We start from the raw sequence: 144,179 nt of genomic DNA on the forward strand, positions 1-144,179 counted from the left end.
GGAAACAGACGAAGGACAATGCGATAGTACTTCGCATGCCACTGAAGTTCGCATACTTTTCGCGAAGATCATTTCGACATATCAGCCTTTAAATTCGCGTTAATTATGGGATACGAAAAAATGACATTGCCGATGACATTTTACATTGTATTTGCTAAGAATTGGAAATGGGCAAATTTCGGTTGATACTTCCAGTGGTTTGATATCAATTTCACCTCCCTTTTGTCAATTCACTTCAACGGAAGATGAACTCATCACGAATGTTTATCCGAACATTGGCCAAATTATCGTAACTGCGATAGCTTGAGTGCACGAGCAATTTTAGCTGCCAAAATTACCGATGTTAGTGATTTAAACTGGAAGATTCAAAGTCAAGTTCCGGGAGGTTTGCGCTCATATAAATCGATCGATCGTCTTGACAAGGAAGACGAAACCGTAAATTATCCAGTGGAATTTCCAAACACCATACCAAGCCTGCCCCAGCATCATTTGCGTCTTAAAGTTGGATCTGTCATTATTATGTTTCACAATCTTCATGCGCCGAAACTGCGTAATGGAACCCGAATGATTATGACGTAGTTATCGAATACAAGGGACAGCCATTTCAGTTCAAAGGTATTCAATTTCCAGGGAAAATTGCCCATGCGTTGACAATCAACAGGACACAAGGAAATCGGGAAATGCTATGTTTTTCACACGGCCAGATATATGTGGTGTGTTGAAAACCCATCTTCTCTATATATTTACGCACCAGAACAGAAATCAAAAAAATGTGTTTATTAAGTTGCGCTACATAAAAAAAATGTAGAAAAATCGTAAATAAATCATTTTCGACAGAATATAATTTCAACTTTTTTTCATTTCAAAACACATTAGTTATAAATAAGAATAAACACTTTTTTGGTTTTAACACAAATGGTTTATTTCAAATGGAAATGGACTTGTTTCCATGAGTACCAGCTTAATACTAAATTATACATATTTTAGCCTTAAAATTCACCAAAATATACTCCCTGAAGCCAGCCGCTGCCAGCTGCACTGCAGTTTCCTGTTTTTACCGGCGTAAGAATGCTACTCAGGCCACGCGCAACTTTTGCCTTAACATTGATGAACATTCTTATAATAACTTCTACTGACTTATGCCACACGCAACCTTGCTGTAACATTAGACTGTTAAACAGTCTTATGATAACTCCTCTCCTAATAAGTGGGGTACGTCCGCGGACTCTCTTGTTGGCGGCTGCGTGACGTTTTGCACTACTCTTGCTATTGCTGCTAGCCTTCTTCGTTTTCTAGCGGAGGTCATTAGGATCAGAGACATAGTAGAGTACGGTGTCGTAAGTAAGGTAAACTCATTATATCGTCGTGCCCGGTTATATTTATTTGGGTGTAGATCGTTCCATTAACGTTAGCTTCACCCGAAAATGTTACTAGGTAAGTACTTCTTTTTAGTGAAACAGTAGCGTTCCTGCATAAATTTATAGTTGTCCCAGCACAATCATCCAGGGAGTAGATATCTTTGCCGCAGACCGCTACAGCGTTATTTCGAAGGGATAGCATTTTATAGTATAGTTTTCCTAATACAGATAAGCTTATGGCTAGGAAACTTAACTAGGAAATGGGAAAGGTTATTGTCATGAAATCCTTTAAACTTAGAAACTAATAACAAATCAGCTACGGTGACCTTGTTGAGGGATTCGATCTTCAAAATTTAATCTATTTCATCGTTATCAAAAATAATCGGGCTTAATAACCCTAGTTGTACCAGTGCGATTGATAAAATTATATTATCAAGATAATTGATAATGGAGCTATTTCTGGCCAAGGGAATGTCAAAAAGTGCACGGTATCTATTTCCTTTATTTTTGTTGTATTCAAAATTTTATTTACTGTATTAATTCACTCGTTAACTTGCTCTTTTAATTGGTAATTGATTGCTAATTGCCTATTGTTATTGTCCTTAAGCTTATCAAGTTCTATCGTTACCTTTTGAAAGTCGTTAAAATTATGCGTACCTGCTACTACCTTGAGAACAGTTCCTAAGATGTTCAAGCTTCGTTGATGTCTTGTTGGTCCAGTTGCTGTTCGGAGGAGCTTGTAAATTCGTTTGATGTCGGCCATCATCAATTTTGTCATGTGACTGTGTGGGTAAACTTGCAGGACAAAACGGGATCCACGCGTCAATTCGGCATAGGCCGTGAGATTTGTTGTGTGTCTGATGTAACCGTATGAATCCCATAGGACCATGTCACCATCCGCAATCGGTAAATAGTCCGAGTCAGAGTCCACAATTTTGTCGTTGCCAAAGAGAGCGCAAGGATTGGCAGTCTAGGTACAGAAAGGCGGGTGGTGATGAGGGGAGAACTTAATAGTTGTTAGCTTAAACTAACGCAGATTATCCTTATGAACTATCCTACCATTTACCCTAACCGTGGAGCTCAAATATTCTTGGACCACACCTTCGGTGTACAAGAAAATGAAGTTATTCCCTAGGCGTTTATTTGACTTGATGAGAACTGTTTCGCCCACACCGAATGTTCTTTCTGCCCGTTTCTTGTTATGAATTCTTGGTGTTGCCTTTTGTTGGTTTTGCCTACTCGGTTTTTTCTACCTGCGAATGGAAGACATTCACTGGTTTTTCGCCTGTAACTGAGTGAGTGCTCTTATTGCATTCGATTGTGGCGAGTAAAATGAGGTCCGTTGTGTCCTCAATCCCCTTTTCCAATTTCAGGCATCTAGCGATTTCTCCAATACTGTGAAATCTCTCCACCTGTTCATTAGAGGTACTGTGAAGAGGAGGTACATTTACAATATCAATGCTGAAGAAGTCTCTAAGACGAGCCCTTATCGTGTTTGAATTAAGCGATTTCTAATTATTGCAGTATATGTATATGTAGTTCCGGTTCCAGTGAGCAGGTTAACCGGATGCAAAATTCGTGGTTTAATGCCGATTATGGTACTGGAAGGGATTGGTTGCACAACAGGAAATATAGATAGTTTATCCACGCAGGTAAGATAGTATGTCGAATTTGTGGAGAAGATGTCTATGTGAAGAGTTTCCCCGGGAAAAGTTGGAATGAGGGTTTCCCCTATAGGATGCTTAACTGGGTGACTTGCGAATTTGGCTTTTGCGCAGATATGGCAATTTACTGCTACTTCCCTGACCTTCCTTTCCATTATAGGGAAAAAGTAATCTTGCAGTATTTGCTTAACTTCTCTCCGAATTTTAATACTAGGTCTGACGGATTTACTGATATGGTAAAATGTCGGCCAAAGTCACTGGGTCAAAACATTCGTCATCTGGGAGCTTGTGAAGTAATGATCCGATTCCGACAATTTTTCACACCATGAGAGCGTCAGGATAATATTATGTCAAGTAGTTGCTATGTTATAGGATTTCGCCTAAAGGTAGGCGGTACCATGCTCTTTGTTCAATTTTGTCACCAGCTTCTGTAAGATCCTTCTATATCATATATGATGAAAATTATATACGTGTGGCGCTTTAATTCAGTGAGTTATCAGACTTTTATTCTAGGTATTACAAACTTAGTTGCAAACTTAATAAATCCTGTTCAGGGTATAATATAGTTCTATATATTTGATCACATTTGTCCCTCTTTATTATCGCCTTCAAAATAGGGCCCTTCCTGAGAAGCACGGTGAGCTCTGTTATGCTCCTGTGCGATTATTTCCATATGATCAAACGTTAAAACTTAAATAAGATTCTTTAGATCCTTACCACCGGTGGGGGGAAAACAAAGACCTTATTCAAGTTAGAAATCTTTTATTCTAATTTTATTTTTAAATTTGTAAACCTCATATACTATTTTTGAGTTCTTAGTTATCTAATTATGGGGTTGTTTTCAACTATACAATGCAATACATGTGTGTGTGTTATCACATTCCCTGCCAACCACGGCTACCCTCTTGTGTCAAATATTTCAATCCAACTACACATTTTTTCCGTATGTGTTAGTGACACCAACGCACATTTTCGGGTTATTTTTTGTTTACCTAAATGCGATGTAAAAAAGTTTCTTTCATTTCTTGATTTATTCGAATGAGTGCGAAGGAGAAAACATATTCGTCAATAGTGCCAAAAGAAAATCCCAAAAAGGGTAATAAAATAAATATAGTTTAAAAAAACTAAAAAACACGCTTTTAAAGGATATCAAACTAAAAAGTAAAAAATAATTCTTTGTATAAACTAACAATAATAATGAAGGAAATATTCCTGCATTATTGTGAAAATAACGTGAAATTCTCGATATATGAAAAATATGTCACCAAGCATAAGATATCGTTTTGAAATTTTGCAAACGTCATTTTTCTTCAAGAAGCTGCTCATTTGTCGGAACGGCCGATATCGGCCCACCAACTTATAGCTGCCATACAAACTGAACGATCGGAATCAAATGCTTGTATGGAAAACTTTCACATTTGACAAGATATATTCACGAAATTTCGTATATATTATTTTCTAAGGCAACAATGTAATCTCCGAAGAAATTGTTCAGATCGGTTAACTATAGCATATAGCTGCCATACAAACTAAACGATCGGAATCAAGCTCTTGTATGGACAACCTTCACATTTGACAAGATATATTAATGAAATTTGGTATGTATTATTTTCTAAGGCTACAAAGTAATCTCCGAAGAAATTGTTCAGATCGGTTAACTATAGCATATAGCTGCCATACAAACTGAACGATGGGAATCAAGTTCTTGTATGGACAACTTTCACATTTGACAAGATATATTCACGAAATTTGGTATTTGTTATTTTCTAAGGCAACAATGTAATCTCCGATGAAATTGATCAGATCGGTTAACTATAGCATATATGTAGCTTCCATACAAACTGAACACATAGTTACTAACAGAAATGCACCTGTGAAGGGTATTTAGCTTCGGTGCAACCGAAGTTAACGTTTTTTCTTGTTTATTTTTAATTTTTTAATTTGATGTGAGAAACCCCAAATTTGTTAAAGTATGAACTATGACATGTAGTATTGGTTAAGTAAATCGATAATTAGGCAGCATATCTACTCGTAACCTTTCATTGACTTATTGTTATATTATTTGCGACCAAGTTCTATTCACGACTTTACGAATTATTACTTCTTAATCGAATCATTTCTTCTAAAGCTTCACTGTCACATGGGGTTTTACCTGTGAACTTTGAACAGTCCAAAGATCTACAACTACTAAGTGCTACATAAGCTTGTCCAGCAGCAAACAGTCGAGAGCATTGTATAAACCTACAAGTAACCAATCCTTCATTTTTCACTAACACATCTGCTACGAATTAGTCACTTGGTACGGGTTGCCCCCAAATATTCTACTACTAAAACGTTAAAATGCCTCAAATCTGCTATTGTGTGTTGCCGTGTTAGGTTTTAAAATTTATAACTTTAACAATATTTTTATAAAATATTCAAATATTTTTCGATTATTTAAATTCCTAAATATTAAATTTAATCAGTTTTGTCCAAAATATTAATTATTGTAATGTATAAAAAAATATTTATATAATATTTGTGTAAAAACTATGTACCCGATTTTTTTATATTTATTTTAGTTTTTGTTTAAATAATTACTAGTTGATTGTTTTGACTTGTATTGTTAATGTATACATACAATGGAATTATACCTGATTTTTTATATTTATTTTGGTTTTTTTTTAAATAGTTTCCAATTGATTGTTTTGACATATATTGTCAATGTTATATTTTTAATGTAATTAATATTCATGAATTGTACTTGACCTTATATATTTATTTTTGTCTAGTCATATTTTTTATAATAAGTAGATTGATTTAAAACTGTGTATATAAAAAGGGTGAAAATAGGCCTCCTGGTGAACCGAACACTCAAAAAAGATCGGTAGCGCGCCTACATTGCAACCTCAGAGGTGGTGAGGTATGATAAATATCCAATAAACTTTTGTTTCAAAAATATTCTTGAAAGTTTTCATTAATGTTTTCCGTTACAAATACTTTTTCACAAAAAAGTTGATCTACTACATTTCTTTTAATTACATCCCTGTGCCTAAAAAAGGCAGATTTCGATCAGGTGATCTCAGCTGTGAAAAATTCTTGGAAAACAGCTGATTCTTTTGTTACTTGTAGGTTTATACAATGGTCGAGAGCCCAGATAAATTACTGCATGATCTACTGTACAACCAGAGAACGTATATTTATAAAAATACATACCTTGAATCTTATGAGCGGTCGACGCCCAACTCATTTGCTATTCAAATGTCACCGAAACTCGTTTTATATAGATGTTGCATACTTTTAAGCGCATCTTTTTGGTGAGCTGCTTAAACTTAATATCGCCTTCCTACAGTGTCGCTCAAATATACTAGGTTTCAGTACCACTTAAAAAAGTTACAAACAAACATACATACATACATACATACATACAAGTGAAGCTAATAAAAGCGTATTAAAAACGATTGAAAGGCGCATGTCATTCGTGATCGTACCATCGTAAAGGAGGCTCGTACAACAAGAAGGTAAGTAAGTGAATTTTATTAAAGCATTAAGCACATCTATAAATGTCGTATCTTCTTGTTGACGCATGTTTTGTTGGAGTTCAACCAGGCGGAATTGTCGCCAGAAATGTGTAGCGGGTTTTATATGTTCTGGCTGTTGAAATACTTGATGTCCTCGGACAGGTGGTAACTGCATTAAATCACCAAAGAGTAAGACATTTATACCTCCAAAACAAGCGCCCTGTCTCTTTAGTTGGCGCAAACGAGAGTCGATAATGCAAAGCATTTCATAAGGCACCATTAAAATTTCGTCTATGAACAGAAACTCAACGTTTAGCCATAACTAGCACATCCCTCTTAAATAATTTCCTGTAAGAAGTGGCATGTTAATGATGACGCCATCTTTTTGTACTGGTAGTTTCAACAGGCTGTGTAGTGTAGAACCTCCGACCAACCGTGCTGCAACTCCAGTAAGAGCACCAACTTTCACGACCAATTTTCCATAACATCGGTTAACTGGGTTTTTCAATACATTAAAGAGAAAAGTTTTTCCGGTGCCTGCTCCACCTGTGACGAAAATTTTTCTCTCGTTTAATATCACCATTAAGTTGATTTTTAATACTCTCTGTAATGACAGTAAACAATTGTTTTTGATCAATATTCATAGCGTACTGTGCTCTTTGAAATTGATCGTTGCTCATTTCTGTGTCCGGTAATTCTTCTTCTATAACTTCAGGATTTATAATCTCTGGCTGTTCTAAAATTTCAAATGCATGTATCTGATTGAATGCATTTTCAAGCTGTTGGTCACGCTCTCGAAATTGGCGCATATACCTGCTCATTTCCTTCAAACGATTCTCTCGATGTAAAAACGCCTCTTTTGCATTATCGAAACCTTTAACTAATTCAGTTTCCAAATGATAAGGCATATATTGAAGAAGTAAGCTATAGAAAAAGTTGTCGGGATCTGATGTTGCTATAAAATATGGCACATGGATATGACAAAGTCTATATGCACATTTTGCAGCTGATACTGGTCGTTCATGAAGAATCTTCATACATATGCTGAACAGTTTTCGTCAAAGATCAGTTTCTTCGCGTTGAATTTGCTGTACTGCCTGCGTAATTCCAGAATCTATACCTGCAGGTTCTGCTTTCGATAGGTACTTTGCTATATAGTACGCTATCGCTTCGTTTGATCCGCATGGCTGAATATCCATGTTGCCTGCCCACAGTCTTATCAACTCTGGGTGGTAATTATTTACCCAAGCATCTTCCTTCCGACGCTTAAGTAAACAAATTCTACCTCCGTTACGAAGAAAATCATCTGAAGAATGTGACACAATTCGTGTCTCGTCACATTTTTGGCGTGGAAAGTTGAATCGGCATCTTATAGAAGTATTAGTTTTGAACAAGTTTGTGTATGCCGATGAATTTGACATTTTTTAACTAATTCATGAAGTTCTGGGTCTTCTTCTTCTGGAGGGATTCTACAGCAACAATTACGATCCAGAAGAAGTTTCCCTTCTTCTGAGTCAAACTCGGGATGATTTTCGATCCAAATCACCATATGAAGGTGAGAACTGCCCCGATTCTGGAATTCTATGCGCCACCAATGATGCTTCAGTTTTCCGCCAAACACATAATCATTATTTTTTTATAAATTTCATTAGAGCATTTACTCTTAACATGAAATGTCGACTCAAAATTATTGGATACTTCTCGATAAGTCTTTGGGTCTCATAAATATCGAGAGTACTGGGATCAACATCGGCCCTACCATCGGCTATTAACAAAGCCTTTCGTTGGTCTAGCCAGTTGAAATCATTTGAGCTAAATGTTACAAAGTATGTTGGAGGTCCTAAACATCTGATTTGAGTTAATAGTTCAATCAGAGCTGATCTCCAATAAGCTGCCGAACCTCTTAAATTTTTTACATAAATATGGACATTTTCTATTGCTCCTTCTTGATTAACAATTTTTTTGCCGCATGCAGATATAGTGCTTTTGATTCTATAATATTCAAAGAAGGATAAGGCATAAAATTGATAGTCGTTACGTTGAAATCTTGTGTCACTTCCCAAAGTTCTAAACTGAAAGTAGTCTAACGCTGTAATATTTACAGGCCTTTGTTCTTTGAATCCGTTTCTTCCGTAAGGAAACAAGAAGTACCAGGCAAATTCTTCTGTTTTCAGTTCATGTCCGATATTAACGATGTTGTCTTTCGTTTTGCGGTTAATTTCGTTAAGGTTCCGTGAAACCTGTAGTTCATCTTCCACATTGGGTTGATCGGTCAAAGATGTCTGCAGTGGAATTAAATGATTAGGTAGTTCATGCTGAGCAGTAATCATTTCAGACGCAGCCGTTACTATCTCAATACTCTGCTGTATTTCAATCTCATCAGGCTCATCTGTTTCATATACAACATCAACGTAATCAAGAGAATACTGCACATTTTTGCTGCCTGTTGTACGTTTACAAATCCTCACAAACTCGTCTAAATTGTCGCATTCGATAATGCAGGTTTTTCCATTGTTATCCTTTGCTCTAGATCCCTTTAGACCACAAGAATGTGAGTTAGTGAAGTAATATTTGTTATCATAGTACATCACTCTCAAGCTTCCATATATGCTTGGTTCATCGGCAAAAGTGATCTGAAACCGTTTGCCGAATGCGACTAAAACATCTTTTATTGCGTGGAAATTTCGCACCAGTAGGTATCCATCGTCTTCAATACGATAGGCCATTAAATTTCGCTCCGTTTGAAATCGTATATTGCTGTAGATTTGGTCACCCGTTATCATATTCAGGTTGAGGGTGTTTGTAAACCACTGTTGTGGTGCAAGAATACTGGCTCTTAGGATGTTAGACAATGCCATCGCACAGCATTGTACACCTGCAAATCCTGATGTGAATATGAGCTCGTTTCCTTGGTGCCGTGAAGCACGCACAATTCTCGAAAAATCAGATATTCTTGTGTAATCACTAGTGTTATTGTTAAGTTCATCATTGATTTCATTCATAACCTCTAGTGGAGCTTTTTATACTCTCGCAACAATGTTGCTAACGAGAGTATTATAGTTTTGTTCACATAACGGTTGTTTGTAAGTCCTAAAACTAAAAGAGTCAGATATAGGGTTATATATACCAAAGTGATCAGGGCGACGAGTAGAGTCGAAATCCGGATGTCTGTCTGTCCGTCCGTCCGTCCGTGCAAGCTGTAACTTGAGTAAAAATTGAGATATCATCATGAAACTTGGTACACGTATTCCTTGGCTTCATAAGAAGGTTAAGTTCGAAGATGGGCAAAATCGGCCCACTGCCACGCCCACAAAATGGCTGAAACCGAAAACCTATAAAGTGTCATAACTAAGCCATAAATAAAGATATTAAAGTGAAATTTGGCACAAAGGATCGCATTAGGAGGGGCATATTTGGACGCAATTGTTTTGGAAAAGTGGGCGTGGCCCCGCCCCCTACTAAGTTTTTTGTACATATCTCGGAAACTACTATAGCTATGTCAACCAAAGTCTACAGAGTCGTTTTCTTCAGGTATTTCCATATACAGTTCAAAAATGGAAGAAATCGGATAATAACCACGCCCACCTCCCATACAAAGGTTATGTTCAAAATCACTAAAAGTGCGTTAACCGACTAACAAAAAACGTCAGAAACACTAAATTTTACGGAAGAAGTGGCAGAAGGAAGCTGCTCCCAGGCTTTTTTTAAAAATTGAAAGTGGGCGTGGCGCCGCCCACTTATGGACCAAGAACCATATCTCAGGAGCTACTGGACCGATTTCAATGAAATTCGGTATATAATATTTTCTTAACACCCTGATGACATGTACGAAATATAGGTGAAATCGGTTCACAACCACGCCTTCTTCCAATATAAAGCTATTTTGAATTCCATCTGATGCCTTCTCTGTATAATACGAGTATAAACATTAGGAACCAATGATGATAGCGGAATAAAACTTTACAAAAATACGGTATTTGAAAAATATGTAAATGTCTATTATGAAATCTCGATTATCACTTTACCATGCGAGAGTATAAAATGTTCGGTGACACCCGAACTTAGCCCTTCCTTACTTGTTCTACTCTAATAATATCCTCCTCATTCATTATGACGTTTTGATCGATAGTGACGTCTTTATAAAGGGGATTGTTAGCGACCAACCAATGTAGTGCATCATATACCTTTTGCCTAGATACTGAAAACTGTCGCGTTACATTAATATTTTCCAAAAACTCAGTAATGACAACTATTCCAGCATTATTAGTGGTTCTTGGTAACATGTTCGGAAGTTTTTCAGTAACTTCGAAAACATCCTGAGCAAACAATACTGCTTGACCTCGAAAACTATATTGCCCAAATACACCGCTTAATTTTATAATTTTAACAAATGGAATAACACGTGAAATCAGCCTTTGCTCGGCTTGAGATAATTCCGAAATCACGTCTGGAATAAAGCCTGGATCTAGATTGTTCCAATAAGATTTCGATGGTGAAATATTTTTCACTGAATTCAAATGGCTTTTGCAACGATTTCAAACAACCAAACATTTTTTTTGCTTTAATTCATTAGGCAAATATGTGTTTGCTGTAGCATCTACTCGTACAATCCACTTAAAAATTTGATGTTTATAGCATCGTTTAGTACAAACTTCACATATCGCATCGCAAAACGAGTTAATTGCCTGCCTAAAGCTCGTTATACTGGCTTTACGTAACCTTCGGACCTCTTCATTTTGTTTCTGCATTTATATCAAACGAGCCTCTCTGGCTTGTTCTGATTCTGAGGCTCCGCTTTCCTCTGCATGCTGACGCATTTGCTGCAAACGAGCCTCTCTGCCTTGCTTTGGTTCTAAGGCTCGGGTCTCCGCTGCATGCTGACGCATTTGCTGCAAACGATCCTTTCTGACTTCCTCTGGTTCTGAGGCTCGGCTTTCTGTTGCATGCTGACGCAATCGCTTTAAGCGAGTCTCTCTGCCTTCCTTCGATTGCTTAGCTCTATAACTTCTCATATAGAGCCTTCTTTTCTCCTTTATTTTCTCTAATTCGCTTAAGTGTTCTGACGATCTTTCCATTCTTTCACTGAGACTTGTTGTTTTTTGTATAAACAATTCGTTAAATAAAATTAATTTATTGGTTTATAATGAAACGATTTTAATCAAATATACTATACGACGCACAGACTTTTTGAAAATCTATGTAAATATATTTCGCTTATAATTTTAAATTGTCACAACCGTACACTTCGACTGTTTTTTTCGTTTGATTGTATAGGTAGAATATTTCTTTGTGTATTTAAAATTTTTATGAATTCTTATTTTATATTGAAAGAATCTATTTTTTCTTCTATGAGATTTACCAATATTGTGAAATATGTATAAACGAATATAACTTAAATCGGTATCTCCGCCATTAGATTCGGGGACAATTTTTAAAAAGCTCACATCGACGTGACAGCCAAAGTTAAAAAAAGGAGTTTTCTACTGCAGCTGCTTCTCGGAGGCATTTTGAAAACTAGTATCTGAATTTTTTTTTTACTACAAAATTTTTATTATAAGTATTAATTTTTTTATTACCTAAAAGTCACATGTTTTGCATTATTTGATATTATTTCTTCTGGTGCGCGGTTATACTTACATATATACATACATAAGTATATCTATATAAAGTATACTTTCTTTAAGGATATACATATGTATATTTCAGTATGTACATATGCTACTCAAATGTCGCCAAAACTAGCTTTATATAGATGTTGCATATTTTTGGTGAGTTGCTTAAACTTCTACGTTTCAGTACCACTTAAAAAAGTTACATACACACATACATACATACATACGCCTTCCCACAGTGTCGCTCAAATATTCTACGTTTCAGTATCACTTAAAAAAGTTACATACATACATACATACATACAAGTGAAGCTAATAATATCGTATTAAAATGTGTGTACTTTGAAATTGGACTGCGCAGTCCAATATAATACGCAAAAATAAATACATACATATGTATGTACATATGTATTTTATGAGTTTAAGGCGGCCTGCACAATCCAATATAATATGTGAAAATAAATTTTTGTTTTATATTTTAAATGATCAAATAATATTTATCTTTTCTTCCAGAAGTTATTATTATTTTTATTTAATTAATCTTTGCTTTCAGAGTAAATTCTATTTGTATTTAATATATTTTATTTTTTCAGTTAATATTAATGCTTTCTTTCAGATATTATTATCATTTCATACAATTAATCGTTCTTTTTCTTTTAGATATTAAAAATTCAATGTAATTATTATTTATTTTCAGGTTTTAATAACCTTTATTTTATTTTCAGGTATTTGTCTTTTATAATCTTTTTTCGCTCTTTTATTTTCAGGTTTTAATAACTTGTATTTTATTTCAGGTATTTGTCTTTTATAATCTTTTTTCGGATGATTCGGATTTTTTTTAATTAAATATATTGTGTATTCTTTGTATTAAAAACAATAAAATTAATAATTTAAAAATTTAAAAATTTTGTTTGAAATTTTAGAAGTAGGCTTCAAAAATTTCAACCTTGCATCAGCTGTTTAAAATGCAACCCTGCATTAGCCGTCGATTGGGGATATTAGAGCAGGACAGATATACTTTTTTATATGACACTGCTGAATGAGCACAACAGAGATGTATGATCACATGTATACGTACGTGTGAGGGGAAAACCCACTTTTACCCACTTTACTACCTACTGACTCACTCGTTTTTTACCCGCTCATGGTTGGCAGGGTTGTTTATGCTGCATGGTTTGGGATTACTTTCAAGTGCACAAGTGCATTTGTAATCAATTGCCCAAACCTAAGTAAATATGTTTATATTATTTCTTGAGTGCAAGCGTATTACATATTAATGTATACGTGCCTCATATGTATATGTTCGTTAGGGTCAAAAATGTCTGTACAAATTTATTTGTGTGACGGAATTTGGTATTTAGGAATGTGGTTATTAGCCATTACTGCGCTAGCTGAGGTAGCTTGCAATGAATACCATTAATTACATCAGATTTCTGGCAGCATTTTGTACTAAGTCTCAGTCTCTTAGTAAACGTAAGGAAGTGACGTAATTTGTTTCCGAAAAGCACAAATGTTTTCTTCGACGGATTATTGCCTGATTCAAGAATTAATTGGTTTTGATAGACATTTTGCGGTTTAGAGACTGTTTCTATGGTGTAGGTAATTGATTGCTCTCTGTGAATAGTGGCGGCATCTATATGAGCCAACATTAAGTTTTGTTTTAAAATTGGTAAAACTTTGACCGAAACGTTCAATTGATGAAACAAGTTTATGGCGATGATTGCCTATCCCTATCATCGGCCTCAACAGCCGCGCCGCTATTTCTGCTTTCTCCAGACTGGACAAGGAAGCAAAGCAAATGGGTCTGGCAGTGAACGAGGGCAAAACGAAATATCTCCTGTCATCAATCAAACAATCATCGCACTCGCGACTTGGCTCTCACGTAATTGTGTACAGTCATAACTTTGAAGTCGTAGCTAATTTCGTCTATCTTGGAACCAGTGTAAATACTCCCAACAATGTAGCCTGGAAATCAAACGCAGGATAACTCTTGCCAACAGGTGCTACCTCGGATTGAGTATGCAATTGAGAAGTAAAGTCCTCTCTCGGCGAACAAAAACCAAACTCTATATGTCACTCAAAATTCCCGTCCTGTTATATGGTGCAGAGGCTTGGACAATGACAACAACTGATGAGTCGACTATGCGAGTTTTCGAGAAAAAAGTTCTGCGAAAGATTTATGGTCCTTCGCGCGTTGGCCACGGGAAATATCCCACTCACATATTGGCCGATATATGCGTCAATATAAAGTCACCTCGAAGTTCGAAAATCTTTATACATTATACTTTCAACTATCGGTACCGGGGTCTAAATATTCAGTGCGTTGGGGCTTAAACAGTTTTTTTATTAGATTTAGACAATTTTTGGTCATAAGGTGTGACATATTAAATACACTATTCGTGCAAAGCTTCTAGATTTGTCTACTAGAAACTGAACGAATCAAGTGGAATTTAAAATTGCGCTATATGGGAAGTAGGCTTGGTTGTTGTCCGATTTCGTCCATTGTGACATGAGAAAGTAAAAAAAAATGCCACGTACCAAATTTTGTGGAAATCGGTTGGTCGAGTCCAGAGATATCGGTTTTCACCAAAACGTGGACGGCGCCACGCCCATCGTCCAATTTTCACACCAACTCCCTCAACACTCTCTCATATCATCGCGGTGGTAAAATTTAATGTCTCTGACATATACTTTGATTTAGTATGGGGAGTAAGCGGGATTATCCTCCATTTTCATCCATTTTCACACTATCGGTGGAAATTGTTATAAGAGTTGGACTCAGCGAACTTGGTTGTTGTAGCTTAAGTGCAATCCTCTGTACAAAATTACAACTTATATCTTAATTTAGTGTTTAATTATGTCACTTTATATGTGGGCGTGGCAGTGGTCCGATTACGCCCATCTACGAACTCGACATTTTTTGGTACTAAGGATTCCAAATACCAAGTTTCCTCGACATATCTCAATTTTTACACTAGTTACAGCTTGCACGGACGGACGGACAGTCCGACTGTCAATCAGATCTCAACTTTTCTCGTCATTCTGATCACTTATATATATAAACCTATATCTATCTCGATTAGTTTTGGGTGATACGTACAACCGTTAGGGGAACAAAGCTATAATACTCTGTAACAACTGGTTGCAAGAGTATGAAAATCAAACAACCAATAACACAGTACAACAGCTAATCTGGGGGGTGAGAAATTCCAAGTCAGGGTGATGGTACTAGGTCAGTATAGTAAAACCCTCAAAGGGTTTGGCGTTCGTATGTGTCAGTTTTATGACCTTTTAAATTTTTCCTTATGTTGATGTTTTTTCGCTTAGGTGTAACATTTTGGCAAAAACGTAGTTTAACATAAAAAAAAAGAAAAGAAATAATCCTGATGATCCGAAATCCTGATGACGGTGGTTAATTGGGTGGGTTTTATTTCATGAGGCTCTCGATCCGGCTCGAAGGACCAAAATGTCGGGGTTGTCGCCGTTGTGTTTGCCGGTGTGCCAAATAAAATAAAATTATTAAATTTCGATGACAATTCAAATTTGTGTATTGGAGTAAATATAATATATGTATGTATGTATATGAGTTATTAGATACAATTAGATGATAATGTGTGTGAGTGTATAATTCTTTGTTGTTTTATAAATATAATTATAATTATAATAAATTTAATTATAAATTCAAATGTAACATGATGCGGTTAAATTTTCCCGCGTTGATATGCTGATGCTGTTGCTGCTGAATGTTCATGCGCTTGTATGTCCGTCCCCTCTAATATTTCGTTTTATTGCGTCTTTCTGTTCTTGGTTCTCCGTCGTCATGTCGGCGCACTTGAGAGTTTTTTTTCCATTGTCCTCTAGAAGAATGCAAGGATGTATTCATTTGGTATGAACAAAGTAAGTAGTAATTAAATAGAAATTAGTAAATTATGCGTATAAAAACCTTAATTAATCGTCTTCAAATAAATTTAAATTGTCTATAGCACTATTTCAGAAAATTGATCTGAGCCGAGCAAGAAGTATATTTTCCAATGTATTGTGACTTAATCGATTTCGGTTATCCGACAGCACCAGTTTTAAAGACGAAAACGCCCGCTCTATTACCTACAATTATTAAGAAATTTAAGCACTTGCTGTATATTTTGCTCTAGATTAAGTAAAAAAGCTTACTTGAGTTGGTAGTATGGCAAAACGTATTTTGCTTAGGGCATAAATCTCTGGATCGCTTGACTTACTCTCTTTCCCAAAATTTAGAACACTTTTGCTAGATTTCATATATGGCAGCTTCAACGCTTCAATCTTTCCACGGACATCTGTTGACTGATTTGGAACAACGCTAACACTCAAAAAGTCATCCAAAAGTGCGAAATTACTTTCTTTATGTTCAGCATTCAAAGCCATAGAATTTGTTGATTATAAATCTGGAATTGGTTTGGTGCCAACAACGTCTTTAAAAATGTATTGTTATATATTTTAAGTTGTGTGGGGAGGCTTATTTCACAGCAGACAGTCGATTTGGCATTGAAAAAGCCAATGTTTTAGTGGTTTCTTCCGGTATTTTACTCCATTCCTCAAGCAAAACAGTTTAAAGTGCGGATATTGAGGTAACGTTCCGAAGTTTTATCTTTTTTTAAGGTGATCCCTCAAATGCTCTATAACATTTAAATCTGGTGACTGCGAAGGACGTTTTGTTTCACATTATATAGTAACCATTCTCAATCCAGCATCCAAGAATGCTTAGGGTCATTATCCTGATAAATATGGATCTTCCCTCTAAATTTAGCTTTTGTACACTTGGAAGATAACTGTCCTTTAAAATCTGTATATACATGTGCATATCCATTATTCCTTCTATGAACCGTAATATGCCAATGCCATTTGCTGCCATGCAGCCCCATATCATCACTGATCCTTCACTGTTACTTACGGTTGAAACCACATTTTTGTGGTCAAGCGCTGTTTTCGTTTTACGACAAACTTTTGGGTGTCCATCGCCTCCAAAAATATTGAATTTAAATTCATTCGTTTGGTCCTGTTTACATATCCCTAAGTAATGGTTTTTTTCTAGCAACTCTGCAGAACAAGTCATTTTGTTACGAATCGTCTATCTTAAGTGGGCGTCCTGATCTTGTTGACATTGCTTGTGTAACAACCATTCTTTTTATAATTTTTAATTAATATCTGAACCGTAGGTTTCGATAAATTTACGGTTTCCGCAATTTTCCGAAGAGATTTTTCTTTTGATTTTAAATCAATCACGATTTTTCGCAAATTTAAAGAAATTTCGGAACTTTTCGGCATTTTGCACTGCAATTACAATTAATCACAAAAATGTAGTGCTCAATATAAATGTGAATCTATACTGAACTTGTAGCAAGAAAAAGCAAAAACTTTTCTTTAGAAATATAGTATAGCGGTAAATCATTGCCGGAATAATCGTATGCATACTTTTATGAGTGGCCATAGGGTGAAGAAATGAAAAACTTGTTAATTTTGAAAAGTTAAAAGGCTAAATATTAATATTTTCCTTTCACTGTTTCTTAAATTACTTTGAACAAATAGTAAAAGCAAAACTACGGCTTTATTACGGCTTTTAAAATATTAGGCTGTAAAATATCTCCCTTCCGCCGTTTTGTCTTTTGAATTTCGCGGCTATGTATAAAACGCTACAGAGCTCGTATCTGGCAATACTATACATCTTTTAAAGGTCTTGACATAACCTACAAAACGACGCTATGAGGGTTTAGTTTGGATATTGCGTTCAATAGTTATAGACGTGTAAACATGGAGTTCACTAACCGCAAAATTCGCGCTTTTTTTAAGTTTTCCTTTGTTAAAGGCAAATCCGCTGGAGGGGGTTATTATGAAGTTGCCGTCCAGACGGAAATGGATTATCAAACGAAACGGCGCATATTTTAACTAAATCCGATCACTGTAACACTATTTATAAAGCATTGAATAAAGAACAAAAAGGGAAGGAAGGTAGATATTTGACAACCTGGTGATGATACCTTCAGTTTCGCGTTTTCTCACAGGTTTGGAAGTGTTCTAACAGCTTCTGTAAGCAATCTCTAGTCACTATTTGAGACATTTTGTGGTAAAGTCTCAATTTGTGACTAGTTAATATTTACTAAACAATCTCTAGCGTAACTCTCAAAATATTGTCTCAAATTTGTCACCTGATAGTTAGCAGGTCACATAATTAAACCCTTGTTTGCCATTTTGAATATACTGAATAGAGATCATCTTAGATATTAATCGATTGTCGTTTTTTTATATTTTGTAAGCAACTCAAACACGAAAAGGTTAAAAATAAATCAATTTTACATAAATTTCGTAAATATTATGAAACAAAGTCAACATATATTTTTCATTTTATTGGTTATTATGTTTTTTGTCTTTGTTATAGAAAATTTACTTTTGTTATCGACATATTTATTTTCATTCAAGTGTAAAAACATCTCTGAATAATACAATGAAATGGATTTTGTGACTCTCACCTACAGAATAGCAAAATCGTCTTAAGTCACAAAAATTGTCTCTAACTTAAAACCTCAAATTTAGGGGCTTGTGATTATATCACAGTACATAATCGCACGGTAATTAAATCATGTAGACACCTAATAACTAATTTCTTTAAATTTTATTACAAGGCTTTTTAGGACTTTCAATTCTCGTACATGAGTGTAATTGAAATGTAAACTTGTTACACAGTTTAATACTTCTAAATCTAAAAACAATTCCCTAAGATTGTAATTAAACACATTCAGTTTTCCATATTGCTGCATGGCATACTTAATTTGTGCTTAATCTATAGGGGTACAGTAGACGCTCGGAAATTAGAACCACTTTGTTTTTGGGGTAGTTCTAATTTGCGAAATTTTCTAATTTCTGGACAGTTTTTTTAACGTAAATAGTAAAACTAAGAGTTAAGCCACTTCCAAAAACTATATAAAAAACATTTTTTTTTTCTTATTTTATTTAAAAACATAACAAGTCAGTCCATTACATAACAATTATTAAAAAAAAACAACTTAAAATTTCAGAAATTAATTACAAATTCAGAATAAGGGCTCAGTTCAAAATTAATTTTTGTTTGACATATAATCAGTAATATTTGTTTGTTTTTTTGGTTTCTTTAAATCCGATATAGCAATATCGTTACGGAGGGCCAAAAGATTGGCTATATGTTTACTGGAAGACAATTCACTCTTGTTGCACTAATTTATTAAATTGTTAACGCTTTCAATAGCTATAGTATTTGAAATAACTGGTATGTTCTCAACAACATCGTCTTCACTGCTATCAGAAAACTCATCATCGCTACTTAGGTCGTAACCAGTTCCATCTTCAAACTCATCTCCATTCTATTTCTCGATGCCAACAATACACATGGAATTGTTTGGATCAATTCCTGCTAAAAGAGTTTGATTTACTTGGAGAGCTTCATTGCAGTCCTCATTTTTGTTAAGTAACTGTGCTAGTGGCACATCATCATCGCTGTCGTATTGGTCAGAGTCCCAATTTAACAACTTTGTCCAAGAATTCCTCATCACCGTTTGCGTTATCTCATCCCAAGCTTGTTTCAGAAATATTATTGCCTTTCGGATGGAGTGGGATTTCAACAGACTATTCAGTGCACCACCTTCAGCTATTATTGCAGCAAGTAACTTACTTCTGTTAACAAGTTTAGTTAACTTTACGGGATTTTGATCAATTGGTTGCACAGCTGCTGTTACATTTGGCGGCAAGAAATATGCAACTATGTTGCCATCTTTGCTTTGAAGATGCTCAATTGGTGCATGCGCGGAGCAGTTATCAATAAGTAAAAGAGCCTTCGGAGGCAAGTTATTTTTTTGAGAAAACTGGATGACCTATAAACAAAAAAATATTTTAAAATTAAAGAAATTAAAAGCAAAATTATTTCCACTTACTTAATTAATAAATATCTTGTGAAACCAATCACGAAAGATCCGAGACGTCATCCAAGCATTTTTGGAAAAGTTGTAATGAAGTGGATTATTAAAACCTTTGAAGCTCCTGGGATTTTTGGCTTTTCCAATAACTAAGGGCACTAATTTGTGAGAGCCATCAGCATTTGAACCAAGTAAAATTGAAATTCGTTCTTTTTGACTTTTGTATCCAGGCGCACTTTTTTCACAAGCAGAGACATATGTTTTATCTGGTAGGCAACGATAAAATAATCCGGTTTCGTCCACATTATATAATTGAGACACTATTAATCCCATCTCAGTGACTTTTGCGCGGAATCTGTGAATAAATGGAGTGATCGAGGCAATATCACTAGAAAAGAATCTCGTCACCAATTTTAAAAACGAATGCCGTGTCGCTTTTTTAAATTTAATAAACCATCGCTTGCTCGGAATGCATTTTTATTTTTATCGGAGTATTCTTCACCAAACATTTGTTCAGCTTTTTCCTTTAATATTGTTGCTGTCAATGTACACTTCCTTTCCGTTGTTTTAAAACCACTCATAAAGACGACTTTCCATTTTCGGGAATTCGCACTATGCATAGTTTTATTTTTGCTTCCTGATAAGTGTTGGAAACAGCATTTAATATAGATGATCTATTTGACTTGATATAGCTGATGGCAGATTTGCTCACATTGAAATCTAGCGCTAGACGACTCCCCTTGAACTCCTTTGTTCAGCTTTTCCAATATCTTTACTATGGTTTCCAAAGATAAAGTGTTTTTTTACGTTTATTTAACATTTTTAGAAAGTTACTTTTAGTTTTCGGTAGAGTCTAGCAAAATATGTCCACGTGTATCAAATTTCACATAATGAATGACAAAAACACCAAAAATATGGCAAAACAAACACTAAAATATAACTTGGGGATTCCCCTTTCTATTTTACCATTGTTCAGTAAAATAAAACCCAAGAATGGGAATTCCCTTGTGTTAAAAATAAAAAAAAACTCTCAGAAATTAGAACCTCAAGATCTAATTTCAGAGCGTCCAATGCATTAAAAACTCTGGTTCTAATTTCTGGATGTTCTAATTTTTGAGAGTTCTAATTTGTGAGCGTCTACTGTACTCACAACGTGTCATAAAGCATCGTAAAATTATAAAATTTTATGCTAGTGTATTTGTAGTGTAAATTTGTTGTTGGATTGCTTACTAAAATAAGTTTACGCAACTCCTTTATAATTTTTATACTCTCGCAATGTGAAACGGTAACGGTTGTTTGTACTAATGAAACCTAAACGAGACAGACTTAGAACTATTATAAGCGATAAGAAAAAATTAATCTATGTAACTTGTACACATGTTCATTGGCACACAAAATGTCGTTATGCGAAGGCCTATAATATGCTACAACTAAGGGAAAAATGAAACTAAAATATACAAAATTTGGTACATAAGAATTTTTGTTGTTATAATGGGCTTTGTACTAAATACAGAAACATGTTTTCAAACATACAGTGCGTTCAAAAAAAACTTTTTCCTTTGTTAGGAAAAATGGAATTAGGAAATAATTATAAAAATTACATTGCACATCTCGTATTTAACTCGCACAACTCGTATTTAAAACTTTTCAGTTTTTTAATGGTTCATTTGGGATTTTTAGGATGCTTCGTTAAAAAGTTGTTTCGAAAAATTTTGTGTACTTAGCACTAATTTTTTAACACACTGTACTCCAGTTGAATGTCCAAAGTAAATGTAATCAATCCAGACTTTCCTGTGGCCTCAACATAATGCTTTTTGATTTTGCAGTTGACTTTATACAATTTATATTGATTTGTATGAGTGCTGAAAATATTTCCCGCGATAGTATAAAATGATCGCTTACACCCAAACTTAGCCATCCTTTATTTGTTTTTCAAACGTATTTATTTACAATTGATTTTATTACATTGTTATTACTGAGTTGTGAGTAAAAATTAAGATCTATACCGTATATATTTACAAACAAAATTATTAAACTAGTTTTATTTATTTCAAATTAAATAATTAAAGACAATAATTCCATGCGTTATCGTGTCCCGAATAATAAAACTCAGAATTTGTGTTGCTTTCATAAGTAGCGTGCTGGTACTGTGTTTGATGATTTTCGATATTTTTTTCATGGGAGTTCATGTTTTGATATTCTTCAATAAAGTCGAAATGAAAATCTTTAGAAACATTAGGTAGCTGAATCTGTTGCACCGAAACAGGTTCAAATACTGTATTATATATTTCAGTTGTTTGAGCTGCAAAGTAAGCAACTGACCTTGCTAATTCTTGGCATTGGTTACTGGCAAGAGTTAGAGAGGTCGAGGAGGCTGAACATGGCACAAAGCAGGGATAGTAATAATCATCTGAATTGTAGCCGGAACTAGAAGTTACACTGGATGTGTCGTCATAATTTTCATTGAATCGGCGCGGTTCATGATAAACTGGTGTAAAGAATTGTGTTTCGCTTGTAGAACTTAACTCCATTATCTTAGATTTCTTTGTCGTATTTTGTAATTGCTGATTCTGCATAGAAGGAGAGTAATAAAGTGAAACTGAAGACGTCATAGCAGATGACGGTTGACAATTTTCGAGCATTGTAAAATTATTTTCAAGTCTGTTAACATTGGAAGCCGCAGTCATGTGATTTAAATTCGAATTATCCGTTAATGTAGTTGTATTTAAACATAAAGTTGAGGACATGAAAGGAGTAATTTCTGAAGGTAAAAGTCTAGACTGTTCCAGATTTTCCTGCTCTTGAGCAAATGGAGCCACGTTGTGAGGACTTTCATAAATACTACAATAATTCGTTATGTTCCTTTGTTCTTCTAATTTATCTAACCGGTGCTGTGAGTTCATAAAGTGGTTATTAGTACTGCGGTATTTATTATTGCGAGAAGTTTTTCGTTGTGTAAGCGTAGTAGATGTATTGCGAATACGTCGGCTATTACCGAAAAGACGTCGTGCTTCAGTTGACCCCTTGGCTTCGGGCTTTGGATGGTCATGTGTCCCTTTTGCTTGAAAAAATATAACATTACTGGCTCGACGCCAAAAATGGGTTACCGGATATCCACAATGGCCTTTACAAGGTTGTATTTCCAAACGTCCTGAGCAATTTCTGAAAAAATAATGTTAAAACATTTTTATTAGTAAAAGCTTTAAGATAGTTATAATCAACTGTAACTTTTTAACTTTATGGACTACCTAAGAATATATAGTACATATATACATATGTATGTGATGCAGAGGCATCACTTACCAAAATCCCTCAATAATCTAACATATAGTCCGAAATCCCTCTACACATTAGTCAATCGCTGTAGTTGCTCTAACCTGCCAACCATTTTAACGAACGCTTAAGCTTGACTGACGCAACAGGGAGATACAACGCAACTAAAAGCCGATTGATCAAGGATTTCACCGATTCGGAAAATAAGAAGCTGAATGAAATGGCCAAAGAATGCGACTTTCGCCGCCTTGAAGAAGACGATTGACGCTCTCCGACGAGAAATCAATGAAATCAAATTAAATTCTTCCAGCAATCAACGTGGCCGCAGTCAAACACCAGCAACGGACAACAAACAACGTTCTCGTGGTCGTTCACAAAACTAGGTTAAAAAGTTCCCGAATTGTTTTTATCATCATCGATTCGGCGCTGATGCCAAGAAGTGTTCACAACCGAGGGCATTCAAGAAGGAGGGAAACTAAAGATCGCTTCGCCTCCGACGGTCAGCGAAGCGGGCAGTCAAAAATCACGCCGTCTCTTTATCACCGATCCTAAGACTCATCTTAATTTTTTAGTTCACAAAGGAGCAGATTTTTCAATTCTGCCTAAACCATCAATTAAAGAGAAACTCAAAACATCGAATTATTCGCTATTCGCCGCCAACGGATCAATCGTCAACACATACGGTAACAAACTAATTTCAATCGACTTAGGACTACGAAGAGAATTCACATTCAGATTCATAATCGCTGACGTCACAAAACCAATTTTGGGTGCAGATTTTCTCGACAAATTTGGTCTGGTTGATGTCAAAGGAAAGCAATTCATTGACAGAGAAACCAAACTCGAAGCAAAATGATTTTCTAACTTCGTCATTTATGAACCGGTATTTTCAATCAACAGCGACAATGTATGGAAACAGCCGCAAAATGAGTTTAAGAATCTCACGACAACGACTTGTTATGATAAGACAAAAGTAACGAAAACAGCTGTTCGTCATCAAATTTAAATTAAGAGAAACTCGTCAACGCTAAGGAAGAATTTGAGTACATGATCAACATGAGAATTTGTCAACCATCACAAAGTGAATGGGCCAGTCCATTAAACATGGTTCTAAAAAAGGATGGACTTTGGCGACCGTGTGGAGATTATCGCCGTTTGAACGCTCAAACAGTTCTTGATCGTTACCCAGTCAAAAACATTCACGATTTCACGCATAATCTAAACAGAAAGGCAATTTTTTCTTTTCTTGATTCGGAGAAAGCTTATTTCAACATTCCACTCGCCGACGAAGATCGAAAGAAGACAGCCATAATCCCATCGTTTGGGCTGTTTGAATTCAACGTTATGACATATTCGGTTTGAAGTTCGTATTCTGCTACATCGACGACATTTGCATTGCATCGAAGAATTTAATTTCAACATCTTCGCATAGTTTTGGAACGGTTACGCGAACACGGCTTGAAAATCAACGTCGCTAAATACGAATTCGAGCAGGAAGAGGTGTTATTTTTGGGTCATCGAGTCAGTAAATCCGGCATTCGACTATCAACCGACAAAAATAACACTATCGCAAATTATCCAAAGCCAGAAATAGCCAGAAACTTCGTAAATTTCTCGGAATGATTAACTTTTATCGCGATTTTATTCCAAATGCAGCTCAAACTTAAGGCCGACTACGCTTTCTAATCAAAAGTAACAAGAAAAATGACAAATCGTCAGTTATTTGGAAGACGCCGAAAGAGCTTTGATCGACGCAGTTACGTTAGCTTATCCATTGCCAAATGTTAAACTGGCACTTCACGTTGACGCTAGCAAGACAACATCGTCCGATTTTTTCTCCAGCATCGAGAGCGAATCAACCTGCGAAGCAATCAATTTTGAAGAAGAAATCAACCAAAACTTGAATGATTTTTTGAAGAGCAACACGTCAACATTACAACTAAAATTAGTTAATATCCCGAACGCAACCAAAACCATTGTTTGTGACGTTTCAACGAAGCACGTACGACCATTCATCACCAAGGATTTTCGTCAACAAGTATTGAACTCTGTTCACGACATGGCTCATCCAAGTAAAAAGTCAACAATCAAAATGATCAGCGAGCACTTTGTTTGGCCAAACATGAAAAAGGACATTGCCGAAATGGTACAAATTTGTATTTCATGCCAATAATCTAAAATTGCACAACACAACAAAGCAGCACTTCAAAGTTTTTCTACACCAAGGAGACGCATCGAATGGATTCACATCGATTTGGTCGGACTATTACCAGTTTCAAATGGTTATCGCTATTGTCTTACTTGCATCGATAGATACACTCGCTATTCCAATTGAAGACATTCACGCCGATACCGTCGCCAAGGCTTTAATCAACGATTGGATAACTTTCTACAATGTGCCAGCTAAAATCACCACAGATCAATGCAAGCAATTCGAAGCAAAACTATTCAACGAATTAGCGCGTATGATTGGAACAAAAAACCTTCGTTCAAGTCAACGGCATGATCGAACGTTTTCATCGAACCATGAAATCAGCTATGAAATGTTAAAACAACGAACGCTGGACCGAAACACTGCCAATGATCAAGCTTGCTCTTCGCTATGTGTTCAAAGAGGGCATCAAAACTGTGGAAATATCACATCATTAAAGGCAAAAACAGTATATATACATATATATCGAATATCGATATTTATTTGTCATTTCTGGATTATACGGCTTTACTCTTTCTTTTTCTACTTGGTTCCTTGAACAATAAACACGTGTGTCTGCTATAAATTAAAATATCTGCAACAAAGTGTTTTCTTTATTTTGTTCCTACTGGAAATATACAAAACGAGAAATCAAGAGAAACCAAGAAGATATTAAGGATTAATATCTGTATTCCACTACCTAAAGGCTCTGAAAGATCTGTCCTTAAGGATCTGTTTTCTACAGATTTTCTACAAAAACAACATCATCAGAGATGGTTTATGGCGATACACTCAAATTGCTATGCGATTTCTTCGAAAACATCGACGACGATAGATGCACCGAATTCGTTCAACAATGACGCGAATTGATGAGGAAAATTCAACCCGTTCCAGCGCCAAAATACGCTAACTACAATGTCTTCGTTCAGCAGAATTTGCAACTTGCACACATGTTTTCTCGAGAGATGATGCTGTTCGACTACCTCTTAAAACGCCATACGACGGTCCATACGAAGTATTGAGCCGAAACGACAAGACATTTGAAATTCTCGTTCAAGGTCGCAAAGTTCGCGTTAGCATAGATAGAGTCAAAGAAGTTGCAATTTTTATTTCATTCTGATTTCAATTTTAAAATTCGCACCAATACACTGTGGGCGGTTGGGCCTCGCTAGCGGCATTTAATTCAAATTTTCAAATTTGAAAAAGCGTTAATTTTTTTCTCAAAACGATATCAGATGCTTTGATTAGATTTTTGGCTGTTTTTTATAAGCTCTACGATCAGCTGATCATCAGCTGTGAGCTGTCAAACACAAAATATGTTTTAGCAAGTGCTTTACAATATTTTTTCTTTGTTGTGCGCATTGATTTCGAGCTCCTTGGAAATTTACAATTTTTACTTGTTTCATTAAAAGTGTGGCTTTTTATTAACTTCAAGGTTTGTATTACATAAAAAATCAGTGTTTGTGACCGGTCTGTAAATGTCTTGTTCATAAAACGTAGTGGTAATTAAGTGTATTAACAACTAGCCCGCACTAGCGTGCACCTGTCGTTCGTGGAGTAAAAGTTACAACATTCGCACGGATTAGGTCTAACTCTTTCTTTAGCTGGAAGTATGAGTCCTTGTGCGTCCAAAATGTGTAATATGAACTGCTATTACTTGCTACCTTTAAATCATGGCACTTTTTAGGAACAATGTCGGTAGCAAAACGGGTACTTTTTTTTAGTATGGCATGAAGAAGCGATCCCAACCAAGAAGTTTCTCACCATGGAAAACTTTGTATTTGGTACTGTTCTCAAAAACCTTAAATATACTCAGGAGGAGCAGTACGAGATTGGCAAAAAGCTGCGAAATTTTACTAGTTGTAGAAAAGTGGAAAAACTGTAGAAGAAATAAGTTTTTTTTTTAAACAAAAACCAGGAATGGCTAAATACGCCGTTAGTATTGATTGAAAGAACATCTTCCGAAATTATTGGACGTCCACAAAAAGATATGTCGAAGAGTTTAGCGGTAAGATTTTGAAAACTATGAGTACTCCTCAGCGTCTACCGACAAAACTTTCTGATGAAAAAGCACTGGCGCTATTTGTAGATGTTGGACATACCAAGTACACATGGAATTTGTCAAAGAGAGCCGCTAAAGGGCAAAACGGCGATATATATCCATGCTACGACAAACTGCGTTGTGCGAAAAAAATGCTATCCTAGTGTCATCACGGTCACTGATCATTTCGCTGAAGTACCATTACAAAGCTTAGTAGACCATACGATTGCTAGGATTATTGAAGCACACCCAGAAAGTTTTCAAAACCATATTGAAAATAACAATAACACCCAATTAACGGCTACCTACAAATGGGGTTGTGATGGCAGCAGCGGCCATTCTACTTACAGGCAAAAATTTAATGACTTCGATGGAGAGATGATAGATCAATATTTATTTTCAATTTGTATGGTACCATTGATAGTGCAGAAAGGATCGACAGTTTTATGGAAAAACAATCGGCCTTCTTCTACCCGATATTGTCGACCCATTAAATTACTTTGCAAGAAAGAATCGGCAGACTTGTCTCGCAGAGAAATTCAAAACATTAAGAGCCAAATATTAAATATTTTTCCAACATTTGTGAGTACCTTAAGAAATGATCACCAATTTCATATGACCATGCTTGATGGCAAAACGTTCAGTGTCATATCGGAATCGGCTTCGCAAACATGCGGAATCTGTAGCGCGACTCCCAATAATATGAACGATCTAAATTTGGTGAAAAGCTTTCCTATTAATGCAAACCTATTTGAATATGGCTTATCAAGTCTTCACGCATGGATTAGGGTTTTCGAGTGTGTTTTGCACATTGCATATAGAATACCAATACAAAAGTGGCAAGCTCATGGTGCTGACAAGGATGTCGTTGAACAAAATAAAAGAAGTATTCAGCAGAAGCTAAGGGAAGAAATGCATTTGTTGGTGGATATTCCAATAGCTGGTACTGGCAGCACGAGCAACGGAAACACTGCAAGGAGGTTTTTCCAACAACCAAATTTGGCTGCTCGTATAACAGGAGCAAGCTATGATTTAATATATCGATTTAGCGTAATCTTACGAGCATTGGTTTGTGGATATGACATAAATTCGGACGCATTCGGATCTTACGCATTGAAAACTGCCGAAATTTTTGTTAAAGCATACTCCTGGTTTTACATGCCATTGTCTGTTCACAGAATTTTAATTCATGGAGCAGATATAATAAACAATTTTTCTCTTCCGATTGGTATGATGTCCGAAGAAGCTCTTGAAGCCAGGAACAAGGACTATCGAAACATACGCGAGAGCAATACAAGAAAAAATTCCAGGAAAAATACAATGGAAGATATCATAAATGCTTTATTAGTTTCGTCTGACCCTTTGATATCTTCATTGTCAAATGGGTCTTCAATTTCGACTGCAAAAAATATTATTATGGACGATGATGTTAAGAGCTTGCTTTTAATGAAGCATCTAGATATGCCTGATTCTGATTCTGAAGATTCCGAAGATAATTATGATTTATAAAATTTGATTATTGAAGGCTAAGGTAATTAAAAAAAAATAAAACAAATTAAAAAAAAATTAAAAATTAAATTTAAACAAAATTTTTTTTCTTAAAAAATTCTATGACTTTTTTCTGAGCTGCGAAAAAAAACCGTCTGAAGATATCTTTTTTCGTTTAGAAGTTATTAATTAAATGCCGCTAACGAGGCTCAATCGCCCACTGTGCAATATCGATTTGACTTTTGATTTGATCGTTAAGGCGCTGACAGCTCTAGCGTTCCGTTAGATGACATCTCACTTTAGTTACGCATAACCGTACAGATAGCAAAGAGTTCAGTTAATCAGTCAAGTCGAGGATTCAGACAAAGCGACTTTCTATCTCTCATGTGCTGCTGGATAAAATCATTCGAGCTGCAGAACTCAATCAAGAAATCTTCTATAAGAGTGTACAGCTGCTGGCGTAAATTATTGGCCTCAACACTTGTGCCGTTAGTTCTGTTTTCTCCAGACTGGATAAGGAAGCAAAGCAAATGTGTCTGGCAGCGAACGAGGGCAAGACAAAATATCTCCTATCATCAAACAAACACTTATAGATAAATTCGTCTATCTTGGAACCAGAATTAGCACCAACAACAATGTCAGCCTCGAAATCCAACGCAGAATAACTCTTGCCAACAGGTGCTACTTTGAACGGAGTAGGCAATTGAGAGAGAGTAAAGTCCTCTCTCGACGAACAAATATCAACCCTATAAGTCACTCATGAGCAGATGTTACGAGTTTTCGAGAGAAAGGTTCTGCGAAAGATTTATGGTCCTTTGCGAGTTGGCCACGGCGAATATTGCATTCGACGGAACGATGAGCTGTATGAGATACACGACGACATTCACATAGTTCAGCGAATTGAAAGACAGCGGCTGCGCTGGATAGGTCATGTCGTACATAAGGACGAAAACACTCCAGCTCTGAAAGTATTCTTCGCAATACTCGCCGGGGGAAGTAGAGGAAGAGGAAGATCTCCACTCCGTTGAAAGGGCCAGATGGAGAAGGAACTGGCTTCGCTTGGAATGTCTAATTGGCGCCACGTAGCGAAAAGAAGAAACAACTGGCGCGCTGTTGTTCACTCGGCTATAATCGCGTAAGCGGTGTCTACGCCAATAAAGAAAAAGAAGCATAAGGTTTGTAAGTTATATATGGTCTAGGACAATTATTATGAAAGGTTTCTGTCGGAATGTGTATAAGACATATCACAGATTGACCGATATTTTCGATAAAAAGTTCATAATTGGAGCTTTGGTTCACATATTCGGTCTCTGGGACTTGAATAGTTTTGGACCGATTTGCATACTTTTCTGTCATAAAGTGGTCTACTTTAAGCGCACTATTCGGTAAAGTTTTATCCCAATAGATTCATTTGTCCTTGAACTTCATTCTGGAAAGTGAAATAATGAGTTTAATTTGAAATTGATTGGTATGAGAAGTATGTAGGCGTAGTTGCAGTTGGGTCGAAACTGTTATAAGGAGAGTGGGCGGAGATATCATCCGGTTTTATCAATTTTTATAATGTCCACTAGGGTGTTTAAGTGATATGTCCTGAGCGAATTTTGGTATTGTATCATATGTTGTCATTAAGGTCTTAAGAAGCGAGGTTCCGTCCTTTTTGCAATGTTCACAGGTACCCTTTGCTACTGCGATCATAATAATATATGTTAATTTAGAGTTTAGTTATGATATTTTATAGATTTTCGTTTAATGGCGTTTTGTTTGCGTGGTAGCTACCAACTACAAACTCGTTCTCAGTTTTTTTTACCAAAAACACGTTTACCAGGTTTCATTAAGAGAACTTATATTTTATTCAAGTTATCGCTCGCACAAAATGATATTATATATATGTATATAACCTTATATCTAAATCGATTATTTTTGAAAACAAACAACTGTTAAGTGAACAAAACTATTATAATACTATGTTCGGACCGACATTGAAAACATCTTGAAAACACATTTGTGGGTTGTGGAATTTAAGTCGTTCGGACCGACAATATGGGTTTTCGATGAGTTTTCACTGACAACTCAAACATTTATTTGTTTGTATTTTTGCTTTTCCATTTTTCATTATCAATAGGGGCATTCTCTTGCTCTTGCAATATTGCACGATGACACAAAATGCAAAAATCCGAAATATGCAAGGCAAAGTAAACACCCATTGCAGAATCTAGTGATATATGAACGGCTGATTTTGTCAATTTATTGAGAACGACTATTGTGCATTGAATTAGCGCACCTTCTGCACACATTCTTAACAAAAAACTGTAACAAATCCTTATAATTTAAGTAGAAATTATAAAATCTATTTAAAGCTTACCTTCCTCAACAATTTAACGACGAAATATGTATTTATGTAAAATGACAACTAAAACAGGGTTACAATTATATTTTTACGTGTCATTCCATGAAAATAAACATGGCTTTTGGTCTGACATATTTTACAGCCATTGCAAATAATTTTCTGCATGTGTTTCTTGTTGCGCCGTTGCACCAAGAGGAAAATTCTGCAATTCGTGCACCGTGCAAGGGTTTTGCAGGAGCAAGAGAATCCCTCTAATATGAAAATATCAAGTGACATCAGTATTTGTATATGGAATGTAAACAAATATCAAGTGACAATTTAGAGCTGGCAAAATATGTCTTCCAATAAAATCGAGTAAACTAGAGCAGGCACCGATTATAATGAGTGGAATGTAAGTTTTCAATTAGTTTTCAGCGAAAATTGGTTTTCAATGTGTTTTCGTTTGACAGATCTTACATTTATGAAAACACAATTTTTAGGCGAAAACCAGTTTTCCCCACGAAAAATGTATAAGCTGTATCAACATGTTGAAAGTGTATTAAAAAGAAAATATCTTTCAAAAGTAAAAAAAATGTTATGTTCGTGACAGTGGAACTATCAAACTACCATATACTGGAGATCAAATCCTTAGATTTTCTGGAAAACTGTTTGCATTTCAGAATTTAATTTGACTGGTATTAAGACCGTAGTTGGCGATTTAAATTTCGTTACCGTGATTTATTGAAAAAATTGACTTTAGAATTAATTTCATAAATGAAATGGAATGGCGCTAAAACTACTCTGAAAAGACAATCGCGCCTTAAAAAATCTCCTAATATAATCGTAGGCGTGTGGTATTTTTTTCTTCTTTATTAACTTATACTTACTTGTCCATTTCTTATACGAGGTACAAGTAACCCTTCTCGCGTTCAGCTGTGAAATTTCGTGCTCTTGAAAATTTTTTTAATATATCTTCAAATCTTTATTGTGAATTTATTAGGATTAAGTGATCTGTTGAGATAACTATCTCTGCTGTACTATTGAAGCAATTGAAATTTACTTTAATTGGGTGTTGGCAAATTTTAATTTACTTCACCGAGTCATTTCCAATTTTTTCGTTGCTACATTTTTAAACAGTGCAATTGTTAGTGCTAATCTATATTGCTTACTTAAATTTCTTTCTTGTTTTTATTCGTTTTCCATCTTTGTTCATAGCTGTTTGCGAGTTCTTATTTTTCGTGTGTCACAGTGCATCTCAAACTGCTGGCTACATTGGTTGTGACCTTTGATAACAAATTATTTTTATTGCATTTATTTCTTATAAATATTTTTGTCATTGCTCTTTAACCTTTATTTTTTAAGTTTTTCCTATTTTTATTTAAAATTGTTTTTGTCAAAATTACTTGCAATTTCCCGAATGGTGCTGTGAAATGTGAGTCGGAACGCTTTGTTTCTTGCTTTGTGTTAGGCTTGCCCATCTTAAATGTACCGGAGTGAAAACCAGCATCTTGGAGTCTATTCTTAACAGTAGGGATTTGCACTGGTCTTGCATAAAATGCGGACCGACAGAAATTGAATTATTCAAAGTCTTTAGGCAGTCGCGCAATCGGCCGTGAACTTGAAACGCTTACGGAGAAATCTTCAGTCTGTTAAGATCGACATATCCGCTGACAATTTTCCATTGGTTTTTGATAGCTCAATGTGGCCATCTAGTGTCTTTGTGCGTGAATTCGAGCATAAGCGTGGTAAAACCACTGTAGTTATTGCTAAAATACCAAGAAATTCTGAGTATTTATTATCAAATTCAAAATTTACTGATCTGTATTTAAATAGCATTAATTGTAACTTTAAAATCATTGCTTTCACAGAAATTAATGCCCCACATTTTTGCTAATGAGATATTTAATAGCGAATTTGAAACCTTTAGATTTGACCAGCTGAGCAGAATAGGAGGTGGTGTCCTGTTTGCTGTTCATTCTTCTGAAGAAGTCGATGTCCCTCAATTTGCGCTAATATTGGCCATATTTACTTTACTTTATCTTATACTTGTATACCGCCTCAATGGGACTTATGTATCTGTATATATGCAGCATGTTTCTTTAAAAAATAATGGTTTCTCTATGGCTAATAATACTGATTCCATGATTGTTTTGGGAGATTTCGTGTGGACAACAACATCTTGAGGAGTTTCTGCCGTAAGGTTGAATTTTTAATTTCTATCAAAACGTTTATCCATCCGGAAAGATTTTGATCACATGGCTTGGCGGCATCGATTCTGGCAGACCACCTTTTATGTTTTAGAAAGACAGTGAAGTAAATTGGATATTTTTGATTTCCCAACGTTGTCTGTTATGCTCGAGGCCAGCATTTAGCAGAGTTGACTACAGTCAAACTTAGCATGTGGACACTACATGACGAAAGAGCTGCGTACTTGTTTTTACTCCTCCACACGGCAATCTTCCAAAAGAATATTGTAATTTTCTAATATTTTCCAAACTAAAGCGGCAATAGCTTTGTCGGATTTTCGGGACAATCTACAAAAACGAGAAAACGTCCCTCTATATAGTATGTACATATACTCTTTTCTCAGCATCGGGACGGATATAACACACAATTAATGTAGTTGCTACGAAACCACCAACGACCCACACCACTTCCTTGATGTGCCTTGTTAACACAACTTAATTCTGAAAATGTGTGTGTGATTGTTATTGAAATTAAGTAGATTTTAAAATAATGTGATTAAGTGTTGAATATGATTCGAATTGGTCTTGACCTTGGTCAAAACCTCATATACCAAATGTATGTAATGATTTCGGATTATTTGGTTTACTTGTTACTCATATACCAGTGGCGGATCCAGGGGATTAAATTAGAGAAATTGCACCCCCCCCCCCCCTTGGGGGTACAACAGTGAGACTCTTCTCACTAAATACACTATGGAAATCACTACAAGATACTATCATAAATTGCATTATATGACCTGTCTAGACTTATTTAATCCTTTTCTGGGCGACTCACAGCGGAAGTACTAAATTCTGAATTGAGAAAGAGTCGAAGTCTTGAGTACAGTATGAGACATAAGTATATGCCCGCAGAGATATCGAATTAATGGGGCATTCGATAGTCGCAAGCGGCATCGTGTCTCTATGTTTTTCGTAGTTCGTGGTGTCACCTAGCGCCAGTTGACACCACGAACCACGAAAAACATATATACATGATACCACTTGCGACTATCGGATGCCCCATAGGTCCGATATCTTTGCGGCTATATATGTCTCATACTGTACAATTGGTACTATTGAGTATAAAAACACTCGACGCATGGTGACGTTTCATTTAAATCCGTTTATCTCGCCAAAAACGCCTCAACTTGACTGTCCAATAAAATCACGGTATGTCTAGCTGAGCGGAATCATCTATATAGTAACTATAAATTGCCCAAGTTACCCATTTCATTTTCGTCAATTTCTGTGAAGTTATACCTTATTCTGGAAAATAAAGTGCCCAATTTTGAATATCTAAAATGGTAAGTATCGATGTTGTTTCGATTTTACTGTTCATTTTCGTGCGTGGTGAAATTTCACTCACATTCAAACGAGTGTTTACATAAAAATTGAGGTTAGGTTTGTTTATTCAACAATAGTAGTAGCCAATTTTGCATATAGAACCCGTGTTTTAACTTGCCCTCGCCCTCGGAACCGACGATAACAGCTGGTCCGGAAACGCCTTGAAATCAGGCACGGAAATTTTCCCGGCTCTGTCGGGAAATGTTCCCGATTTTTATTCACATTTTGTAAAAAAAAAAAATATTTGGCCGAAAATGCTGTCACGACTCCGTGTTTCTCTCACAAACTCAACAACAGTATTTCAAAGTCAGTGAAAGTACGATTAATCTAAAACGTTACCAGTGCCATACGAGAAGTCGACAAATTCTTCAAGAACTCATTTCCAAAACGTGTGACTGTATTAGCAAAGATACTTGGTGAAAAAATTGTCCAGTAGTGGGAAACAAGATGGGTAGAGAGGCACGATGCTATCCTTCAATTTGTTGCGAAGTTACCGTTGATCACCGAAGCTCTGTCAAAAATCAGTGAGTGGAAGAACAGAGAAACAGCAGGCAAAGCAACAATTCTCATATCGGCTTTGTGCAAGTTCGAATTTATCGTCGGGGTCTTCTGTCTCAGCGACATTCTATCGCTCACCCATTCGCTCAGCGTAGTTCTTCAAAAGGAAGCAATTGATTTGGCGAAGGCATCAAAAATGATTGGGACGTTGTTTGCCACGTTGGAAAAAAAGTGGGAAAAAGTTGATGAAATATTCCGATTGATTTATTCAGAAGCCAAGAAAAAGGCGGAAAAACTCGATGTTGACGAAGTGAAACCGAGAACATGTGATCGACAAACGAAACGCGAAAATTACGACGTGAAAACTTGCGAAGATTACTACAGGGTCTCTGTCTACATACCTCTGCTGTATACCATCAAAGAAGATTTGGAAGCTCGTTTTTCACAAGAAGTTTTGGATGGTTACCAATTGAGTGTGTTGCTCCCAGAAAAAGCAAGTCTTTTAAAAGAAAACGAAATCGATGATCTAAACGGATGATTGATAGAAAGATTCGGGAATCTCTGGATGATGAAAAAAGCGTACAAAAATTGAAATTGAAAGGTGAATTAAGCTACTGGCAATGTCACTGGCAGCAGCAACAAAAAATTGAAGACAGCGAAATTCCAACTTCTGCACTGGGAACATTAAGAAAATGTGATGTCGACATATTCCCAACAATCCACCCCTATCTCTGAGTGTTCTGTACACTTCCCGTAGCAAACACGAGCTCTGAACGTTCTTTCTCTTATCTTCGCCGCATCAAAACATGGCTTAGGACGGCCATGCTTCAAGAAAGACTAGTTGGATTAGCGTTGCTTCATACGCATCATGACATCGAAATCACCGCCGAAGATGTCATCGAAAGATTCGCAAAACTTGGCAGCCATCGTTTTGCGTTATGAAACACGCAATGTAAAAGGATTTTTCTGTTTGAATTTTTAATAAAATGAGCCACTATGTATTGCATGCATATAATTGACTTTTCGATTATAGCCACTTTGTTTACCTTTAGGTAAAGGTTAGGTAAAAATGGCTGATCGATGATCCCACGTAGACTAACAAATTAGTCCTTTGTGATGCCATTAAATGAAAAACTCCCGTATTCGGACTTACAGATTGCCGAAGCGCTTTGTAGCCAAAATAAAGTTACACAGACGCTTAACTTCAACACCGCCAGTTCGGTGGGGTGTCCAAAGGTATGCGCCCCCAAGTGTCTGAGTGTAGACCTTCCAAAAGCGGGACAGTCAAGCAGGTAGTGCTGGCTTGTTTCTACCGCATCTTCTTCTAAACAGCATCCGGTAAGATACCCATTCTTACCGCATGTAAGCCAATAGGACAGTGGCCTGTTAAAAGACCCACTGACAATGAGAGGTTAGCCTTACCAAGAACTAAGCGATCATTTGATCTCCTGCGATCAATACTGTTTACCTTTGGAATTGATAATTTTTGTTTCATAATTTGTACAGTATTTCTCTCGCAATAATAAGTTTGAAACCCAAATCGAAGGATAAATTCAATTTACCCATTTCGTCCATCCGGACAACATATCCTAGCCAGATTTAATTCGCTGAACTATGTCGATGTCGTCGTGTATCTCGTACAGCTCATCGTTCCATCGAATGCGATATTCGCCGTGGCCAACGCGCAAAGGACCATAAGTCTTTCGCAAAACTTTTCTCTCGAAAACTCGCAACGTCGACTCATCCGTTGTTGACATCGTCCAAGTCTCTGCACCATATAGCAGGACGGGAATTATGAGTGACTTACAGAGTTTGGTTTTTGTTTGTCGAGAGAGGACTTTGCCTACTCAGTCCGAAGTAGCACCTGTTGGCAAGAGTTATTCAGCGTTGGATTTCTAGGCTGACATTGTTGGTGGTGTTTACGCTGGTTCTAAGATAGACGAAACTATCTACAACTTCAAAGTTATGACCGTCAACAGTGACGTAAGTGCCAAGTCGCGAGTGCGACGACTGTTTGTTTGATGACAGGAGATATTTCGTCTTGCCCTCGTTCACTGCCAGACCCATTTCTTTTGCTTCTTTGTCCAGCCTGGAGAAAGCAGAACTAACGGCGCGAGTGTTGAGGCCGATGATCTCAATATCATTGGCATATGCCAGGAGTTGTACACTCTTATAGAAGATGGTACCTTCTCTATTTAGTTCTGCAGCTCGAACTGTTTTCTCCAGCAGCAGGTTGAAAAAGTCGCACGATAGGGAATCGCCTTGTCTGAAACCTCGTTTGGTATCGAACGGCTTGGAGAGGTCTTTCCCGATTCTGACGGAGCTTTTGTTGTTGTTCAACGTCAGCCTACACAGCCGTATTAGTTTTGCGGGGATACCAAATTCAGACATCGCGCCATAAAGGCAGCTCCTTTTCGTGCTGTCGAAAGCAGCTTTGAAATCGACGAAGAGGTGGTGTGTGTCGATTCTCCTTTCACGGGTCTTTTCCAAGATTTGCCGCATGGTGAATATCTGGTCGGCTGTTGATTTGCCAGGTCTAAAGCCACACTGATAAGGTTCAATCAGTTTGTTGACGGTGGGCTTTAATCTTTCACACAATAGGCTCGATAGAAACTTATATGCGATGTTGAGGAGGCTAATCCCACGGTAGTTGGTGCAGATTGTGGGTCTCCTTTTTTATGGATTGGGCAGAACACAATTAAATTTCAATTGTTGGGTAGTTAAATGTGCACCCACCAGTTGATCCAAAATCATTCACTCACCGCCACTTTGTGTTAATAAAAACTGCAAGCGCAATTTATGTTTAAATTCGGTTTAATTTAGTAGGTAACAAAATATGTAACGCACAATACAAATGCCGAATATAAATACATATAAGTATGTAAAAATATTATCAGCAGCAAGTCGAAGAGAGGGTGTTCAGTTTCAGGACCGTGAAATGATGTCTCCCGCGAATGCAGCCTGGTGGCTACTGATGGATCGATGACTTGACGTAGTACTGATGAATCGAACTAACGTAGCACTCAGGATCGGCGAATAACCGGAACGTATGTTGACGCGGCGCAGTGCAGAATGTAAAAGGAGACGGAAGTTAAGGTGCGAATGGGTATATGGCGAATGTTTGTAGCGAATTTTAATGCGTGAGTGTTGATGTCCGGCTTGTGAAGATCGAAAAGTTTAGAACGAATTAAGAGGCCTTTCCCTTTTTGTCCATCCCTTTTGAAGAGTTGGTTGAATGATGTAGAAGTGTGGTGAGTGAGTATGGTGTCATCGGACGTGGTGAGTTGAGCTGTTCCATTAAGATGCGCCAGTTTTATCGAGTAGAGGAGGTGGATGCTTAACTCATTTAAACATCCTGGGCCCCTTAAGCAAATATTTTGCCTAGTTTTATATATATAATCTGATGCATGTAATTCGGCTTACTGTTGGTGGAGTAACCGAAGTCGCAGCATATTAGCTGTAAAAAGCGATTTTGGTTTTAATCGCCAATTGTATTTTGTGTAAATATTAGTGCTTGAGGTACTAATTGAGTTTGCGTGCTTTGATGACTTACTCGTGTTGTATTATTATACCAAAAAAGTTGTTTGCTTTTATTAATTTTATTAGCTGTTATTTACAATTTATTATTTATCGGCTTGGCATAACGGTAGTTTATTATATGCCTTTTCAGTATTATCGGCAATGTTTGGACTTTATTTATTCTCGGCTTTTGAAGGATAGTAACTCCACGCCTGGCCAGATATGGCCAGAATGGGTACTCCTTAGCCCTGGAGTTACGACTATGACAATAGACTTTGAGGGATCTTGCGAGAGAGTGTGCGGTAATTGCGAACGGTTTCATTAGAATTGTAATTTTTTAAGTGGGATGTACAACAGATTCTCACCAACTACCCTTATGTGGAGCGCTTATGTAGAGATGATAGATAGATAGATAAATGTTATGAGGTAATGCACCGCGACCTAGGGTCTATTGTGCCCTGTGTAGAGACGATAAGAGCGACCTCTGCTTTTAATAATTTTTTATTTATTCTATTTGAGAATTTATGAAAAATGTCGATTTTTCGACTTTTTGATACAACTGTGTTATTTTTTATGTTTTTATGTATGCACTGATTTGGCGTTTAGTAGCCCGCCACCGCTCTAGGATTTGTTCAGAATTGTTTTTTTTTCATTATTGGCGAAAGCCATCCTGCGGGGCCGAAGAGTTGTATGTGCTTTTAATAATTTGTACTGTCAGAGGTAACTCTGACTTTGTTTTTTATACCAATTTGTGGAGTATTGGAAAATTGTGGCTCTAATGGTAGTCGCACGACGTACCGGCCATTATTTGATTGAGGAGTTATGGGGGGAAGTTTCCTTAACTTTTGACATTTCCTTAATTGTGAATTAAGGTATTTGTTTTTATTATACTCAACTTGAGTTGGTATGGTAGTGACTAGTTCTGTAACTAGTCCATTTTGTGTTTCGCTGTGCAGCGTTTGAGATTTGTGTGCCTTTGAGCAGCATGGTGTCTCTTGGCAATTTTTAGTATTTTGGCTTTCGGGATTTTCTTTTGTAATTAAACCCGTGGTTCTTTTTGTATATGAGCTCCTTTGAGGTGGGATGTGATATGTGCTGTTATGAAGCATTGTACGTATATGATGTCTTTTATGACAATAGAAGCAATTATATTTGCTTTTGCAATTTTTAAGATTGTGTGTATGGGAAAAGCAGTTTGTACAGAGTCTTTTTGATCTGACAAAGTTGTTCCTTTCGTTAATGTTTAATTTTTTAAACTTCTCGCAAGTTTTAAGTTTATGCCCTCTTTTACATAGTTCGCATGACGTTTGCTTTTTCTGTTCGGATATGAACGATTGCCTTATGTGAAAGCGTTTGTTTAAATTGTTTTTGTTTCTAGCTTGAGGTCTATTTAAGCTTCTATTTTGGTCGTGTTTAATGGTCTTAGTTTTGATTATTTTTTCTTCTAACCTTTCCGCAATTTAATATTGGGTGGTGAGAAAATCTTTCATTTGTTGCCACGTTGGGCACTTTTTTCGTGATGAGAGCGATTGCTCCCATAGAAGTGACGACTTTTCTGGTAATGCGGCGGTGCAAATGTTTACTGTTTACCAGAATTGGGTCCCAGCTGTCTGTGAGAATATTTAGTTTCGATAGCATCGACAAACAATATGAAACAGTGGATTCTCGTTTGATGAATTCTACACTTGTTCCTTTCTTAATTTTTGGCAAGTTCATTAGTGTCGTTACTTATCTTATCGACCAGTATTCTGTCGTTTTCATATCTAGCTTTTAGAGCTTCCCAAGCCAAATTGAAATTGTCGTCATTAGAGAACTGTTTGACTATTTCGCCTGCTTGACCTTTAGTTTTGTATCTGAGGTGATACAATTTTTGCGCTTGTGATAATTGAGGATGGTATATGTACACGGCCGTAAACATGTCCCGGAAGGACGGCCATTCTTCATAACCTCCATAAAATGTTTCTGTGTCACATGCGGGCACCTCGAGTTGGATGCCTGAACTTGCCTCTTGATATTGTTGCATTTGTGGCAGCTCTACTCTACTGTGGGGAGTAGGTGCTTTTATTAGCTTTAATTGATCGGAGATAATAGCTTTTGTTTCTTCGTACTGGTCTAAGCAGTTTTCGTAAATATCGTAAGCCGATGATTTAAAATTATGTGGCAAGTCTGAATCGTCAGATTCTAGTATGGCGTCATAAGCCGCTTGGAGGCGAGTCCAAAAATTTTTAAGATTTTGGCTTTTTATTTCTAATAACGATTCCGAGTTTTCGTGGATCGGTGAAGTGGCAAATCTAGTGCAGTGTCGTAATAAACTGTTACTTTGTGAAATATATTTAACAACCTGTTTTGAGCGTGTAGCTCCTGTAGGTGTATTTTGATTTTTTTCGTTATTAACCATTTTTGTTATATTATAAAAATATTTATATTTGTCAAAATAAATTTAATTTTTCTTAGTGTAAACTGCTTTGTAGTATCTAATCGAAGCGATACAGTGTAATAATTTTTATACTCTTTTAAGTAAATAAGAGTTTTTATATCGGTACAAACGTATATTTTATTAATGACGTTCTGCATTTTTTTTTGTTTTTGCAATGGTATTATTTTTATTTATATTTTATTTTGAACTTTGTTTTGTTTGGGTTACTGCACTAGGTTTTTATTTTATTTTTTTCATTCGTTTTATTTTGCCACCACACTAGTATATGTATCCATATTTATTTAATCTTGTATTTCACTTAGATTCATGATATATAGTACATACATACATACATATGTTCTTTATATACATATGTAAGTATATATGCTTTTGTTCTTTTTTTTTATTGGTTTTGTCACAGCACTTTGTTTTGTTTGGGTCACTGCACTAGGTTTTTATTTTATTTTATTTATTCGTTTTATTTTGCCACCACACTAGTATATGTATTCATATTTATTTAATCTTGTATTTCACATAGTGCCTTTCTGTGAGGCTCGAAGGACCATAGTTAAATGTGCATCGACGAATAACCGAAACGTACATATGTATGTTGACGCGGCGCAGTGCAGAATGTAAAAGTAGACGGATGTTAAGGTGCGAATGTGTATATGGCGAATGTTTGTAGCGAATTTTAATGCGTGAGTGTTGATGTGCGGCTTGTGAAGATCGAAAAGTTTAGAACGAATTAGGAGGCCTTTCCCTGTTTGGTTAGTGAGTATGGTGTCATCGGACGTGGTTAGTGTAGCTGTTCCATTAGGATGCGCCAGTTTTATCGAGTAGAGGAGGTGGACGCTTAACTCATTTAAACATTGGGCATGCTTTCGTCCGACCATATTTTACAAAGAAGCTGATGCATACTCCTTATCAGTTCTACGCCGCCGTGGTTGAATAGCTCGGCCGGCAATCCGTCGGCCCCTGCCGCTTTGTTGTTCTTCAGGCTGGCAATTGCTATTCGAACTTCTCATGGTAGGGTAATGGAACGTCTGCTCCATCGTCATCGATCGGCGAATCAGGTTCGCCTTCTCCTGGTATTGTGCGTTCACTGCCATTCAGCAGGCTGGAGAAGTGTTCATTCCATAATCTAAGAATGCTCTGGGCATCAGTGACTAGATCACCTTTGGGGGTTCTACAAGTGTATGCCGCCGCATTATTTCGTAGAATTTTCGAGCATTACCCCTGTCGGCCAGATTATCAAGCTCTTGGTACTCACGCATTTCGGCCTCTTTCTTCTTCTGTCTGCAAATGCGTCTCGCTTCCCTCTTCAATTCTCGGTATCTACCCCATCCCACACGTGTTGTGGTCGATCGTAACGTTGCGAGGTAGGCAGTCTGTTTTCACGGCACTCCTCGTCATACCAGCTGTTCTTTTCCACTTTCCGAAAACCAATAGTTTCGGTTGCAGCTGTACGTAAGGAGTTTGAAATGCCGTCCCACAGTTCCCTTATACCGAGTTGTTGACGAGTGCTCTCAGAGAGCAGGAGTGCAAGCCGAGTAGAAAATCGTTCGGCTGTCGGTTGTGATTGCAGCTTCTCGACGTCGAACCTTCCTTGTGTTTGTTGGCGTGCGTTTTTTGCTGCACAGAGGCGGGTGCGAATCTTGGCTGCAACAAGATAGTGGTCCGAGTCGGTGTTAAGACCTCGGAGCGCAGGCACATCTATCACAACATGATCGATGTGGTTGGTAGTTTTTCGATCCGGAGACAGCCAGGTAGCTTGATGAATCTTCTTATGCTGGAATCTAGTACTACAGATAACCATATTTCGGGCCCCGGCAAAGTCGATCTGCCTCAACCCATTTGGGGATGTTTCGTCGTGGAGGGGATGTTTCGTCTTTGCCCACCCTGGCGTTAAAGTCGCCAAGCACGATTTTGACATCGTGGCGGGAGTAGCCCTCATAAGTGCGCTCCAAGCACTCATAAAAGGTATCTTTGGCCACATCGTCCTTCTCTTCCGTCGGGGCGTGGGCGCAAATCAGCGATATGTTGAAGAACCTCGCTTTGATGCGGATTGTGGCTAGCCGTTCATGATAGTACTCGGCGACGGAGTCTCTCTCCCACGAATCCCACACCAAACTTGCCCTCCTTTATATGGCCACTGTAGTAAATGCCACAAGGACCTACTCGTCTCTGTCCTTGTCCCGTCCATCGCATTTCTTGGACGGCGGTGATGTCAGCCTTTATTTTTACGAGGACATCAACCAGCTGGGCAGCGGCACCTTCCCAATTAAGGGACCGGACATTCCAAGTGCATGCCCTCAATTCGTAGTGCTTATTTCGTTTGCCATGGTCGTCATCAAAGAGGGGTCTCTCATCCGAGGCTGTTGTTGTTTTTTCATTGGAGTGTTTTTTTACGTGTCAGGTCCCAATCCAGCGCACAACCCTGAGGAGGGGATGTTTCGCCTTCTCACTTTAGCTCGCCTTCAAACGGATGTTCTTAGGCTACCCAGAGGATACTTGGTCAAAGACCGGAAGTTTTAAGCTGCTTGAGCCATGTGTAAAAGAATCGTTTCTCGCCACTCCCAAGTGAATGGCGATCAGAGAACTTTCCTCACTTGCGTAAACTTCTACACATGACTCCATCCATATATAAATTTTTTAAAATGATAAAAACACTTATTGGGACAAAACTATAATAGTTAGTCATATGCTGTCGCGACATTTAGATAATTATATGATCTGCAAAGGTGTAGTACATTCTTCTTCCTGTGTAGTACAATACTTTGTTCTATTAATCAATAGTTTTCTTAGCGCACGCGTTTTAAGAAAGGTTTTTGGTAATTTAAACGAAAAATGTCAAATGATAGATATGAGGCCTTTACGGTCTTCAGGACCTTTTCCAGCAGACATAAAGCAGAAAAATACGTATTTTTCAAAATCTTACTTCGTTTCGTGTTCTAAATATGGGCGAGGTAATCGTTTTTGGTTGTGTTATTCCAAAATACTAGACGCTGCCTATTATTATTGACATATTATTTTGGAAAAAAACAATACTAATACTATAGACAAGGTACTTGAAAATGAAGTTCGCAAAGAAACATCATTTTTTTAAATGGTTCTTCAAAGGTTAGTCGATATCATATGGTACTTACCCTAGGAAAGAGTTTTTTTTAGCTTTGAGAGGACATCAAGAAGGCTTCAGTCAGGAAGGAACCACGAATGTTTTCCGTCCTTTGTAGAGCTTGTCGCCCGATATGATCTCATTTTGCGGCAAGTTTTGGATATGGCCAAAGGTAATAATAATTATTTCTAAGTTTTTTATTGTCTTATTTTGTTTACAATTATTTACTTTTTAATATCGGAACTTTTTTGAAATTGTGTTTTTAGGATCTACAAGATATCTGAGTGCAACAATTCAAAATAATTGAGAGCTTGGGGACAAAACTCGAAACCCATCCGCTTTAACAAATTTTAGCATCACCGTTTTTTGCCATAATAATCCATCTTCACATTGTCGGTAGAGTAGATGTTCTTAAAATATTCGAGACTAGTAAATTTAGTTGCTGTAGCTGTAGTTGTTTAGGAGATATATTCATTAAAAATATTAGAGGGTGCGGCCACACCCACTATAAAAAAAATCTGCAATCCCCTGTGCCAAATTACAATTTTATATCTTAATTTAGTGCTTAGTTATGGCACTTTATATGTTTTCGGTTAATGGTGATTTGTGGGCGTGGCAGTTCGATTACGCCCATCTACAAAATCGAATTTTTTTTTGTACTAAAAAACCACATACAAAGTTTCATCGAGATATATCAATTTCTACTCAAGTTACAGCTTGCATGGACGGACGAACAGACAGATAGTCAACCGCATTTCAACTTTTCTCGTCATACTGATAATTTATATGTATATATGTACATATGTATAACCCTATATCTATCTCGTTTAGTTTTAGGTGATATGATATCTGCAATAAAACTTCGTTATTATCAAAGTATTATCAGAAATAGTTCTAAAGTGCTCTAATAAAGATGAGCGTGACGAAGCAGAGAGTATTAAAAAAAATGCAAAATTTTGAGTTCGTGTTACTTTGCAAACAACATCAATTATGCATCCAAAACTTTACATAAATAACCCCATCAATTTGGACGAGACGAGAAAAGCTTTAGCAGAGCCCAAAGCAAAGTTACAAATGTATGGAAATGATTACAAATTATTTAAGTGCAAAGAAAAAAGGCAAAGGAAAATTAAAAAAAATTTTGTGAATTAGCTGCTAAAATTTATATTTTCAATAATGCTTTATACTATGCACAGTAATATCTCAATTAAATACACGTTTTATTAGTAAGGTGCAGTCTGTCATATATTCGGTTTTCCAACACCAACATTTTTATTATTTACAAGAAAATATTCAAATATGATAAGCCCTAATTTTTCACTTTAATTTATTAATATTTACCACCTAATTTTACCTCAACTAACCCAAGCACGGTCTGTTCACCAATTATGTAAGGAAACAATGAGCAAATATGGAGTGCTAGAATGCGACTTAACGGAAGTATTTACAGTTATTATTCTTTACAAATCCTGTCACTTCTGCAGCAGCTCAAAAGTTATTTAGTAAATTAAAATAATAAAAAAAATGTTTAAAATAATATGGGCCAAACTCGTCTCCGACATTCATCACTAACAGCAATAGAAAACAAAACCGCATTAAGGTTTTGATACTTTTCGAAAAATAAGGCTAGGAAAAAATTGTAAATATGATTGTTATTTAGTCAGTTGGTATGCCCATGAATCTTCTCTATTTCGTTTTATTAGCTAAACCTACACCAAGTATTAATTGTAATTTATGTTGTTACTATTTAATGTTTTTATTACCTGCCCTGCTGTGCAAAAAAAGAACTTAGCTGCACTGAGTACATTCCAAACATGGGATAGATACTATTTCGGAACATTAGTATCACAAAGTAATGTATAATTTTTGCAAACCTCAAGGTACATAACAGTCTAGCTAATAATCATTCCCCAGCGTAAGATGCTTTCTGCCATATTTTTTCGCGCAATAAGTGCGCCTCCCTTTTTTATTTTTGTCAGTTTATTTGTATAAGTAATTATTTTTCACGTTTTAGTTTCATGTGCTTTAAAGGCATGCTTATTAGTTTTTTTAAACAATATTTATTAGTCCTTTTTATACTCATGCAACCAGTTGCTACAGAGTATTTTAGTTATATTCACCTAACGGTTGTACGTATCTCCTAAAACTAATGAAGATAGATATAGGGTTGTATACAAGTATACATATATAAATGATCAGTATGACGAGAAAAGTTGAAATCCGGTTGATTGTCTGTCTGTCCGTCCGACCATGCAAGCTGTAACTTGAGTAAAAATTGAGATATCGCGATTAAACTTTGTATGGGGGTTCTTTAGTACAAAAACACATTCGAGTTCGTAGATGGGCGTAATCGAACTATTGCCCGCCCACAAATCGCTATTAACCGAAAACATATAAAGTGCCATAACTAAACACTGAATTAAGATAAAAAGCTGAAACAGACAGACTTGCACAGAGATTCGCAGTGGCAAGGAGCACATGTGGGAAATTTTGTTTGGAAAAGTGGGCGTGGGCTCGCTCTCTAACAAGTATAATGTTCGATCCTAAACTACTTAAGCTACAATAACCAAATTTCGTGAGTACAAATCTTATAAGAACTTCTACCGACAGTGTGAAAATGGATGAAATCGGAGGATAACCCCGCTCACTTCCCATATAACGGCACTGTTAAAAACTACTAAAAGCGCAATAATTCCATAATTAAATACTCCAGAGACATTAAATTTCACCACGAAGATGGTATGAGAAAGCTTTATAGGAACGGTCTAAAAATTGGATGTTGGGTGAAAGCCCAAATCTCAGCACCCGACCAAACCGATATCGACAAAATTTAGTATGTGGCATTCTTCTTATATTCTTATGTTGCATTGTAAAAATAGTCGAAATCGGACTAAAACCACGCCTTTTCCCATATAACACAATTTTAAATTCCCCTTGATTCGTTCAGTTTCCAGTACACAAATCAAAAGCAATTAATATACGGGATAATACTTTGCACGAATAGTTTTTTTATTGTGTGCCATCTTGTGACCAAAAATTGTTTAAATCCAATATAAACTGCTCAAACCCTTAGGCACTGAATATATGGACCCAATATAATATATATAACTGCAATTAAGGGATAATACTTCTCTTATAATGGTATGTCTGTATGTCAAAAATGGGTTGCATCCCTATTGGTCCCGTAGCCCCCATATACTTTGTATAAAAATTTCCGAACTTTGGGGTATATAGTATATCGGCCAAAATGTGAGTTATCCCAATGAAAATAAAAGAGCGTGTTTTACTCATAGTAGTGTATCTTTGTGCCTGAAATCGGTAAATTTATATATAACTAATATCAGGATTTTAGAACGTCCGGCTGACTCTATATGATTAGTTTTAAACCTCAAAGTATTTCTCTCGCTTTGATTCTTGCAAGTTGCAAGAGTATATAATGTTCGGTTGCACCCGAACTTAGCCCTTTTTTGCATGTTGGAAATAATATTTAATATTGCCAAAGGACCGTATATTTTTGTTTATATTAATTAAAGGTTAGATTTTTACATTTTAATGGATATTTTTAACAAACAGAACTTAAGTACCATATATGTAGTACTTCTGCGAGATTCTTTAAAGTGCCTTTTAAGTACCACAAAATGCTGCACCTTTGGTTATGGGCCTTACGGAGTTGACTGTGTCTCATTTCCATTATATAGTATAGCTTGAGTTCATAATGAGTCATAAATTTGGCAAAAGCAAAATAATTAAAATAGGTATGTATGTCTGAAATCAATAATACAATTTAATAAGAACAAATTTGATGTAATCATTGGGTTTCTTCTTATGGCACATGATTTTTTGCAATATAAAGTTTGGAAAAACCCTAAATTATTTGTATAAGTTGTCAAAATTTTGTTTATGGAAATACGTGAACGGCTAGAATTTTCAATTTACTATCGACTGGAATTGTTTACAAAAAAGTTTAACGATCAGCTTCTCAAAAGCACGGAAATGTTAATTACACTTTTAAATATAACAGTTTGAACTACACCACATGTCCTATTCACATACAACTATATACGGTATATTGGATTATAATATTGGTAGTCGAAAAAGTCTTTTCGTATTTTGTCAATAGATGTCGTTGCAGTCGTATATCTACAAAAAAAAGTTGAAAAAAGTTACAACTGTTCAAAAAAGAGTGAAAATAATGAAGAAATTCACTATATGTGACCTGGTCTACGGAAAGGGGGCTTAGGTGTCAAAAAAAAGGAGAACAATTAATGAGATAACGAGAAACTGAGGATTATTTTTAACAGCTTTTCCCAAAAAACTAGTTTTCGCACGTAAGCTCCCTTTTCGTAGACCTGGTCACATATTTTGAAATTTTTTTTAATAAAAAGGGAAGAATGCCACGCAAGCCACCAATGAAGTTTGTGAAGTTTAGGACAACAATGGTTCGCACGCTTCAAATAAAAAAATAGAAATTTACTACTGTATGTCTCAAAACTATTTTTTGAAACTAACGTTAAAAAAATATTTTCTCTATCCCTTTCGTACGCGCCACAATAGAACACGCGGACTGTGCACTGCAAATAGATTAAAAATTATCTCTCATAACAAATAAAATTGCAATATAAAATCGTGTTTAATCGCCGTAAATCAAAATGAAAAATGTGTATGTTATATAACAAAGCGATTTTTTCGTAATATATTGTTTTATTGTTTTAAAACTATTGTTTTACAAGTGACCTGGTGAGTGATACTTATTCTTCTTATTTACTGGCTTAGAAACCGTTCACGCGGTTATAGCCGAGTTAACAAAAGCGCATCAGTCGTTTCTTCTTTTTGCAAGGTGACGCCAACTGGTCCTTCTCCACCTGGTCCTTCCAACGGAGTGGACGGTTTCCTCTTCCTCTGCTTCCCCCGGCGGGTACTGCGAATACTTCCAGAGCTGGAGTGTTTTCATCCAATCAGACAACATGACCTAGCCAGCGTAGCCCTGTCTTTCAATTCGCTGAACGATGCCAATGTCATCGTATATCTCAAGCAGCTCATCGTTCTATCGAATGCGATATTTGGCGAGGCCAATGCGCAAAGGACCATAAATCTTTCGCAGAACCTTTCTCTCGAAAACTCGCAATGTCCATGCCTCTGCGCGGTATAGCAGGACGGGAATAAATGGGTGACTTATAGAGTTTGGCTTTTGTTCATCGAGAGAGGACTTTACTTCTCAATTGCCTATTTAGTCCGAAGTAGTACCTGTTGGCAAGAGATATCCTGCTTTGGATTTCGAGGCTGACGTTGTTGTTGGTGTTAATGCTGGTTACAAGATATACGAAATTATCCACCGCACTCGACTGATTTACCTTCGTGTAACTTCTGGCTATTCAGCAAATTCGCATGAGCACTCTGAGGACACCGTTTTGACTCAATTGAGGATATAAAAGCTGAATGGAAGAAGCCGTGTTGGCCATCACGACGGAGGATTTTTTCAAGTGCTATGGTGCCTGGGAAATTCGTTTGAAGGAAATGAAATGGACAAAATTCACCTTTCAATTTGGTCACAGTAGTATATTTTTCTTTATACATCGAATTAAGTAATAAAAAAAAGTTGTGATCCCTATCTCGGCCTCAAATGGGTCTTGTTTGTTCATATTAGTTAATGTTTTCCGAGTCTATGGTTTAGATTTCAGCTGCCAACTTTTGCCCCTCTCTTTGTTATTCGTCTTATTCTACAAACTTCGACATTTTTTATGTATCACTTTTCATAATTTTTTAGATTTAAGTATAAGTATGTATAAACGAGTTCGAGCTGCAGAACTAAATAGAGAAGGTACCATCTTCTATAAGAGTGTACTGCTGGCGTATGCCGATGATATCCATATCATCGGCCTCAACACCCGCGCCGTTAGTTCTGCTTTCTCCATGCTGGACAAGGAAGCACAGAAAATGGGTCCGGCAGTGAAAGAGGGCAAAACGAAATATCTCCTGTCATCAAACAAACAGTCGTCGCACTCACGACTTGGCACTCACGTCACTGTTGACAGTCATAACTTTGAAGTCGTAGATAATTTCGTCTATCTTGGAACCAGCGTAAACACCACCAACAATGTCAGCCTAGAAATCCAACGCAGGATAACTCTTGCCAACAGGTGCTACTTCGGACTGAGTAGGCAATTGAGAAGCAAAGTCCTCTCTCGACGAACAAAAACCAAACTCTATAAGTCACCCATTTATTCCCGTCCTGCTATACGGCGCAGAGGCTTGGGCGATGACAACAACCGATGAGTCGACGTTACGAGTTTTCGAGAGAAAAATTCTGCGAAAGATTTATGGTCCTTTGCGTATTGGCCACGGCGAATATCGCATTCGATGGAACGATGAGCTGTACGAGATATACGACGACATTGACATAGTTCAGCGAATTAAAAGACAGCGACTACGCTGGCTAGGTCATGTTGTCCGGATGGATGAAAACACTCCAGCTCTGAAAGTATTCGATGCAGTACCCGCCGGGGGAAGCAGAGGAAGAGGAAGACCTCCACTCCGTTGGAAGGACCAAGTGGAGAAGGACCTGGCTTCGCTTGGAATATCCAATTGGCGCCACGTAGCGAAAAGAAGAAACGACTGGCGCGCTGTTGTTAACTCGGCTATAATCGCGTAAGCGGTGTCTACGCCAATTAAGAAGAAGAAGATGTATAAACGAGTATATTATATTGTTTTTTTTGTCATATTTATTTAAATTGGTTTTCATTTTCTCACTTTTACCAAATGTTTGTTTTAGATGTACTTTTATTCTGGCACGCCATATTCATATGACCTTTCACGCCTATATATTTTTGAATTGTTGTGTTTGGAAAAAGGTTAATTTCCTAATAAAGCTAAAAAAAAGCATGGCTACGAATATATTGAAAATATTGTTATGAAAAGACTTGATTACATATTTAAAAGATTTGCAGATATGTGGAATAAAAGCAGCAGAACAAAATCAAAAGTTATACAAAAAAGTTCGAATTGGTTTGCACAATATGAATATACTTGTATATTATTAAGTCGAAAATCATCCGTATTGAGTCAAGATCGAGGACGCCCTAGATTAACTCTGGTAGAGTGCTCATTGAGAACGAAGCGGCTAAGGATTGCAGATTTAGCAGAACTCGATGTGTCCGCTGCTGATGATTTGCTTTTGGCTAATAAAATCGCAAAATGATGAGGAGCACAAACTAATTTAGAAAACCCCCGACCTTCAGGCCAAACCTACTGAGATAACCGATATTGACAAATGCTTGAAAAAAGAAGTACGAACAGTTCGCTGCGAATTTGGATTGTCTCCATTACATGCCTATATTCGACTTTTTGAAAATAAATAGACTTGAAATCAGACAATGGAAATTAAAGGGTTTAGAAGCCAAAGAACGATTTCTAAGAAGGAAAACAAATAATTTTCGAGTTTCGCAAAATGGGTCTTAAACCAAAAATAGGTGGTAGTGGATCTTCAAATGATGGAAACATTGCTAGAAAAATTTTCAACGACGGCCATACATCTGATGAAATAATGGGTCCACTGCCTATATTAAAGTGAAATTTTTGCATATGCTTTTTAAAATCACAATAAGTAATAAACAATTATATTAAAATAAATAAACCGCTCCAAAGCCATATCTCGTTTGAAAACAAAAACGGAAATAAAAACTAGAAAAAATACAAGACATTTGCGTTCGTAAAGGCAATAGAAGCGAAGTTGAAAAAATGTTGTGTAATTTTATAATATGTTTCTAGCTTAAAAAACATATTTATCGAAACCAGATGTCAACATCTTTTTTAAATAATATATAATATATAACCCATATGTATGAAATAAGAGTTTATTTTGAACCATTGTCGCTTTATAACACTACTATTTGTCATAAATGGAAACACACAAATCTCTTGAAAGTGTGATTGTGAAAGTAGTTTGCAAAATATATTTATTTTCTTTAAAAGTGTATTATTTGAAAAATGTGTGAAAACTATAAGTCTAAGGAGGGTACATGTGTGTACATTTTTTAATCCTGAGGACTTCCTAGTGCTAGAGGTCCCTGTTCATTCGTACCAACAAATCGCGGCTCCAAAAAAATCGTAATATTGCCATTTATACATTATTATAATTTATCTTCATATCTTATTAATACATACTTTTTAGTATAAATTTAGTAGTTGATCTATCCCACTGTGGGCCAACAGTAAGCCCAATAACAATGGTTCAACACTCTTACACTACACATGTAGTATGTATATTAAAGATTTACTGTGAGCACTTGAAGCATTCGAGCCATTCATATGCAACTACTGGCTCAAAAATCGGTAGTCATCGATAATTTCAATACTTGAATACTTGAATATTGACATAATAAAAACTATAAATATTGTTACTTAATATAGTGGGAAATTATTTATTTATGATATATTTTAATTAGTAGATGATTTAAACGTCACAGTGTGTCGTATTTCGTCCATAAAAAATATTTACAGATAATCTGAAATTCAATAAGTAGTGAGTTCTTATGAATAAAAATGCACCCCTGGTGGCAGATTACTCGGTGCTGAATTTTCTCCTGGCTGTACATGTTAAAGGTTTGGCACAAATTATTTATTTTATTTAAATTTGTTTATATTATTTAAATAACTTATTTATATAATTATATTTTTATATTTAAATGCAAACTCCAATTAAGTTTCGGTTGTAACGGCTAACCAATTTGTCAATTTGTAAATCTACATACATATGTCAAAAGAACATGTGTCTCTTCAAGAATTTCTTAATTTTGGCATGCCAAAACGTATAGTTCTGGGTGGTAACTGTACGTTTTGGCATGCCAAAATTAAGAAATTCTTGAAGAGACACATGTATATAAAAAAATAACTGACATAACTTTAAATAACAAGTAATGTGCTCATATAGTAAATATAAAATTTTTGAATATTTCAATAAGAAAAAATGCCGAATTACGTAGAAGCAAACTGTTACGTATAAAAACATAAAGCGTGTTGCCAAGCACGCACGATTCGGTATCAACAAGCTACTATTTTCAAGAACAAAAATCTTCGTATGTCAGAGAGAAAATTTGAGATGATAGATACAAATTTTCACTTTAGAAAGTTTTATTTTTTGAAGAATATCTCTTTAAAATGTTGGCTATCAAATCAGATGATTCGTTAAGCCCAATTTTCGATGACTCGTTCGAGCATTTCGACTGGTATCTGACACACTATATTTTCCTCCAAGGCCCGAGTCGAAGCGGGATTGGCCGCATAGGCTTTGACTTTACATATCCCCACAGGAAAAAGTCTAATGGTATGATATATATCGAGCTGTCTCTTTAAAGCTAAATGTCGCCAAGATCACGAGCTTCAATTTCAGGCATCAAGTAGTCGGTTATCATAGTGCCATTGGCGGTTACGTTCTCACTGCCATCACACCAACAGTTTTTTTTTCTAACAAAATTTACCAGATGCTTAAATAAACGGGAAGCACTTGTGGTGCAACCTTGCGCACTAGTGTTGTGATTCTCTCTTGTTTGCCAAACAAGTGTGCACAGGAAGAACTTTAAGAAGTAAGGAAGCTTTAAATTCGGGCGTCACCGAACGTTTATTACTTTCATAATTTGCAAGGGTAAAAGTCGGTGAAAATTGTTCTTTCGAGTGTAAAAAAAATTTGTGTTGAACAAGTAAAGAAATCCAAGTTCGATGTAAAAAATTATTTTATACTGATGACATTTGCAAAGATGCGGGAAAACAATTTCAATTTTTACAAAACTTTGTATTAAAAATGTCGCGTACAAATTCAACATTGATTCTTCGACAAATTGTGAGCATATGAATCCATATTGTACAGCGGCGTAGCTAGGGAGGGGCGAAGGGGGCCGTCGCCCCGGACGCAACGTCTTGGGGGCGGCAAAACGATCTTCGCTGTTTTTTAATATTCAGAAAAATACTTCAACAAATACTTTTATTTCTCCAAATTTTCAAAAATGGTATTTAAAAACTCCAATTCGGGCAGAAATTCCTGCAAATTGTGTCAAAAGTGTACAAGATATACGGCGAAAATGTGTTTTTTCTATGGCTTTTAATAAGATATGTTGTATAAAATGTGATTTAAATAATATAATGTGATTTACATATTTATGTATGAGGAAAACATCAACCAGAGAAAAGTCTATACTGATAACATTACTCAATTTATTGAAAATAACTCACACACTGGCCAACATATTCGGCATAAAGTCTGTTAGAATAATGAAAATAACATTTAACACAGTTCCGCTATTAAACTACAATTTATCCAATGTTATACATATACATATGTATGTATGCACATAATTTCGTTATGATATTTTACATATTGACCGATATACATATATAAAAAAATAAAGCGAACCGCAAGTTAGAAACTCATATATGAATAATTCGATTTTATACATTTTTGGTATAATGAAGATCTCTGAGTTTCATTAAGATACAATTAAGATACCTCACAGATTGGCCGAAATATATTGTATAAAGTTAACCGGAAGTTCGAAACACCTTCTTTTATGTATAGGAAGATCATCACTTGATTGAGCTCATTTTTGACACAAAGGCACAGTAAAAAATTGTCTCCAGATTCCAATAACCTATTTCACAAAAAGACCATGATAAATGTCGGTCCGATTTTGACAATTCTTCGGCTTAAGATGGCATATTCTTTATAGATATACACATCATCAGGTTAGCACACCCCCTATCGGCTTTATATAATTTCTCTTGTAGTTGTTTTTGTTAAGATGCAGCAAAATTATTTTACTCTATTTTTCTGATCTTCGTATACACCATCACTGGCAAAGAGAACATGTGAAAGAAAGATCCCGTTATTTGGTTTTTGCTATTTTCTATTATTTTTAATGGAGAAGTGTGTTGTATTTTTGCGTCATCAGGTTAGCACAAGCAAATTCCTTTCAGTTTATCTTCAACAGTTGAATGCGTATTGCAACCAATTTTTTTATACTGCTAAAGTAAACTATTCGCTTTAATATGGGTAAAGGAAAATCGCTATCTGTTGAGGAGAGATCCAAAATTGAAGCTTACAAGGAAGCAGGGCTGTCAATAAGTTCAATATCCAACAAAATGGGCAGAAGTCGTAAAGTTATATCAGCATTTCTCAGCAATAAGTTGAATTATGGCAAAAATAACAAATATAATAGAGTGATTTCCGCTGCTGATAAGAGAGCAATTTTGAGAGAAGCCTCAAACTCTCACGCCTCGACCGCAAAGATTAGGGCAAATGTTAATGTTAAAGCAGCTTATCTACAATTCAAAGAGTGATACGTAGTGCTCCACATTTAAAAAGACTGAAATTAAAGAAAAAACCCATACTAAACGTTGCTAGAAAGGAAGTGCGCTTGAATTTTGCGAGGAAGCACATGCCATGGAATTCTGATTGGCGCTACGTTGTCTTCTCGAATGAAAAAAAATTTAATTTGGAAAATCCGGACGGATACAACTACTACTTCCATGATCTTCGCAAAGAGGAACATCAGTTGGATCGCCTTCATAGTAGGGTGGGGGATGTGATGGTGTGGGGCGCCATCTGCTATTACGGTACGTGCGAGTTACAGTTTTTAACTGCAAATATGAATGCAAACACTTACAAAAACGTACTTGAAATAGCTTTTCCCCATTTCCAAAACGTTTTCGGAGATCTGCCGTGGACTTTCCAACACGACAATGCCCCGATCCACACTGCCCGGGTGGTTAAGTCATGGATTGGGGACCAAAATGTCCGTCTAATGCAGTTGCAGCCTTATTCACCCGACATCAATATAATAGAAAAGGTATGGGGATGGCTGGCTCGTAAAGTTTACGAGTCTGGGAAACAATATTCCAACAAAGAGGAGCTAATTGAAGGCATCAAGTACGCTTGGTCCACCATGTCACTTAATTATATTGGAAAATTATATGAATCGTTTCCAATCGAATCTATGAGGTAATTCTCAACAAGGGAGGATCGACACATTATTAATTTTTGTATAAAAATGTTAAAATTACTATATGTAACACTTTATAAAAAATTTCGTGGTTAAAAGACTTTTCAACAATGAAAAAAATGATGTGTGCTAACCTGATAACCAAATTTGAATTGTTAATTGTTATGTTATTTTTCGAAAAAAAACAAAAAAATATATTACAAAAATAAATAACCAGTATTTTTTGTTTTATTTAACACGGAATTGAATGGGCCATAAACAAAAATAATTTTTATTAATTTTAAAAACATTAGCGGCTTATGTTTTGAACCCAAAGCACTTACACGAGGGTATGCGCTAACCTGATGATGCGCAGTGTACATTCCTACTAATAGTGCAAGGTTTTATCCAGATATCTTCATTGGTGGTAAATGCATATATGTATGTACTGGAAGGAGACGTGAATTTGATTCTACCTGTTTTTACACTACAATATACATATGTTAAATATGTACATGTGTAAATAACATTTAGTGGGAGCGGGAGTTACTTAATTTTTTTAAGCAAATTTGTTCCCACAAACTCCGAATTGTGTTACAGTAATATTTAGTATATTGTATTAGCGAATTAAATTCTTTGTAAAAGTTTTGTGGATATTGTTAGATGAAATAACTTAAGCATTCGGTTAATAGATTTGTATGTTATGTGAGCTTACGGCAACAATAGGAACATTAGATGAAACTCCTCGATATACATACATATGTAGGTATATATTTATATTTTACTTATACCAGAATATTGAAAAACGCTATAAAAAAAATATTATCTTTTAATACATAGTTTTTGTACTTAGAGCAATTTAAAAATTTGAATCTAATTCAATGGTTAAAGCTAATAGTGCTTAATTTTACTGTGATCAAAATAGAGGTCCTTTCATAAAAAGCGCATTTAAACTAAAAATGTTTGCTTGATTTTATTACTTACCGGTTATCGCAAATTTCAAAATGAACTAAATTTGACATTATTATAGATAGATAATATAAAATATTAAATCAAAATAAATAAATAATAAGTAAATAAAAATATTTACCGATTAGGGCATTGTCTACCCTGCTGTTTACGACGGGCTTTATCACAAATTGCAGGACGTAAATTTATATTGCTACCATTTGCCAGTTTGCATTTAGCCGAACAATAAAGTACTCCCAGACAACTCTTTTTTAATATGTTGATATTATGATTGTTTGTGTTTCGCATGGCCCAGCCTGATGAATGTTTTTTCGCATCTTCATTAGACGCCGAATAAACTAGACGGCGATGGCCATCAACCCACTCATCAAATTCATCGAATTCGTTAACAATTGGAATAATTACGTCATTAATATCCCAAGAAATTTCTGTCCGCAACTTTAATGGTGCTGGACTCGGTGTATGGTATTGTGTCAAAAGCTTATTATTTTTTTTCATTTATTTATTTATTAATTAGTAATGGATAATTTAAACAAACTTTTCAATTTTAGAACTTTTTGGAATGTGTGTTTTATTCTATTTGTTTAATTCACAAATATTCAGAGTCGGTAAAAATTCGCGGTTATAGGAACTCTATTATTTTATTGTTTACATAATGACCTTCTAAATAGATCTGCACTTTTATTCCTCATTCACCATCAATGAGTCTTAAAACTTGATCTTAAAGTACGACGGAACGATGGTGAACTCATTACCACACATTTATGTATATATATTCCGACTAGCTGATTGGTGGTGCTTTTACCAGTTATCCGTTTGGTTAAAATTTATCCGTACCAATGGTTTGGGTTTTGCACTCAGACACTTTTGCGTTGAGCAGCAGCTCATTAGGGTGTACATTGTTCAAATATAACAACAAAACTGTACAAATATTTGAACTAAGTTGTTACGAAATTAATTTAGAGAGTTATGAATTCCCACTTAGACGACTAATGTATATGCAAAAATTATAAATAAGTAAATAAAAATGTGGAGCAAACTATTGCACTCGATTGAATGTACACATGTATACATAGATTTTAGATCTGTACTCTCGTAACCTGTTGCACAGAGTTCCGTTTGTAAGAACCATTCGGATATATGTATGTCCATTTGTCGTTTCATTCAACCGATAACTTCACTGAATATTAGAATATTTTGGAAAGTTGATATTGCAATGGTATATTTGAAACGTTGCTACGACCACAAAATCGCATTAACCGAAAAATGCAAAAGTGTTATAATTAAAAAGAAAATCATGTCACACACGAACGAAAAAAATCATGTAACTCACGAACTGCTACAGCTATAATAAATTGCTAGCATTTGATGAAAATTGTAAAATCGGATAAAACCACGTTCATTCTTATACAAAGTTAAGTTAGAAATCAGTCACCAATATTTGGAATAAAACTTTGCGTAAATATTGTCCTTAAGGTATGACACCACATACATATATAAAGATGTTCAAAATCGGATCACAACTTTGTAATCGCTCAGATAACGTACATATGATACATATCTACTATAAACATATGTATGTACATACATGATATATTAATTTTCAAGCTTGTCCCCATTTTTTTACTATACATATTGGTCCAAACGTAAAATTATTAAACAAACTTAAGTGGACTTATTGTTTTGGACTTAACTGTAGTTTGCACCCTAGCATACTTTAGTTTAAAATGAACATATGTATTTCAATCAATTCATAACTATTTTAACTTTACTTTTTGACTACAGACCCTTTACTATTTCATTCCGTTGATATGTGAAATATTCTGCGCCGCCGAGAGAAAAATATGACAAAGGTATTTTCCTACTTACAACTTCAATGCTTTTAAAGAATAAGTGTATAAATCAGTTTATACACAGACTTTCAGTCAAACATTTTTTTTCAAATTGTACCGGAATATCTGCATATAAGGGTAGCAAAGCATTTAATTCAAACATTTATTTATCGTTGCAATTATTAGAAAAAGTTAACTTGAAATCTGTTGACTAACACAATTAAGTTTTTGGACATAACTTCATTTTTAAGTTATGGAGAATTAAGAAGTGAGCTTCTCGAGCTTTGGCGTGATTGAGTGCGTCGGTAATAGTCTGGAAATTCTACTTCTTGCCTAATTCTGCGCCTAGGGACTAGTCGCGCAACCCTGCACTATGACGTGGATAAAATACTATACGAACGTTCAAAAGCATTATCATTATCATTTTTAATTTTAATTATTAATTCACAATTTCGTATAGTAACGAATGTTTGAAAGTGAATATTCAAAAAGGTTTTATACCAAACTGGGTCAACAAAAGAATTAATTTTTCTACCTTAGATTAAAATTACAATAATATTCATAATTGGACAGACCTAATGCGCTGTCACAACCAAATATGTGGAATCCGTTAGCCCTATACATATAACAGACGAAAAAACTTATGTACATTTCATTGGACAGTGAATGTAAGTATGTATATGTATGTACAAGATGTTTATATAACACAAGTATGTGCCCGTGTTCATACATTCAGAATTTTATCCATGTCTATGTTTATAATACGTACAAATAAACAGCGGTAAAGTTGCAGGCATCGTCGGCGACCAATAGCGTTTCTATACGATTTTCTGGTCTAAATTGGGTTTTTTTAAATACAACTCATTTTTTTGGTAAGAGTGTTAATGAAATATTTTAATATATGTATATCCAAAGTAGATATAACTGTTGTAAAAATCAAAATAAATATAATTTGGGAATGTTGAGAAAAAATCAGTACGTACACATACGCACAATAGACCACAGGTTGCAATATAATAATTAACTTTTATCTAATGTATGTACATATGTATGTTTATATTCAAAAATAAAAACGTTTTATAAAAATAAACATTAAACAAATAAACAATAAATTCTTTGGTAACAAAGTATATATTTATTTATTATAAGATTTCATATACTAATGCCTCCTTTAGAATTCATATCTTAATCCGGATTGATATTATTAGTATAAGGACGCATCTTGGAAAAGCCAAAATAAATAACTATTTACCATTAGGATCCGACTTTCAATATTTTTCATAGATCTTCTGTAAATCAATATATGCTCATACATATGTAAGTTTCAATGTGATTTTTTTTTTTAACCAAAAACTGTAACAACCCTGTAAATTACTACTACAAACTTCATAGCAAAGACTCACATTCTATGGGAAAACTTTAAAATTGTTGGAATTTGTTTATTTTTAACTTGTGAATTGTATTCTGGGCGTTTCGTGTACAATTAACTCAGCTCAGGTAAATCGTTTCTCGGAAGCCAATAATGATATATAGTAAGTACAGAAAAATATTTTTTTATACGGTCTTTTTTACACGATTTTGAAATGACACGCACTGTTTTATTTAACAAGAATCATCAAAATGCCAACTCTACTTCACGGCTCGTTTAGTTTAAGGGAAATACCCTTTTTATTTAACATATCAGTTTTCAGATGACGCAATATATAATTTCAATAAAGTTATTAAAGATAAAGTTTAAATTAATTATTTGTTGTATAAATTGGTGAAATTTTCAAATTACATAATCGGAATTGGTAATAATTTCTCATAGGTAATATTATCTAAATTGTTATTTTAGAAAATTGCAATAAGCAAGTCTAAAAAGGGGCTAAGGTTTAACATCTGTTAAACCTTTTTGAAATAAAGAAGCGACAATAAGAACAATTAAAAAAAATGAGAGTTCAATTCGACAATGAGTAACTTCTGGTTCATTACTTAGTTCAAAAACAACTTATTATAGTCAATATTATACTTTGTAGAAAACTGAAAAACATATGGTGTTATGGATTGAAGATTTACAGGAAGCAAAAATTCCTATAGATGGGAAGATTATTAATGAGAAAGAATATACAACCCACTTCAAAAATAAAAACAAATAAAATTGTTTTCAATGCAAGTCATGGATGACTAACAGGTTTTCTGAAAAGACACGATTTTTACAATGTAAAAATTCCAGGAGAATTGGCATCAGCAGACGAAAATGCTGCAAAAACCTATCCGGATGAATTAGCAAAAGTAATTCTAAGGAGTAAATAGACATAGTATGTATGTACCCCAGATCAAATATTTAATGCCGACGAAACGGCATTGTTTTGAAAGCAAATTCATAGCAAAATATCAAAAGACAGGTGGTGCCTTTATCGCAGCTGGCGATAAAATTTTGAAGCCACTCTTAATCAACGAAGCCCTTGTACCAAGAGTTTCAAAAGGTAAGGACATTAAACAACTACCAGTTCATCTTATGGCGAATAAAAAGGCATGGATGACGGCTATTCTGTTGAAAGATTGGTTTAATAACGATCATGTTCCTGAAGTCCAGAAATATATGACACAAAAAGGTTTAGAATTCAAAATCGTTTTGCTTATTGATAATGCACCTAGCCAGGATCTCGATCAGGGTATTACAGCAGAATTTAAAATGTACTACATCAAGCAAACGTTAAGATATATGTAAATATGTATTTTAGATTCAGAAGGTCCTATTGATGATGAGGACTTGATTCACTATCAATGATAATACAGATGTCGATATCGACGAAGACGAAGGTGAAGGCCAGGTTTTAACGGCTAATTTAATATGTGAGGGCTTAAAATTTGCTTCAAGTTTGGAACAACATTTTCTTGCTCATGATCCCGAAATGTACTATGTATGTATATTACAATTCCAACGTAAACTTAAATCTTGTGTTGTGGAATATCAAGAATTATTTAAATAACTGGAGAAACCAAAAAAAAAAACATCTTTTAACAGACTTTATAACAAAAAAACCTATAGCGGCTGCTAATAATGAAGTTAATTCTACATTGGAACAAAACCCAAACGTTGTGTTAGTCATATCTTCTGACCACAGTGCTATTTTTAAGCCAGTCCATAATAAACGTACACGATGGACGTACAGCCTGGAAATCTAACGCAAGATAACTCTTGCCAACAGGTGCTACTTCGAACTGAGTAGGCAATCGAAATGTAAAGTCCTCTCTCGACGAACAAACCAAACTCTATAATTCGCGTCCTGCTATATGCATAGCCATATAAGCCATAGGCTTGGACGATGACCTCAACGACGTTGCGAGTTTTCGAGAGAAAAGTTCTGCGAAAGATTTATGGTCTTTTGCGCATTGGCCACGGCGAATATCGCATTCGATGGAACGACGAGCTGTACGAGATATACGACGACATTGACATAGATCAGCGAATTAAAAGACAGCGGCTACGCAAAACACTCCAGCTATGAAAGTATTCGACGCAGTACCCGCCAGGGGAAGCAGAGGAAGAGGAAGACCTCCACTCCGTTGGAAGGACCAGGTGGAGAAGGACCTGGCTACGCGTGGAATATCCACACGGCGCGCAGTTGTTAACTCGGCTTTACTCGCTTAAGCGGTGTCTGCGCCACTTAAGAAGAAGGAATTGTTTGCAACCCTTGCTGCATTCTTCACCAGAAAATGTCTACCCGGGTCTGTTATGGAATTTTTCTTTCAATATAGTTCAAAGATGCATTATTGGGTTTAAGTGTGGTGATAAAGGGAGCTACTCTAATTGTGTAATCCCTGTTTCAATAAAAAAAAACCGCTGTGCTATCCTGCTCTTTTGTTTGGGCTCATTATCCTGTTGAAAGATATTATCACTCAGGCACTTTTCGAAAGATTTTCTTTTAATTTATCATTTTAGAACTCACCATTCTTCTTGCAGTAAATTTTAACAATTCTTCCACCTCTTGCCGATGAAAAGCAGCCCCAAACCATGAGTTACCCACTCACGCTTAACTGTGTGGGAAATATTTTTTAGGCTTACACCACATCTGGTTACATCTTTTAGAATTTTTCCCCTAAAATTTCGATTTGCATGACCTAATAACGTGATTGCAGATCATTTTGACATGTTACCGTAACTATTCGTAAAATTGAGCCTGTTTTTATATTTGCTGCGCGAAGAAGAGCTTTATTACTGGTAAAATACTCTTCATTCCCAACATAACCAAACTTTTTTACTCTGTATATAAAGAGATATTTACAGGACTTATTTCTCATCATGAATTTAGTGGATATTTTTTTGGGTTACCTTGCCACATAGTGTTTTTAATTTTGTGTTGTTCGTAATGGTTTATGGTTTTCCATACCTTGCCTTTGCCAATCCTCATACAACGTGCTTTTCAAAGTAAACAGGACTTAAAAAAACAGAACACATGGTTTTCTCGGCAAAATCAATTTGGTTTATTCAAAATAGTCTCCTTATGCTTCAATACAGCTATTTGCACGGTCCAAAAGCATGTCGAACGAGTGTTTTAGCACGTGGGCCGGTATGGCCGCCAGTATGCCGGTGCAAGCCTATTGAAGGGCCTCTACGACTGCATAACGCTTTCCTTTCATGGACAAATGCATTTTTCCGAAATTTAAGAAGTCGCACTGTGCCATATCAGGTAAATACGGAGAGTGGCTAATGGTTAAAATGTAGTTTTTGATCAAATAATCGGTTTAATGATGTTCTTCGAATGTTGGATTCTGATTTTACACCTTTCGTAAGCCCAAACGTTCGGTCAAAATGAGATAAATCGATGTTTTGGAGATGTCCAATTTCATTCCATGAATTTCAATGATGATTTCGGCTGATTTTTGATGAATTCACGCACAGTTTCGATGGAATTTTCGGTGATCACGGATTTTGATTGGCCCACATGTTGATCGTCATTTATGTCCTCACGACCACTTTGAAAACGTTGAATCCACTCGTGCACTCTGCTACGGGCAATGCAATCATCGCCATAAACTTGTTTCATCAATTGAAACATTTCGGTAAAAGTTTTAACAATTTTAAAACAAAATTTAATGATGGCTCTTTGTTCGAAGCTCATTTTCGCGCCGATAACACAAATATACTGACACTTAAAACGCAATAAATTCCCTTCCAATCAATGAAATGTCATGAATCACTGGACAATCGATAAAGATAGCAGATTCTAACGCACCAGTCGACATATAGATGACATCACCAGGGGCTTCAATAAAAATGTCTGCCAATAATAAGTGTCATCCTCTTTATTTGGTAATTTGTTAACTAAAATTTAGTTACCCCTGACTTTAAAGTACAATTTTATTCTCAAAAAAACAAGAAAAATTAAATAATGCTGTTTAAAAAAAGATATTTTACACTTTACTCTGACGCAGTTCACTCACAAAATGCCAAATACAATATTGGGATTGTTTACGGAAATTCCCTATGAAATGCTGAGGGAATTGCCCTAAACTTAAAACTAAATACATACTAAATTACGATAACCATGATTGAACTTTTATTTTGTTTGATGGTGTATATATACTACATACCTAAATAGCCTGGAAGACAAGACAAGTTGAAATACGGAGACTGTCTGTTCGGCCGTACGTCATAATTTGAATCGAAATTTAGATATTTTGATGAATCTTGGTATAGTACATACATATATATTTTTTAGCACCATGAGAAGGTTAGTATTGATATGGTCTGAATTGTACCATTACCACGCCCACAGAAGCAATGAATCGGAAACGTATAAAGTGACATACTTATGTATAAAGCTGCACATTATTATATTTTAATGCCGAAAATGTGTGAAATTCTATATATGTACATTAGGGCTTTTATTTGGACTATTCAGTTTTTTCAATTCCATCATGTAATTTCCTTGGAAATACCCTAACAACTTCTCTGAAAATTAATATATATTATATCTAAATTACGTGTTTCGTTTGGTTTGATGGTAACTCCTGAGCCCATTTGAGCAAAATGTAGTACATTGTGCTTAGTTTGATTCAACTAAACCTACTACTTATAAGTTGAGGATCCTCTGATCCATGAATTTATTGGTATTATATTTTATTTATTTTGTGAAAAATTCGTTTCATTTTCCCATATGTATATTATTACGTTAATACTTGCAAATCAATTCGCCGCGAACATATATATGAACTGAATTTCAATTCACTTTGAAAATTTTAAGTATTTTCACTCATATTCAATTTAAAATCGGTACTTTATTTCTCCAGACGGTTAGAAATAGTGTATAAAGACGCCGTACTCAAACACAATTGGAGATCAGTTGTTTCACTGATAGTGACATTGAAAGGGCGTTCCCATATAATCTCTCATTTAAGATTTCTAAAATTTTATAATTTCAAAGCAAATACTTACAAAATAAAAATGTATTATTATTTATTCAAACTTGAAAGCTATACCGAAAAATGACTTTAACAACTGTTTGGGGCACTGGCGTAGCTATCTAGGGGCGAGGCGAGGCAGTGCCCCGGTGCCCTCAGGCTCAGGGGGCCCTTGAATCTTTACCAGAAATCTCGATCAAACGGAACTTCTGGAAATTTCTCCCATTTTCAAAATAAATATGACAGGTTGCAACCCCACTTTAATCATGACAACAAAAGTTATGCCTATGGAGTTCTCCTAAATACTTTCTGTAGGTTGACAGTGTTGTCAATTCGACGGATAGTGGTATAGTATTTGCGTTAAGAGTTTTTTCGAGAACGGTTAAAAAGTTAATGCTATGTATATCAGGAGTAAGTAAGCTAATGTCAATAAACTTTTTTGTACTGGTCAATATAGTGGCTCAATTTTAATTATTTTTACCACTCATATTGATGTCCGTTAGGTCAATAAATCGTGCCAAATATATGATATATATTTCGGCTACAGCTCATTGTATAACGCGAAATATCGTGAAAAAATACAAGTCGCCTGCAGTAGGTACATACCAGAGACCTGCACGAGTAATTAAAAAAGTAACATGTTAGCAAGCGGCGATGCCGATGCGGCGAGTACGCGCTACGTAACGGTACTTTGGCATCGTGGGCATCGGCATCGTGGGTATCGGCATCGCGGCATCGCCGATTACTAACATGTTACTCAATTAGTATTGTGCGCGAAGAAAAGAACTGGCATTTTCGCATTAGCAAAGTTTTTGCATTTGTGCTATTATTTAAATCTATATAATGGAAATTAACGAATTATATTTAATTTATTTTTATTTATTGAATTAATTTATGTTTAAATGAAGAGAATTTTATTAATTTTATCCTAATATAAGGTAAATATGAAAGAAAAATCACAAGATTTTGCTTTTATGTATGTATGTACTTCGTTTCATTTGCCATTGACGATACCAGATAGTAATCGTACGATGCCACGATGCCGCGATGCCGATGCGCAATGTTACCTTCGCATCGTGGTAATCGTCAGAAGTGTTACTTAGTAACGTAATCGTACGATGTCTACCTTAATCGTGCAGGTCTCTGGTACATACATAATTTCAGGTCAGTGGGCAGAAGATCGTTCATGGTCTCCACCGTTAAACATGGTAACACTAACGGTGATAATTTTTTATCCGGGGATTCTTCAACGACACTTGTAGCGTACAATGATCTCTTTTACATTTATTTTACTTCTACCGTTGTGAGTGAACGGTGAGTACCTACCTTCTTGAGCACAATCTAATATTGAATTGTTTAAATAAATTAGTAAACTAAAATTACGAATAAAAAGAAGAAACCCAGTGGTGTATTTAAACGCAAAACATGCCAAGAAAATAAGAAGGTAAACAAAAATTGCCCAAAATTTACAAGTTTTTTAGTCAGCCTTCTGAAAAGTACACCTGCCCAAAATATTTCTATTGATTGTGGCTCATACGAGTATAATGTAATTGCAGTGTTGGTTGAGAAGCCTACTGGAGAAGATTCGACAATTATTGCTGTTGGAGATACCTCCGCATGACACACATTTGACACACATAAGAACGGAGGGTTTGCAAGAACCACAGAACCACAGACCTCTACATTTTTCGAAAATGTGTACGACACACCTTCTTATTACTTGGGAAACTTCACAAACAAAATATTAAATGATTACGAAGAACGTCAAATTCTAGATAGGCTGTAAGGCCCGACTTCAATACTTTTTCCAAAAGAAAACAGTACGTTTTTACAAAACCGGACTAAGTTTCGTGTTATAAATATGGGCCAGTTAATCGTTTTTGGTTGAGTTATTCCAAAATACTAGATGCTGCCTACTGTCAACTCTGCTGGTGTAAATAATGCCGTTAGCAGTTTTGTGGAAATATAGACTTTTTCACAACGGTGCAAAATTTGTACAACTTTTTCGGAAACAGCATCAAAAGTTGGGATATACTGTCAATATTCTCGACTTAACAAATAAATATTACACATATTTTTAGAATAAAGATAAAGTATATCCACGTTGAGCGATAAATACGGTATAAAATCAACAGGAAGTTTGAAATACTAATTATAATACCCATATACCTAATGAAGCTAGGGGTGGAATAGACTAGAAATTATTACTGAAAAGACATTATCTTTAAGTATACTTGTAATTAAGATGCCTCACAGATTCGTCAATATATAGGGTATAAAGCCAAATGGAAGTTTGAAAATCTTTATATTAGGTGTACGGGAGCTAGGAGAAGTCGATTTTGAGAATTTTTAAACCTAAGTTGGTATATCTCAAAAGCAACACATTTTATCAAGGCGCAGCGAATAAGATAGCTAGGCAATGTAACAAGAATTGACACTGAAAGGGCACAAAGAAGCCATAGAATGAAATACTAAGAACAGGTAAAGATGAATATCAAGATGAATCGATGAGTTGGAGGAAGATGTGATAAAGCTGAGTTGTCTGGATTTCTCACGCACAATAGGCCAAAGAGCTGTAGAAAAAAGAAGACGTGTATTTGGAATTGAGTCTATAAGTAGCATAACCAAGTATATTATAGAAAGTATATTTCCAACGGTTATTTTTAATGGGGACGGTTAGTCATTTAATGTGATTGAAGTAGTATACAGCTCTCCTATAACTAATGCAACATATGTATATATGTACACGTGTGTCAAACGAACTGAATTCAAAACTGTGAAAGAAAGATATCATTATAATATAATATTAATACTCATAGCATCTTTAACTTTACAATAAATAAATCAAAGACCAATCTGAATAAATCCTTGCAGAAATAGCGTCCTAATTTGACCAACAACTTCTCGCCTAGAAATTGTCGAAATTAAACAAAGCCGTCAAATATCGGATATGTGGACCTCGTTGCTGGGTGGTTGGCTTCATTTTGAAAATAACAATAAGGCAAAAATGTTTTTTATATAATTTGGTAGTAAAAATGGTGGTCAGTAACAGAGACAAATATTTTGGCCATTGGTATAACTTTACCTTCTCGCAGCACGAGTATGATGCATATACATACATAGTGATTTATATTAGACTCATTTTGACATCCACAAATTGGTCTAATCCATTTTGATAGAAAAACTTGCATATGAGTATTTAATTATTTATGTAAAAAAGTTTCTAAGGTCATAGCTAATGAATTTTCAATAAGATGGTAAAAGGTGCAAGTAAATATTACTCGATTATATTATAAGTTAATATCGGTTCATTTACAGGTTTAGGCAGATCTTAAATTTACAATTAAAAAGGAAATGGTATAAAATTCACAACGTATTAGACTCATTTTGACATACTTGTACATAAATTGGTCTAACCATTGAATCCATTTCAATAGAAAAACTTGCAGACTCGATCGAAAATAGTTATGTTGAAATCACTGCATATTTAATTATTTATGAAAAAAAATTACTAAGGACGCACTAAATTATGCTTAAATGTATTTTAGAGGCAAGAGACAAAAAACTGCATCAAAAACAAATGAAGAACATAGCTAAGGAATTTTCATAAAGATGGTAAAAGGTACAAAAAATTATCACTCGATTATATTATTGGTTAATATCGTTTCATTTCCAGGTTTTGGACGATCTTAAATCAAGAATCGAAGCCAGGGAAATACTGTAAGGTGTAAAACCAATTATATAGAGTAAAATCAGACGGATGGGCTAGGATAACTCACACTTGACCGATATATGCGGTACAAAGCCACCCCGAATTTCGAAACTCTTCATATTAAGTACATGGGTGTTAAGGGAAGTATTGGTCCGATTCAACCCATTTTTGACATACAGACATACCGTTATAACAGAAGGATTATCTTTTAATTGCAATTATATATACCACACACCGACTTTTTCGATGAAAAATCAACTATAAGTACCGGGGTCTCAATATTCGGTACCGAGGGGCTTGAACAGTTTTTATTGAATTTAAAAATTTTTTGGTCATAAAGTGACACACATTAAAGACATTATTCATGCAAATTGTTGCTGTATCCAGCGTTTGAAAAAGTACGCTACTTTCGTAGCATTTCATTTTACTCTTGCTACCGCTCTCACTTTGTCGGGAGCCACAGCGTAGCCTTAGCATAACAATGTAAAGTATGTGCTCTACTCTGCTCCGAGTTTTGTTAGGTAAAAAACTATAGCTGGAGCGGGAGCAAAAAATTAATTTCTGCGCTTTGCTCTGGCGTAGCGGTAGCAAAAAATTGGGAGCGGTAGCACAGCAGAGCAAATGAAAATTTTCATGTGCTACAGCTCCCGAATGTGTTTGTTGTTTTTTTTTTTCTTTTTTGCTATTTTCTGGCATTTACAAGTATGGTAAAAGTTGGTATATAAAAGAAAGTCGTTTATAACTCAATAACGGCTGAACCGATTTGGCTTAAAATTGGTGGGGAGGTAGTTTCGAAGCAGGGTAAGGACATAGGATACATTTTATCTCTTTATACTAAATTTCAATACAGCTCATAAATACAAAAATTATATTTCAAATCATAAGCATTTGTTCAAAATTTATGTAAGAATCATTTGATAATTTTAGTAATTCAAAAATAGAAAGAAATAAGTAAAAATTTTCATTTCCAAACATGCTTAGTATATGGGTTATACCGATTTTGCTTCTTAACCAGGTAGTTTTTTTTTAAGACGAGCCCGTCCGATATATTTAATATCACAACAAAAAACGGCATTGGAATTTTCATCGTCAAGGCACTGCGGATACTTTGCTAGATTATTGGTCAAGGACGCAAATGCATTCATAACAAACCAAACGGGATATCTAACATAAAGATAAAACGGAATAATTGGAGTGTTGATAAAAAGGTTTATTATAATTTTAGATATACAGAAATCTTTTCGATTCTTTGCAATATACATTGAAGTATGTATATGCGTACAATTTCAAACTGATTCTTTCTAAAAAATGATAAAATTACTAAATATTGGGAATGGTAGAATAGAACTGCAAATACGCAATGCAATGGATTAAAACTGGTACTGGTAATCAGTAGATGAATATTAACCACGTGTATTCCAAAATATAAAGGCGAGGTATCTAAACCTGATTTTTCCACGAAATTCGATGCCATAAAATACCTCTGATTTGTAGGAATTTAAAGATAAAAAACCAAGATTGTAGTGTATTTTCTATGGAAAATTTGTACATGCCTCGGTCCAGTTCTTAATGTTAATATGTAAGGCTAAAATTTTCAGGGAATTTTTTTTTTGGGGTATTTCCAAGGAAATTTCGTGACGGGACCGAACAAAATTAATAATTCAAAAAAATAAAAACACCCTAATGTATATAAAAAGGGGAAAGTATATGTAGTTAAAATTAATTTCGAAAATTCATAGTAATTGAGTATTGTAATACATCTGGAATAGATGATGTTCTTGGTAATATAAAAATGGTAAATATTTCACATAATAAAAAAAAATTTATTATTTATTCAATTATTATCTAATTCACTTTATTAATATTTTTCTTAAAATATTTGATTTTAGATTTAACATTGTTTTGTTTGAATTATTCAATTAATTCAAATATTATGACAGAAAATAGCAAAAAGAAAAAAAAAACAACAAACACATGCGGGAGCTGTAGCACATGAAAATTTTCATTTGCTCTGCTGTGCAACCGCTCCCAACTTTTTGCTGCCGCTACGCCAGAGCATAGCGCAGAACTTAATTTTTTGCTCCCGCTCCAGCTATAGTTTTTTACCTAACAAAACTCGGAGCAGAGTAGAGCACATACTTTACATTGTTATGCTAAAGCTACGCTGTGGCTCCCGACAAAGTGAGAGCGGTAGCGATAGCATAGCAATAATTTTAGAAATTTTGCTGCTACGGAGTAGTAAATGAGAACCCTGGCTGTATCCCGTTATAATCGAAAAACTACCAACCAGATCGAACATGTTGTGATAGACGGAAGACACGTCTCCAGTGTTCTAGACGTGCGTACGTTCCGAGGACTCGGACCAATATCTTGTTGCAGCCACGATACGGACCCGCCTCTGTGCAGCAAAAATCACACGTCAACTAACACAAGGAAGGTTCGACGGAAGCTGCAATCACAACAGTCAGCAGAACGATTTTCTACTCGGCTTGCACTCCTGCTCTCTGAGAGCACTCGTCAACAACTCGGTATAAGGGAACTATGGGACGGTATTTCAAACTCCTTACGAACAGCTGCTTCCGAAACCATTGGTCTTCGGAAAATGCAAATGAACAGCTGGGACGACGACTGGTGCCGTGTCGCAGCAGAGAGAAAACAGACTGCCTACGTCATAACGTTACGATCGACAACAACACGTACGGGATGGGATAGATACCGAGAGTTGAAGAGAGAAGCAAGACGCATTTGCAGACAGAAAAAGAAAGAGGCCGAAATGCGTGAGTATGAAGAGCTTGATAAGCTGGCCGACAGGGGTAATGCTCGAAAATTCTACGAAAAGATCCGGCGGCTTACAGATGGTTTCAAGACCGGAGCATACTCTTGTAGAACCCCCAGTGGTGATCTAGTCACCGATGCACAGAGCATACTTAAATTATAAAGGGAACACTTCTCCAGCCTGCTGAATGGCGGTGAAAGAACAACGCCAGGAAAAGGCGAACCCGATTCCCCAATCAATGACGATGGAGCAGACGTTCTATTGCCCGACCATGAAGAAGTTCGAATATCAATTACCCGACTGAAGATATTCAAATACGGCGGCGAGGAACTGATAAGGAGCATGCATCAGCTTCTTTGCAAAATATGGTCGGACGAAAGCATGCCCAACGATTGGAATTTAAGTGTGCTCTGCCAAATCCACAAAAAGGGAGACCCCACAATCTGCGCCAACTACCGTGAGATAAGCCTCCTTAACATCGCGTATATTGATATTATCGGCCTCAACACCCGCGCCGTTAGTTCTGCTTTCACCAGACTAGACAAGGAAGTGAAGCAAATGGGTCTGGTAGTGAACGAGGGCAAGAAGAAATATCTCGTGTCATCAAACAAACAGTCATCGCACTCGCGACTTCGCTCTCACGTCAGTGGTGACAGTCATAACTTTGAAGTTGTAGATAACTTCGTATATTTGGAACCAGTGTAAACACTACCAACAATGTCAGCCTAGAGATCCAACACAGGATAACTCTTGCCAATAGGTGCTACTTCGAACTGAGTAGGCAATCGAAATGTAAAGTCCTCTCTCGACGAACAAAAACCAAACTCTATAAGTCGCTCATAATTCGCGTCCTGCTATATGCACCATATGCCATAGGCTTGGACGATGACCTCAACGACGTTGCGAGTTTTCGAGAGAAAAGTTCTGCGAAAGATTTATGGTCTTTTGCGCATTGGCCACGGCGAATATCGCATTCGATGGAACGACGAGCTGTACGAGATATACGACAACATTGACATAGTTCAGTGAATTAAAAGACAGCGGCTACGCAAAACACTCCAGCTCTGAAAGTATTCGACGCAGTACCCACCAGGGGAAGCAGAGGAAGAGGAAGACCTCCACTCCGTTGGAAGGACCAGGTGGAGAAGGACCTGGCTACGCTTGGAATATCCACACGGCGCGCTGTTGTTAACTCGGCTTTACTCGCTTAAGCGGTGTCTGCGCCACTCAAGAAAAAGGAATTGTTTGTAACTTTTGCTGCATTCTTCACCAGAAAGTGTCTACCCGGGTCTGTTATGGAATTTTTCTTTCAATATAGTTCAAAGATGCATTATTGGGTTTAAGTGTGGTGATAAAGGGAGCTACTCTAATTGTAGAATCCCTGTTTCAATAAAAAAAAACCGCTGTGCTATCCTGCTCTTTTGTTTGCGCTCATTATCCTGTTTAAAGATATTATCACTCAGGCACTTTTCGAAAGATTTTCTTTTAATTTATCATTTTAGAACTCACCATTCTTCTTGCAGTAAATTTTAACAATTCTTCCACCTCTTGCCGATGAAAAGCAGCCCCAAACCATGAGTTACCCCCTCACGCTTAACTGTGTGGGAAATATTTTTTAGGCTTACACCACATCTGGTTACATCTTTTAGAATTTTTCCCCTAAAATTTCGATTTGCATGACCTAATAACGTGATTGCAGATCATTTTGACATGTTACCGTAACTATTCGTAAAATTTAGTCTGTTTTTATATTTGCTGCGCAAAGAAGAGCTTTATTACTGGTAAAATACTCTTTATTCCCAACATAACCAAACTTTTTTACTCTGTATATGAAGAGATATTTGCAGGACTTATTTCTCTTCATAAATTTAGTGGATATTTTTTTGGGTTACCATGCCACATAGTGTTTTTAATTTTGTGTTGTTCCTAACGGTTTATGGTTTTCCATACCTTGCCTTTGCCAATCCTCATACAACGTGCTTTCCAAAGTAAACAGGACTTAAAAAAACAGAACACATGGTTTTCTCGGCAAAATCAATTTGGTTTATTCAAAATAGTCTCCTTCTGCTTCAATACAGCTATTTGCACGGTCCAAAAGCATGTCGAACGAGTGTTTTAGCACGTGGGCTGGGTGCAAGCCTATTGAAGGGCCTCTACGATTGCATAACGCTTTCCTTTCATGGACAAATGCATTTTCCGTAAAGAAGAAGTCGCACGGTACCATATCAGTTAATGGTTAAAATGTGATTTTTGGTAAAATAATCGGTTTAATGATGTCCGTCGAATGTTGGATTCTGATTTTTGATCGTCAGTCAATTTGGTCTGAACAAACCGTGCACACACCTTTCGTAAGCCCAAATGTTCGGTCAAAATGCGATAAAATATGTTTTGAAGCTGTTCAATTTCATTTCCATGAATTTCAAAGATGATTTCTGCGGATTTTTGATGAATTCACGCACAGTTTCGATGGAATTTCCGGTGATCACGGATTTTGATTGGCCCACATGTTGATCGTCATTTATGTCCTCTCGACCACTTTGAAAACGTTGAAACCAATCGTGCACTCTGCTACGGGATAGACAATTATCGCCATAAACTTGTTTTAGCAATTGAAACATTTCGATAAAAGTTTTACCAATTTTAAAACAATATTTAATGTTAGCTCTTTGTTCGAAGCTCATTTTCGCTCCGATAACACAAACATACTGATACTTAAAATGCAATAACTTCACTTCAAAATGTCATGAAATTCTCAATGGACAATCGATAATCGACAATCGATTCTAACGCACCAGTCGACATATAGATGGCCACACCAGGGGGCGATAGATTCAAAAAGTCCTGTTTAAGTAAGTAGTAGTAGTAGTAGTTTAAGAGGAAGACGTATAAATAAAACAAGTAAGGAAGGGCTAAGTGCGCGTGTAACTGAACATTTTATATTCTCACAATTTGAAAATACTTGTATTAAAGGCGTGGAGATAATTTCAGGTGTTGCAAAAGTTTAGATAAACTGAATGGATTACAATCATATCAAACACAGGATCTATATTTATATACACAAATAGAGTATAAAAAAGAGGAAGAGTAATTTTTTATGTATGTTTCTCATAAACACTGAAACGGCTGGACTGATTCGAATGAAATTCTAGGACGATCTTCAGGATAGCTCAGGAAGTGTTATTGCAAAATTTGGTGGCGAAAGGAGACTATTATTTTAATGTTCTTAAATGAATTATAGATGCGCATTTTTAGCCCTGAACGTGCTTTGTTAGTCGATTCGACCGCTTTCAACAAGTAACCGAAGCAGATGAACGATCGAAGGCAAGAAAGTTTCAGGGACGAAGTGTAAGAATTTATTTTACCTATCTTTTTATTGATCGATTTTACTTTAAAATATTTAAACTTAGAGTAAATTTATGTATAGTTTTATTTTTATGTAAATATTATTATATGTATTACGTAAATAAGCTTTAAGGTATCTGTATTTTTCAATAGAAATTAAGCATTATAATAATAAGATAAACGGAGGTGGTTGAAGCACCTCTGTCCACTGTAGTAACGGAGAGTTTGCGCGAAGAAGGGATGGAGGAAAAAATTGAGTTCTGTTGAAACATTGAAAAAAACAAACCAAATGATAGTAATAGGACTGGTTTTCTTCCGCCGCGACTGTACTTCGGAGCGTGCGCACACCGACTCAGTAGAGGGCGTTCCTAGCTAACGAACGAGCAGCTGGTCAGTTGTCTCCGTGCACCTGGAGAGTCAGGACAAACATTTTCGCGCGACGTGTTTCTGTGAGTGGAGCAAGCGATTAAATTCTGTGTGAAACTCGGTAAATCTGCGACAGAGACGATTGATATCATCAAGCAGGCTTACCTAGATGTTGCTTTAGTAAGAAGTAGTGTGTTTCGGTGGCACCATACTTTTTGGAAGGCCTGCGACTTCGACAAACACTCACAACGTGACACGTGAGCGCAAAGTTATGAACTCAGACCGTCGACTAAGTATTCCTTTAATTGCCCAGATGTTAAATTTATCAAAATCTTTGGTTCATGACATTGTGACGGAGCACTTGAACAAGCGCAAGGTGTGCATGAAGATGGTCCTAAAAGTGCTCACTGACGCCCCGGCTCACATCGCCTTTCTTGTGAACAGCTACTTAGCCAAGGCCGAAATCCCAACGCTTCCGCAGCCGACCTAGAGCTCAGATGTGGCCCCCCTGGACTTCTTTGTTTCTTTGCCTGAAAAAGCCGATTTTGAGACGACAGAGGGGATCCAAATAGGATGCACCTCGGCTCTCAAGGCTATTACAGAGAATGTCTTCCGTGACGCTTTCAATGCTTGGAAATCACTTGGCAGCGCCGCATCGATACAGAAAGAGCTTATTTTGAAAGTTTTTAAAGAATTGTAACGATTGGTTCACTAATTTTTTTTTTTAATTAACTCAGTCCAGTTACTTTCCGGACAAACCCTGTGCATATTTGCGTATGCATATCGTCGCGAAGTTGACAAAGTTTTTACGAATATTTTTTTCATGACAACGTCGGCTATGTTGACACTTTTGTTCATTTTGCAGTGCTTTTTTAACGAAAATTGGCGCATGTTTTTTTTTAAGTTGTACTATGATTTTTCAATTGTGCTACATTTTCATAGCTTCAAATTTATATAAAATGAGCTAAATCGAAAATCTATGAAATAATACATACATATATTTAGTAAACATATAAAAGCATTATTAGAAGTGTACTTAGAATATATAATTGCATTTAGAAGTAATAACCGAGTTCATGTAAATGACAATATGATATAAATTTTATAAGTTAATACCATCCATAGAAGAAAAGATAAAAAATTTTGATAGTCGGCAGTGAGCTACGTTGCTACTTTTCTTTTCTAAAGTCAACATCAGCAAATTCTTCAATACCTGGGTAGCATGCAAATACGGGGGGATGGATTTCCAGTTTCCATTGTGTTCAAAATTGAACATGTTCGTTGCTCCCAAAAGACGGACAACAACATTATATTTAAACATTTTATATATTTCACAAATGTTAAATAAGATAAGAAAAATTTCCCCATTGTAATAAATTATACAGTCCACATACATAAGATAAAGCAGAGGCAGTACAAGACGTACAAAAATAAACACATAAAAATATATGCACTCAAGAAATAATATAAACATATTTATTTAGGTTTGGGCAATTGGTTACAAACGCACATGTGCACTTGAAAACAACCCAAACCAAGCAACATAAATTATGTGTTAAGTTAAATGTCGTCATTTTAAATCATCTGGGCTTGGAATGGACGAAGTTCGGTCTCGTATGTGTGGCGGAATAATGGTTCTTTATTATCTTCTAGATGTGCTCAATTTCTACTCGACTTACACTCCTGCTCTCTGAGAGCACTCTTCAACAACTCGGTATAAGGGAACTGTGGGACGGCATTTCAAGCTCCTTACATACTGCTGCAACCGAAACAAATGGTTTACGGAAAATGCAAGCGAACACCTAGAACGACGAAGAGTGCCGTGTTGCAGTGGAGAGAAAACAGGCTGCCTACCTAGCAACGTTACGATCGACCACAACACGTCCGGGATGTGATAGACACCGAGAGTTGAAGAGGGAAGCGAGACGCATTTGCAGACAGAAAAAGAAAGAGGCAGAAATGCATGAGTATGAAGAGCTTGACAAGCCGGCCGACAGGGGTTTGGCTCCAAATTTCTACCAAAAAATTCGGGGGCTTACAGAAGGTTTCAAGACCGGAGCATGCTCTTGTAGAACCCCTAAAGGTGATCTAGTAACCGATGCACGGAGGATACTTAAATTATAAAGGGAACACTTCTCGAGCCTGCTGAATGGCAGAGAAAGTACAACGGTAGGAGTAGGTGAACCCGACTCTCCAATCGATGACGATGGAGCAAACGTTCTATTGCCCGACCATGAAGAAGTTCGAATAGCAATTACCCGTCTGAAGAACAACAAAGCAGCGGGCGCCGATAGATTGTCGGCCGAGCTATTCAAACACGGCGGCGAGGATGTGATAGAGCGCATGCATCAACTTCTTTGCAAAATATGGTCGGACGAAAGCATGCCCAACGATTGCAATTTAAGTGTGCTCTGCCAAATCCACAAAAAGGAGACCCCAAAGTCTGCGCCAACTATCGTGGGATAAGCCTCCTCAACATCGCGTATAAGGTTCTATCGAGCGTATTGCGTGAAAGATTAAAGCCCACCGTCAACAAACTGATTGGACCTTATCAGTCTGGCTTTATACCTGGCAAATCAACAACTGACAAGATATTCATCATGCGCCAATCTTGGAAAAGACCCGTGAAAAGAGAATCGAAACACACCACCTCTTCGTCGACTTCAAAGCTGTTTTTAACAGCACGAAAAGGTGCTGACTTTATGTCGCGATATCCCCGCAAACATAATACGTCTGTGTAAACTGACTTTGAGCAACACCAAAAGCTGCGTCAAGATCAGGAAGGACCTCTCTTAGCCGTTCGATACCAACCGAGGTTTCAAACAAGGCGACTCTCTATCGTGCGACTTCTTCAACCTGCTGCTGGAGAAAATAATTCGATCTGCAGAACTTAATTGAGCAGGTACAATCTTTTATAAGAGTGTACAGCTGCTGGCGTATGCCGATGATATTGATATCATCGGCCTCAACACCCGCTCCGTTAGTTCTGCTTTCTCCAGACTAGACAACGAAGCGAAGCAAATGGGTAGTGAACGAGGGAAAGACGAAATATCTCCTGTCATCAAACAAACAGTCATCGCACTCGCGACTTGGCACTCACGTCACTGTTGACAGTCATAACTTTGAAGTTGTAGATAACTTCGTATATTTGGAACCAGTGTAAACACTACCAACAATGTCAGCCTAGAGATCCAACACAGGATAACTCTTGCTAATAGGTGCTACCTCGGACTGAGTAGGCAATTGAGAAGTAAAGTTCTTTCTCGACGAACAAAAACCAAACTCTTTAAGTCCCTCATAATTCCCATCCTGCTATATGGTGCAGAGGCTTTGACGATGACAACAAATGATGAGTTGACGTTGCGAGTTTTCGAGAGAAAAATTCTTACGGTCCTTTGCGCGTTGGCCACGGCGAATATCGCATTCGATGGAACGATGAGCTGTATGAGATATATGACGATATTGACGTAGTTCAGCGAATTAAATGACAGCGGCTACGCTGGCTAGGTCATGTTGTCCGAATGGAGGAAAACGCAGAGGAAGAGAAAGAAGAAACGACTGGCGCGCTGTTGTTAACTCAGCTATAATCGCGTAAGCGGTGTCTACGCCAATTAAGAGAAGAATAATAAAATAAATGGTCTATTATCTTCTTGAATAATGTTACCTTTTGCCTTAGTTTACAAATATTTAATCCCAGATAATTTTTACATTGGGAAGTTCTTTTGAAATTTGCTTCATATTTTGCAGCTTGAGAGTCCAATCGGACTTTGCCGTGTTTGTATGCCAAAGGTATTAAGTTACATATATAATTTAAAGCGGTTATTTATTACGGGATATTTGTATGTTGTAATTATAACATCATTGCACATGCATACATGAATATCAGAATACTCTGAAATATTAAATATGGGTATGTTTAAATCTTCTGTGGAGACAATTTCTTGAATGTCTTTGAGGATTAGAGTACCAAAATAAAAGTTTGCTGTTTTAGCGAAATTAATGGTATTCGTGATTGCTTCTAATTCCTTGTAAACTTCTGTAAAAATTAATTCTTCAGTAATTGACTTTGGATGTAGTGTTTCTAGTATTTTTTCAAATTGACTGTTAAACCGTTGTTGATTATTGTTTTCTTTCAACTGATTGAGTCGTGTCTTGATCTCTATAAGGTCGTCATGGTCAGAAGTACCGGTGATAAACTTTAGAATAGAACCTAAAAAATTTAATGAACGTTGGAGACTACGATTAGGAGGTATATGCTGTGTCTTAAGTGTCTCTATTTTATTAAAAGGAATTATTTATTCTTTGTTTTCAATGCATTTGGATTTCATGGTATTCTCGTATTAACCTAGGGTAATTGACAAGTTTGCTGCGTGGTACCGATAAGACTGTTTAAATGAGTTAAGCTTCCCCCCAATCTACCCCGGAAAAACTGGCGAAACCTAATGACGAACTCACAATACACCACATCCGATGGCATCATACACTCACATCACCACACAACACCAACACAACTGACCACACCTGTATCCACTAAACAAAAAGGATGGACATCGGGATTGGAGGCTCAATTCGCACGTTAACAATTCGTTCGACACACTGCGCACCTCAACATACGTTTATCGATACCCGTTCCGCGCGATACAATTTGAACATCGACAGCAGCGATCCGGCGCGCTATCTACATCTTCAACATTCGTAACCTAAATAATCGAAACATAATTTTAAGAAAAAGAATATTTGTAAAAAGTTAAATACTTCTTTAATAAATTATTTTGTACACTATACACTTTAGTGCTAGGGTATTTTTATTTAAAAATGTGCGTGATTACCATTTTATCAATGTAATGATTACTAGAGTACAATAGAGATTTGTTACAAAATTAAACATGGTCCTTCGAGCAATAGTGACAGGCACTATGGAGTTTTAAATAAAATAAAATAAAAGTAAATCCATTGCAGTGCGGTGAAGAAGTGGCGAACAATCAAAAAAAAAAACACAAACATAAAACAAACAAACCAATCAATCACTCAAGCCAAACGAGCGCGGTGTGCTAAAATTAAAAAATAAAAAAGTACAGGTGAACAAAAAACAAAACAAAAAAACAGTGTGCAGTGAAAAAACCAACGCAGTGGCCCAAACAACAAAACAAAAAAATAATAATATACCATATTCATATACATACATATATACATACATACATATGTCAGTGAGGTGGCGAAAATTTTAAGAAAGTAGAAAGAAACGGTGAAGTCAAAGAAACAAAAATATATATATATATATACAGTCACGGACAAAGAAATAGCACACTTTAAGAATTATTGCATAAAGTGAGAAATAAAGTAGTGAAAAAAGAAAGAAGATATTCAAAGCTTTTCCCAAAGACAAGAAATATAAAAATTTCAACCAGCAAACAAGCAACACACAATCGGGCGCGAAACTAAAATACAAAACCTAAATTCAAACTAAAACAAAAAAAAACGGGCGCGAATCTAAACATCAAATTGTTAAACAACAATACAGCTGGAAGACTTCAGAAGAAAGGAGATTCATATGTTTTGCCCTACAAAACCCAAAGTGAGCGTATTCATTTCATATAAGAACATATACTTAATTTATACTGAGTATATGTATGAATGTAAAAATTACAGATCTAAATCTAATGCCTGTAATAAACAGAAAATACATTTACCAAAGTGTTAGAAAATCCGAAAACAGTTCGGTAAAATTAACAACATAACTTAATGCCATCTATGCTTAGGTTTGCGTATTCAAGCACACTTTTTCCAGCAACACTAATTATTTACTTCCAAACATTTTTGAGTAACATCCCTCTGTTTTATTAAAAAGTAAGCAGGATTGAAAGAGAGAGAAGAACTAATAAAAAATAAACACAAACATTCATACATACATACATATTAAAATACCATATACAAAGTAAACGTACATACATACATATGTATGTATATACTTACAGGCATAACCCACTTACTTACCGAACAAGTGTGATTGCACTGCTATATTTTATATGCTAAATTATATATTTACAAATACAAGGGAGGACAACGGATAATACATATTTTTTCTATTCCGATTTCGTGCCCTCTCTCTAAAGCGAAATAGTATAAAAACGCTTACATACAAACATACGTCATACAAACTGCCTGACCTATACCCTAAATACATTGGGTCCATTAGATAATAAACCTGTGCAAAAATATTAAAAAAAAAAGTTGTCTGTCATGTTGAAAATAAATAAAAAGATTAAGTGAAATTACCAGTAAAATAAATTATAAACACAAATACTTAATTTATTGAAATCTAGCAATTAAACAAAAACGCAGCTCAACATAAATAAATAATTGAACATATATTTACATACATATTCGTATATACATATACACATATTCAAAGTCCACATTGGCAATTTTCCGGCAATACTCCTTGTTCTTTGACAAACAAAAACAAGCAAGATTGCATACAAAAAGCGAATTGATTTCTCTAACGAGCTCTCAATTGCTTGAGAACAAAAACAAACCAAACAGAATTACAAAAAACATTACAGCATATTCTTTGTATATATACATTAGCACATATGTACTTATGCACAAAGCACATTGATCTCTTCAACGAGCTTTCAATTACACAAAAATACGTACATACAAGTCCAAGTATTAGGGTGTGCCTAAATACTAACACAAGGACGGAAAATGTTTTAATAAATTAAAAGTTCTGATTTGATAAAAATAAATCGCCTAAATAATAAATACATAAAATCAAAGATATTTTCAATCTTAAAACTAAAATATAAAATATATAAATATATATTATTATTTGCAAATAAATAGAAACGGTAATAATAACACGATATAACATACTCGTTTTTACCAACCTAAATCAAAATTCAAAACTCTATTTACCTAAAAGACGATTCGGTTTTAAGCAATATTGCTTATTCAAATCAGTCGCACTGAGAGAAAAAAATTTTATTATTTATACAGATATTTAAAAAAAAACACAAAAAACCCAAAATTGCTAATAACGAAAAAAATCAAAATACAACTGTAGGAGCTAAACGCTCAAATCAGGCTTTTAAATTTATTTCAGAAAGTGACAGTTTCACAAGATACTGCACTAGATTTGCCTCCTCACCGATTCACAAAAACTCTGAATCGTTATTAGAAGTAAAAGGCCAAAATCTTACAAATTTTTGGACTCGCCTCCAAACGGCTCATGACGCCATTGTAGATTCTGACGATTCGGATCTATCACAAAATTTAAAATTATCTGCTACCGCAATATACGAAAACTGCTTGGACCAGTACGAAGAAACAAAAGCTATGATCTCCGATCAACTAAAGCTCATTAAAGCAATTGCACCTACTCCCCACAGTAGAGTCGAGCTGCCACAAATGCAACAATATCAAGAGGCAAGTTCAGGCATCCACCTCGAGGTGCCCACATGTGACACAGAAACATTTTATGGAGGTTCAAAGCTCTAAAAGCAAGATACGAAAATGATAGAATACTGGTCGACAAAGAAGTAACGACACTAATGAACTTGCCAAAAATTTTGAAAGAAACAAGTGTAGAATTCATCAAACTAGAATCCACTGTTTCAAATTGTTTGTCGGTTCTATCGACACAATTCTGTTAAACATTTGCACCGCCGCATTACCAGAAAAGTCGTTACTTCTATGGGAGCAGTCGCTCTTATCACGAAAAGAGTGCCCAACGTGGCAACAAATGAAAGATTTTCTCACCACCCAATATGAAATTGCGGAAAGGGTAGAAGAAAAAATAATCAAAACTAATAACATTAAACACTACCAAAATGGAAGCTTCAATAGACCCCAAGCTAGATCCAACAAAAATTTAAACAAAAGCTTTTACAAAACACAAACGTTCACATCCGAACAAAGAAAACAAACGTCATGCGAACTATGTATGTACCAGAGGGCATAAACTTATATCTTGCAAGAAGTTTAAAAACTTAAAACTTAAAGAACGAAATAATTTTGTCAGGTCAAAAAGACTTTGCACAAATTGCCTGTTACATGCGCATACATATACAAATTGCAAAAGCAAATTTAAATGCTTATATTGTCATAAAAGACATCATACAATGCTTCATTACAACATGTATCCCATCTCACCTCAGAGAAGTGCATATACAAAAAGAACCACGGGTTCAATTGCAAAAGCAAATCCCGAAATCTATAATTCTAAAAATTGCCAAGAGGCACCATGTTGCTCAAAGGCGCAAAAAGTTCAAACACCGTACAGTGAAACACAAAGTGGACTAGTTACCACCATACCAACTCAAGTTGAGTATAATACAAACAAATACCTTAATTCACAATTAAGGAAAGTTCAAAAGTTAAGAAAACTTACCCCCATAACGAAGAAAACTCTAGAAGATCGGTATTGTGAAGACTTCTCTAAAGCCACAAATACGCGATCAAATAATGGTCAGTGCGTCCCACGACTACCTTTAGAGCCACAATTATGCAACATCCCACATATTGACAGAAAAAACAAAGTCAGAATTCAATCTGACAATAATAAAAATTCAAATATCTGTCACTTTTCGACCCACCATGGTGGCCTTCGCCACTTATGATTACTGACGCAAAATCTATGGGACGAACAAATGAAACCGAACTAAAATTTCGTAGATATAAATACAGCGATGGGTAAACTATTCCCCACATACCAAGCCAATACGGTTTCTGAACATCCATATGTGCGCACACAAAGCGATACCACGAACACAACCTAATTACTAATTCAATATGGCAAAATGTAAATAATATCGCTTATATCTTCAATTGTACATATTAGAAAGTCAAGATTCGAGATATTTCGTTCAATATTGCTTCATAGCTAAATTTTCAAATTATGAGCAAAAACTCAAAAAGAAAGTTAAGGGATCACCATATTCTCAATACAATACAGTGACGCACCTATACTTACCAAAAGCAATGGTAGCTCTTATCGCACCTATGTACATAAGCGCTCCCCATAAGGGTAGTTGGTGGGAATCTGTTGTAAAACTTTACCATTCCACATTTAAAAAAAAAGTAGATGGAAATTACCACAATACAATTCAAAATGAAGCCGTTAGCAATTCACGGCTACTCTTTCGCAAGATCAGGCAAAGTTTTCAAAGGAACACCCATTCTGGCCATACCTGAGCCAGGCGTGGAGTAGCTTTCCTTAATAAGCCGATCATAAAAAAAATGCAACAATTGCATATAACACGGAAAAGGCAATAATAAATAATTCGCATAATAAACCGATAAGTCGTCAGCAAAATCAAATAAACACGCAAAATAAAGTTGCTTACCTCAAACGTATATTAAAATTCATATCAAACGAAAGCCGTTTTCTACATAAAGGTGTAAACATGGATCAATTAGGACTCCAACACCAAATATCCGATGGTCGGCAAGCTACATTACTAGCAGTACGTCGCCATTTGTACATGCAATCGCATATACATATAATACTAGGCAAAATATTCGCCTAGGGCGCCCAGGATGTTTAAATGAGTTAAGCCTTCCCCCACTCTACCCCGGAAAAACTGGCGAAACCTAATGACGAACTCACAATACACCACATCCGATGGCATCATACACTCACATCACCACACAACACCAACACAAATCAAGACACCTGTATCCACTCAACAAAAAGGATGGACATCGGGATTGGAGGCTCAATTCGCACGTTAACAATTAGTTCGACACACTGCGCACCGCAACATACGTTTATCGATACCCGTTCCGCGCGATACAGTTTGAACATCGACAGCAGCGATCTGGCGCGCTTTTTACATCTTCAACATTCGTTACCTAAATAATCGAAACATAATTTTAAGAAAAAGAATATTTGTACAAAGTTAAATACTTCTTTAATAAATTATTTTGTGCACTATACACTTTAGTGCTAGGGTATTTTTATTTAAAAATGTGCGTGATTACCATTTTATCAATTTAATGATTACCACAGTACAAATAGAGATACATATGCATCTATTTGTTACAAAATTAAACAAAGACGTATTTTCAATTAGGTAGACCGGATCGGTCTCTGTTAAAACATATTTCTTGAATTTACGATCTGTGATTAGATCAGAATGGGATACAACAAATAATAAAAATAGATTAATTAATACTGTTGCGTCATGCGACTTTGTAATTAAAAAAATATATTTCAAAAAATAAATTTGTTAAAATATTTGTATATGTCGGAGCGCTTATGCTTGTATTTTGTATGTCACTGTAAATGCGTATGTTGGAGTGCTAATATTCTGTAGGTAACTGTATGTGGCACAGCGTCGTTTGAAGTAGGCGACGCATTGGCTGCATATATTGCGGTACTATAGAATGTAAATGCGCAAATTAGTAACAGGACTAGAGAAACTGTTACTGAGTGAGGTCTGATCGTATTCTGCGAACAGAGTGAAGAGACTCAGGAACCGTTAGCTACTTTTAGAGCAATGAAGGGGTGCGCATTTAATAAGGCGCTATGTCCTCGCAGAATCAGTTCAAGAAGTGATCTTGATAGGAGCAGAGCTTGCTGTTCTCGTATAGTGAAGTTATTGAGTAAAGTGTAAAACTGTGAAGTGTGAAGTGTAAATGAAGTGTAAAGTCATAAGCAGACATCCTTAAGCAAATCCTCTACAGAGTCATCAACGAACCAAATCCCCGACATATACATTATAAAATGTTTTACATCATGTAACATACTTACTTACCCCTTTTTTGTATACATACTTACCTCTAGTCTAAGCCGTTAGGTTAAGATTTAGGCTAACTAATGAACTGTTGAAATAAAGAAGGCCATTGTATTAAAGACTATACCCGCGAACGGACGTTTTTCAATTTTAATCGGAATTTTTTAAACTCGAATTTAGCACAGGCAATTAGCTCTTAGTTGCGCATCTCAGTGAGTCCAACGTGTTTAATTTTAATTTTAAAAACGCTTAAGATTTTTCATGGCGCCCGAGCACTCAGTGTGTGGCTGTAATTTTCGAACAAAGTAATACTTAGCGTAGTAATTTAATGTCTAACTGGTGAACAATTGCCTTAGCATTTTCCATTTCTTCCGGTTGCGGTCGAGTGCAAGTGATTAAAGTGACATTAAAAATAAAAATAAAATATATCTATATAGATATACATATGTACATACATATAAGTTAGCAACAGTAACATTTAAACACGCGCATCCGTTCTACTCGCGAAAAGTGCTGACGATGCGTCTAGCGCAGTGTGGCGTGATTCCCTGGAAATCCAGCGGAATGTGGGAATCGATGTCAGCAGAACTGCAGGCACATTAAGTTATGTTAAGAATTATAAAATTTGTTAAGTTTAGAGTTAAGCGAGCGGTTGAACAATAAAGGTCGTAAGACCGGAAAAATAAATTTTTTTTCTTACTTTTGACAAGTAAATTCATAACTTATATATAAAAATTCAAAAAATGTTACATTAAAAATAGCAGTGGTTTGTGAAAAATATATCACTTGTATATACATACATATATAAAATAATTGCGGAGTGTACACATGCGACATACACTCAAGTGAATAAAAACGAAGTGGTAAAATCAAACATAAAGAAAATAAAATACAAATTAACCTAAACTAAAAATTGAAAAAAAGATTGAGAGAAACATTTTGTGAAGTGTGTGGTGAAAATATAATACATGCATATGTACATGAGATACGTGTGGTAAAATTCACCAGTCCAATAGTGCGCAAACACAAGGAAAGAAAAGGAAAGAAGCAAAACCAAAAGGTGGTGAATTAGGTTAAACAGACATATTTTTGCAAGTACAGTGGAGTGTCAAAATATAAGCAGTGTTAAAATAAATGCATTTATATTTTTTCTGCTAAAGGTGGTTGCACAGTTAGTGCATGAGATTAGTTGCGGTAAAGCAGATTTATTAAAAACTACCGCCAAAAACATAAAGTGCCGTTCCTAAACAAAATAAAAAGAGTGTCGCGAGTGCCGCTAAAAAGTGCCGGAAAAGAGGTACAAACCCGTTAAAAGAAAAGTGCCGTAAAACTAAAAACCGAAAACTTTGGCCGTTAAAACGTTAAACAGCTATTTGGGGTAACATCACGTCGGTACCGAACGGGCTTGCGTCAACACCATCGTCCCTCTGCTGCTGCGTCAACACCGATTCTCGCCGCTGCCAAGTCAACGTTAACACCATCGTCCCACTGCTGCTGCGTCAACGCCGATTCTCGCCGCTGCCAAGTCAACGTCAACACCGTCGCCAGATTCTCTGCTCCATGGGAATGAGCTGCAACTGCATTCTCTGCAAAAGGGAAGTGAACGCAGGCAAACCGCCTATGCATTCACAACAGGTAACGAGTGCGAATCACTGAAAGTGATGCGAGTAAAGAGAAAAACGAAAAGTAAAACAAAAGGAGCAAGTGCACACTTTCAGTTTTTGGCTCTCCCTCTTTTCACAATTTTTCACATACGTATGTATATTTTCCACGGTTCTCATTTACTACTCCGTAGCAGCAAAATTTCTAAAATTATTGCTATGCTATCGCCACCGCTCTCACTTTGTCGGGAGCCACAGCATAGCCTTAGCATAACAATGTAAAGTATGTGCTCTACTCTGCTCCGAGTTTTGTTAGGTAAAAAACTATAGCTGGAGCGGGAGCAAAAAATTAAATTCTGCGCGTAATTGAGTATTGTAATACATTTGGAATAGATGATGTTCTTGGTAATATAAAAATGGTAAATATTTTACATAATAAAAAAAATTTTATAATTTATTCAATTATTATCTAATTCACTTAATTAATATATTTCTTAAAATATTTGATTTACATTTTTTTGTTTGAATTATTCAATTAATTGAAATATTATGACAGAAAATAGCAAAAAAGAAAAAAAAACAACAAACACATGCGGTAGCTGTAGCTGTTTGGAAAATTTTCTCGAAAAAAAAAAAATTCAAGAACGTTAAACTGTGCTATTGCTCATTCTGCATACTTCATAGGTTTGGCTTTCGTATACTTGGGAATCGATATAATTTTTTCTCGTTTTCGTAACCGATTCCAAATATATTTGTTGCCAACCTTTATTGCTATTGGTCTGTCTTTCGTGTATTTGGGAATCGCTATACATATATTTTTCGTTTTCGTTATCGATTCTTAATATATCTGTTGCCAACCTGTATAGTTTTGGTCCCGGAAATTTAATTTAAATAAGCAAAATGAGCAAACCAAAGCCAACTATCGCCAACCTTTCTCCAAGTAAGGAGTTGATCGACTTAAAGTCATTAAAGCGTCAAAGGACGGTGGCGAAAAGTAGCATTTTACGCATAAAAATGGGTCTTCTAGAAAAGACTATGTCATTAGATCCAATCGAATTGGAATGTCGTCTTTAGTTTAGTATAACTCACATAGTGAGAAATTGAGGAAATGTCAATCTAAAATTGAAGAAATTGATGAAGACGACATGGCCCGAGGGGAGTTAGAGGACATAATTGTAGAAACAAAATCCATAATTAAAACAATTTTGGCCAAAAATAGAACATCTATTGCTGAAACATCATTCGTAACATCTCACAGCTCAAGGCTCCCAAAAATGAATTTGCCGAAATTCAAGGGAGAATATTCGGAATTTAAAAATTTCATGAGTTTGTTTGAGAGTTTGGTTCACAATGGTCCAAACATCCCAGATATTGAAAAATTTAACCATCTGGTTAATTGTCTATCTGGGGAGGCTTTGGGCACGGTAAAGGTGTTTCAAATGTCGGATGAAAATTATCCGAAGGCGTTGGCAAGTCTCAAAAAGGTTTACGACTGGGCGATGAGAAACAAATCACAAATGCGATAATTATTCACATAGTCATGACAAAAGTTGACTCTGCCACCCGATCAAAGTGGGAAGAACAGCTGGATTACGACAAGTTACCATTGTGGAAGGATTGTGAAGCCACCTTAAATAGACGGTACCAGCAGCTATCAGCTGAAGGCGCATTATCTTCGAGAACGAGACCCATAGCAGCAGCCAGCGCGAACAACGTGAAGCAGCCTCACATGAATGGAACGAAGTCTGCTTTAGTTGCAACGAATACAAAGCAGCCAACATGCCAGCAGTATAAATCGAAGGACCACTACTTAACAGCTTGCCCCACTTTTAAAACTCTCTCTGTTCAACAGAGATTTGAGTTTGTCAAATCGGTGCCCTTATGCATAAATTGTTTGCGTAAGGGACATACAGTATCCAAATGCAGAGCGGATCGATGTCGCGTGTAATCGGTCCCACCATCCCACCACACATTACTTGCACCAGTATCCTGTATCCTTCGCTTCTGAACCTCATCCACAACCAACAACAACTACACACGCAATGCATACAATAAGTGTGCCTGATCGGGTAATGTTGGCAACAGCAGTTATTCTGGTGAGATCAAGCTGTGGAGAGTACCTGCCCGCAAGAGCCTTGCTTGACTCAGGAAGTCAAGCCAACTTCATGACGGAAGATTTGGCCCAAAAACTGCGGATTCGACGCCAAAACAGGACATTAAATATTATAGGGATTGGAAATTCAAGTACAAAAGTCAGGGCCAAATTAAGCGCATTTGTTAAGTCGCGCGTAAACAATTATGAATTTCCGGCGGAATTCTGGATTATGCGATGTATTTCGGCTAATCATCCAGACCATACCGTTAATATTAATGGTTGGAAAATTCCGCACAATATTAAATTGGCGGATCCAGAGTTCCAAAAATCTCAAAAGATCGATATGTTATTAGGAGCAGAAACCTTTTTCGATTTGTTAGCGGTTGGTCAAATTAAAAGTGGCCCCAATCAACCAACGCTACAGAAAACTCTTTTGGGATGGATTGTTTCTGGCAAATATGTCAGCAGTCTTAGTCCTCCTCCCGAAGTAAATAGCACATTATGCCACTGAAGAAGACTTAACGTCAATAGATTCAGTAGTCCAAAAATTCTGGGCTCTAGAGGAACTTCCTTCAGAAACAAGTGGCAACAAACTCACACCTGAGCAAAATGGGTGTGAACAATTTTTCGTCAATACAACTGAAGTATTACCTTCAGGAAGGCTTCAAGTCAGAATGCCCTTTAAGGCTGACCGTAAATTACTCGGTCACTCCTATTAAATCGCAGTTCGGCGATTTCAGGCCCTGGAGAGGAAAACATTGAAAGATCCAGAACTTCGTAAATTGTATCTGGACTTCATGAATGAGTATAAAGCGCTGGGTCACATGAGCCCAACAAATAATAAGATTTCGAGTGGACCACACTATTTCATTCCGCATCAGTGTGTTTCAAGGCCCGAAAGCACAACAATAAAATTACGAGTTGTCTTTGATGCGTCGAGTCGTACTTCTTCTCAAATTTCATTAAATGAACTTTTGATGGTAGGCCCAACCATCCGAGAAGAATTGTACTCAACTCTTCTTCTGTTTTCGTTTACATAAATACGCTAACGGCAGACATTGCTATAATGTACCGCCAAATAATCATACATGAAGAAGACAGAAACTGTCAGCTCATTGTGTGGAGAGAGAGCATCCTTCAGAGTAGATTCAAAATTTTCGTCGTAACACCGTAACATACGGCACCGCGCCTGCTCCATTTCTCGCAACACGGTGTTTGCAAATGCTCAGCGATGCTAATACAACTAAATACCCACTCGGTTCATTGGCCATTAAAAGAGACTTTTATGTCGATGACTTATTGACAGGGTCTGAAAACTTTGAGTCTCTAGATCTTATAAGAAGTGAAGTAATTAAAATATTAAACTCGGCCGGATTCACCTTAACAAAGTGGTTTTCTAACCACTCTAAATTTTTCGATATTAATTGTACTGAAAAGTCATTAAGCTTCAATGACAAAAACTCAACTAAAACACTAGAAATCCATTGGTTGCCGAAAGAGGATTTGTTTCTGATTTGTTTTGGATGCCAATTTTCATGATCTGTGAGCTACTAAACGAAACATACTATCAGTCTCTGCTCGCCTTTTCGATCCTCTTGGATTATTAGCCCCACTAGTTTCCAAAGCAAAAATCTTATTGCAAGACCTTTGGATCCAAAAACCAGTTTGGGATAAGTCGATTCCATTGCGCCTTAATACTAGCTAGCAGAATTTCAAAGGCAACCTACTGCAGCTGTCATCAATTAGCATTCCTCGATACGTAAATCTAGAGTCGAGTGCTATCTGCCAAATACATGGTTTCTCCGACGCTTCAATAAGAGCGTATGGATGCTGCATATACACACGAAGCCAATCTGCTAGAGTGGCTCCGTTGAAGACCAAGTCTCTTCCGCGTCTCGAGCTCTCGGCAGCACATCTTCTAGCCAAATTATGGTCACGAATTGCACCAATGTTGAATCGATAATTTGAAAAAATTATATTTTGAACAGACTCTGAAATCGTATTGCATTGGGTAAAGACGCATCCATCTTCATTACAAACTCTTAAGCATTAGAGAAGAAGAAAAATACGTTCACACTAGCCATAAATGTGAAAGAGAACTCACTATTGAACCTTATCGAAAAATTCTCTTCTCATCAAAAATTGCTTCGTGTAGTTGCCTATGTATTACGGTGGATTAGACGACCAAAAATGTGTACGGATTGAAGGGACCTGACATCTGACGAATTACACTTGAGTTTTTTGAAAACTGCTCAGGTGATTCAACATTCGGAATTTGCGAATGAAATCCAAAAACTGACAAAAGGCACCACGCTACCCGCAAACTTGCAAAAACTTAATCCGTTTTTGCATGAGTACTCGGAAATGTCGCTTTCATTCAAATTAATCCGAGTAGGAGGTCGCCTTTTAAATGCACCTCTCCCATACGATGCCAAATTCCCATTACTACTAAATAAGAATTCGCACTTCGTTATCAGTTATTTACGGTTCCTGCACTTTCGAAATCACCAGGACAGGGGCAAAAGCGTTGGTTGCGCTCCTTCGAGAACGCATTTGGGTGATTAATGCAAAAGAGGCATGAAGTAGAACCGTGAGAAACTGTACAAACTGCTTTCATTATAAGCCGAAGTTGCAAACCCAAATAATGGGAAACTTGCCTGTTGAAAGACTTCGAGCGCTACGACCCTTCCTTATATGTGGCGTAGATTTTTGTGGTCCAATTTATACTACATTGAAAATACGCGGTCGACCACCCGTAAAAACCTATATCGCAGTTTTCGTTTGTTTCACGTCTAAAGCAGTACACTTAGAATTAGTTTCTGACTTATCAACTAATTTCTTTATTCTCGCCCTAAAAAGGTTCATTGGTCGCCGTGGGATGCCACAGACGATATACAGCGACAAAGCAACGAACTTCGTCGGCGCCGATCGCAAGTTGCGCGATTCTGTCCCAGTCCCCGGAAGTAATGGAATTCGCTGCCGAAGAAGGGTTCAAATTCGCCTTTATACCACCGAGGGCGCCGCACTTCGGCGGATTATGGGGGCGGCAGTGAAGTCCGCCAAACACCTCGCCGTGCGCGCAATGGGCACTGTGCTGCTCACCGCCGAAGAGCCAGGAACACTGCTGGCCGAAGTGGAGGCCATCCTCAACTCGCGGCCCCTCACACCGTTGAGCCAGGATACCAACGACACGACGGCAGTGGGCACTAGGACGAATCGCCGCAACCGTAGAAGGACGAGACGGAAAGGTGCGAGTGGCAGACGCAACCAAGGCACCATTAAGCGCCCTATTCACAAGCTCGCCCTGCTGCCTGTCGAAGTTGAAGGATTATGATCCTGTCAAGGTGGCCGGTGTTGCGTCATGCGACTTTATAAATCAAAAAATATTTTTTAAGAAATAAATTTGTTAAAATATTTGTATACATTATAAAATGTTTTACATCATGTAAAATACTTACAATTTTTGTAATATACAAGTGTAACCATAACCATCATCTACTACCTATGTATTAGAATAATCCTTTACAATGAACTTAAGATGCTGATTCGAATTAGAACTACATACTTACCCCTTTTTTTTATACATACTTTCCTCTAGTCTAAGCCGTTAGGTTAAGATTTAGGCTAACTAATGAACTGTTGAAATAAAGAAGGCCATTGTATTAAAGACTATACCCGCGAACGGACGTTTTTCAATTTTAATCGGAATTTTTTAAACTCGAATTTAGCACAGGCAATTAGCTCTTAGTTGCGCATCTCAGTGAGTCCAACGTGTTTAATTTTAATCTTAAAAACGCTTAAGATTTTTCATGGCGCCCGAGCACTCAGTGTGTGGCTGTAATTTTCGAACAAAGTAATACTTAGCGTAGTAATTTAATGTCTAACTGGTGAACAATTGCCTTAGCATTTTCCATTTCTTCCGGTTGCGGTCGAGTGCAAGTGATTAAAGTGACATTAAAAATAAAAATAAAATATATCTATATAGATATACATAAGTACATACATATTAGTTAGCAACAGTAACATTTAAACACGCGCATCCGTTCTACTCGCGAAAAGTGCTGACGATGCGTCTAGCGCAGTGTGGCGTGATTCCCTGGAAATCCAGCGGAATGTGGGAATCGATGTCAGCAGAACTGCAGGCACATTAAGTTATGTTAAGAATTATAAAATTTGTTAAGTTAAGAGTTAAGCGAGCGGTTGAACAATAAAGGTCGTAGACCGGAAAAATAGATTTTTTTTCTTACTTTTGACAAGTAAATTCATAACTTATATATAAAAATTCAAAAAATGTTACATTAAAAATAGCAGTGGTTTGTGAAAAATATATCACTTGTATATACATACATATATAAAATAATTGCGGAGTGTACACATGCGACATACACTCAAGTGAATAAAAACGAAGTGGTAAAATCAAATATAAAGAAAATAAAATACAAATTAACCTAAACTAAAAATTGAAAAAAAGATTGAGAGAAACATTTTGTGAAGTGTGTGGTGAAAATATAATACATGCATATGTACATGAGATACGTGTGGTAAAATTCACCAGTCCAATAGTGCGCAAACACAAGGAAAGAAAAGGAAAGAAGCAAAACCAAAAGGTGGTGAATTAGGTTAAACAGACATATTTTTGCAAGTACAGTGGAGTGTCAAAATATAAGCAGTGTTAAAATAAATGCATTTATATTTTTCTGCTAAAGGTGGTTGCACAGTTAGTGCATGAGATTAGTTGCGGTAAAGCAGATTTATTAAAAACTACCGCCAAAAACATAAAGTGCCGTTCCTAAACAAAATAAAAAGAGTGTCGCGAGTGCCGCTAAAAGTGCCGGAAAAGAGGTACAAACCCGTTAAAAGAAAAGTGCCGTAAAACTAAAAACCGAAAACTTTGGCCGTTAAAACGTTAAACAGCTATTTGGGGTAACATCACGTCGGTACCGAACGGGCTTGCGTCAACACCATCGTCCCTCTGCTGCTGCGTCAACACCGATTCTCGCCGCTGCCAAGTCAACGTTAACACCGTTGCCGGATTCTCTGCTCCATGGGAATGAGCTGTAACTGCATTCTCTGCAAAAGGGAAGTGAACGCAGGCAAACCGCCTATGCATTCACAACAGGTAACGAGTGCGAATCACTGAAAGTGATGCGAGTAAAGAGAAAAACGAAAAGTAAAAAAAAAGGAGCAAGTGCACACTTTCAGTTTTTGGCTCTCCCTCTTTTCACAATTTTTCACATACGTATGTATATTTTCCACGGTTCTCATTTACTACTCCGTAGCAGCAAAATTTCTAAAATTATTGCTATGCTATCGCCACCGCTCTCACTTTGTCGGGAGCCACAGCATAGCCTTAGCATAACAATGTAAAGTATGTGCTCTACTCTGCTCCGAGTTTTGTTAGGTAAAAAACTATAGCTGGAGCGGGAGCAAAAAATTAAATTCTGCGCTATGCTCTGGCGTAGCGGTAGCAAAAAATTGGGAGCGGTAGCACAGCAGAGCTAATGAAAATTTTCATGTGCTACAGTTTCCGCATGTGTTTGTCGTTTTTTTTTCTTTTTTGCTATTTTCTGTCATAATATTTGAATTAATTGAATAATTCAAACAAAAAAATGTAAATCAAATATTTTAAGAAATATATTAATAAAGTGAATAAGATAATAATTGAATAAATTATAAAATTTTTTTATTATGTAAAATATTTACCATTTTTATATTACCAAGAACATCATCTATTCCAAATGTATTACAATACTCAATTACTATGAAATTTCGAAATTAATTTTAACTACATATACTTTCCCCCTTTTTATGTACATTAGGGTGTTTTTATTTTTTTTAATTATTAATTTTGTTCGGTCCCGTCACGAAATTTCATTGGAAATACCACAAAAAAAAAATTCCCTGAAAATTTTAGCCCTGCATATTAACATTAAGAACTGGACCGAGGCATGTAAAAATTTTCAAAGAAAATACACTACAATCTTGGTTTTTTATCTTTAAATTCCTACAGATCAGAGGTATTTTATGGCATCGCTTTGACTTTAGACGCTGTTATACAAAAAAATGCGAATTTCGTGGAAAAATCAGGTTTAGATACCTCGCCTTTATCTTTTGGAATACACGTGGTTAATATTCATCTACTGATTACCAGTACCAGTTTTAATCCATTGCACTGCGTATTTGCAGTTCTATTCTACCATTCCCAATATTTAGTAATTTTATCATTTTTTAGGAAGAATCAGTTTGAAATTGTACGCATATACACACTTCAATGTATATTGCAAAGAATCGAAAAGATTTCTGTATATCTAAAATTATAATAAACCTTTTTATCAACACTCCAATTATTCCGCTATATCTTTATGTTAGATATCCCGTTTGGTTTGTTATGAATGCATTTGCGTCCTTGACCAATAATCTAGCAAAGTATCCGCAGTGCCTTGACGATGAAAATTTCAATGCCATTTTTTGTTGTGATATTAAATATATCGGACGGGTTCGTCTTAAAAGAAAACTACCTGGTTAAGGAGCAAAATCAGTATAACCCATATACTAAGCATGTTTGGATATGAAAATTTTTACTTATTTCTTTCTATTTTTGAATTACTAAAATTTTCAAATGATTCTTACATAAATTTTGAACAAATGCTTATGATTTGAAATATAATTTTTGTATTTATGAGTTGTATTGAATTTTAGCATAAAGAGATAAAATGTATCCTATGTCCTTACCCTGCTTCTTCAAATCGGTTCAGCCATTCTTGAGTTATAAACGACCTTCTTTTATATACCAACTTGTACCATACTTGTAAATGGCAGAAAATAGCAAAAAAGAAAAAAAAAACAACAAACACATGCGGTAGCTGTAGCACATGAAAATTTTCATTAGCTCTGCTGTGCTACCGCTCCCAATTTTTTGCTACCGCTACGCCAGAGCATAGCGCAGAATTTAATTTTTTGCTCCCGCTCCAGCTATAGTTTTTTACCTAACAAAACTCGGAGCAGAGTAGAGCACATACTTTACATTTTTATGCTAAGGCTATGCTGTGGCTTCCGACAAAGTGAGAGCGGTAGCAAGAGTAAAATGAAATGCTACGAGAGTAGCGTAGTTTTTCAAACGCTGATATTTTCATATTGCATATATTTCTCATATTTTAATATTCACATACGTATATATACATACATACATATGTACATATGCATTTATGCATCTATGCATCTACATAAGTGAAAGGGGGATCGTGGGATTTGCGGTAGCGTTATTAATTGAACATTAAGGTGCGATATTTTATATATTACAGACAAAAAAAATTTTAATTTTAAACGAAATCAAGTTTTACAATCCGGTTCTTTGGAAAATTTTCTCGAAAAAAAAAATTTCAAGAACGTTAAACTGTGCTATTGCTCATTCTGCATACTTCATAGGTTTGGCTTTCGTATACTTAGGAATCGATATAATTTTTTCTCGTTTTCGTAACCGATTCCAAATATATTTGTTGCCAACCTTTATTGCTATTGGTCTGTCTTTCGTGTATTTGGGAATCGCTATACATATATTTTTCGTTTTCGTTATCGATTCTTAATATATCTGTTGCCAACCTGTATAGTTTTGGTTCCGGAAATTTAATTTAAATAAGCAAAATGAGCAAACCAAAGCCAACTATCGCCAACCTTTCTCCAAGTAAGGAGTTGATCGACTTAAAGTCATTAAAGCGTCAAAGGACGGTGGCGAAAAGTAGCATTTTACGCATAAAAATGGGTCTTCTAGAAAAGACTATGTCATTAGATCCAATCGAATTGGAATGTCGTCTTGATATACTAAACTCACATAGTGAGAAATTGATGAAATGTCAATCTAAAATTGAAGAAATTGATGAAGACGACATGGCCCGAGGGGAGTTAGAGGATATAATTGTAGAAACAAGATCCATAATTAAAACAATTTTGGCCAAAAATAGAACATCTATTGCTGAAACATCATTCGTAACATCTCACAGCTCAAGGCTCCCAAAAATGAATTTGCCGAAATTCAAGGGAGAATATTCGGAATTTAAAAATTTCATGAGTTTGTTTGAGAGTTTGGTTCACAATGGTCCAAACATCCCAGATATTGAAAAATTTAACCATCTGGTTAATTGTCTATCTGGGGAGGCTTTGGGCACGGTAAAGGTGTTTCAAATGTCGGATGAAAATTATCCGAAGGCGTTGGCAAGTCTCAAAAAGGTTTACGACAATAAATGTTTGATTTTTTTTAATACGATTTCAAAACTTTCTGAGCTGCCAACTATCCCTAAGCCTTCAGCCCCTTCATTGCGCGCGATGATTGATGAAGTGTCGGCTGTATATGACTCATTGCTATCGCTGGGCGATGAGAAACAAATCACAAATGCGATAATTATTCACATAGTCATGACAAAAGTTGACTCTGCCACCCGATCAAAGTGGGAAGAACAGCTGGATTACGACAAGTTACCATTGTGGAAGGATTGTGAAGCCACCTTAAATAGACGGTACCAGCACCTATCAGCTGAAGGCGCATCATCTTCGAGGACGAGACCCATAGCAGCAGCCAGCGCGAACCACGTGAAACAGCCTCACATGAATGGAACGAAGTCCGCTTTAGTTGCAGCGAATACAAAGCAGTCAACATGCCAGCAGTATAAATCGAAGGACCACTACTTAACAGCTTGCCCCACTTTTAAAACTCTCTCTGTTCAACAGAGATTTGAGTTTGTCAAATCGGTGCCCTTATGCATAAATTGTTTGCGTAAGGGACATACGGTATCCAAATGCAGAGCGGATCGATGTCGCGTGTGTAATCGGTCCCACCATCCCACCACACATTACTTGCACCAGTATCCTGTATCCTTCGCTTCTGAACCTCATCCACAACCAACAACAACTACACACGCAATGCATACAATAAGTGTGCCTGATCGGGTAATGTTGGCAACAGCAGTTATTCTGGTGAGATCAAGCTGTGGAGAGTACCTGCCCGCAAGAGCCTTGCTTGACTCAGGAAGTCAAGCCAACTTCATGACGGAAGATTTGGCCCAAAAACTGCGGATTCGACGCCAAAACAGGACATTAAATATTATAGGGATTGGAAACTCAAGTACAAAAGTCAGGGCCAAATTAAGCGCATTTGTTAAGTCGCGCGTAAACAATTATGAATTTTCGGCGGAATTCTGGATTATGCGATGTATTTCGGCTAATCATCCAGACCATACCATTAATATTAATGGTTGGAAAATTACGCACAATATTAAATTGGCGGATCCAGAGTTCCAAAAATCTCAAAAGATCGATATGTTATTAGGAGCAGAAACCTTTTTCGATTTGTTAGCGGTTGGTCAAATTAAAAGTGGCCCCAATCAACCAACGCTACAGAAAACTCTTTTGGGATGGATTGTTTCTGGCAAATATGTCAGCAGTCTTAGTCCTCCTCCCGAAGTAAATAGCACATTATGCCAAACTGAAGAAGACTTAACGTCAATAGATTCAGTAGTCCACAAATTCTGGGCTCTAGAGGAACTTCCTTCAGAAACAAGTGGCAACAAACTCACACCTGAGCAAAATGGGTGTGAACAATTTTTCGTCAATACAACTGAAGTATTACCTTCAGGAAGGCTTCAAGTCAGAATGCCCTTTAAGGCTGACCGTAAATTACTCGGTCACTCCTATTAAATCGCAGTTCGGCGATTTCAGGCCCTGGAGAGGAAAACATTGAAAGATCCAGAACTTCGTAAATTGTATCTGGACTTCATGAATGAGTATAAAGCGCTGGGTCACATGAGTCCAACAAATAATAAGATCCCGAGTGGACCACACTATTTCATTCCGCATCAGTGTGTTTCAAGGCCCGAAAGCACAACAATAAAATTACGAGTTGTCTTTGATGCGTCGAGTCGTACTTCTTCTCAAATTTCATTAAATGAACTTTTGATGGTAGGCCCAACCATCCGAGAAGAATTGTACTCAACTCTTCTTCGTTTTCGTTTACATAAATACGCTTTAACGGCAGACATTGCTATAATGTACCGCCAAATAATCATACATGAAGAAGACAGAAACTGTCAGCTCATTGTGTGGAGAGAGCATCCTTCAGAGTAGATTCAAAATTTTCGTCGTAACACCGTAACATACGGCACTGCGCCTGCTCCATTTCTCGCAACACGGTGTTTGCAAATGCTCAGCGATGCTAATACAACTAAATACCCACTCGGTTCATTGGCCATTAAAAGAGACTTTTATGTCGATGACTTATTGACAGGGTCTGAAAACTTTGAGTCTCTAGATCTTATAAGAAGTGAAGTAATTAAAATATTAAACTCGGCCGGATTCACCTTAACAAAGTGGTTTTCTAACCACTCTAAATTTTTCGATATTAATTGTACTGAAAAGTCATTAAGCTTCAATGACAAAAACTCAACTAAAACACTAGAAATCCATTGGTTGCCGAAAGAGGATTTGTTTCGATTTGTTTTGGATGCCAATTTTCATGATCTGTGAGCTACTAAACGAAACATACTATCAGTCTCTGCTCGCCTTTTCGATCCTCTTGGATTATTAGCCCCACTAGTTTCCAAAGCAAAAATCTTATTGCAAGACCTTTGGATCCAAAAACCAGTTTGGGATAAGTCGATTCCATTGCGCCTTAATACTAGCTAGCAGAATTTCAAAGGCAACCTACTGCAGCTGTCATCAATTAGCATTCCTCCATACGTAAATCTAGAGTCGAGTGCTATCTGCCAAATACATGGTTTCTCCGACGCTTCAATAAGAGCGTATGGATGCTGCATATACACACGAAGCCAATCTGCTAGAGTGGCTCCGTTGAAGACCAAGTCTCTTCCGCGTCTCGAGCTCTCGGCAGCACATTTTCTAGCCAAATTATGGTCACGAATTGCGCAAATGTTGAATCGATAATTTGAAAAAATTATATTTTGAACAGACTCTGAAATCGTATTGCATTGGGTAAAGACGCATCCATCTTCATTACAAACTCTTAAGCATTAGAGAAGAAGAAAAATACGTTCACACTAGCCATAAATGTGAAAGAGAACTCACTATTGAACCTTATCGAAAAATTCTCTTCTCATCAAAAATTGCTTCGTGTAGTTGCCTATGTATTACGGTGGATTAGACGACCAAAAATGTCTACGGATTGAAGGGACCTGACATCTGACGAATTACACTTGAGTTTTTTGAAAACTGCTCAGGTGATTCAACATTCGGAATTTGCGAATGAAATCCAAAAACTGACAAAAGGCACCACGCTACCCGCAAACTTGCAAAAACTCAATCCGTTTTTGCATGAGTACTCGGAAATGTCGCTTTCATTCAAATTAATCCGAGTAGGAGGTCGCCTTTTAAATGCACCTCTCCCATACGATGCCAAATTCCCATTACTACTAAATAAGAATTCGCACTTCGTTATCAGTTATTTACGGTTCCTGCACTTTCGAAATCACCAGGACAGGGGCAAAAGCGTTGGTTGCGCTCCTTCGAGAACGCATTTGGGTGATTAATGCAAAAGAGGCATGAAGTAGAACCGTGAGGAACTGTACAAACTGCTTTCATTATAAGCCGAAGTTGCAAACCCAAATAATGGGAAACTTGCCTGTTGAAAGACTTCGAGCGCTACGACCCTTCCTTATATGTGGCGTAGATTTTTGTGGTCCAATTTATACTACATTGAAAATACGCGGTCGACCACCCGTAAAAACCTATATCGCAGTTTTCGTTTGTTTCACGTCTAAAGCAGTACACTTAGAATTAGTTTCTGACTTATCAACTAATTTCTTTATTCTCGCCCTAAAAAGGTTCATTGGTCGCCGTGGGATGCCACAGACGATATACAGCGACAAAGCAACGAACTTCGTCGGCGCCGATCGCAAGTTGCGCGATTCTGTCCCAGTCCCCGGAAGTAATGGAATTCGCTGCCGAAGAAGGGTTCAAATTCGCCTTTATACCACCGAGGGCGCCGCACTTCGGCGGGTTATGGGAGGCGGCAGTGAAGTCCGCCAAACACCTCGCCGTGCGCGCAATGGGCACTGTGCTGCTCACCGCCGAAGAGCCAGGAACACTGCTGGCCGAAGTGGAGGCCATCCTCAACTCGCGGCCCCTCACACCGTTGAGCCAGGATACCAACGACACGACGGCAGTGGGCACTAGGACGAATCGCCGCAACCGCAGAAGGACGAGACGGAAAGGTGCGAGTGGCAGACGCAACCAAGGCACCATTAAGCGCCCTATTCACAAGCTCGCCCTGCTGCCTGTCGAAGTTGAAGGATTATGATCCTGTCAAGGTGACCGGTGTTGCGTCATGCGACTTTATAAATCAAAAAATATTTTTTAAGAAATAAATTTGTTAAAATATTTGTATACATTATAAAATGTTTTACATCATGTAAAATACTTACAATTTTTGTAATATACAAGTGTAACCATAACCATCATCTACTACCTATGTATTAGAATAATCTATTACAATGAACTTAAGATGCTGATTCGAATTAGAACTACATACTTACCCCTTTTTTTATACATACTTTCCTCTAGTCTAAGCCGTTAGGTTAAGATTTAGGCTAACTAATGAACTGTTGAAATAAAGAAGGCCATTGTATTAAAGACTATACCCGCGAACGGACGTTTTTCAATTTTAATCGGAATTTTTTAAACTCGAATTTAGCACAGGCAATTAGCTCTTAGTTGCGCATCTCAGTGAGTCCAACGTGTTTAATTTTAATCTTAAAAACGCTTAAGATTTTTCAAATACCGTGCCGGATCGCATTGTGTGGCTTACTTGCGGATGCTGTCTTTGTGAATAATTTTCCCTCTCGCTGTAAGGATCGTGTCCCGCGATCTTCTTTAACTTTGTGCTGATTATATCGTTTAGCAATTTTATCCCTACGATCTGTTTTGGAATATATTATGATGAATATATTCATGTTTCTTCGTGCTTTGTTGTGGTATAGTTCTGAAGGGTTTCTTTAATCTCTGGATACTTTTCGCGATTAAAGAAAACTACTTTAGGTTTGAATCCTGTAGAAGGTGAATGTAGAATTATACTGTCGGATGGCGTTAAAAAGTTCTTCACATGGAGTTGTATTATTTTCACTGTGCAACCGTTCTACTTGAGCGTTAGTTGTCGAGTGATTTAATGGTGTGGCAGTATGTTGTATACATATCTTTGTAGTCGAGTATAAACGGTCTTGCCATGTTGCTGATAAATACATTTTCGTAATCAGTCATTAAATGTTTTGCATTTGGATACACTTGTGTAAGTATTTCTTCTATATGTCCGTGACAGTTTGCTTTGGTATAAATTTTTCAGAGATAGCAATACTTCGAAGATTTGTCGGTAGAGCTTATATATGTACATACAAATATCTGCTAATTCTAATTGTTCAGTTTGGTTGGTAATGTCAATTAGCAATTTTGGTGCCATCACAAAGGTCCTATCTTGAAAAGTGGTTTTGGAGTCAATTGCCTCTTTTGTGGGGTCTAAAATAGGCATTATTTGATTTTTGAATGATTTTTGAACAATCTGTTGTATTGTTTATTTGTTGACGGGAGAGTGCGTCAGCTACTACATTTTGGTGACCAGCTTTGTAGACAAGTTTGGGACTAAATTTCTCAATAAAATTCTTCCACCTTTTTAGTTAAGTATTCGGGTATTTTTCCGAAATAGAATAAATGAGTGATTGGTGGTCAGTATAAATGGTTAAAAAAGTGATGCCGTATAAAAAATGGGGTGCTTCTGTAGCGCCCACACGATTGCAAGAAGTTCTTTTCCATTTGTGCTGTAAGATTTTTCAGTGTCGGTTACCGTTCGAGAAATAAAAGCAATAGGTTGGCGAAATTGGTAAAAAAACTGCTCCAATTGGTTGGTTACTGGCATCGGTAGTTAATTCAAATGGTTTGGTAAAGTCAGCCTGATAAAGTTCTATCTGTTCCAGCGGAGCATCTTTTATTTTTTCTATGGCAGCAATTTCCGCTTCATCGAGCTTTACTTCTACTGGCGCACTTTGATTTTTTGAAATCATTCCGGAGTCACCTCGTAGGTTTATAGTTAGTGGTTTAGTGATTTGTGCGAAGTTTTTTACAATTTTCCTATAGTTCGAATATGTTCTATGTGTTCTTCAGGCGTAGAAGAAAATATTAAAACATCGTCTATATAAACGTAAGCAAATTTACCGATATATTGTCGCAAAATATCGTCTACGTTGAAAGATTGAGGGCGCGTTCTTAGGTCCAAACGGCATCCTAACAAACTCATTCTTTGCACCATTCACTGCAAATGCAGTTTTTTCGCGATCGGTTTCCTTTATTAAAATTTGATGGAATCCTGATTCTAATTCAGTGGTCGAGAAAACTTTAGATTTACCTAAATTTTGAACTGTTATATCAATATCAGGTATAGGGTAGCACTCGTTTGTAGTATGCGCGTTAAGTTTTTGGTAGAAGACCCCCATTCTCCGTTTAGGTCTACCATTTTCGTCTAATCCTTTCTTTGAAACAGTCCAAATAGGGGAATTGTACGGACTTTTACTCGGCTGAATTATTCCATTTTCTAAAAGCCTATCTATTTCTTTATTGACGAAATCATGGTCTGCCACGGGGTAAGGGTATTGCCTTATCCAAATAGGATCTTCTGTTTGCGTCCTAATCGTAGCTTGGATAATGGTAGTGAAGGTTAGGCTGTCACTAATATTTTCATTTGTTTTCATTACTTCCTTAATTTCCTCCTCATACTTGGCATTTTCTACAGTATAATTAACTATAGGTACCTTTTTCCTGCTACTTTCTTCTGGTACTTTAAACTATAATCAAAGAGGTTAATATCTCCTTTAATTAATCTGGGACCTTGTTCACCTAAGATCATGTCGAATTCATAGAATAGCCATGTACAGTTTTTGTTCTAAATGGTTTTATTGATACTGACTTACAGTTTTTACCAATGTAGTTATTTGTGGATCCAGTGTCCACTAGTAAAGTCACGGGTGTGCCTGTTAGTCCGCATTTCGTCTGGATGCATGGCAACCCATTTATTTGCCTAAAAAAGTACTGCCAGATGCAAAATTTTCTTCGTAGTTGGAGATGTTCACAGATTCTATGTCAGCTTGTTCAGTTTGATTGATACGCTGTACTTTATGGTGGTTAAAGTTTTGGGATGATGCGTTTCTCTCTCTTGTAAATGGATTTTGTTGGTGAGGAAGATTTCTTGGTGAGTTTTGATGTGTTTGCTTCACGTATTGGTGTGAAAAGTCCAATTCCATTCCAGGTATAGGGTTTGATTGCTGTTGGCCATTTCGCTGGATGTAGCTACCAGAATTATGTTTCTTTTTCTCTTCATACGTTGTTTGCCATTGAGGATTAACGCGATATGCTGGACTCACTTGACGATCGTTCCTTTGGTGATAGAAGGTGGTCTGACCTTCATATCTCGAATCATGTCGACGCGGAACAGTGCTCTCGAAGTGTAGATCCTGATTGTCATGGTAGATGGTGCAAGCAATCGCATATGCTTCACCAAGGCTCTTTGGTTTGTTTGAATAAAGTGTACTTCTGGTGTATTTGCCCCGGAGTCCCATAATAAATGTACGGATGGCGTTATCATTCACGTCTGATAATCTTCCAGCTCGCATATTCTCTTCCATTGTTTCTATTTTTGTTGAATCAATAGTAAGACTTGATGTATGTACGTAGAATTCGGTGAGAGTTTTACTTCCTTCCTTTTTCTTCATTATTATTTCTTTGAGAACATGTAGTGGTCGTTTATCCATATAAGTATAATCCAAGCGGTTGATTATAGCATAGAAATTAAGTTGAGTTCCGTTAACTGATAGAACTTTAGAAGCGGCTCCTGCTATTTGTACTCTGATTATGCATACACAATTGTAATACATAGTCAGGGCGGTATATAAATTCGTTTTTTTCTCCATCTGTGTCCACACTTGGCTTGCCTCCGTGATTTGTGGTTTTAGAGCAGGCATGGTTGGTACCGTGGCCATCGTAAACTGTGATTGTGTCCTTAAGGCATTGAAGTCGGTTTTTAACGAATTGAATTGAGCCGTAAGGACATCAATGAGTGTTGCTGCTTCAGTCATCTTAATAGCTTAGTTTTAATTTTTTTGTTGTCATCAAAGGATGCTTTCTTGCTGTTTAATCGAGGCGTAAACAAGTAAAAGGATGGAGTCATGTGTAGAAGTTCACGCAAGTGAGGAAAGTTCTCTGATCGCCATTCACTTGGGAGTGGCCAGAAACGATTCTTTTACACATGGCTCAAGCAGCTCACTACTTCCGGTCTTTGACCAAGTATCCTCTGGGTAGCCTAAGAACATCCGTTCGAAGGCGAGCTAAAGTGAGAAAGCGAAACATTCCCTACAAGGGTTGTGCGCTGGGTTTGGGACCCGCCACGTAAAAAACACCCCCAGTGAAGAGCTACAACCAGCCTCGGATGAGAGACCCCCCTTTTGATGACAACCATGGCAAACGAAATAAGGACTACGAATTGAGGGCATGCACCTGGAATGTCCGGTCCCTTAATTGGGAAGGTGCCGCTGCCCAGCTGGTTGATGTCCTCGTAAAGACAAAGGCTGACATCACCGCCGTCCAAGAAATGCGATGGACGGGACAAGGACAGAGACGAGTAGGTCCTTGTGACATTTACTACAGTGGCCATATAAAGGAGCGCAAGTTTGGTGTAGGATTCGTGGTGGGAGAGAGACTCCGTCGCCGAGTACTATCATTCACTGCGGTGAATGAACGTCTAGCCACAATCCGCATCAAAGCGAGGTTCTTCAACATATCGCTGATTTGCGCCCACGCCCCGACGGAAGAGAAGGACGATGTGACCAAAGATGCCTTCTATGAGCGCTTGGAGCGCGCTTATGAGAGCTGCCCCCGCCACGATGTCAAAATCGTGCTTGGCGACTTCAACGCCGGGGTGGGCAAAGAAGGTATATTTGGCACTACCGTCGGTAAATTCAGCCTCCACGACGAAACATCCCCAAATGGGTTGAGGCTGATTGACTTCGCCGGGGCCCGAAATATGGTTATCTGTAGTACTAGATTCCAGCATAAGAAGATTCATCAAGCTACCTGGCTGTCTCCGGATCGAAAAACTACCAACCAGATCGATCATGTTGTGATAGACGGAAGACACGTCTCCAGTGTTTTAGATGTGCGTGCGCTCCGAGGTCCTAACATCGACTCGGACCACTATCTTGTTGCAGCTAAGATTCGCACCCGCCTCTGTGCAGCAAAAAACGCGCCACCAAACACAAGGAAGGTTCGACGTCGAGAAGCTGCAATCACAACAGACAGCCGAACGATTTTCTACTCGGCTTGCACTCCTGCTCTCTGAGAGCACTCGTCAACAACTCGGTATAAGGGAACTGTGGGACGGCATTTCAAACTCCTTACGTACAGCTGCAACCGAAACTATTGGTTTTCGGAAAGTGCAAAAGAACAGCTGGTACGACGAGGAGTGCCGTGTCGCAGCGGAGAGAAAACAGGCTGCCTACCTCGCAACGTTACGATCGACCACTACACGTGCGGGATGGGATAGATACCGAGAGTTGAAGAGGGAAGCGAGACGCATTTGTAGACAGAAGAAGAAAGAGGCTGAAATGCGTGAGTACGAAGAGCTTGATAAGCTGGCCTACAGGGGTAATGCTCGAAAATTCTACGAAAAAATGCGGCGGCTTACGGAAGGTTTCAAGACCGGAGCGTATTCCTGTAGAACCCCCAAAGGTGATCTAGTCACTGATGCCCAGAGCATACTTAAATTATGGAGGGAACACTTCTCCAGCCTGCTGAATAGCAGTGAACGCACAACACCAGGAGAAGGAGAACCCGATTCCCCAATCGATGACGATGGAGCAGACGTTCCATTACCCGACCATGAAGAAGTTCGAATAGCAATTGCCCGCCTGAAGAACAACAAAGCGGCAGGGGCCGATGGATTGCCGGCCGAGCTATTCAAACACGGCGGCGAAGAACTGATAAGGTGCATGCATCAGCTTCTTTGTAAAATATGGTCGGACGAGAGCATGCCCAACGATTGGAATTTAAGTGTGCTATGCCCAATCCATAAAAAAGGAGACCCCACAATCTGCGCCAACTACCGTGGGATTAGCCTCCTCAACATCGCATATAAGGTTCTATCAAGCGTATTGTGTGAAAGATTAAAGCCCACCGTCAACAAACTGATTGGACCTTATCAGTGTGGCTTCAGACCTGGCAAATCAACAACCGACCAGATATTCACCATGCGCCAAATCTTGGAAAAGACCCGTGAAAGGAGAATCGACACACACCACCTCTTCGTCGATTTCAAAGCTGCTTTCGACAGCACGAAAAGGAGCTGCCTTTATGCCGCTATGTCTGAATTTGGTATCCCCGCAAAACTAATACGGCACCAAAAGCTGACGTTGAGTAACACCAAAAGTTTCCGTCAGGATCGGGAAGGACCTCTCCGAGCCGTTCGATACCAAACGAGGTTTCAGACAAGGCGATTCCCTATCGTGCGACTTTTTCAACCTGCTTTTGGAGAAAATAGTTCGAGCCGCAGAACTAAATAGAGAAGGTACCATCTTCTATCTATAAGAGTGTACAGCTGTTGGCGTATGCCGATGATATTGATATCATCGGCCTCAACACCCGCGCCGTTAGTTCTGCTTTCTCCAGGCTGGACAAGGAAGCACAGAAAATGGGTCTGGCAGTGAACGAGGGCAAGACGAAATATCTCCTGTCATCAAACAAACAGTCGTCGCATTCGCGACTTGGCACTCACGTCACTGTTGACAGTCATAACTTTGAAGTCGTAGATAATTTCGTCTATCTTGGAACCAGCGTAAACACCACCAACAATGTCAGCCTAGAAATCCAACGCAGGATAACTCTTGCCAACAGGTGCTACTTCGGACTGAGTAGGCAATTGAGAAGCAAAGTCCTCTCCCGACAAACAAAAACCAAACTCTATAAGTCACTCATAATTCCCGTCCTGCTATATGGTGCAGAGTCTTGGACGATGTCAACAACGGATGAGTCGACGTTGCGAGTTTTCGAGAGAAAAGTTCTGCGAAAGATTTATGGTCCTTTGCGCGTTAGCCACGGTGAATACCGCATTCGATGGAACGATGAGCTGTACGAGATATACGACGACATTGACATAGTTCAGCGAATTAAAAGACAGCGGCTACGCTGGCTAGGTCATGTTGTCCGGATGGACGAAAACACTCCAGCTCTGAAAATATTCGACGCAGTACCCGCCGGGGGAAGCAGAGGAAGAGGAAGACCTCCACTCCCGTTGGAAGGACCAAGTGGAGAAGGACCTGGCTTCGCTTGGAATATCCAATTGGCGCCACGTAGCGAGAAGAAGAAACGACTGGCGCGCTGTTGTTAACTCGGCTATAATCGCTTAAGCGGTTTCTACGCCAATTAAGAAGAAGAAACAAGTAATCTTCTTTCTTAGATTACTGTATTTTCATTGTTGTTGGATTCGGCGCTGTTCGCTTTTTCAGGATGTGCTTTGAATCGTATGCTAATTTTTTCAAGCACTTTGTATTGGAAGTCCAACTTTCCGTGGTATTTTAATTTTATCCTTCTTTAGAATCGCGGAGTTCCTGTCTTTTTAAGGATGTCTACTGACTCTATTTGCTATCCCGATTGAGCTCCCAGTTAATTACGATTGCATTAAGTTATTACAACTTTTGCACCGTAAGGGCAAGTTCTTTTATTAATACAAAAACTAAGACTGACTACATTTTTATATTTTAGTGCTATTTATACTACTTTATGGTACTAGTTTCTATTTGCTGTATGCTATGCTATTTGAAGATAGACACACTATCTACGGTCGATTGCTTGTCATTACAAACAGTCCCGAGAGGATAGCGTGTAGGTGATAACACTCGTTATGTGTGATACAATTTCTATTCATACCATTGCTTATCACCATTTGTTTATGCGTGGTTTATCATAAACAAGAGATGTTTTGGTTATTTCTGTTTAATGAAACTTTCCTTAATAGTCCATTCAAAATAGGCTAAATCATGACTCAAGTTTGCATTAATTTCCAACAAGCTGCATTTTTGTGCAGCCTTGGGTCCGTCATTACAAATGAAATGTCAAAAGTCCCCTTCTATCCCGCTTGTGCGTTGTTTTTTATTCGAGGTCAAAGGTCACAAATTTTTGAAACAATGAGAGTTACCGAAAAAAGGTCAAACAAAATTTGTAGATCGTAAAATTGTATACAAAAAAGACTTTTTCTTCCGCGGTGCACTGTTCTCGAATTATGGCTATCTTAAACATACAAAATACGAATATGCACTCATACGTGGCCAGTATGCATCATCGGGTTAACCAGTGAGTCATCGTCCGTCCCTAAATCTATTGGGCGGTTGGCTTTTAGAAACATCTGCCTGCGACTCTCAATTTTTCGGGTCGAAACCAGCGTATACCTGTTTTTCCCGAATAACATAGCTTTAGTAAATGCAGTCAGGTTTGAACGGTCTTTCGTAGTGAATAGACGTGTTTGTGAATTTTATTCTCTTTTTTAACCGTGCCGTTACAAAATTTTGTAAAAATGTCAGAAGTTTGCTTTAATTGCAATGAATCTTTGACTGAAAGTGAAATTGTGGTTGTTGAACGTGGGCTAAAGACTTTAATGGATTCAAGTACTGAAAGGGGTGATGGGATCGATGAATATTTGAAAGACAAAACATCTGTAACGATACATAAGCAGTGCCGTAAAACATACACCCAGAAGAGCAGCATCGCTGCAGCTAAAAGATAGCGTGAGGCGGAGATAGTTACCACATCTTGGATTAGTCCTTCTCGTACTAGAGCACGAGGTGATGAATCGTCTTTTTGTTTCAAGAAATACTGTCTGTTCTGTGGCAATGAAGCAGATAAAACGGCTGAAATGAAAAAAGCTCACCATCTTCGACGAAGAGTGTCTCAAGTTTCAACCCTTGAGGTGGAGGCTAAGTACTACAGTGATCGTTACACTTCGTTTCTGAAAACCATTAGAGGCAGTAAAATCGGTCGTCCTGAAAGTGATTCCATTACTTCAGCAATGGAAGAAATGTTTGCACCTATTGATGACTGTCAATTTTCAATGCAAGAATTGAAAGATATTTGCAAAGAACCATCAATCGATAATAGAGGAATTAAGTCAAAACTCAAGTTAAAGTATGGTAATAGAATTGAAGCCACGTAAAAAAAAGCGCCGTGCACTACCTCAGAGGTGGTGTGGAAGTGTGTGCATATTTTCGAAAATACGACCTTCCTGAGGGCTAAAGTCCGAATCTTTTTGTAGACAATTTTACGATATAAATACATATTTTGTTTGAACCATTTTTCGGTAGCTCACATTTTTCAAGAGTTAAGGCGAAAAACGAAAATTTGTGACCTTTGACCTCGAATAAAAAGCAACGCACAAGTGGGATCGATGGAGACTTGCGACATGTCATTTGTAATGACGGATCCAAGGCCTGCACAAAAATTCAGCTTGTTGGGAATTGATGTAAACTGGAATGTCTATTTTGACTCGACTATAACTCGCGCGTTATGAATAAATTTAATGTCGCTGTAATATGTACTACTTATATGTGCAACTTACTCAAAGTTTATAGATCTGCGCTTTTTTGTTGATTGCGCAAATTTTAGATTTTTTACAAATGGCATATTGAGGAACATGCAGTGACGAGCAATACCGGTCGAATGTTTGTCAAAAACGATTTGCTTGAAATGTTTAATTTAAAAATTTATTTATTTCTTTAAATGTAATAACAATAATTTCATAGAAAAGTCACAAAGAACTAATATAAAATATCGGCTAAATACGGATGGTGCCAAAGTCTTAATGCCCCCGCAATTTCCAAGACTAAAACGCGGTAAATATTTTCAAAACTTTATGTTAAAAGATGTTGCAAGTCTGATTGTGACATTCACTGTGTGGCTTGTGGCGCCGTTAGAACCACATATTGTTCAAGTCCATATCATTATTTTCGGGCCAAAAATATTCGGTTATCATTGAGCGGTAGCGATTCCCATTAATGTGCCGGTCTTGATCATCACGGAAGAAGTACAGCCCAATAACACCGCCTCCCCTTAAACCGCACCAAACAGTAATTTTTTCGGGATGAAATGGTGACTCATGGAGTACGTACAAGAGTACTTTCACAGGAATAAAGAATTTATTTGATATCCCAAACCGTTTTTGTTTTATTTATAAAAACTTTTGCAGCGCTCTTATTGAACACCCCGCTCTCAAAGTTAAGGGCACTGACTCCGAATTTCGGCAGTAAATTTTAATAATTCCAATTTATTGTTGGATCGTATATCTTTCAATGATGAAATGACAAACATTACTGAAAAGAAAAGTCAAAAAAGCAGGAAAAAATTTGACGTCGTTTGCTGTTCTTATCAATATACTTTTGTAGCGTCTCTATTAAAAAACTGGTGAACATCCAAAACTTTGATATACATGAATGCATACCGCTCGTTTTCGATTGAACTTAACGTTACTGTCCGTTCGTTTTGAATTTTTTACCGTTTCCTTTTTATACTCTTGCAACCAGTTGCAACAGAGTATTATAGTTTTGTTCACACAACGTTTGTACGTATCATCTAAAAGAGAGATACCTTAATGAAACTTAGTATGTAAGTTCCTTGGTACAAAAAAAATCGAGTTCGTAGATGGGCGTAATAGGACTATAACTAAGCATTAAATTATGATATAAAGCTGAAATTTGGGACAGAGAATCAGAGTAGCGAGGGGCACCTGCGGAAAATTTTTTTTTTGGAAAAGTGGGCATGGCCCCGCCCTCTAACAAGATTAATATACATACTTATCTCCTAAACCACTTAAGCTACAAAAACCAAAATCTTATCGGAATTTCTACCAATCGTGTGAAAATGGATGAAATCGGAGGATAACTCCGCTCACTCTCCATATAACGGTACTGTTAAAAACTACTAAAAGCGCGATAAATCAATAACTAAATACGCCAGATATTAAATTTTGCCACCGAAATGATATGAAAGCGCTTTATGAGGCCGGTATGAAAATTGGACAATGGGCGTGGCACCGCGTACTTTTTGGTGCAACCCCATATCTCGGGACCCGTCCAACCGATTTCTCATATAACAGATTTTTAGATTACACTTGATTCGTTCAGTCTCTAGTACACAAATCAAGAAGCAATTATTATAACGGGATACAGCAACAATTTGCATGAATAATGTCTTTAATGTGTGTCACTTTATGACCAAAAAATTTTTAAATTCAATAAAAACTGTTCAAGCCCCTCGGTACCGAATATTGAGACCCCGGTACTTATAGTTGATTTTTCATCGAAAAAGTCGGTGTGTGGTATATATAATTGCAATTAAAAGATAATCCTTCTGATATAACGGTATGTCTTTATGTCAAAAATGGGTTGAATCGGACCAATACTTCCCTTAACACCCATGCACTTAATATGAACATTTTCGAAATTCGGGGTGGCTTTGTACCGTATATATCGGTCAAGTGTGAGTTATCCTAGCCCATCCGGCTGATTTTACTCTATATGATTGGTTTTACACCTTACAGTATTTCCCTGGCTTCGATTCTTGATTTAAGATCGTCCAAAACCTGGAAATGAACCGATATTAGCCAATAAATAAATATAATTTTTTGTACCTTTTACCATCTTTATGAAAATTCCTTAGCTATGTTCTTCATTTGTTTTTGATGCAGTTTTTTGTCTCTTGCCTCTAAAATACATTTAAGCATAATTTAGTGCGTCCTTAGTAATTTTTTTCATAAATAATTAAATATGCAGTGATTTCAACATAATTATTTTCGATCGAGTCTGCAAGTTTTTCTATTGAAATGGATTCAATGGTTAGACCAATTTATGTACAAGTATGTCAAAATGAGTCTAATACGTTGTGAATTTTATACCATTTCCTTTTTAATTGTAAATTTAAGATCTGCCTAAACCTGTAAATGAACCGATATTAACTTATAAAATAATCGAGTAATATTTACTTGCACCTTTTACCATCTTATTGAAAATTCATTAGCTATGACCTTAGAAACTTTTTTACATAAATAATTAAATACTCAGTGATTTCAACATAATTATTTTCGATTGAATATGCAAGTTTTTCTATCAAAATGGATTAGACCAATTTGTGGATGTCAAAATGAGTCTAATATAAATCACTATGTATGTATATGCATCATACTCGTGCTGCAAGAAGGTAAAGTTATCCCAATGGCCAAAATATTTGTCTCTGTTACTGACCATCATTTTTACTACCAAATTATATAAAAAACATTCATTTTGTTGGTCAAATTAGGACGCTATTTCTGCAAGGATTTATTCAGATTGGTCTTTGATTTATTTATTGTAAAGTTAAAGATGCTATGAGTATTAATATTATATTATAATGATATCTTTCTTTCACAGTTTTGAATTAAGTTCGTTTGACACACGTGTACATATATACATATGTTGCATTAGTTATAGGAGAGCTGTATACTACTTCAATCACATTAAATGACTAACCGTCCCCATTAAAAATAACCGTTGGAAATATACTTTCTATAATATACTTGGTTATGCTACTTATAGACTCAATTCCAAATACACGTCTTCTGTTTTCTACAGCTCTTTGGCCTATTGTGCGTGAGAAATCCAGACAACTCAGCTTTATCACATCTTCCTCCAACTCATCGATTCATCTTGATATTCATCTTTACCTGTTCTTAGTATTTCATTCTATGGCTTCTTTGTGCCCTCTTAGTGTCAATTCTTGTTACATTGCCTAGCTATCTTATTCGCTGCGCCTTGATAAAATGTGTTGCTTTTGAGATATACCAACTTAGGTTTAAAAATTCTCAAAATCGACTTCTCCTAGCTCCCGTACACCTAATATAAAGATTTTCAAACTTCCATTTGGCTTTATACCCTATATATTGACGAATCTGTGAGGCATCTTAATTACAAGTATACTTAAAGATAATGTCTTTTCAGTAATAATTTCTAGTCTATTCCACCCCTAGCTTCATTAGGTATATGGGTATTATAATTAGTATTTCAAACTTCCTGTTGATTTTATACCGTATTTATCGCTCAACGTGGATATACTTTATCTTTATTCTAAAAATATGTGTAATATTTATTTGTTAAGTCGAGAATATTGACAGTATATCCCAACTTTTGATGCTGTTTCCGAAAAAGTTGTACAAATTTTGCACCGTTGTGAAAAAGTCTATATTTCCACAAAACTGCTAACGGCATTATTTACACCAGCAGAGTTGACAGTAGGCAGCATCTAGTATTTTGGAATAACTCAACCAAAAACGATTAACTGGCCCATATTTATAACACGAAACTTAGTCCGGTTTTGTAAAAACGTACTGTTTTCTTTTGGAAAAAGTATTGAAGTCGGGCCTTACAGCCTATCTAGAATTTGACGTTCTTCGTAATCATTTAATATTTTGTTTGTGAAGTTTCCCAAGTAATAAGAAGGTGTGTCGTACACATTTTCGAAAAATGTAGAGGTCTGTGGTTCTGTGGTTCTTGCAAACCCTCCGTTCTTATGTGTGTCAAATGTGTGTCATGCGGAGGTATCTCCAACAGCAATAATTGTCGAATCTTCTCCAGTAGGCTTCTCAACCAACACTGCAATTACATTATACTCGTATGAGCCACAATCAATAGAAATATTTTGGGCAGGTGTACTTTTCAGAAGGCTGACTAAAAAACTTGTAAATTTTGGGCAATTTTTGTTTACCTTCTTATTTTCTTGGCATGTTTTGCTTTTAAATGCACCACTGGGTTTCTTCTTTTTATCCATAATTTTAGTTTTTTAGTTTATTTCGACAATGCAATATTACGTTATGCACGAGTAGGTAGGTACTCACTGTTCACTCACAACGGTAGAAGTAAAATAAATGTAAAGAGATCATTGTACGCTACAAGTGTCGTTGAAGAATCCCCGGATAAAAAATTATCACCGTTAGTGTTACCATGTTTAACGGTGGAGACCATGAACGATCTTCTGCCCACTGACCTGAAATTATGTATGTACCAGAGACCTGCACGATTAAGGTAGGCATCGTACGATTACGTTACTAAGTAACACTTCTGACGATTACCACGATGCGAAGGTAACATTGCGCATCGGCATCGCGGCATCGTGGCATCGTACGATTACTATCTGGTATCGTCAATGGCAAATGAAACGAAGTACATACATACATTCTTTTCTTCGCGCACAATACTAATTGAGTAACATGTTAGTAATCGGCGATGCCGCGATGCCGATACCCACGATGCCGATGCCCACGATGCCAAAGTACCGTTACGTAGCGCGTACTCGCCGCATCGGCATCGCCGCTTGCTAACATGTTACTTTTTTAATTACTCGTGCAGGTCTCTGGTATGTACCTACTGCAGGCGACTTGTATTTTTTCACGATATTTCGCGTTATACAATGAGCTGTAGCCGAAATATATATCATATATTTGGCACGATTTATTGACCTAACGGACATCAATATGAGTGGTAAAAATAATTAAAATTGAACCACTATATTGACCAGTACAAAAAAGTTTATTGACATTAGCTTACTTACTCCTGATATACATAGCATTAACTTTTTAACCGTTCTCGAAAAAACTCTTAACGCAAATACTATACCACTATCCGTCGAATTGACAACACTGTCAACCTACAGAAAGTATTTAGGAGAACTCCATAGGCATAACTTTTGTTGTCATGATTAAAGTGGGGTTGCAACCTGTCATATTTATTTTGAAAATGGGAGAAATTTCCAGAAGTTCCGTTTGATCGAGATTTCTGGTAAAGATTCAAGGGCCCCCTGAGCCTGAGGGCACCGGGGCACTGCCTCGCCTCGCCCCTAGATAGCTACGCCAGTGCCCCAAACAGTTGTTAAAGTCATTTTTCGGTATAGCTTTCAAGTTTGAATAAATAATAATACATTTTTATTTTGTAAGTATTTGCTTTGAAACTATAAAATTTTAGAAATCTTAAATGAGAGATTATATGGGAACGCCCTTTCAATGTCACTATCAGTGAAACAACTGATCTCCAATTGTGTTTGAGTACGGCGTCTTTATACACTATTTCTAACCGTCTGGAGAAATAAAGTACCGATTTTAAATTGAATACGAGTGAAAATACTTAAAATTTTCAAAGTGAATTGAAATTCAGTTCATATATATGTTCGCGGCGAATTGATTTGCAAGTATTAACGTAATAATATACATATGGGAAAATGAAACGAATTTTTCACAAAATAAATAAAATATAATACCATTAAATTCATGGATCAGAGGATCCTCAACTTATAAGTAGTAGGTTTAGTTGAATCAAACTAAGCACAATGTACTACATTTTGCTCAAATGGGCTCAGGAGTTACCATCAAACCAAACGAAACACGTAATTTAGATATAATATATATTAATTTTCAGAGAAGTTGTTAGGGTATTTCCAAGGAAATTACATGATGGAATTGAAAAAACTGAATAGTCCAAATAAAAGCCCTAATGTACATATATAGAATTTCACTCATTTTCGGCATTAAAATATAATAATGTGCAGCTTTATACATAAGTATGTCACTTTATACGTTTCCGATTCATTGCTTCTGTGGGCGTGGTAATGGTACAATTCAGACCATATCAATACTAACCTTCTCATGGTGCTAAAAAATATATATGTATGTACTATACCAAGATTCATCAAAATATCTAAATTTCGATTCAAATTATGACGTACGGCCGAACAGACAGTCTCCCGTATTTCAACTTGTCTTGTCTTCCAGGCTATTTAGGTATGTAGTATATATACACCATCAAACAAAATAAAGTTCAATCATGGTTATCGTAATTTAGTATGTATTTAGTTTTAAGTTTAGGGCAATTCCCTCAGCATTTCATAGGGAATTTCCGTAAACAATCCCAATATTGTATTTGGCATTTTGTGAGTGAACTGCGTCAGAGTAAAGTGTAAAATATCTTTTTTTAAACAGCATTATTTAATTTTTCTTGTTTTTTTGAGAATAAAATTGTACTTTAAAGTCAGGGGTAACTAAATTTTAGTTAACAAATTACCAAATAAAGAGGATGACACTTATTATTGGCATACATTTTTATTGAAGCCCCTGGTGATGTCATCTATATGTCGACTGGTGCGTTAGAATCTGCTATCTTTATCGATTATCCTGTGATTCATGACATTTCATTGATTGGAAGGGAATTTATTGCGTTTTAAGTGTCAGTATATTTATGTTATCGGCGCGAAAATGAGCTTCGAACAAAGAGCCATCATTAAATTTTGTTTTAAAATTGTTAAAACTTTTACCGAAATGTTTCAATTGATGAAACAAGTTTATGGCGATGATTGCATTGCCCGTAGCAGAGTGCACGAGTGGATTCAACGTTTTCAAAGTGGTCGTGAGGACATAAATGACGATCAACATGTGGGCCAATCAAAATCCGTGATCACCGGAAATTCCATCGAAACTGTGCGTGAATTCATCAAAAATCAGCCGAAATCATCATTGAAATTCATGGAATGAAATTGAACATCTCCAAAACATCGATTTATCGCATTTTGACCGAACATTTGGGCTTACGAAAGGTGTGTGCACGGTTTGTTCAGACCAAATTGACTGACGATCAAAAATCAGAATCCAGCATTCGAAGGACATCATTAAACCGATTATTTGATCAAAAATTACATTTTAACCATTAACCACTCTCCGTATTTACCTGATATGGCACAGTGCGACTTCTTAAATTTCGGAAAAATGCATTTGTCCATGAAAGGAAAGCGTTATGCAGTCGTAGAGGCCCTTCAATAGGCTTGCACCGGCATACTGGCGGCCATACCAGTCAACGAGCTAAAACACTCGTTTGACCGTGCAAAAACCTGTATTGAAACAAAAGGAGACTATGTATCAATAAAATAAATTGATTTTGCCGAAAGCACCATTTGTTCTGTTTTTTTTTAAGTCCTGTTTACTTTGGAACGCACCTTGTAAACTTTTTGCTAAGTCGAAGACTATAAGTTCATATCATTGAATATATCCTCTATCTGAAATGAAATACAAATTCAACTACCTCAATTTTTAAATTAATAATGTAATATGTAATACTCAAATATATACATTTGGTCAACGTATGAGTTATATCCACAAAATTGTAATCAAACATGTTCTGAAGTATACTTGAGTAATTTGAAAAGCTAATGCGATCAGTCTTTTCCCAGCCCCAATAGCCCCATAATAGGGATTTTCGACTTTCCAGCACGCTTTAAAACGTTTATGTTGGTCAAAATTTATAATATATTATATTATTGAAATAGAGTACCAGTTCTTTTTAAAATAATGTGATTTAGCGCCGAATGTTAATAAAAAGAGACCTCATACAGAGAACGTATAACCAGAGAAAGTATATCATAGGGAAGGTCCACGGCGCTGAGAACGTAAAAATATTTTTGGCTAACAAAATGCGGTGAGCGTGTTTCACCATAGCAAGCTCAGGAGATGAAATTTTGACAGTGGCGCGTGAACAGAGCTGAGCATTCAACGAAAGTTATGCTCAGAAATATACATTGCTATTACATACGTATGTTGGCCTTTTGCATATAATTTTATAGGTTTACATGCATATTAATTGATGTGATTCGCGTATTTTTATGAATACGTTGAAAACTGATAATATTATAATTAAATTATGCTATTTTCAAAGTAATATTTGTAGTTAATGTACAAATAAGAGTTACTTTTTAAATATTTCATATGTTTGATAATATCATATAAATTTACAAATCAGTATGTAGATATGCTATATATGTATGTATACTAGCTGACCCGGCGAACTTCGCCCCGCCCAATTTTTATTTGAAATAGTTAAAACGCTTTTTGAACTCTGTTCAAGGCCATTTATTTGCATGGAATGTTAATATATTCAGGGAATAACGTCTCTGATCAATTTGAATATTTTTGGCGAAGTTCGTTCTTTGTTTTGTTGTGTAGCGTGTAAACAAATAAAGAAGATGGCTCTCCAACACGCTAACATGCCACATACATACCTATGTATGTACATATGAAACTGTAAAATTTTGAACTTACACGATAAATCGGTGTGAATCATTCGAATACTCAGAATGAACATTTCCTCACTTTTAGATTTGCTGTGTTGTAGTAAACTATTCACTACAGTGAAATTATTATTTATGAATAAAGACGGAAACCTTAGTATATATCTGGTATAAAAATCCACGGGATTGAGATTTGAACTTGAGGTCAAAATTTTTAAAATTATTGATGAAAATTTTGGTAGAGTTGATAATAAGCACAAATTTTCATAAAATAGTTCATTTTTGATTTTTTATTTAAGTTTTTAACAAATAAGTTAATTTCAAAATTGTTAGTTGATAACATGTAACATTTAATTTTATAATCTTAGGATAGATAATTCTTAATTTTTAATACTAGTATTTATTTTTTTGATTTATAAACATTTTAATTTAACTTAGCACTAATTGGTGCACAATATTTTTGGTTAACCTGTCTCGAGCTAACACAAATAGATTTGATGGTTTTCCCACACGTGAGCATGCAACATATAATTGCCCATGGGAAAAACATGGATTATCCAAATCTAACCCACAAATGGACATTGTTTGGCCTTGAGACTTATTAATAGACATGGCAAAAGCTAAACGAATAGGAAACTGTAGTCTTCTGAATGGTATCGTAGATTCTGACGGTATCATTGGAATACGGGGCAACAGGACCACTTCTCCTTTAAACTTTCCAGTCAAAATGGTTGCTTCAAGAATATTCCCTGTTAAATTTTTGATGAGGGGGATTCAAATTACGCAGAAGAATAATAATTGAACCAATCTTCAACCGAAGAATATGTGGTGGCATAAGCACTGAAAATGGGAGGCTTAAGCAATGCTTAAATAACAGCTGATTTTTGTTTTGAATTTTCTTTGAATTTTCAGCGACATCTTTCGTAGCGTAGGGCAAGTGTCCGTTCGTTTGCACTCAATAACAGCTTATACTTTTCCTTCAGTTCCCATAGGTGCTCCGACTCGCTAGTGATGAAATTTGGGGTTCTTTTGTTGTTTTCATCAATTTTTGATATAATTTTCCTCGCAAATTTATGTATTGTCTGTTATAATTTAAATATTTCAAACATATTTTTATGAATGACATTTGTAAAACATATGTTGCCCATAACGTTGCCATATATCATAATAAAATTTTATAGAAATTAAGCATTGACTGTGAAACGCAAACGACTACTCAGTTTGCAACAATACTTAGCTAAGATTTTATTTAGGCACAACTTAAGTATGGACTGTGAAACCGGGCATTAGCCATTATTATTATTATTATTATTTATACATATGTACACAACTTTATTTATTTCACGGATTGTATGTGATTTTTTCTTAAATTTAGAATATTGGAAGTCATAGATTCGTATAACTTTACCACAAATAATATAAACTTCAAACAACGTATTTTCATTTAATGTTTTTAGCAAGTGGCAGCTTTTGTTATGACAGCCTAAATCCATGAAAATTTAGAAAGAAATGTAGCGCCAACTACTGTAACATACCGCACTTACTCAATACCGCTGATGGCGCCACCAACTGGTGGATAGCTCTTTGCTAATAATAAACAAATAATTTGCAATAAATAAATAATGCGACTATAAGGAGAGTTATAAACTATCCTATCTTTCAAGTTGGACCAAACTGCACACAGTGTTAAAAATTTCATTAAAATCGGTTCAGTAGTTTAGGAGTCCATCGAAAACAAACAACGTGACACGTGATTTTTTATATATTAAGATATATGACATACTATCATAATACCCTAAAAAACTTAATATATTACAATAATATTATATAGAAATTACATTTCATTTTAATTTGCATATGCATCTATGAACATATCAGCACATAATTATGTACGCATGTAAGTACAATTCAAATACAAATCATGATATTATCGTTTATCAGTGATACAATGTGCGCGAGTTAAGGAATGTATTCTTTATATACATATATCTTTAGTTGGAACAATTGAAATGCACTATCACTACACCAAACAATCCTAAACAAACAAGTATCAAAACAACATTGAGTTTGAATACCACAACAACCTTATCTTAAAACAAAGCAATTGTATCTAAACAAGCAATATATATATAAACAAACCTAAACAAATAATATAATCTGTATCTTAACAAACTATCAACTAGTAATAAGTAAACATATTAGTGAGTATAAATAGAAGTAAGAAGCGTGTAATAAGTTAGTCATAAGAGTATAAATAAAGAGTAAACATTTCGGTGCAGCTCAAAATATATTCTTTTGACTCATTTTTACTTCTGGTAAAAATTAACTCGCGCACTGCTCTATACATACATATATGCATATGTGCGTATGACATTCCCGTACAAATAATGCATAACACAAGCCCACATATATACATATCTACGTACAATAAGAACAAATATTGTTCTACAAAAACAACATACGTCTCAAATAGTATCAGCAGCGTCACAAGTCAATATGGCAGCCAAATAGTCGATGGCCAAATTTGTAGAAAAACACACAACAACAATATCTTCCTTCATGAACGCAACCGCACTTTCAACAGGTAAACTTGCTTCATTCATAAAAACGTACACCATTACATCTCCCCGAGCATGCCTTTGCCTACAAACGTTTTTTCGCGACAATGCCAAAAGCTAAAAATCATAAATTGAACAATTTTTGATATTTGTGTGAGAAGGAAAAAGTGACAACCCCGCAAATATAAGTGTTCAAATATATTAGAATAAAATTGACAATATAGTTTATTTGTCGATTTTCAAGTCAAGAAATGTATCAAAGAAAATATACAATATTCCTCTGATTTATGTGTACAGTGATTCCCGGTTAAGTAGTACTCCGCTTAAAGGAAAATCTTCCCTCTTAGCTGCCTATATCTTGCTGCATCTCACGGTTTGTTTTTTGAAATACATAGAAATTATTGTTTTAAGTGCCTTTCGCTCAAGAATCCGCACTCGCTTATGTGCCATATTATATTTTTATTTTTAAGAAACTACAAAAATCTGTATTTATCAAGGAATGTAAAAAATATTTTTACGCGGCTTGCAAAAATCTGCATCGATATGTGTGCAAGCTCATACAGAAACATACATATTCACGCTGTTTGTTGGAGAGGCTGCTACAGCGGCAATTGGCGATCGATCGTTTGTGTTTTCGGCACAGCTCGGATTTTCTACCAACAACACAATGTTGTGACGCTTTTTCGTCACGTCAGTCCTTCGACATATTGACTCTTTGACAAAATGCAAGCTTCGGACATTGGTTGTCCGGGACAACGGAGATGGCATGATGGCAAGCATGTACGTACAAATTGAATTATTTCATGATGAATTCCTTAAAATCTTTGGAAATTTATAATAGTCATGTTTATGTTGTTATTTAAATATTTAATTAATGTAGGTTTGATAATATATATACATACTCGTATTTATATACATATGTATTTGTTTGCAGACCTTAAAATGTTTTGATGGCATGTTAAAAGACCAAGCGGTCGCGCATATTCACGTACATAGTATGTAATTATGTGTGCATGTAAACAAAAAAACCATACGCAAAATGTTTGTACATTTGTCCACACACAACTTTGTATGTAAATATGTACTATACACTTATTTTTTCATGCGAAATCTCCGTTGTCACGGGAAACCAGTGGCCGAAGCTCACGCTTTGACAAAGAGTCAATGCGTCGAAGGGCTGACATGACGACAAAGCGTCACAACATTGTGTTGTTGGTAGAAAATTCGAGCTGAGCGGCCGATACGAACGAACGCCAATTGTCACTGCTTCTCTTGTCGCTGTAACAGACTCGCTTACAAACCTGCGTAAATATGTATGTTTATGTGTGAGCTTGCATACTTATCGACGACGATTTTTGCAAACCGCGTAAAAATATTTTTTATATTCCTTGACAAATACAGTCAATCCCTGTTATGTGCCACAATCAAAGATACAGATTTTTGTGGTTGGTTAAAAATAAAAATATAATATGGCACATAAGCGAGTGCGGATTCTTGAGCGAAGGGTACTTAAAACAATAATTTCTATGTATTTCAAAAAACAAACCGTGAGATGCAGCAAGATATAGGCAGTTAAGAGGGATGATTTTCATTTAAAAGGAGTACTACTTTACCGGGATTCACTGTGCACATAAATCAGAGAAATATTGAATATATTTTTTTTACACATTTCTTGACTGGAAAATCGACAAATAAACTGGAAATGTTGTCAATTTTATTCTACTATATTTGAATACTTGTATTTGCGGAGTTGTCACTTTTTCCTTCTCATACAAATATCAGAAATTGTTCAATTTCTGATTTTTAGCTTTTGCTGTCGTCGCGAAAAGACGCTTGTTAGCAAAGGCATGCTCGGGGAGATGTAATGGTGTTTGTTTTTTTGAATGAAGCAAACTTGCCTGTTAAAAGTGCGCTTGCGTTCATGAATGAAAATATTGTTGTGTGTTTTTCTACAAATTTGGAATTACGTTTTCCTTTGGTTTTATACGGAATTTTTGTATCACAACTATTGCTATAATAATGGCCGATAGAAAATTATAACTATACGGTTCGAGGAGGAATCTGTATTTATTTGGTATAAGTGTTTCCTATTTTTTATATTGAGTACGTGTAGGGATTCCAATGATAGTAGTTGAAGACGCTCCAACTCTGTTGTGGTTATTTGGATGAGTGGTGCTCCGGGTTTCAATATAGTTTTCTCCTTGTTGCTGAATTCTTTATTATATATGATTATGTTCTCATTCCAATAGTGTACGATATACTTGTATGTTCCTTTTAGATGACGGGTTATATTATTTTGTATTAGACTGCCGTTAAAGTTGTTAAGTAGGATTAAAGTGTTGTCAATCTCTTCGATTTCCGGGAAATGGTCTGCATTAGGTACTGAAATCACACAGCGATTCTTTGCCCTCAATTTAGAAATACATTTTGATTCCCTTAAGTTAACGGCTGTATATTTTTTACTAATTTTTATATTGTTGGATATTTTACAGTTTTTTGGTACTTTTAACATAGAATTTTCGGACAAAAATATTTCATCTTTTTCTTCGTGAACTACTAGTTTATTTTTTACATACAACTGGTTTTATTAGTAGATGTTGATAACTTGTTGCTTCTAATTCTGGACTTTTTACAATGTAATCTATAACTATTGTATTATGTAAGAACTGATACTTCAGCGAACTTCTTCTTCTAACATTTCTTTGACTGATAGAGTTGCTATATTATTTCTTTGAAATATTTTGTGGACTACTTGTAATTCTATTTCGTTTAAAAGTAAATTATTTATATTATTTTGTTTTGTCCAATGAGTTACATTTAGTATGTCTTCTTTTATTCACTTTACTTGATTTTGGAACTTTATTGCTATTTAACAGTGAATTATGAAAGGTTAGATATTAATTTTTTTTAATATTAGACATTTCAGTTCTATTCAACTTGAGATTACTAACTAAACATTTTTATACTCTCGCAACTAAGTTGCTAAGGAGAGTATTATAGTTTTGTTCACATAACGGTTGTTTGTAAGTCCTAAAACTAAAAGAGACAGATATAGGGTTATATATACCAAAGTGATCAGGGTGACGAGTAGAGTTGAAATCCGGATGTCTGTCTGTCCGTCCGTCTGTCCGTCCGTCCGTCCGCGCAAGCTGTAACTTGAGTAAAAATTGAGATATCATGATCAAACTTGGTACACGTATTTCTTGGCTCCATAAGAAGGTTAAGTTCGAAGATGGGCAAAATCGGCCTACTGCCACGCCCACAAAATGGCGAAAACCGAAAGCTTATAAAGTGTCATAACTAAGCTATAAATAACGATATTAAAGTGAAATTTGGCACAAAGGGGCATATTTGGACGTAATTTTTTTGGACAAGTGGGCGTCGTCCGCCCTCTACTAAGTTTTTTACATATATCTCGGAAACTATTATAGCTATGTCAACCAAACTCAATAGAGTCGTTTTCTTTAGGCATTTCCGTATACAGTTCAAAAATGGAAGAAATCGGATAATAACCACGCCCACCTCCCATACAAAGGTTATGTTGAAAATCACTAAAAGTGCGTTAAGCGACTAACAAAAAACGTCAGAAACACTAAATTTTACGAAAGAAGTCGCAGAAGGAAGCTGCACCCAGGCTTTTTTTAAAAGTTGAAAGTGGGTTTGGCGTCGCCCACTTATGGACCAAAAACCATATCTCAGGAACTGCTAGACCGATTTCAATGAAATTCGGTATATACTATTTTCTTAACACCCTGATGACATGTACGAAATATGGGTGAAATCGGTTCACAAGCACGCCTTCTTCCAATATAACGCTATTTTGAATTCCATCGGATGCCTTTTCTGTATAATACGAGTAATATACATTAGGAACCAATGATGATAGCGGAATAAAACTTTACAAAAATACGGTATTTGAAAAATATGTAAATGACGTATAATGAAATCTCGATTATCACTTTATCATGCGAGAGTATAAAATGTTCGGTGACACCCGAACTTAGCCCTTCCTTACCTGTTTAGGTTCAGTTTTAAAAAATATAACAGGAACACCAGATCACGATGATCTAATAGAGATAAAGACAGGACTCAATCAACTCATTGAGAATAACAACCAACAACAACAAATTAATTCTCGATTCGAAAAGATTTTAGAAACAATAGATCCACAATCACTAGCCGATGATTTAGTTATTACTGAAGTATATAAAGAATTAGAAACGATCACAAACACAATCAATTTTGCAAAAACAGGCAGGTTTTATTCAGGAACACTTAATATTAAAGAAGTAGAAGAAATCATAAAAAACGAAATTTATTGTATTCCAATAATAAATATATTATAATATTCCGATGTTCACATATGTATATTTAATAACGCCATTATTACAATTTATAAGTACCCAATAATAAAAAATAAATGCAAAATGCATAATTTAACACCATTAGCTTTCAAACACGGAAAATATGAACTTAAGAAAAGAATTGCAAAATGCAATAACGAATTTACTAACATATCAAATTGTAAAAATTATATAGGAACAAATATTTGCAAAGAAGAGCCGAAAGACAATTGTACTATCAGATTATTAACTAAACAAATCTATGTAATGTAATTCAAGAAAATAATCCTTCAATACAAATTTTGGATCACGGTAATATAATAATAGAGAACGAACATATATGGAATGGATTAAAAATAAATGGTCCACATTTGATTCAATATAATCATAATACCATCATAGACAATAAGACTTATATAAATCACGAGCAAGAAATAAAAGATATAATACACGCTCACCAAAATTACCAATTAGAAATATTGAATATTTTGAATTCCAATTCTAATTATAAATTCAATAATATTCAAAAAATGTATAACTTTTTAATTTAAGAAAATCCCATTAGATTTACTCTGCATTGTATCTTAATAATCATAACTAGTAATAACCCCCGATAATCGGAGGACTCCGTTATTTAAAATGAAAAAAGTAAAAAAAAAAAATTTATAAAAACTCAATTTATTCAAGTACTTCATGGAAAACTACATTCGTAGTGGTTTTTTTGGTGGTTAGTGTGTCCATAGGAAGAACTTGCCTGAAATCACCACCTAATAAAATAACCTTTCCACCAAAAGGTATTTCATTTTGGTGAATATCACGTAATAATCGATCTAAGCAAAAGTAGCATGCTAATTCGGCGAGCATTGCGATTTTCTTCTCTGGCCCTCTGTTCCTCTTCGCGTTCAACCTGCGCCATATGCTTATACTCATTTCCCAAGGGGTTAATATTTGAAAGCATTTCGTGGATTTCTCTCAGCAAATACCTATCGCAGTTTGAATTATGTTGTGCCCTTATATCAGTTGCTTGATCCGTGTCAAGAATAAACAGCTGGGCGTAGGAGGATTCTGAAGGATGATCTGCATGCAATGGACCTACCCTATGATATATTGATCCATGTATTCGGAAGCAATATGGTCCGCGCCCTGTAGCACCGCAATTTTCGCTTCGAATGATGCAAAAACAAAGGAACTATTTAGCTGCCGAATATTCTCCATATAGTGTCCCCGCCAAGAGCTCAAATCATTTTCTAACACAGCTTTCAAAAACTCAGGTACACGTAATTCTTGAAGTCTAACTTTTCCGCAATGACAACATGTCGTAAAGCCATTTCTTACCTAGTAACAATTTCAACCAAATATTAAGACAATAAGTATGTATATACATATATTACGAATATAAAACAATGAAAAGTACAGGTACCTTTTCACTTCCGAAATGTTTTGCTTTACAGTGTAAACATATATTAGTCAAACCCCCAAGCGAACTATACTCCGGAAGAACTACGGAGTTTAGGCCAGCTTTGAAATAACTTGCCATAGATCCTGAATGACTACGGCTCTAATAAAACAGGTCAATTCATATACATACATACATTAACAATTAAAAATTCCTTTTTATCTATAACATTCACCTCTTCTCTTCGACCTGTTAAACTCCTTTTTCGTCTAATTCGCCTTTGGTTTGGCATTTTATTTTTAATAATTAATCTGAATCTGAACTGAAATTCGATGTAGTATGTATGTATTCGCTGGTAATAGCCACCTTGACTTTTGGAAGAAAACTGAACTGACTCAAACGCAATAACACTTCTAATCAAAATAACGCCGACAACAATATTTCTGTTAGATTTTGCACTTGCGTCTTCGCCCATACATATGTATATACATCAGTGGTGCGCACGCCTCATACTACTACATTTTGCGTTTGCGCTGCACAAACATTGCTATAGATTTTCGTACGTACATACCTAGCGCACGTGTTCAGCCGCTTTCGTATGCGTGTGGTATTTTTCGCAGTAGCAGAATTATCAGTCAAATACGCGTGTTTGGATTTTTATTGCGTTAAGCGCCAGTGATATACATACATATGTTTGTAAGTATGTATGTGTGAATATAAAACAAAGTAGAGTGCGCATGTCAAAGCACAGTGTTCCTTAGCTCGTACATACATATTCGTGCAACATAGAAGAGAGCGCATGTCAAATCGTAGATAGCGCCTTAGCGCATGCATATGTATGTATGTACCAGTGCACATGCCAAAGCAAACATTTGTAATTTGTAATATTCGTCATTCTCTTATTGTCATAGATAACTTGATTAGAATCTCTTTTCTTGCTCTTTCGCTTGCAGCTGATCTGTTTTCTGAGCTGGCAACAAAACACAATCAGGGTGCCGTCAACCAGCAGTTAGTGAAAAAGGCGGGATGCCAGAAAAGCAGCGCTATAATTACTTGACGAAATTAGTGTGAAATGAAACTGTGCGAACATATTTTGGCAAAATAAATGTTTATGTAAATTAATTAATGATTTTGCATTTTAGCATTTACATATACATATATGTATGTATGCATTTTCAAAGTGTTTAATTTAGTGTTTTGTATAATTTATTAAATACCCAAGTTAATATTTTTCAGCAGTGGCATCATTGGCAAATGTTATAAAATGCGAGTTTTGACAGATCTCTCTCGAACCAAAGAGTCTCGTATCAAGTTATCTATGCTTATTGTCATTTTGCTACCGAGCAGACAACATTGTTGTTGTTAGATTTCGCACTTGCGCCTTCGCGTATGTGGGTATGTGTGTAACGAAAGCAAATGACAGAAACATTTGTAATTATTCACTCTCTTACATATATTATCTTTTCTGTAGAAGCGCTCCTTATATTAGCTTAATGTAAAAATTGAAGAACTTTAAACGCAAATATATCAAAAGTGGTTCAATGAATTTAAAATCTGTAAAATTTGTGCAAAGTCAGATCGCACACTTTAATTTGATGTATTATTTGTCTCTGTACGTTTTGTAGATCTCTGGAAATAAGCGCCTTGTCTTAGAATAATATATAGATTCTAATTTTAATTATATACATATGCATAAAATTATACGCATGCCAACAATTACGCGAGAAAACAAAACGCCGCAAAAACTTCGAATAAACATACAACATCGAACTTCAGCGAATTACCCAGACGTCTTGAAATGAGGACATTTCGTTTTCAACACAGGGGAGAGTTAAGGAACACATCGCTCACCCAAAATTCTTATCAACTAAACAGACGAATATGTATATACAAATATCAATAGTTAAACATGCTTATCACCACAACAAACATCACTATCGGTTAGACGAACCACAGCGGCACATCGGTTAATCTTTATCAGAAAAATAGTAAAAACATCTTTATCAGGAAAACAATAGAAACATCCTTATCAAGAATGCAGCAGTACATCCCTATCAGCAAACCACAACTAGTATATAAGTAGTCTTAAGTCTATTATAAGTATAGTTGTAAGAAGAGGGAGAAGTGAAGAAGACGGTTTGTTAATAAAAATGTAAAAATAAAATAGAAAATCTTTACATTATTAACTCGCGCGCATAATATATTACTGATAAATGATATCTTGATTTGAAATTGATTTGTACTTACATATGTACATATGTATCTGCAGGATAGATGCGCATGAAAGTTTTAAATGATAAAAGTTGTGATTTACATAAACATATTATTATTGTAATATATGTATTAAGTTTTTATAGTAGATAGTATATCATATATACATACATGTGGATCCGTGGTTCTCCGATTTTGACGTAACTTTAGAATATCATAATATAGACCAAAATAAGAATATCTGCAAACTTTTTAGTGGTCAAAGTTGCTCCATTGTTTTTTGGCGCGCAATTCAAATTGAGATCAAACAAAGAAATGACTATTTCTTTAATTTTTTTACGACTTTAAAATTGAGTGAAAAAATTTTGCAGTTATCTAATTTTATGTTAAAAAATCTCAGCTTTCTGATAAAAATATTTTCAAAACCCAAACCTTTTCCACCAACTTTTTTTCAAAATTGACTTTCCCATTCGATTCCTCGTTAAATTTTACGTAAGAATCAGTATTCAAAAGTATGGGACTCTAATCCAAGAACAACAAAAAAATTCAAAGTTGTCGATTAAAAAATTAAGCAACGAGAAAGTTATTTTGAACAAAGTTGCGTAATTCTTCCAATAGCAAGGGACCACCATCTAAATCGATTTCAGAATGAAAAAATGTGACCATCGACTTTCAGGACGACTTGCGGACAGGCGTGTGAACTGTCAAGAGCTAACAAAATCCTATTAGTGGATTTCACCACTTTTGGCTGAGAAGGAGACATTTCAACAGAGATGAGTGAACAGAGCTGAGCAGTGAATGAAAATTATGCTCAGAAATATACATTGCTATTACAGACGTATGTCGCTCTTTTGCTTATATTTTTATACGTTTACATGCAATGATATCAATTGATATGAATATCATTTTGCGAATTTTTGTGAATTCATGCAAAATTGATAACATTATTATTAAATTATACAATATTCAAGGTAATATTTGTAGTTAATGTCCAAAATAAAAGCTACTTTTTAAATATTTCTTATCTTTGATAATATAATATAATTTCATATATGAATCATGTTAACTGTATTTTATCAATAGGCTTTATTTCATAGACACAAATTTTTAAAATGGAGTAGATATTTAATAAAAGCCGTGTTTTATTTGACCATCATAAGCTAATAGCTAAACCATGGACAAATAAAACGCATTTAGCTTATTTCTCATTTTCGCTTAAATATGCATTATGTTGGCAACGCGGGCAATAACAATCAGCTGATATTCAATTTATTGCAACGAAATTTTTGACATAGAGAAAAGGTTAATTTGAATTTTTAAATTTGTAAACAAACTTTTCACAAACTAAATAATTATTTATTTTGTTTACATACAGCAAAAGAAAAATTTGGACGAAGGCCGAGACACTTCTATTCCTGAAGTGCTACACTGAGAGGAAGGATGAGTTCCTGCATGCGCGGAAGAAAAAGTTCGCATATGAAAACGTCTTGGAGGACATTGTACATCAAGGATTTACAGTAAGAATATTTTAAAGTTATTTTGTAAAAATTTCCACAGGATACAACAATTAATGCTGCCCTTGTATCAAAAATGCGAACGCTTTTGAACGCCTACAAAACAGCGAAAGACAACGAGAAGCAGACTGGCACTTCTCCGTGCACAGTACCTTATATGCGCGAAATGTACGAAATTTTTGGCGAAAGTTGTTTGGTGGTCAACAACCACACCATAAACATTGGGACTGAACCTCAAGAGGCATTGGTTGAGTCTAGTGGTTAGTTAAAATTTAATGTTCATTATGTATTGCTTATATTGCATTCGCTTTTTTATATTTTTAAACAGGTAAGGATTCAACTGATTTTCAAACAATGCTCGACGATATGCCAAGTACTTCAAGGCAGAGCCAGTCTGCACTAAGCCGTAGCATATGCATACCGAATGCAGTGTATTCACAGGAGCCAAACGCAGCAAATCCTGTTCCAAATCGTCGTTATCGGAAAAGCGCTAAAGAACGATATTTTGATAAAAGAATCGAACAAAAAAGGAAAAGTGCTGAAGTGAAGGCGAAATTTTACGCGAATATAGAAAAACAAATACAGGATATGGCCGAAAAACAAGGTATTCTAATAGAAATTGAACAAAAATTTTACAGCAGTCTTTTGTGAATAAAAATTAGAAAAGCTACTTGATTTCATAACGAATATATATTGTTTTATTTAACGGAAATATAAAATCAAGCTTATCATAAAATGAAATTTTTTACATACAAATCTGCAAATGCATACGTGATTATATAAAATAAATATGTCGTAAAATTATAAATAATTTTATTAGTTGAGATTGAAAATGGAAAATGTTGCTCTAAAAGTGCATTTTAAAATTAAAAAAAATTAAAATTTATTAATTTCTTCGTGTTACAACTGTAAGCAACTGATGCTCCAAATGCATTTTCAACAACTATTCTTGCTGAAGAATGTGTTTTGTTAAAGCTGATTTGATTGGGCGTTAACGAACCATAATCTTTAAACACCGGTATGAGATAATTTCTGCAAGGGTATGCCGAGTCCCCGAGAATAAAAGTAGAATTTGGAAATAAACTTTCTATATTGTTTTCCGCTTTTCTATAAAATGCTGACCTTTTTAGCACTCCAGAGTCATGATTTGATCCGGGTTCACCACAATAAATATCAATAAATTTTTTATTAGCATCGACAATGGCCTGCAGAACAACACTATATTTACGTTTACGGTCAAAATATATATGTTTGTCTTTTATTGGTGCATTAATTGTTATGTGGGTACGATCAATAGCACCAATACCACCTGGTATTTGTTTCCTTTGTAAAAACTTGCGAGTTGTTTCTTCCAACGCATCTCCAGTTGGCCACTTAACATACTCATGGCCTATTGAGATAACCCACGCGACAACCAACAATCGCCCATGCTGTGGACTACGTAACACCAAACAATACGGCTAGTTGTCTGTAGGTAATTGTATTATGTACTTAAGTACCATACATACATGTACATCATTGTTTTAGCAGGAATTTTGGCTTTTGAGGACTTCGTAGCAAAACGGGTTTGTTCACTTTCTTCATATCTTCCTGCAAAAAATACTCATACAGAAAAGTCTCATAACAAAAACAAAGCATACCTATTAAGTAATCTAAAGTGGTGCGGCTCAAACGAAAGTGTGATTTGAAATCCTCATCTCCAAAATTATCTATGGTGTCCACAAAATTAGAGCATTTTGGATGCTCTATCTGCTCTTGTTCTGAACCCTCCGATGACGAACTTGATTCAGCAGCTAAACCAGCAAGGATGGTCAATATTTTCTTAACCACTTCATTATTTGAATTTGTGCACATAGTACCAAGCAACTGGAAAACACACAAATTTAATTTTGTCTTAATTTTAATTTAAAATCCCTACTTACCGCATCTTTTATAAAATTTTCCATTTCGTGCACTTCTATACTTTTCATTTATATATTTTTCATTTGTTTACATTTTTATCTGTCAAAATGAGGGTTGTCGCTATTGCCAACTACTTTTTTTGGGAAAAATCATAGTTATTGTGAATGAAAAAAGCATTATAACTGGCAATGCCTCTAGCCCAATATACAAGCTTTGATAGCTTATGACAAGCCAATATAATGTTGACTAAGTCTTCCATACAAAATAAGCTAATAGCTTAATTTGCTGGTCAAATAAAACACGCCTTTTAGGCTAATATGCATGCTAATATTTTATTATTGTTGTAGTTGTCTCCAACTCACGATTTTGTAAACGAATTTCATGGGTTCACGTGAAAAAAATATTAATAGACGATTAGGGAAAATTTTCGAATATGTTTATATAATATTTTCGAAATTCACGATAAGAAACACACCAGTTTGTGAATTTTTCCATGGGGAATGGCGTTCACACGATGCAGAGAACGTATATCATAGGCAGGGAACGTTTATAATAGAGAAGGATCACGGCGCGAAGAACGTAAAAATATTTTTGACTAACTCGGTCGAGATGGAGGAGTTTCACCACTGCCAGCTCGGCAGGAGAAATTTTAACATTTTCGCTTGAACAGAGCTGAGCGTGAAATAAAAATTATGCCCAAAACTATATATCTCTCTTTTGCTTATATCGGGTGATTTTTTAAGAGCTTGATAACTTTTTTTTAAAAAAAAACGCATAAAATTTGCAAAATCTCATCGGTTCTTTATTTGAAACGTTAGATTGGTTCATGACATTTACTTTTTGAAGATAATTTCATTTAAATGTTGACCGCGGCTGCGTCTTAGGTGGCCCATTCGGAAAGTCCAATTTTGGGCAACTTTTTCGAGCATTTCGGCCGGAATAGCCCGAATTTCTTCGGAAATGTTGTCTTCCAAAGCTGGAATAGTTGCTGGCTTATTTCTGTAGACTTTAGACTTGACGTAGCCCCACAAAAAATAGTCTAAAGGCGTTAAATCGCATGATCTTGGTGGCCAACTTACGGGTCCATTTCTTGAGATGAATTGTTCTCCGAAATTTTCCCTCAAAATGGCCATAGAATCGCGAGCTGTGTGGCATGTAGCGCCATCTTGTTGAAACCACATGTCAACCAAGATGCTAACAAACTTTTTGTTGCCAAAAATGGAAGAACTGAACTTGGTTGACATGTGGTTTCAACAAGATGGCGCTACATGCCACACAGCTCGCGATTCTATGGCCATTTTGAGGGAAAATTTCGGAGAACAATTCATCTCAAGAAATGGACCCGTAAGTTGGCCACCAAGATCATGCGATTTAACGCCTTTAGACTATTTTTTGTGGGGCTACGTCAAGTCTAAAGTCTACAGAAATAAGCCAGCAACTATTCCAGCTTTGGAAGACAACATTTCCGAAGAAATTCGGGCTATTCCGGCCGAAATGCTCGAAAAAGTTGCCCAAAATTGACTTTCCGAATGGACCACCTAAGACGCAGCCGCGGTCAACATTTAAATGAAATTATCTTCAAAAAGTAAATGTCATGAACCAATCTAACGTTTCAAATAAAGAACCGATGATATTTTGCAAATTTTATGCGTTTTTTTTTAAAAAAAAGTTATCAAGCTCTTAAAAAATCACCCGATATGTGTATTTATATGAATACGTTTTGTGCATATTTTTGAATACATGTGCAACTGAATACATTTTAATTATTTTATTTTTCAACGCAATATTTGTAGTTAATGTGAAAATAAGGTCTACTTTTTCGTTATATCATATGTTTGACATATACATACACATGTATGTATGTATATAATAAACTATCATAATATACTAAAAAAAATAAATATATTAACTTAGTGATAAATCGTATCTTTTATCATTCAAAACTTTTATACACATGTAGCATGACTTCACTAGCATCACTTCTCAGTAATAAAATGTGCGCTATGTACATATGCATGTGCGTATGACATTGGCACACAAATAATGCATACACAAACCTAACTACACATATAAATATGTTACCCACAAAAACTACAAACATTGTTCTACAAAAACAACAATTGTCTCAAATAGTATCGTCACAAGTCAATATGGTAGACAAATAGCAACCACCTCCACATCTCCCCGAGCATGCGTTTACCTACAAGCGGCTTTGCGCTAAAAATCATAAATTGAACAACTATCTAATGTTTCTTCTATAATGGAAAACTGACAACCGCAAACTCGCAAAACACAGAACTCGCAAAACACAGAAAGGAGTGGCGAAAGTGGCAACAGAGGCAACATAGTTCTTGTTGACTTAAAATATTTGTATTTTCTAAAATATTTTGCGTGGCTCACAAAATTCAGCGTCGATATGAATGCAAGCTTATACATAAACATACATAAGTATTTACGCTGCTTTGTAGGCGAAGCTGTTAGAGGGGCCAGAGAGGCGGTGACAATCGCCGGTTGTTTATTTTTTCGGCACAACACAATGTTGTGACGCTTTGTCATCGCACCGGTCCTCCGACACATTGACTCTTTGACAAAACGGGAGCTTCGCCATTCGCACTCCGTTTACAGTGCTGGTTTTCATAGACGAATCACACGTCACCATACATAAGTAAGGTTAATAAAAGAAGAGGTCGGCGTTTGCTAAACAATATTTAGATAAACCGTATTGGTTTTGGGAAACATTGTGTTCAATTTCTTTGATATAAATTAGGCGCATTTTAAGCTTTAGCATTAATTATTTTTATTTGTGTAAAAAAAAAAAATATTTTGATATGCTATGTTTAATGTTAAATACACATATTTTGAAATGGATAGAAAAACCCACAAAATTTATTAATTTTAAAACAAAAAAACGTGTCGTAATTTAATAGAACCAGGTGTATGTGAACTTTATTGATTCACTGTATGTTGCATGTAGATAAATTTACAAACATTGTGCGTATGGTCTGTCATATTTGTTTATATGCACACATAACCATATACATACATATATGCACATGTGCGACTACTTGGTCTTTTAAGATGATATGAAAATTTTTAATGTACATGAATGTATAAATTATAACTAACTACCATGAACTATATTAAATGTATGTTTAGGTAATACTACAAACAACATTGAATAATAAATATTTCAAAAGATTTTATGGAATCATTATGAAATAGGTCAATTATAACATACATACATACATATGTACATATGTATATACTTAAGTATACGCTTTGATATCAAATAAGTATAATAATCTATAAATTATATGCAAAGTCGTTTGCGCATAGTAAAAAGCGAATCTGTAAGCGCACATTCTTTAACATTTTTCTCATTTAACACTGAAAATGCTCAATTCTGCTATTTTCGAGTGCCCTGATGCAAAAACTTGTAAAACACGCCTATAATTTGTTAGTGGTGAAACTTCCTCATCTCTGCTGAGTACTGCTGCGAAAAGTTACGATATCTGAATCGTGAATCTTCTCTATGATATACGTTCTCTGCACGATGTTTACGATAAGGCTGAATCAGAGAACATAAAAAAATGAGAAGGTGCAACAAATTTGTATGATGCTCGTTTGCTGGGCTAATAGAGCTGAAAAACACCGAGTAGGGGATTCACCATTTATTAAAAACGATTGTTTGCATATACAAAATCGTCGAGAAAAACTGCAAGAAGTTAAACAGAAAATATAAATGTCATGTCACATACTATGCGTTTTTCTTATATTCACCAAATTTTATAAAGAAATCGTCAGAAGTTACATTTTTACACAATTGTGGTATATAGTAGTGGTATTAATAGTAGGCGAAAGATTGGCGAAAAAGTGATTTTCTTACCTTTTCAATATTTTTTGCCATTTTTGGTGTTACAAAATTAAAAAGTGCAAGTCCTTTCATTTTTGGTCTTGTGGCTTATATTTTTACAGAGCAATCATATCTTATAATCATATTTAACACAAAGTCTGCTAAATTAACGAAAATATTTATACCATATGGTGTAATTCGTTGACCACTTTTCGGCACTGGACTATAATAAATTCAATATTATTTGTTAGCTTAATTTTGATATCTAGTATTATCAGAGAACGTATATCATAGAGAAAGTTCACGGCGCGGAGAACATAAACACATTTTTGGCTAACAAAATGCGATGAACGTGTAGTTTCATCACAGCAAGCTCAGGAGGAGAAATTTTGAGTGGCGCGTAAAAAGAGCTGAGCATTCACTGAAAATTATGCTCAGAAATATACATATGTAGATTGCTACCACAGACGTATGTTGGCATTGTGCATATAATTATATACGTTTACGTGCAATCATATTAGTTGATATAATTTGCATATTTTTATGAATACATTGAAAATTGATAACATTATAATTGAATTATGCTATTTTCAAAGTAATATTTGTAGTTAAGGTACACATAAGAGTTACTTTTAAAATATTTCAAATGTTTGATAATATATTATAAAATCACAAATATGTATGTAGATATGCTATGACAAACTATCATAATATCCTAAAAACTTAATATATTACAATAATATTACATGTAAATTACATTTCATTTTAATTTTCATACGCCTCTACATATCAGGACACAATTACATATGCACATACATATGTATGTAAGTGCAACTCAAATTCAAATCATATTATCGTTTATTAGTAATACTTGTATAATGTGCGTGCATGTATGTACATTAGGGTGTCCGTTATTTACCAAATTGATTATTTTTGACGAGACGCCCCCTAAACATTTAGTTTTCCATCTAAAAAAAAATATCAGACCATAAAAAGCCCTTAATTTTCATAATGAACCTTGCCCCAAACACGATACATTTCCCATTGAAATTACATGAGATTTTGCCACTTTTTACGAATATTTTTTTTTCTCTGGAACTTTCTCGTTTGTAGGAATAAAAAAGTCATATTCTTGTACAGAATTGAATGCTCTACAAAATAAGTCTGGACAATTTTTCGATATACTCACTCCTTTAAAAGTTATTCAAGGTTAAAGTTAACTTCTGGGTATTTTCTGGAATTTTCGAACTTTTACGGAAGATTGATCTTTTTTTGGAAAATTCAATTGTTTATTCTAAAAAATATAATTTCTCTGATATTACGCCAGAAAAACTCAGAAACATGAAGAGTAATTAATCACATGTTGTTAGCGATTAATAATAAGTTCATTTAATTTATATGAGTTATACTGTGCAATTTGGCATCAGCATTATCCAGGTACACGCTGCCCTATCTGGCATCACCATGATCAGGTGTTTCGGCATTTCTACCGTGGTTTGGGTCAGACCATTGTGCAGTACACAAAAACAACTAGAGGCACAATTATCAGGTGATGCGTTTTAGCTTGGCACATCAAAAAAATATTCAAATGTAACTAAGGAATGTTTAATAAAGGAAATCTGATGTACTCAAATGGTTTAAATTTAATTTGATTGGCAAATTTTTCTCATTTTTAATCTTATCTTGTAGAACTTAATAAGACAAGACAACAAAACGGATTCGATTTTTTGAAACCTGTAAAGCCTGTTCTAGATAAGAATCACAGTAGAGCCGGATTCATGACCAACAAAAAATTATATTTTTTAGAATAAACAATTGAATTTTACAAAAAAAATCTATCTTCCGTAAAAGTTCGAAAATTCCAGAAAATACCCAGAAGTTAACTTTAACCTTGAATAAATTTTGAAGGAGTGAGTATATCGAAAAATTGTCCAGACTTATTTTGAAGAGCATTCAATTCTGTACAAGAATATGACTTTTTTATTCCTACAAACGAGAAATTTCCAGAGAAAAAAAAAATATTCGTAAAAAGTGGCAAAATCTCATGTAATTTCAATGGGAAACGTATCGTGTTTGGGGCAAGGTTTATTATGAAAATTAAGGGCTTTTTATGGTCTGATATTTTTTTTTAGATGGAAAACTAAAAGCTTAGGGGGCGTCTCGTCAAAAATAATCAATTTGGTAAATAACGGACACCCTAATGTACATGTACATACATATGTATGCATGTGTGTATGACATTGCTGAACAACAAATGTATACACAAACCTACATACACATATTCGTGCATATGTCAATATGTCTCCGACAAAAACTACAAACATTAGAGGTATTCTCTTGCTCTTGCAAGATTGCACGATAACACAAAAGGCAAAAATACTTTAACGAAATATTTTAATATATAAATTACAAGACCGGTTGTTTAAAGGTTTGTAATATTTTTTATTTCCCTTGCTTAGGAGCAAGGGCAGCCGTAAGAGTTAAGCGAGTAAATACAACTGAACTATTGTAGCGGCGACTACGCCTAAATACCTGTCTAAAAAACTGCACATGCTCTGCCGCGTGACTTGCCAGCGCAGTAGCAGCGATAGGTGTTTGTTGTTGTCACGCGCAACTCGTTGAGCGCGTCGTCAGCAATATCGTTGGCAGTGGAGTACCTGGCTTCTGTAGTTAGTAATTTTCGCACGCTCAGCTCCAGACGCATCGTCAGCGATTTCGGTGGAATTGAAATATTGTCCGGAAGCGTGTTGTTGCTCTTGCTCTTTGTTGGCTACTATGGTGTGTTAACTACTCCCCCGCTAGAAGAGGGGACGTCCACGGATCCCTTAAGAACGCTGTTCAATATTGCAATATTAGCACTGCGCTTCCGTACTTTGTAGATTATGTAGGCTGATATGCAAACAATAAAAAATACTATTGTTAAGGTGTAGGCTATAAGCCACTGAGACGACTGTGCTTCGACAAGCCCCCTCAACGATGCAATGTGTCTCAGATTTTTTTGGTTAATGTTGTGCAGGTAAGGAAGTGACAAGAGTGTGGTATGATTTGTCAGGTTCACAAATTGTGCGGGTGCGGCCTCGGGATGCGCGCGCACAATCTTCCTCCAGTTGGTGTACGTAGTGCCATTGATGGTAGCATTCTCTGTGAACTTTATCATGAATGTCCCATTCAAAATTACTGGCGGGGAGTTTCCCTCGCGAACTTCAACCAATTTATCATTTATAATAATTAAACCGTCGTCAATTTCTTCCACCGCTTCGATATGATCAGCTGTAATAGTCTGGCAGGACGCTAGGCGCTGGCTTAACAAATTCAACACGCAAGAGCTATTCATGTTTGACATTTGACAAAATATTGTTGATAAAGAATTTTTACAATTCGCTAGTTGTTGATATGTATTGTTGCATTTAGATACTACACTGGTCTCTATCATAATTGACTTAAAATTTTTTACAACTGGTTTAATCCTAATTTTCTTACAATTTTGTTCTACCATTGGGTATTTAATTACGAAATATATGTTATTATAATTTTGCAAAATTTTTAATTTTGAGACTGTTAGTAAATCGCTTATTGTAATATCTGTAGAGTGCTCGTTAGTTAGTAAATTTTTAACCTCATCACTATTTAACAATATTGGGTTAATCAATTGTATCTTACCCAAAGTGACGGAATAAAGAGCTGATTCTATTTCGTCTATTAAAGCTCTGTTTCTTGATGATATCAAGTCAAAAAGATGTCCAGTGTCAATCTCATGCTGTTTGGTCGAGCTAATCAATTTGTTTACGGTGTCGGTTAACTGGTTAATCTTAACTTGGAGCTGGCTATTAATGTAAATCTGTTGCTCGTTTGCTTCAATCAGGGATTCTGCCCGCGTTTGAAGCTGGTTAAAGTCATCGAAATCGGGAGTTCCAGCTACGTATTTGAGAGCGGTGCCAAGAAAGTTTATGCTACGGGATTGTCGGTGATGAATTCTTAATGAATCTATTAATCGTAAAATGCGGTCTATGTCCAGTTGAACGGTTTTCCTGATGTGAGACTGCGGGAAATTCTCAAGAAGATTATGCGTTTCTTCGGCTATGTTCTCGTAAATGGTCAAATTCAGGTGGTGAATGATGTGTTTGTACTGGCGGTAAATTGCAACCTCCCCGTCCGAAATAGGAATGTAGACGGACTCAGTGAAATTTAGAATTTCTGACCGCGATAACGCAGCCACCATCAAAATCAGGAGCCTAATGATAAAACAAAATTATCTCAGATTACCTTTGTGAATTTGTTTTCCGTCGATAAGTACGGTTGTTCCCAGATCTTTTTGAACTACTTTTTCTGTTGGCCTTTATAAAGACCTTCTCACCTGGCTTAAAAATTTTTGTTACCCTTTTTCGGTTGTGGTAGTTAAGGTCAGAATTTTGTGCTTTGATCAAGCTGTCTTTGACTTCATCTAGAAATTTCTGTGTGTCAGAATGAATAATGTCAATGGGCCGTTGTCTTGTCACTGAATGAATTGTTCTATTGTATTTATATGCGGCGAGCAGTATAAGGTCGTTCGTGTCGTTTAAACCCTGGCCCAATTTAATGCATCTGCTAATTTCTGAAAGTGTGCCGTGAAACCGCTCTATCTGTCCATTCGTTGTACTATGGTGAGGCGGTGTTGTAAAAATCGAAATATTGAAATGATCTTTCAGTAGGGATTTTACAGTATTTGAGTTTAGAGATTTCTCATTGTCGCAAACAAAACTTTTGGTACTTTTGAAAAAATTTATGACACGAATTATAGGTTCCTTTATATCTGCTATTGATCTAGAAGCAATTGATTGGACTAAGGCAAATTTCGAAAATTTGTCTATGCAGGTCAAGTAGTGTTTGCCGTCCGTCGAAAAAATGTCTATATGGAGTATCTCACCAGGTTGGCTAGGAATCGGTGTGCGCCCTATTTCGGGGTTTGATGGATGGCGTTGGAACTTTGCTTCCTGGCAAATTTTACAGTTTACGATTATTTCCTTCAGCATTTTGCGCATATGCGGAAAATAGTAATCTCTCAAGACTTGCAGCACGTTTTCCTTAAGGGAGCGATGCGCTCTGCTGTGCTCTGTATGAAGAATTTCCTTTTGGTCGTCTTCATTAAAGATGTCCGTGACCAAAAACTTTGTGTGAACGAACTTCACGGCTGGATAATCATTTTTGATTTTGTTTTGGATTTTCCCAAGGACAGAAAGCTCGCAAAGTAATCCGTTAGTAGTATTGGGGTTAATGCAGTCCTTTATCTGTTCAAAGATTGCATCTATGTTTTGAAAGGTTATATGGTGCCTGATTTGTGACTTGAACAAAATTTTCGTGGTTTTTGAGCTTGTGGGCCCTTCTTCAAGGATTATCTGATTTTTAAAAGAATTGATGGGATTCGGAGACGTGGTGATAACGTCCGTTGACGATTCCTCGCTATGAGCCGTCTCGTCATCTGATGGGGGATCTGCTTGAGGGTCTAAGGTATTTATATGTTGTCTCGATAATGCGTCCGCCACAACGTTTTCCTTACCTGGCTTATAGTGGAATTTAGGTGAAAATTCCTCCACGAAAGCCCTCCATCGCTTTAGCTTAGCGTTCGGATTCTTGTCCGAAATCGAGAAGGTGAGGGGTTGATGATCCGTATAAATGTTAATGTTATTCGCACCATATAGGTAATTTCTAAGTTTCTGAAGAGCCCAAACGATTGCGAGGAGCTCTCGCTCATTGGTTGCATAATGTTTCTCTGCCTGAGATAAGGTTCGCGATATCATAGTAATAGGTCTGCCTCCCTGTGAAAGCACCGCGCCTAAGGCATGAGAGGACGCATCTGTGGTTAAATCAAAGGGTTTATCGTAGTCTGGGTAGAGAAGAAGGATATCCTCTGAGGACAAAATATTTTTAATTCTCTGGAAGGCTTTATGGGCTTCATCATCAAATACAATTTCTATTTTTTTAGAAACATTTGCGCCAATTGTTCC

General features: G+C 36.2%; 2 protein-coding genes and 2 pseudogenes across 2 annotated transcripts; 1 reads left to right on the forward strand and 3 right to left on the reverse strand.

Moving 5' to 3' along the window:
• Positions 1-19,320: 19,320 nt before the first annotated feature.
• LOC120781773 lies at positions 19,321-21,217 on the reverse strand (annotated as a pseudogene).
• Positions 21,218-21,943: 726 nt separating this feature from the next.
• On the reverse strand, positions 21,944-58,055 carry LOC120781755 (transcription factor glial cells missing). Its single transcript, XM_040113987.1, has 2 exons — positions 57,543-58,055; positions 21,944-23,212 (listed from the first exon to the last, which is right to left on the reverse strand). Exons 1-2 carry the CDS (start codon positions 57,917-57,919, stop codon positions 22,114-22,116), a joined length of 1,476 nt encoding a protein of 491 aa, XP_039969921.1. The 5' UTR covers positions 57,920-58,055; the 3' UTR covers positions 21,944-22,113.
• A 58,530-nt stretch (positions 58,056-116,585) lies between these two features.
• Positions 116,586-133,307, forward strand: LOC120781774. Its single transcript, XM_040114004.1, has 5 exons — positions 116,586-116,647; positions 132,305-132,446; positions 132,487-132,703; positions 132,772-133,047; positions 133,264-133,307. The coding sequence occupies exons 1-5, from the start codon at positions 116,586-116,588 to the stop codon at positions 133,305-133,307; spliced, it is 741 nt and encodes a 246-aa protein (XP_039969938.1).
• Positions 133,308-133,309: 2 nt separating this feature from the next.
• LOC120781775 lies at positions 133,310-134,398 on the reverse strand (annotated as a pseudogene).
• Between the last annotated feature and the right edge of the window lie 9,781 nt (positions 134,399-144,179).

The sequence above is a fragment of the Bactrocera tryoni genome, unplaced genomic scaffold, assembly GCF_016617805.1.
Source record: "Bactrocera tryoni isolate S06 unplaced genomic scaffold, CSIRO_BtryS06_freeze2 scaffold_7, whole genome shotgun sequence".
Classification (NCBI taxonomy): Eukaryota; Metazoa; Arthropoda; class Insecta; order Diptera; family Tephritidae; genus Bactrocera; species Bactrocera tryoni.

Coding starts and splice junctions, on each gene's coding strand:
- LOC120781755 (XM_040113987.1), bottom strand. CDS start 57,919: ATGAAAAAAAATAATAAGCTTTTGACACAATACCATACACCGAGTCCA. Junction 23,213..57,542: donor GGTAGACAATGCCCTAATCG/GTAAATATTTTT, acceptor TTATTTTTTCAG/AAATTGCTCAGGACGTTTGG.
- LOC120781774 (XM_040114004.1), top strand. CDS start 116,586: ATGTTAGTAATCGGCGATGCCGCGATGCCGATACCCACGATGCCGATG. Junction 132,447..132,486: donor TTGTACATCAAGGATTTACA/GTAAGAATATTT, acceptor AAATTTCCACAG/GATACAACAATTAATGCTGC. Junction 133,048..133,263: donor GGATATGGCCGAAAAACAAG/GTATTCTAATAG, acceptor TAATTTTATTAG/TTGAGATTGAAAATGGAAAA.